Consider the following 116666-nt stretch of genomic DNA (forward strand, 5'->3'; position numbering starts at 1 on the left):
CCATGTCCATTTCATTGTTGTTGTTGTTGTTGCTGCTGCTGATGCTGATGGAGATGGAAGTGGTCAAAGAGGGGCGTTGTCCATGCCCACAATGTTCATGCCCATCCATTTATTCAGGCAATGAACCAACATGGAACTTGGTTATTTGCCGGGCAAACACTGCCAACGCCTCATGATTAAAGGATGTGTATTAAATATTCATGTAAATGTCAATTTAAAGCTTCTGTTGCCGCCGACCAGCAACAACAACAACAGTAACAACAACTGCAACAATAACAACACTAATAATAAACAAGAGAAACATTGAGAAGAGCGAGTGTCAAATGTTGGCGGCTTTTTTGTTGTTGCCCTTCGCCGTTATTATTGATATTGCGTGTGTGTATCCTTTTTTTATTTTTTTGGGGAAGTTCCTTAACCCATCTCCAACTACTTTTCAATACTTTCCCCCTTTGAAATTTGCCGCCATTTGAATGCGTGACGCCGGCGACGTCGATGGGGAAATGAAAAAGGGAAGAGGGAAACGAAAGGAAAGGAAAAGAGGAACTGCATGAATAACAATAGATTTATGGCAAACAATACATAAAATGCATTCAAATGGAATGAAATGTGTTTGGCTCTTTGTACGCATTATTTTATATTATTTGCTATACCCTGGATGAGCTTAAATCAATGAGTTATACTAGTTATGCATTCTTTGATAAATTCTTTTGAAGAAATTTAGAAATTTTCTATTACTACATGATAAGATTTATGCATTTACATACAAAAATATTTTGACTATGGGTCCATTCATTTAATTTAACTTCTATTCATTTATTATAACTAAAACATAATGTTTGTGTTCTTCTGTTTTAATTGTTTTATAATTTCTTAATTTAAACTTAGTTTCAATGTAAACTAGTTGTTTTTACTTTGAGATAAAAGCAAATATTCTTGGAAATCTAATTATTTTTTAAATATACAATTCTTTGTTTAATATATTCATTAATTTAATGAGATTGTACTTGTGCAATATTAAATACATTTTTGCAATTTTTAAATGCATTTTTGTAAAATGTAAAAATTCAATTTTGTATTTTTGTTTAACATTACCGAAAAAACATTTGTATTTAACAGAATTTGATAAACACTTTTTTTTGTAATTGAAATCATATATGTATACATAGAAAAGGTCAGCTCATGTACAGGGTATTTCCCACGTCAATCACTTCTATGTTCAATACTTTCTTATTGTTACTCGGTGAGTTTAGCCATTTATTTTTATTTGCCTCTTCTAGACACGACAGTAAAGGGCGACGTTGCTAAGTCGATAAAGTTGACTTCTTAGAAAGTAAAACATAAATATTCTAATGGCAAATCGAGTGACTAACACGGCAAAATTAACTTACATAATTTATTATATTTTTTTTTTCGTTTAAAGTTCTTTCAACACTCAACTCGAATTTGACAGATTTTGTTCATCTGAACTTTGAGTTTATCGATATACTTTTTGGGCGTTTACCAACACTAGACTAGCTTGACAGGTCCTATGAGAATTAAGGAGGTTCAAACAAAAAACAAACTCATTCATGCGAGACAAGTGTGCGATTCGGTCGTAAAAAAAGAAACGCCCTTGACTTTTTGTTTGAAATAAGCTCGACTAATTTTATTTACTGGGATCCAAAGTACCAACCAATGGATGGAAATCAAATGGGAGCGGAGGAACCCAATGCAGGGGACAATATGCAACTAGACTTTCTGCAGTATTTCAATTCGTTGAGTGGCATGCCCCAGGTTGTCGAGAACAACAACAATGACACCGGAGCTGTCACTGCGGAACAACTTCTCATGGACACGGACATCAATATGCCACTGACGCATGAGCAACTGATGGAGAGTCTAATGGCTTCGTCGTCACCTAAACACAGCAAGGACCCGGATCCAGCGATTCCACAGATAACAATCAGTGTGCCAGAAGGTCAGTTCCTCAATGGCGAACTGGATCCACAGCTATCAACCGCAGAGATCACAATTAGCTTCAATGATCTGCCAGCCATGGCAACCACTGCAGCTCCCGAGCCCATGGAATCGCTGGACATTTCAGCGTGCAGCGTGGCAGAGTTGCAACAGGTGCGGCAGGCGCTGCTCAAGCATAACTTTGTGCACAAACTCCACTTGGCAGCGAGCAGTCCACTGGTGACATTTCTCAATTGGTCAGCGAGTGGCGAACAGTTGCAGGTGGATTACATTGGATTGCAGGAGCATCTCAGTGGCACCCAGAGCATGTTTCGCTGTCTCAACGTGCAGCACTTCACACAACAGCTGCTGGACATTGGCTTCAAGCGCGTGCAACAGCATTTGCAACACGCTGAGGCGCGTCCCACGTTGTACTATCTGCATGAGAACTTCAATGCCGGACAACCCGATCAGATGTTGCTGCTGTCCGCACCCAAGTGGGAGCTGGACTCAACGGACGTAACGTATTCGGCTTTGCAGTTGGCGCGTGCTCGCTTCCAGACTTTGTTGCTCTATCACAACGATGTGCGACTGCTTCACCAACAGGAACCGAGTGCGGATCAGTTGCTGCCACGTCGCGGACGCATCTGCAACAGTCGACAGTCGGCGCAGTTGTTGACACAGGAGTTGGCCCACAAGCTTGTGAATCCCCGGGAAACAGTGCTACAGGCTGAAGCGGCGCCAGCGCCAGAATATGCTGGATACTATGGAACGACGGATCCAGCGTTGATTGCCGAGTTCTTTGCGGAATATTTGCCACGTTTTGGCCCGAGGAATAGCGGCTACAAGGACATTGTAGTGGATGCCAGCAAAGCGAACTCGTTTCAACAGAACCTGCCCATTGGCATTGTGTATTCCGAGGACGAGGAAGAGCTGGAGAGCCAAAAGAGCGAGGAGACATCGCCTCCGCCAATTGTGGAGGTTAAGACTGAAGAGGAGCCAGTGGCTGAGGTGGAGACTTCACTTCCCGAAGATTTTGAGCTCGAGCAGGTTATGCAGGAACTATGCGGTGTTGTGTCCGAAGTAGATGATAACGGTGCAGACAAGGAAAAGGGAAAAGAAAAGGAGCTGGAGCAAAAAGAAAAGGAAGAGAAGATGGAGGAATTATCCAAGAAATTCAAACAGGAGCTGGACCAAGAGTTGACAAAGATGGATCCCAAACTGAATATAGTAAATCCCAAGGAACTGAAACAGGAATCGATTATAGAAGATGTCAAGCAGCTGAGCAAGGAACCGATCAAGGAAAAGGCCAAGGAGCTGCACAACAAACCCAAGGATATGAATAAAAAACCAATAAAAAGAGAAGTCAAGAAGATAGAGAAGGAACTGAATAAAGTAAAGCCCAAGGAATTGAATAAAGAACCCCTTAAAGGAGATGTGAAGCAGCTTGATAAGAAACTGATCAAAATAGAGACAACGGACCCAAACCAGGAACTGATGAGTATGGAGATCAAAAAGGTGGACAAAAAACTGACTATAGCTAAGCCTCAGGTGCTGAACAAAGTACCGGTTAAAGACATCAAGGTGATAGAGAAGAAACTGATTATAGTAAAGCCCAAGGAGCTAAATAAAGAACCGATATATGAAAAGACTAAAGAGCTAGAAAATAAGTTTATTATAGTAAAGCCCATGGAGCCAAATAAAGATGGTATAGAAGTCACGGAGCCGGGCAAGAAAATGATTATAGGAAACCCTACGGAGCTGAGTAATGAAACTAATATAGAAGTCAAAGAACAGAATGAAGAACCGATTAACGAAAAGGCCAAGGAGTTGGAGAATAGAATGATTCTTGTTGAGCCCAAGGAACTAAATAAGGAACTGATTAAAGAAGTCAAGAAGTTAGATAAAAATTTAATCCAAGAAAAACCAAAGGAGCTGAAAGAAGAACCGATTACAGAAGAGGCCAAACTGCTGAATAAGAATCTGGTCATAAAAGAGGTCGAGAAGTTGAACAAGGAAGTGAATAAGGAGGAGTTGCTAGAAAATTATCTGAAAAAAGAGGAGTTGATAAATAAAATGAGCAAGGAGCGGGCTATAGAAGAACTGCAGAATAAAGGAATGTCGAAAGAAGAAAAAATGCACAATAGGAGTAGAGAACAGGCTAGAGAAGAGATAAACAAGATGACAAAGGTAGAGACTAAAATAGTGATCCCGATGAACAATGAACAAATTAACGAAGGGGTCACAAAGGATCTGAAGCGAAAGTATGCAGCAATGAAATCGACAACAGAAAGAGAAAACGAAATTGCAACTTCCCCTTCAGCCAAAGAGGAGAACGTGAAGTCTAAAGTCGACACTGATGAGCCGGATTCCAAGAAAAGTCGCTACGGTCTGCGCAACTCAAAAATGAGATAATAAGCAAGAACTCAAGGCAAGTCGAACTGCCTCGAAGTATTACAAAAGAAAGTAATTAGAAATATATTAAACTTTATAAATATATATAGTTTTAATGGTTAATTATTAGAAAATAGATTATATTACCAATTTAATACAAGATATACATAATTTTTGTCAGTGTGCCAGAGCACTATTATAAACTGAAACTTAATAAAGAAGAAATTGAAGATCTCGCAACTTGTATAATCAACAAAGATAATTCTGTGATAATTGAAAACCAACAATTAAAGCTAAAACTAACTTAATTTGCTACAAATTTTTAAGGAAAGATAGGAAATTTTTATAGATTAAGTAAAATATCATTTGATATAATTTGAAATAATTTTTTTAATCTCTAGTGACATAAAATAAATATGAATATCCTTTTTTTTCAATTATCATTAATGTCAATTTAAATGCTTTTATTTTGAAATTTATAAATTGCGAATAAAATCGTATCTTGGGAGGAAAATCAAAACATAAAAAGTAAGTAGTCGAGAATGCTCACTTATTATAAATTAGAAACCCGCTAATCACTTTCAATAAAAGCAAGTGACGTATTCTAAAATTCTATAGAACTAAAATAATAAGGACTACATGTATTATTTCGGCTACTCAAACATAGTGAATATCAAAAATGAAAAAGTTTTTGGTTTGGTTGTCTATTCAACACAAAATAGTGCTAGCATTACGAGGATGTCTTGCTATAATTTTTATTGTAGATCTATAAAAACCATAAATATCGGACACATGACACATCAAAAAAAAATCCGCTCTGAATCTCACAATCACCATCTTTAAGAATAAATCAGATCGAAAAACCAACGATAAAACTGCTTTATATGGAAATGTCGAATTTATCAAAATGAGTCTAATAACAATGTGGAAACATCGAGCGAAGGCAAATCCGTGTGGGCATAATGGCCTTCATTTTTTTCAATCATAATGCAGTTGAGTGCTAACCATGTGAATGAAGGGAACGTTGGGAACACATATTATGGAGAACTGGGCAGTAAAACGCTTATCGCCTAATCAGATCTCAAACGCCTTCGCCTCATTACAACACCAAACAGACCACGAGACGGACTATCAAAACTGAAACTGAAACTGAAACTCCCAATGAAACTGTAATATAATCTGACTGAAAATATCTTTACATTTAACGCCCACAAAAAACAAGCAGCTAACTTCGAGGAGGAAATCGGGAGAGGAGAGAGAGAAACAGAGTTTGACGGAGGCACAATCAGTGCGATGTTTACAAGTTTTATGAGCCACCAAATAACAAGATGAACAACAGCAAACAGCAACCAGCAACTACCGACCAGATCCAAAGCGAAGCCCAATTTTAAAGACAGGTCGCCTTTGGCTTCGATTTCGCGCAAAAAAAAAATAAATAAAAAGAGGAAGGAACGAGGAGACGAAAATGTATTTTTATAAGGCACAGCGTGAGGCGAGACACGATTTTTATCGTCTTTAATTTGCTTTTTATTTGATATCATATTTCATGGCAAAGCTGCAAAACCCCAATGAAAACAAAAGCAAGTGGCATTTCTTCTCATTTCGATTTTTTTTTTTTTTTGTTCTCGTTGTGTTTTTTTTCGGGACAACATGACGCGGGATTCTGGGAGTCTCTCGGCTTTGAGTCAAGACGTCATAATGTCATAAAAATGTCACATACTTTTAATAACTTTATGACAGCTACAAAATCATAAACAAAATGCTCTGACAGCGACATACACACAACAACAGCAACAACATCGGAGAAGAACTGTGAGTGAGGGAAATGGAACTCAATCTGGATGGAAGCCCATGCAAATGTTTGTGGCCCAAACGAAGAGACTTCATCAATTGAGAGTCGCCTCATAATGAGATGTGTCATGTCTGTGTTCCCAGAAACTGGCGAGATTCTCTTTTTTAGTGAAATCATTGGACATCATTGGAGTCTCCAATTATGAACATGACACATGATTATTAAATTTGATATCAAATATACATTTTGAGCGCATGCTGAATTCCAAATGTATCTTTCCTTTAATCTGAAATGTCAGTTATAGTCTTTAGTATTATATGTTTACATTCAATGTGATCTCTGAAAAGAACGAATCCTAATCCTTTTTGATTTGGAATCTTTTTGAAATATTCATCGATTATATGATATATTAACTTATCCTCAGATTTATGGACTCTCTCCGTTTTGATTTTAGATCTTTTTGAAATATTCCGACATTTTAACTCCATAGTATAGACCTGAATTTCATTTGAATAAGATTAAGTGAAGTAGTCTAAAAATAAGTCTTCCCTTTAGATTTGCAATTATACAAAATGAACATCAAGTTGACGTATTCTACAAGGAGAATTAAATACACCGTTTTATTTGAAATAATTTTGAAAACTTTCGTTATTTCAAATTATTTTTCCTGGAACCTGGAAAGTAAATTATAAATTTTAATATATTAAAGTTATCTTATAGTCCCTTTGGATATGATTTTTTTTTTATTTCTACGCTTTATTCTAATATGATATTTTGAATGGAAAATTCCTAATCCGCTTAAGTTTGAAATCTTTTTCAAATATTCCATGATTTACAAATATTTTTCTGTTGCCACTTCAAGAGTTGTTTCTTCTTTTTCAGCTACCATACTCCCAAACCTTCAGTTCGATGTTCAACCTCAGCTTTAATTTCAGCACATAAATTCGTTGTGCGACAAAGCGCAGTTTTTAAATTATGATGCCCCTGAAGTCGACTCGTCGCATAATAATGAAGCCACTGGAGAACAGCGAAATGTGAAGACAGCGAAAGAGAGCGCGACGGAGAGAGAGAGAGCGAGAGAGTGAGAGGGAGAGATAAGGAGGGAGTGAGAGCAAAAGTCATGCCCGTAGAGTTATTAAATGCCAAGTTATTTGTCGTTTAGCTGGAAATCCATGCAGGCCAGTCGTACTTTAAGTTTAAGACAAGACTCCGAGACTGCTTTATGGCTTTGAGTAGGAAATCTTTATGAGCATACGAATATGCGGTTATATATGCGGTTGCGTATGTGCTCTGTCCCCCAAAAAAAACAAAAAAAAAGTGAGACAAATTTATTGGCAAAGTATAAATGCTTTTCTTTACGGTTTAGAGTTTGTGTAGTTTTAATATGAAGTCGTAAAGACTTTTAATGATGCAAGGAAATTGTGCTCCACAGACTATTTGCATATTCCGATTCCGATATGTGAGACTTAAGCGGGTCTTCGACTTTGGTAATACGTCTCTGTTTTCTGATTTAATGCCAAACAGTTACACTTGGCTGGGAAAAGCTGAAAAGCTGTGCTGGATTTCGATTTGTAATCTTAACTCACACTTACACCTCAGCAATAATAAAAAAATGCAGTTAAGAAATTCAATTAGTTTTATAGATTCTATGCTTTAAAGCTTATCCAGAAAAGTGAGTAATGTGAACACAAAAAGCGACTCAGAAAAACTTGTATTTTCGTCTCTAAAACCTTAACAGTAGAAATCGGTGAAGCTCAAAAGACATTAAACTGGTAAGTTTAATAATACTGCCAAATCTTCGTAAAACAAGTTATTTTTACAGTCTCAATATCAAACTCCCGAGAAATCATTAAAAATATTACAGTTAGAGCAGATCAATAATGTTGAAAGAGAGTTCCAAATAGCTTTTATAGCATTTAAAAACAGGTTTCATTTCATTTGCGAATTCAGATACTCCTTTTTTATGCTCTATTGGCAAAGGATTTAATATTTTATTTCATATTATTGTATATGTTAGTTTTTTACTTGAAAATACTCTTCGTAGTGCCAGAATAATATATTTCTTTATTATATTTATTTTTTTTCTTTCAATTCTTTACACAACCATAATTACCATAATTTAAAGTATAATTTTTGTCCATTTCTTTCAATTATATTTATATAATTTGTATAGATTTTTATATTCTTGATTTATTTACTCATTTGCAGTTTTATTTAATATAAATTATTACTAGAATTATTGCACATTCATATACTACATAGCCGTAACTAAAGAATTGTAAATACAATATAATAATATAAAAAGGTGGCTATCAAGATATTCTATTTCAAGAAGGGAAAATCACCCGTTTTAGCTCGTGTCTAACTTTCCAAACTCATTTTATTTTCGAGGGCATTCATAGTTCTCCATTAGAGGCAGCTGGGAATTAAATCTTCATAGAAAGTAAAGAGGTAGTTTCGAGTAACGGAAAGTTATGCTTATCACTTTGCTGTGCAGCAAGTTGCAACTTTAAAACACACACAAATGCAGACACAAACGTTTGCCACAAATATTTCGAGCAATTTATCTAGAGAGTGAAAAAGTTGCTCCTGTGGTCGGTTGGAAGGACGATGTGTCCTTGCTAGTGGATTTTTCGGGAGGGGGAGTTTTCGGTATGGCTTTTATGATTTTGCGCAAATGCAAAATGCATAACAATCTCAATTGCACAAAATATTTCGCATGCGGCGGCAGTTGAAATGCGGCAAATTGGGATTTATTTATGCGTATGTATGTGTGTAAAACTAGAGAGAGGCGGGAGGATTGCCACGAAAAGTTGCAAGTTGGAGATGAGAGAGAATGTGAATTGTAATATGCCAAGTTCCTGAGGTAGCTAACCCACTTTCAAATTGCTTTTTTATTTGCCAATGGATACGGTTATGGTTATGGTTATGGATATCCTCTGTTGGGAAAATGAATGGCACGCAAATTGAGTCAAAGTAGTTTATGCAACAATTTTCTAATACAGCGACGTTCAAAGTTTCGTGCGTTGCCTTTGGGCAGTCGAAAAGTTTGACAGATGAGCTCCCAGTTGCTAGTGCTAGTAATCCTAGTAATCCTCCTCGGCAAGTGGCATGCACATGCAGGCGTGAGCTGTGTTGGCCGCAATCCAGCGAAGATATCGATTCACTCGGGTATAAACTCCGGGTGCATTCGGCCTGGCACATCCCTCGCCCCAAGAGACAATCCCGGCCAGCTGATATTGACCCGGCTGCTCGTCGAGCAGCACATGAAGTGGTCCGCCGCTGTCGCCACTGCACGCATCCTTGGCCACATCGCCCACGTAGCCGGCGCAGAGCATGTTGTCGGTGATCTGGCCGGGTTTGTAGCTGCTGAGACTCGAGTTACGGCAATCTTCTTGACTGAGCACAATCACATCGCCTTCCTGTGGGTGGAAAAGCGGGATAATTAATTGGGGGGAATTGAATGGATATTTAAAGGAAGGCACTGTGCAGCAGCTTGAGTTTAAAGCGAGGCTTAAAGGTAATGGAGAAGCTCAAGGCGTATCTGAATGCGCAGCAAAAGGGTATCGAGAAATTGATGGATAAGTTAATTTTCCATTTCAGTTTAATCCATCGCTGCAAAAAACCTGCAATTAGTTTCTTGCCCCGCACCAAAAGTGAAAGTGCAATTACCTGCAACGTATCGGTGGCAAAGCCTCCTTCTCTTCTTGCTCCCCAGCCTGCGACTATTGCTGGTTCTCCATCGAAGTCGCCACTTGTTTCGGGCATGCAAATCGGACGAATGCGTCCCTCAAAGCTCACGGGTTCATCGAGTGTGATCAGCGCAATATCGTTGTTGAAACTACGCGGATTGTACAGCTCGTGTGGCTTCACTTTGATGGCACGTCGTTCCACGACCAGCGCATCGCTATCGCTACGATTGTGCTCGAGGAAGCGCAACGTGATCAGCTCTGGCGGCACGCCCTCCACACAATGGGCGGCGGTGAGCACATAGCGATCACTGATCAGCGAACCAGCGCAGTAGAAGCGATCAAAGAAGAGCACGGCCACCATCCAGGGATACTGATGACGACGCGTCACGTGGCCACCAACGATCTTGCGCAGCGTGTTGATCAAGCCACAGCGGCAACTCAAGCACTCGCGATCCTCCAGAGAAACAGTTGTGGTTGTTGTCCTAGTTGTTGTGGCTGCTAATGTTGTGCTCCTAGTTGTTGTACTTGATGGAGTTGTGGTTGTTGTCGGTCTATTGATGGGAAACAGTATCGAAGCGAGCCACTGAAAGAAGTTATTCTGCCTCTTGATTTTAGGCATCGGCTGCACTTTGAGCTCCTCGGCAGCGCTGTTGAGCAACAGCAGAGAAGACATTAATACTGCTAACACACAACAGATGAGCTGCAATCTCATCGTGATGAGCACAAAAGAGTTACTGCACAATCTGAACAGCTGGCAAGGCAACCAAATGCTGTTTTAGCATTGCTCCACTTTGCAATCCTGTTTTGTCTGTTGTCTATAATGAAGAATAAGTATGCAGCGTTTGTTTCTCCTGACCAGTTTTCATTAAGCAAAAGCAGACCACCATCCATGTGCCAACTTTTCACTTTTAAGTTAGCCAGCAATTTTACACACTACAGCACAAATCTATTCATGAAATGTTTGCGACGGTAAGGTGTAAACATTGTCATAACAGCCGCAGGTTCGTCAACATTTTCACATTTTCACAAGCCAAGTTTAAGCCGTATCGAGTTTTAATCAGTTTCTTGGAAGTTGCAGCAATTTGTCTGCAATTAAGCATTTTTTAATAAGTTTACAACAATATAAACAACATTGCTGGCGTATTTACGCCATATATATATCATATTTATATGATCGACTAGAAAGTTCCCTCTATAATATTATATATAATTGTATTCCCCAACAAAATGAAAGTAAAGACCATCCATACATAATATAAAATTTCATTTCAGTATAGGAAATTAGATATTTATAATAAAAAATAAGTTATATATAGAATAAATAAATAAAATATAACAATAAATTAATAATAATAATAGTTATACAGTTGGGAAATTAAGCAAGACTCCAATATTTATTTTTATCTTTTTTTTTTTTATACCCGCTACCCATAGGGTAGAAGGGTATTATAACTTTGTGCCGGCAGGAAATGTATGTAACAGGTAGAAGGAGGCATCTCCGACCTTATAAAGTATATATATTCTTGATCAGCGTCAACAGCCGAGACGATCTAGCCATGTCCGTCTGTCCGTATGAAACACTGGATCTCAGAGACTATAAGAAATAGAGCTAAAAATTTTTTTCGACAGCATTTGTTATGTTTGCACGCAGATTAAGATTCTTTCAAATTTTTGCCATGCCTACTTCCGCCCCCGCAAATCAACAAAAATCGAATAACAAGCGTAATTTTAAAGCTAGAATTTTGGTACGTACCATAAAAACTCTAGTAATTGTGATTGATTTGGTTGCGATTAGATAAAAATTGTGGAAGTTATTAAAGAAATACTTTTGTATAAGCAAAAACGCCTTCTTACTAGGGGTCTTAGTTGCTTTGGTTGAGAATCTGGTATATTGTGCCGTCTGTGGTATATTTTGTGGTACTATATCGATATACCAACTATATCAATTGGTATATTTTTAGTATTTTTGCAGTGTTTTCGGTATATTTTGAAAATAATACCGCAATATTTTGCCTTTATTCAAAATGTATAGCGGGTATCTCACAGTCGACCACACTCGACTGTAGTTTTTTATACCCGCTACCCATAGGGTAGAAGGGTATTATAACTTTGTGCCGGCAGGAAATGTATGTAACAGGTAGAAGGAGGCATCTCCGACCCTATAAAGTATATATATTCTTGATCAGCGTGAACAGCCGAGACGATCTAGCCATGTCCGTCTGTCCGTCTGTGTGTCTGTCCGTCTGTCCGTCCGTCCGTATGAACACCTAGATCTCAGAGACTATAAGAGATAGAGCTATAATTTTTTTTCGACAGCATTTGTTATGTTTGCACGCAGATCAAGTTTGTTTCAAAATTTTTGCCACGCCCACTTCCGCCCCCGCAAATCAAAAAAATCGAATAACAAGTGTAATTTTAAAGCTAGAGCTACGAATTTTGGTATATACAATAATTACTGTAGTAGTTATGATTCCTGAAAATTTGGTTGTGATCAAATAAAAATTGTGGAAGTTATTAAAGAAATACTTTTGTATGGGCAAAACGCCTACTTACTAGGGGTCTAATTTGCTTTGGCCGACAATCTGGTATATTGTGCCGTCAATGGTATATTTTGAATGCGGTACTATATCGATATACCAAATATACCATTTGGTATATTTTTAGTATTTTTAGTATATTTGGTATATATTTTTTATAATAATACCCCAAAATATATTTTTAGTATTTTTGTAGTATAATTGGTATGTTTTGAGAATAATACCGCAAAATATATTGCTTTTACTCAAAATGGGTAGCGGGTATCTCACAGTCGAGCACACTCGACTGTAGCTTTCTTACTTGTTTTACTTGTTTTAATTGAGCTGCTGCTTGTCTTGTTATGGTTAAAACTACATGATACTACTTGTGATTTAGTTGAAAAGAGTTTTTTACTTCCAGCGATTCAAGTTGTTTTTTAATAAATCAACACGTTTTCTCCCTAGGTTATAATCTATATGGTAAAATGTAAATTCTCGAGCCCTTCACTTTTCTCTTCTGAATTTTGAAAACAATTTTCCACATCATACCATTCTCAATCGTTGACTACAGGGTATAACAACAAAATAGTTCCCTGGGCTCCCTTTTTGGAATTCTAACGAATCTATAGTTCATTTAGCATGTTTTGTATCAAATATTATGCAAATGCGAGCGTTTTATATGCGTCCACCCCCTTGGGTCTCCCCTCGGACACGCTGTGCCAGTTGCCACTTGTCATTTAGGCCTTTGTAAGCTGGCACAATAATCTCTAATAGGCTTAGCATGAAATATTGACGCTTAGTGGACGCTTACTGTTGCCAACTAGCTTCGAAAGTGTTGTTGTTTCTCTCTATTTTTTTGCTGTTGGACTTCCCGAGTGTCAGTTTGTCAGTCTGTCTGTATGTCGTAATGAGACACTCGCCTGAAAATTAGTGAAAGCAGTTTAATAATAATTTTCTTAGTAAGCCTCTTATTGGATAGCGTTGCCAGAATTTTCGTGCTGCGCCCCCAGTTGGAAAAGTTTTGTCGCAGTTAAGCAAAATGTGGGAGGGTGCAGACTAATTGAATTCCAACAGAGAGAGAAAGAAAAGAATGAGAGAGAGGAGGGGAAATGAATCCATAAATCCAGTGAACTGTTGTGGCAACTCATTGAACCTTGACGTGGCATCAATTGCATTGACACGCCCACAACTTGGCTCTACTACGCTTCAACACCCAAAGTGGAGCGCATTCTACATTCTTTTGATATCAATTTAAGGAGCTGGGCGAGGAGGGGCAACTAGAAGCCCGTAAATTGTCCAATTATATACTACTATATAAAATGCAAGCTGCTGCTGCTGCTGGTGCGTAGGTTGACCCCACACCACAGCAGGTAAGCCCAGTAGGCTCCGAAGCTGATGTTGAAGTTGCAACTGTGGAGCTGAAGCTGCAAGTCTGAGGCAGCAGCTTACTGCTGCATGTCTTGCTGTCGCCGACGCTGTCACTTTTGATATTTTGTGCTCTTAATTGATATTTATGGAAATGGATGTTGTTTCGAAAGTGGAGCAGCCATCTGTGTGAGATTTACATGCAACTAAATGCCGTTGAAGGAGGGGCAAGGGCAGCTCATTAAGGTGTCAGCTCTGCGGCAGACCAACTGTCTAATGAGCACAACTTGGAAACTTGAGAGCGCCGAGAGTGTACCTCGGCTCTGTGGTCAGTCCACAAATCTTGTAGAACTCTGGCAACACAATGCGAATGCGAATGCGACTGCTACAAACTAAGGCAAAAGTAATCCTAATCCCTGGTTGCCACAGTGACCAACCGCAATGAGTTTTCCACTTGACTAAGAAATATTGCTTAATTGCAGAAATGTAATAAACTTGCCAAGGTGCTCAACAACACAAAAAAAAAGAAAGAAAAGTTGCAGCATCAAGTTTTGTGGTCTCATTTAGAGCTACCGCCTATATGTGGCAGGCAAGTTCATAAACTAAGAGTATAGCAACAATATACAACTCAACTCGAACTTCTTTGACAACAACAACAACAACGTGCTAAGAACAAGACAACAATAAGTGATGGGGTCCAACTTGAAACTGCAAAAGTTACTATTACACGATGCTGGACACCAATTACTTCAAAGTTAATACTGCATTTCTAATATATTGCGAGGCCAGTATAAATTAAAATCGCATTATATTTATTGCTAAAATATAATAAACGTAAAAATCTCTTTCATTTTTTCTTTATAACAAATATATTGAATAGTCCAACATTCATTATTGTTCAATAAATGATATTGTATTATTTACTTCTAACATAATTAAAAAAATACATATTTTAATTAATATAACAGAAAAAATGTTAGGATACATTTTTTGTTAACAATTATTTATATTTAATCTAAGACAATAAGTGATCTTATTTTAAAAGATCAGTGAGCTCTCAGCAATTTTTTCTACTATATAAAAATGTAAAATTATAAATTTTTTTTACGCTAATTTCATCTGCTTCAGCAGTGAAGTTTAAGTTGGGCTTAACTTTTTTTTCTTTTTTTCTTCATTCACGTACCTTTTCTTTTTCTCTTCAATTACGTACCTTTTGAGTATGGTTTCATATTTTCTAATAAGGTGTTCAGTCATTAAACAAAAATATATATATTGTCAGGATATATTCCGAGTGTCATTCTTTTAAACTTATAACTATTAACAGAAAACTTTTATCAATTAAATTTCACATTTTGGACTCTCTAGGTTTTTACACGAATCTTCCACCTCACTTCGTCAACATTTTTTCTCGATCTCTCATTTCAAAAATATACCGATATGTTGTTCTCAATATTTCTACATATTTTTAATATAAAGACATGAATTTTTATATTTTAAATACTACTTAATTTGCATCATTATACCCGCTACCCATAGGGTAGAAGGGTATTATAACTTTGTGCCGACAGGAAATGTATGTAACAGGTAGAAGGAGGCATCTCCGACCCTATAAAGTATATATATTATTGATCAGCATCAACAGCCGAGACGATATAGCCATGTCCGTCTGTCTGTCCGTCCGTCCGTCCGTCCGTCCGTATGAACACCTAGATCTCAGAGACTATAAGAGATAGAGCTATAATTTTTTATCGACAACATTTGTTATGTTTGCACGCAGATCAAGTTTGTTTTAAATTTTTGCCACGCCCACTGCCGCCCTCGTAAATCAAAAATTAAAATTAAAATTCATTTTTATTTCACTTACAAATATCTTAATTGTATTCTACTTAATGATAACAATAACCATCAACCTTGTTATTACAATTAATACTTGCACATTTAAATTTTATAGTACTTAATTTACTATATTTGTAAAACTATTTATTATTAAAACTGTGCATACTTAAAATGTATTGTACCTTAATTACCTGCGTATTATTTGGCTAATGAAATCACTAATTATTTAAATTTAAATTATATTTTATTAAAAGTAAATTATGCAAATTTAAGTTTTTGTGATATTCAAATTACCCTATAATTTAGACAACAATCGTGTAGGGTACAATAACATTTTCGTAACATTCGTTAATGCATAATAAAAAGTTATCCAAAATTGCGTAGGATAACATTTTAAACATGTCTCAAAAATAAATGCAAAAGTGCGAGTTGTTACTGTGGTTGTTGCTGCTGCTTTGGTTTCCTTGGAGTCTCCCAAAATGCAGACTGTTGTTAAACATGCGTTCGATGTTGCTGCCTGTTGGCTTCTTTATCTTGACAGCATCGGGCTTTAAAATACAAGTATAAATACTGCGGTCTACAAATGTACAAACATTCCGACAGTTCCCTCGCAGCGTTGCCAGCATCGAGGGGCGTGGCAAGGGGCGGAAAGGGGAGGCGAGGAGGCGCAATTGCAAAAGCGGCAACAACTTTTAATTAAAAGCAACATTTTCACAGGCCACAAGCAACAAGCTTATTAACAGTTACTTTTTGCGACGTAAATCTCCGTCTGTAGTCTGTCTGAGTGTGTGTTGTGGTGTGTGTGTGTGTGCCTGCCATTTAGCCGCAGCAAAAGCTGTCAATTGATAAACAAGTCAACTGTCACTTAGGCCCGCATTGATAGCCGCTTATCGAGCCCAATGCAGCGAATCGAGCGGCCAACGCTAATCAGGCAGAGTGTCCCCAGTTCTCAGTCTCAGTCCCCAGTCTCCGTCTCCGTCTCCCATCCCTTCCTCTCCTCTCAAGTGTCCAGCTTCAGATCTGAGTCCTGCCTTGGCACTTGCTGTTGGCCAGCTTCGAGTTGGCCTGCTGCAGAGATGCCGATAAGGCCACGACACATGTCACAAGTTGTATTCATTTTCGTTTCCCTCCCTTGATCATTTTCTTGTTCTCCTTCAGTTTTTATTATTTTTAATCAAAAGTGGAAATTAAACGCGGCTAATGAAGATTTTAATTGCGTGCCACAATATGCAATTGCATGTGGGCTGCAAATGCATATGAATACGAATTCGACTACGAGTACTATTCATGAATACTTTGAACATGCTCAACTTAGGAAGCAACATGCACAGCGCCTGTTTCAGCCTCGTTCGACACGCAATCGTCGTCGTAGTCGTCGTCGTCGTCGTCGCAATCGCCCAAACTCAATGCTACTTTCAACATTTCCCTCCACTTCGATTTCCTTGCCACACGAATTAGTTACTCTTACTAGTTTCTAGTTAGTGATAATATAAGCTGCTTAGGTTTTGCACGTATTTGCTTGCCGCCTGATTGCCGTTTATGACAGTTTTTCATAAGCTTAAATCAAACATGATGTGGGCTTTCCACTCGATGTCGCGAGTCGCCTTCGTGTTTATTTGCCGGATTAGTTTGCAAAATATTTGACATGATTGTTGTCTGTCGGGAATTCGAAAGTTTACTTCGAGCACTTACTAATTGAGTGGCCATAAAATAAAGTTAAGCAAATGAGGTTAGTCTTAGATGCAGCCGGCTTCAGAGGGGATTAAAATCAATGCAAAGATCAATACAATTAATGAAATATATTTGATTATAAAACGAAATAATGGAGGAAATGGAGAAAGTAAGAAATTTACAGTTGAGTGTGGACGCGGTGAGTAACCCGTAAGCTATTTTTATTTAATATTATTCTTAAATCGGAATTATTCTTAAAATATACCAAGGAAATAAACCGAAAATATTCTAAAATACCGAAAGTTATATTTTGTTTATATCGATATACTATTAAATTCAAAATGTAGCATAAATTACAATACTATACATATATACCATCTTATTAATCAACGCAATTAAATCTCGATGCAGCAGCCGTTTTGTACAAAATATTTATAAATATATATATATATATTTTTAAACAATTTCTACAATATATCAGGAATTATAAAGACTGTTGTAGTAATTATATTATGTACCAAAAATCATGACTCAGCTTTGACAAATTAATATATATCATTCTCGAATTATCTTCCCATATTGCAAATATTGTTACCTTATACAGAAGATATAATACCTAACCTTATACCTTAAAACTCTTACAGACAATAAAAAGTAAACTGGATTTTCCATCATCATCTGTATTCAAAAACATCTTGCTTAATTGGTTTCATCACTGTGCAGTTTATCATAAATCCACAACTGTCACTGAGTACAGCTTAATAAAAGTAACAAATTGAGCCTTCAAAGCTTGCTTAAAGATGGCCACTTTTCTTCTGTTTTCTTTGACCAGCTGCCCATTTAGCATAACAACTATCGAGAGCAAAAAGGAAATGTGGAAAATGTCACGCTTGATTTGTGTAACCCGTACAAACGGACACCTGGCCCAAGCCAAGTGAAAAGAACTGTCAACAGAATGAATTACAGAGAGCAAAGAGAACGCAGAAGAAAGAAAGAAAAGACAGAAATAGAAAAAAAGAAAAAGGAAAAAAATGGAAAATGGAAAATATCAGCATGGCACACAAATTCCTTGATAGATGCTGAAACAAATAGAATCGGACAGATCGATTAGGCATACAAATGTGCAATTAGAACAGCAAAGTGGATGTGGACTGTGGAATGTGTGGTGGAAAACGGAAGGTGGAAGTTCACTAGGGAGATATGTGCTGACACTCGACGCTTTGCTACCCTTTGTGCAATAAACCGTTACAAATGAGAGAGGAAGAAAGACAGAGAGAGAGGGAGCAAGATGATGGAACAGGAAGCGATACAACAAGCTAACGAGCCATACAAACGGCATTTACTCTACCTCACTTTCTTTTCTCTTCGCCCCTTTCTTTTTTAAACTAAAACTAAAGCGAGATACAAAGTATTTACTTTAGCGGGGGCGTTGCTGTTGCTGCGCTTTTCCACTCTTTAATTGAATTAAGTTTTATGTAATTTCCCGTAATTTATCTGCCATTTGTTTGACCAATGCAGCACCACAAAATTTCAATAACTACGAGCAATTTTTAATTGCGTGACTGGAGGGAGAAGAGAGAGAGAGGGAGTGGGAGTGGGAGTATTTTACAGTAAACATTTAATTATTATTTATGATTGTTTAGCATTTTTCTGAAATTGATTTATGTGGTTTTATCGTGCGTCCAGTTTATTAATTTGTTAAGTCTGCGGCAGTTTTGTGGGCTCCACCTCCAATCGCTCGGCCTCCGCCTCTCTTTATGCTTCCGGCTTGATAGGGGGCAAGTCATGTGGGCCTGTCATGTCGTGAGGCCATTACAATTACATATTAATTAATAACAATTTTTCGGGGTGTTAATGCGTGTTTAATAAAAACTTGTAATTATAATTTTTGATTGCCAGCGGCAAATGAAAAATCGACTGTTTATTGCACAAATGATCGATTTAAATGTTATAAATACGTCTGCAGTGATTTAACTTTCATAGAAAGTTGGCCACATCAACTAGCATGAATTCTGTTGCAACATAAATTCTTAGCTTCAATCAAAAGCGTTTCCTGCTTTCGCCAGTCTTTGCAGCTACCCCTAAAGTGGGAAGACAATGCAAACAACGAACCGAATGAGCAACGCCTGCGTGAAAAATGCAAATCAATTCAATTAAAACAACAAGAGCAACATGCGGCAACAACATCAACAGCAACGGCAACGGCATGCCTCAATGCCACAACGCCGCAAGGTACAAGAGGCTGCAGCAACAACATGATGCATGTTGCAAGCAACAAAAGGCAGGCGCACCATAAAGATCCCGCGTAGAGACGTTGTTTCTTCTCTGACAACGGCAACGGCAACAGCAACAACACACATGCCACAAAAGTGTTGCAGTTACAAGAATTTTAATCAAGCGTTTAACACTAAACGCGACACAGCCTTGCAACAACGCTTGCAACTCTGCAACATCGCGGCGTCTGCGCAGACGCATAAACAATTTCCCAATTGTTGTGCTGCTCAGCCTTTATTGGGGCCTTTGTGTTGTTGCTGTTGCTGTTCTTGTGTTGCATAAATTAACTTGCCGCTTGTCTAGCCCGCAACTGCGTCTGCGTGGCACGATCCTAAGCCTGCAGCCTTTTGCCCCCTTTTCGCCATTCTTTTCACTGTGTGCCGGTTTCAACGTTTGGCTTGGACAAATTTAAATTTGCATGACAGTCGCACATTGATCATGGCCAAGCTGTGTTGGCCAACTGAATGTCTGACTGTCTGTCCGCCTGGTTGACTGTCTGACAACTCGCAGACTCTCAGGATATCTCCAACTGTGCCAACTTGCAACGCATTTTCAATTAACCAAAACATGCCATGCTAGTCCAATGACATTTCGAACATTTGAATGTGTTTTGCCAGCATGTGAATGCGTTTGAATGTTGCTTGCTGAATGCTGAATGCTGAATTTGGGCCAGCTGACAGTCCACTTAAGGCGCCGCCATATAAAAACCGCCCAAAAGCCCAATAAAAACCATTCAATAAATCACAACAAATTAACATAAATCTTGCCGCTCTGTCGTCGCTCGTCTTGGGGCAAGTCTGGAAGCTGCCACAGCTCCCGTTCGCATTTTGCTGTTGCAACTGTTGATGATGATGATGTCGATCGTAAATCCTAAAAATTTTGACAAATGTACAAATGCTTCCTCAAAATGGGCAATAAAAAATTAAAAAAGATACACAAAATCATAAAAATTGTTTTGTATAAACTCATAACACACACACACAAACTCTCGCTTATACGAGGCCAACGAGAGGCCACAAAAATCTTGAGTGCATACTCAGAATGCGCACAAAATGAAGCAAGGAGAACAAGAAAAGGAATCCTCAAACCGATGCATTTATGCTCTTTAAATGCAAAAAGTGTTTATGCATGAAAAAAAGAAGAAAAAAATTCAATGCTTTGCTTAGTATCATAAAATTAGATTTATAAAAACAATAACAATTTATCTCTTGATTCCAGCCTTTTTTTTATTTACTAAGGTATTTAAGGAAACATCATTGCTATTTCATCTTTAAATTACAGATAGTAAGCCTTAAATCAAAAATCTTGATTTTCAATAATTGGTAAAAGTCTTAATGTAATTTTTTTCAAGTGAAAAAACTAATTTCTAACTAAATTCAAATACATTTTATTTCTTAGCTTCTTAAGAATACATCATTGTCACTGACTTTTAAGTATTCGGGTAAAACTTTTACTATATTTCTGCCTAAGTTTTTAATATTTAAATATCACGCCAATGATGATTACATGTAAAGTCAAAATGTATCTATTGCTAATTCACCAATTTAATAACGCGTTTTTATTTTGTAATTGGTTAACTTAATAATAATAAAAAGAAAGAATAAAAGCATTAGTGTGATCTATGACAATTTAAAGTAAATGAATTTCTTTATCACCAATTTAAGAATAAATTGTATATACATACAATTTAAAGAGCTAGCTTAATAATAATTAAAATCATCTATGGTAATTTAATACTCAATTATGAAGAATGTTTTCTTTGGCTAACAAAAATACTTTTCTGTAGAGTATGAGAAGACAAGCAAAAAGAATCTTAGACAACAGATGCAGTTCTAGGAGTACTAACAAACATACACACACACACTCATATAGTCATACACATGACACAAATGGCGCACTGAATGTATCTTTTAGGAGTGAAAATGAGTACCACACTCGTAAATGTGAGCAGAGACGCAGCCTCTAGTTGAAGGGGGGCGGACAGGCGGCTGAGGGCAGACAGCAGTGGGAGTGGCGTCTGTGTGTGGATGCCCCAAAGGGGCCCCGCATAACGCACATGTCTGCAAAGTGTTAATGTGAATTTATGATGCATTACGCGGCGTTGGCATTGGATATGAAGTTGCTGCTGTTGGGCAGTGCTCGAGGAGCCGCTGTCGTCGAGGCTTTAGCTTTGAGATTTTGTACTCTCGCATAATGAAAAACAGATTTGGAGAGCTTTTTACGATATGAAGTGAAATGCCAGCTAGCTAGTTTTTATGGCAAACCCCATTGGGGAATTAAAAGCAAAACAGAAGCGACAGATTATGCAAGATAAACTTTAAAGTGCTTGGCGCGGGAGACAAAAAAAAAAAAAAACAATTCGAAACTATGATCAAAGTAGAAGAGACATCTCAGGTGTGGAAAATAAAGAATTGGAGATGGAATAGGAGAGGTATAGAATGCCAATTTAATTAATAATAGTTTTGAAAGCTATTCGACAGACTCTACTCGTATTTGGTTTTTAGATAGAATTGCAAAGAATATGAGTATCTGAATTTTAATATATTCTAGAGTATAAGTAAATAGGACTACAGATCAATGTTTTTATTTCGAAATCTAATATTGATAAGTATTGCATTAGTAAGTATATATTATATGTTATTCTTTGAATTGTGAGAATTATAGTGGGATAGTAGTGTTAAGAGTTTCTCTTAAGAAGACAGAACCATTTTAAAAGGTTTTCAAAATAAAAGCTTGAAGTTTTTGAAAAATTCAGGATTTCATTAGCACACCTTTTATTAAATAGGAATGGAGATAAGAATTTTTGTTCAGTCACACAACATATAAATATTGATTTAAATATATATTTTTAAAAATTACGACAATGAAATAAAATTAAATGAAGAGACTGAATGGAGCTAAAGAAATTGTAGTTTTTCCCAATATGAAACCTAAATTAAAAGATTATAATAGATGAAATTGAAATTTGGATATGTGATAAACACAAACATAATCAAACTTGTAATACTGATTAAAAAAAAATATAACGCTCAAACCAAAAAAAATATTAATTTCAAGTATTTCACTTGATATTGTAGTATCTGTCCCAGTAAATTCAAATGGAAAACCAAACTGATTGGCGCACTAATTGCGACGCCTTTGACCACCCACAAAACACTCAGAGCACAGCTGCCACACCCCCGTTTAGAGTTGACACCCCGCCTCGGTTGACTTGTCACGCCCCTGGCTTAATTGAAACCGCGTGCGGAACTTGGATTTCCCAATATGGTTTGAGTCGAAGTATTTATGGATGCTATTAGGAGAGTAACTCACAAAAGGTGCAGCTCAGCCCCTTCTTCTTGCAGCTTGCCCCCTTGCTATATTTTTTCTGTTTTTGGGAAAATTCGCTTGACAGGCCGCATTGAGTGCGTTGCAAGCTGTCGAGAGTGTTTGCCACATTACAAGTAAATTAAATTATGGCCACGCCGACGCCTCAACACGAATGCGACTAATAAACTTTCAATTAATGCAGCCCAAAAATAGTAGAAGGAAGCATGCAACACTCACAAAAGTGTGGCAAGGTGCGGCAGTGAGGCAACTAAAACTGCGGGAGATGCGCATGGAATGGAAAAGCAATTTGCTCCAGTTCACAATGAGATGAGATGAGATGAGTGGAGATCAGCTGAAGGTATTATTCCCTTCCCGTCTCTGGATTTGGGGGCGTCACTAGTGTTGACAGCTTCGCTTGGTGGGCGCATAATTTATGCAGTTCCAGTTCCAGTTTTCAGTTACAGTTCGAGTTCCAATTCCCCCCTTTTATTTGTTTGTTGCACACGCAATGGGCATGACGAATTTCTAGGCGCTGCTTTGAAGTCGACAACTAAACTCCTGTTTCCCCTCCCTGACTCCCCTCTCTCCACTCCTCGGTATCAGCTTCATCTGCTCTGCTCTACTCTGTTTGTGGCTCGTAAATAAAATCGTAAATTGCCATTTTGTTTTATTGTTTAACCGACAGTTTTTATTGAGCTCGTTTTGTCGGCATTCGGTTTTACTGCCCAACATCTCAGCTCCTTGCCAGTCCCTTACCCCTTTCCATTTCCCCTCTCACTTTGTGCTCTTAACTCATTCGACGGCGGCAAAAGTTGTCGCTCTTCTGGCCGCAAACATGTCCGTTAATGAGCCATAAAGGTGTGCACAAAACACCTTCAGAGTGCTGCCCCCAGAAATGTCTGTGAAATTGAAGATTCTTTGCTTTTTTTTGTTTTTGTCATCCGGGAATCATGCATTTACTTTATAGTTCTTTTGAAAACTCGTCTACATTCTCTTAGTTATTGTTTTGCTCTTAGTAGTTTCCATTTTCCATTAACACTTTCAATTGTTTTCTTAGTTGCATTCTTACATTAAAATAATGGCTTATATGCAGTCTGAATTCTTGTATTGTTTAGTCAATTTATTTCGGTTGTAAATTCAAATTGAAAATTTGCACTAGCCATTACTTACCTAAGTTATTTATAACCAATTTCAAATTTAATTATATTTTTATTTTTAAAGCTGTTATTTTAATGAAAATTATGATGCATGTTATTATCCATATTTGCTAAAATATGGATTTCCCCAAAATGAAAAAATGTTTGAATTGTTTAAAAATAAATGTATTAAACTGTTATAGCTAAATTGGGTCTCGAAGTTGCGTTAATAATATTTTTTTTCAATTTTAAGAGTGTAGGTCGTAAGCACTGCCATTTAAAAGTTCACAGCTATATATTAATTACTTCAGCATTTTTATAACACAATAATACAATTGTAATTTTAATTATTCTTTTCAGTAGACTTGGGAAAATACTTAATAATTTAAAAACGTCAAGTTTAATATATTTATATTTTGATTAATCTTAAATTCCCTTACAAAATGCATAAATAATCTTAGTAAGGAATGTATTAAAAAATCTTCTATTTCTGTATATTTGACAACCTTTTTTTATGTAGCTTATGATCCGCCGAAGATTGTGATATTAATTTAAATACTGTGCATAAATGAAAAATATGTTTTTATTGATTATTCTAAATTACAATTGATTTTATGGATTATTAAATATTTTGTGTCTGCAGTCTTGCCAATTTTACCCTTATCTTTAACCTGCTCTAACACTTTGTGGAGTATCTGCAACTTTGCTGAGTACAAGTTAAGAAATGGTCACGAATATTGCCGTAATATGATGTGGCAAATATATCAAAAAGTGCTAATGCGACCGGTACAAATTGTGCTGGCTGCTCCTTTAAAAGGCCATAAAAGAGAACCACGCGAACTAATCACGCAATAAATGAGCGCTCATCAATTCATAGACAGTCAGTCCAGTTGCCACAGTTTGCTGGGATGGATGGTCAATGGTTTTGAGCTGAACAGACTAAACCAAAGCAGATCCCAAATGAGCAACCAAATAACAACAACATCGGCAAAAGCAATAAAATTTATGTTAAGTAGCGCGGCCATAAATAGCCAAGGGCCAAATAGGATGGGATGCTATCGAATGGAATGGAATGGAATGGAATGGAATGGAATGGAATAGGCTGCGACATGGATGACGACAACAACAACAGGGGAGAATCGCCTGGCTCCGATACGGGACTGAAGCTGGCCTTGACAAAGGCAAAAACGTGAATCGTGGAATGATAAATGTCAAAGCAAATGACATAAATAATCGAATCGAGCGCAAAGCAGTCGAGCATGAAAGCGATGCTGTAAGGAAAGAACCAAGGGCGGAGGGGTGGAGAGGAAAATATGTGCGGTGTATGTGTGTCCTATCATCATCATTATTATCGTCATCAGCCAATGGACCAACGGCTAGACTGGTGACGAAGCCCATAAAAGCAAAAACGATCTAAAGAAAAATCCTTTAACCAACGCCAAGTGTGGTCCATGGGCACGAGAACAGCGCACGAGCCGAGAGTTGACTCGCTGAGCAGGCGACTTCAATTATTGATAGATTATTTACTGTCAGTCAGGCAATGACATTGCCCATTGCCCATTGCCCAATGTCCATTGCCCATTGCCCATTGTGCCAGGCAGTTCCAGGAAATGCAGTCATCGTCATCGTCAACGCCGTCTTTGACTTTTCCTCGTACGCGACTTACATTAATCATCAACAGAGGCTGCTTTTTCCCCCACTCTCCCTCTTGGGCTCCCTTTCCTCATCCTCCACATCTCGAACTCGCTCTCATACTCAACACTCAAAGCCGTGTGTAATTTGTAATTCTTTTTGCGCATATTCCATTATGAAGCACAAGATATCGCTTCATATATCATGCATAGCCATCGCAGCACTTTTTGCCAGCATTCATGTATAATTTGCATTTTAATCTGAAGGCAATCGAAGTACCTCTTCACAAATAGAAGGTTAAGCAAATAAAAACATTAACTGAAATTACATTAATATTAAATAATATAATATGTATATATTATATAAACATTTTGTTATATTAAACTTGTTCAAAGGAAATAATATATAAGGAGGACGAAATGAATGTAATGCAATATAAATGTTTTACTATGCAATTAATACTAAATCTCATTTGATAAGTTTATAAAATACGTTGTAATGTAAATAAAACAATAAGGATAATAAAAGTAATAAAAAATATACATAAAATCGACAAATTTGTAATTGATATTATTAAAAAGTCAATTCACAACTGAGAAAATTCTGCTGTACAATCTACTTTAAGCACGAAAGTTATATAGTTGTATTTTATAACTATAGGAAATGATAATGATCTTGTTTATTAGATAATACTATCATTCTGCATGTTAATAGCATTAGTTTCCTCTTGTAGTAGAAAAACTCATCTCTTATCGTAGGCAACAAGTGTGTGGGTCTAATTCTATAGAGAAAGAGGGCCACCTATGAAGAGTGCAGTCAAGATATCAAGAATTCTGCATATTCTGCTCGATAATTGAAAATTATTAACCAGCAATTTAGCCATGGGCCAGAGAAAGATGTGTAAGTAGTTGAGTGTAGTAGTTCCGACAACGGGCAGACAGAGTCAAGTGAGTCGACTGAGGTGAGTGGACTTGAGACCAGTTAACAGTCAACATGATTCATGAGTATGCAAAATGCTGGATATCCAACACTGAGACAAAGACAGAGTGGGGGCAGATGAGCTGCAAAAAGAGTTGGACAAAAACGCATGCCAAAATCAGGTCAAAGCACGCATGTCAATCACTCACATGCAGTTTACCATCCAAGCACTGATTTCCTGGAAATTATTGATGAATGAGCTTTGGCTTGGCACTGAGAGAATGAGAGGATGCCAAAAAAAAAGAAGAGAAATGAAGAAGAAATCCAACAACAATTACAGCAACAATTTATGCTAGCCTCACTTGATGACTCCATATACTCGAAAAACGTATCGAGAACTAATGGTTGTTCTGCCCCGGCCCCGGCCCCAGCCCGGTAGGCAATTTGGTCTTCTTTGGTCAATACAGAAAAGTTGCCAAGTCAGAGTGAACAATTAAGATGGAGATGAGGTAGTTGAGTCTGGGCATTTTCGGCATCGACATGATTTTTCATTAATTCAAGTTTTGTGGCCCCCTGCCGTCAAATGCAAATGATGCACACATACTCTGAGTTAGCTGTAGCAACTTTTGCCGAGTCACAAATCGATGAGTAATTAATTGGCCCGGCAAAAAACATTCGCAGTCGCTTTCGCATGCTGCATGCAATTAAAAATTCATATGCCATGCCGCAATTTCATTAGCTGCTTCTTTAGACTTAGACAACTTGCTTTCAACAGCCAGGCAGCCAGTCAGCCAGCAAACGAAACTTGCCCAGACTTTGGCCAATGTATACTTGAGCCCTGCTCCCAGCTGCCAGCTTGCAGCGCCGCATGTGGCATTCTTTGGCCAAATGTTTGCCATTGCTGCCTCTTCACTTGGTCAGCCTCCTGGCTCTGCGACTTGTTTTGATCGCTGCCTGTTCGCTGGTGTGTGGGCCAAACACTGAGGATACAAGCAGACGGAGAAGAAGGAGATGGAGCTGAAGCCGAAGAAGGCGGCAGGACTTGAAAATATATGGTCCGTTGATTACCGCTTGCTGTGATTTTTGATTATGCAGTTTCCGTTCAGTTCAGCTCAATTCAGTTTAGTTCGTTTCGTTTTCTTTTTTGCATATGTAATTTTTTCCATTGGCCCCGAACGCATCGCATCTCAAGGACTTTGTTGCACACAGTCATGGTAGAATAAAAAAAACGTGTTCAATTTAATATGTGAAGCGAAGCGCTGATAAGCTCTCAGCTGGCTAATAAATGCGTGCGTTGAGACATTAAGGAGTGCAGAGTATCAGACAATTTAAACAGCACTTCTGATAGTTATTTATGGCACTGAATTTATGATTCAGCCAATACTATGTATTTAAATTGTTTAGATGTTCAGAGTTAACCTTTAATTACATTTACAAACAGATAAACCAAAATATACATATGTAATTTTAGGGACATTTTTTACATACAGAAAAAAGTTTTAAAGGTTGTAATAATTATTACTAAATTACAAAAGCCTTTGTGTCCTAGAAATGTTTATTTTTGTCAAAAAAATATAAATTCTAGATTAGAACTTTTCCATTTAGTATTATTATATTTCCATTATTTCCCTTACTTTGCTAGTCATGTTAACAAAAAACCAATGGCGTTTAATAAGTATTTTATTTCTCGTTCATTATTGTTGTTATTAAAAACTACGCTCAATATCTTCATCCATTCATCAAAAGCTGAAAACATTTACTTCTCACAAAGCTTCCATTTTAGCCTCAATAAAAACACAGAGCCACAAGGCATAATTCGGAGATGGCTTTGTTAAGCGATTAAGTTCAAATAATAGACTCAATTAAGCAAAGTAGACAACTCAATAGGCTTGAAAGTCATGCTGAAGGAAAAAAACAACTCGAAGAAACAAACCGAAAAAATCAAAAGAAAAATGAGCGTAGATAAATTACATGAAACGCTTTTTCAAGCAACAAGTTTCGAACGCCTTGGATTTCAATAATAATGGAAAAGAAAACAACAAAACGAGAAATAAATAAAGAATTGAACACAAAAAGAGAAAAAGAAACAGAAATCTAACCGCAAAATGTGCAATGACATCATTTGGCATCACTGTCAACTTTTTTTCTCCTCTCCATATTCGGGCCGAAAAAAGGTCACAGGCCACAGCACAAGAGAAAGGGAGAGGATGGTTGGAAAAACAACAACGGACTAAAAGCTTTACAGAGCCAATCAATTATGAGACACCACGAAATGGCCAAAAAGGTAGCTGCGATTCTCTTGTAACAAAAAAAAATACTGAACAAGTTTAAATATTCAAGGGGGAAACAAATGAAAAACTCTGTTTGGTTTCTATTTTGATGTATTGCTGCAATTTGTTAGTCCAGCGAACGCTTTCGATACGGGAAATTACCTACACGCTGTGCGCGGATCGTACAAATTAATTAAATGCCTACATGAGCCTGGACAAGAAGTGTGTAGAGTGTAGTTGGAGCCACTCACAAAAGGCTAAAGACTACAGAAGATCGACTGCGGAACGAAACCTAAACATGATTTGATTGCTAAAGGTTATTCTACTGCTGTTTTTACGGTTCATTTACCAAAGGGGGGCATCTACTTGATGCCGCTGCCGCTGCCACTGCTGCCAATGTTGCTGCTGTACCATGTAGTATAATAAATAGTTCGTGGACCTCATGTGGCTTACGGGCCTTCTTGTGGTCAAAGTGTGTGTAATAAAATACATTCGAATCAAACAAATTAAATACTTATACTGATAAATAGATAGAACATGCAAGGTTCTTGTAAACTTTGAGCTTCTGAAAGATGCGGGCAAATTCATATTCATTCATATTACTTAAAAATAAAATAGTATTGAACATATTTATATAAAATATTATTAAAATCTATTACAGCTGAAATATGTAAATTTATAATTAAATGTCTGTCAATACTATTAGAATAAAACTTCTCTTAAATGCTTAATGCGATTCATAAGTATTGAACAAAATGCATTATATTAAAATGAAAATAAAATGAAATATTGAATAATGGAAGCACAACATAATTAAATCATTTTTGAAATGTGTCATTATTAGAAAAACATTTCTTTATATTGAACTTAAGTAAAATTAAATTGTAAATAAAATTCGATATTGTACATCAGAAATAGATCATTATAAAAAGAGAAACAACTTCAATTTTATTTTATTAGGGAAAACACTTCTCTAATATAAAATATTATAGAATGGTATTGACAAAAATGCCACAATTAAATTACAATTAAAATGAAATATATTGCAAATATATCATATTAGTAAAACAAACAACCAACAAATTATAAACTAAATTTGTTCCATAGAAATTACAAAATTCAACACTTTCTCTCGTTTTCATTTGCATGAAAGAATTCTGAGCTGTGAAGCGAGCTGCTATTGTTGTTTGACCCAATTAGATAAGGCGAATTAGTTCTGAGCTCTCTTAAGCGGGTCCGATAAGATTTCTATATTTAGAATGCACTGCTTAGGTTTTAGTTTCAGACGTTAGATGTGGGGTAATATTTGCTCTTTTCTCAAGTGGCGTCGGTGGTGTAATGGTCAGCATAGTTGCCTTCCAAGCAGTTGATCCGGGTTCGATTCCCGGCCGACGCACAAACTAATTTTTTTGTTCTCATTTCATTTTTTTTTAATGTTCTGCATAAATTTTAATAGTGTTTTAATCATATACAGATTTATTCAAATTTCTACAGCTGTGCTACCAAATGGGCTTATAATTAATTTTGTGTTGCATAAATTGCTAAAATTCAACGAAGTCAACAGCAGAACGACAAAAAGCTGCTGTCAACTGTTTCGGAATACTGTGTATGAGAGTATTTAATGTTATTCAATTAAATTTCAATTACTAAACATTTGACCGCATCGAGAGTCTGTGATGTGTAAACTCCATACATATCTAATTATTGAGCTTTTGGTATTGTGCGCAGTGCGGGATGGAGACACTTTTGCTTGTCATCAAATATTTGCATTCAAAATTAAATTATGCTGCCCATGCGATGTTATGCTGGCCGAGTAAATATTTAAGCCAATAATATTGTTGGGCATTTGAGATGAAGTTGCTCTCGACTTGGACTTGGACTTGGACTTGGACTTGGAAATCGGTGTTCCAAGGTCGATGACTTTGCATTTGGGGAGACAAGTCCGAGACTCATTGGCCGCTCGACTGACTGGCTGACTAATTAGTATGCCGTTTGCATATGGCAAACGCTTTGTTTGCACTAATTTCCTAAGGCCGGACCAGGACGAGCAGACAGACAGCCAAAACTATGATGCGGTCAGCGACACTGAGCACAAAATGTTGGTAGAAAATTATTAAAGTGGCTTTAGTCTGCATTAAACTCATATTTCATTTAGCTTCGAGTCATAAATTTAATTTAGCTAATTTATAATAGCAGCCAAATTAAGTAACAACTTCTTCGTTCAACAATATAATTTATTTTAAATGATTAACAGCAAAATATGATCAAACAAATTTGAGAAAAAAAAAATGTTCGATGTAGCATACAATGTGAAAATAAATAAAATAAAAAATACCACTAAAAAATTAAAAAATCAAAAGAATATAAATAATCTAAATAATGTAAATAAAAAAATAAACTCTTGAATGAAATTATATGATGCCGAAACTGAACCCAGAAGGTAAATTCTAATTAATATCAAAATTATATACATACTTTCTTAAAATTTAAAATTTTATTCTTCTTTCAAGAATGGAAAATCTTAAAATTGATCCTATAGGCAATCTTGGCTAAAATAAAGAATAGGACATACTGAACAATTCTTAACTTAATGCACAACTTGTACGCTTTCAGTTAAGTATATTTGTGGTCAAGTGTTTACCAACATTTTTCGTTGGCTGTTGGCGATTGCTCCTTGATAGCCTTTTGGATTGGGTCGCTGCTCTCCTGCTGCGCTCATTTGCTATTCATTTCGTTGCTGCCATGTCTTGACTTATGCGTATTACTGCAAATATCAATTAATGCATAAAACGTGCGTGAAATATTTAAGATTTTTTCACGCACTGCGCGAGTGTTGTGAGTTCCTTGGCTGGACTTTATAAACTGACCTTGGATTGCGGAGTTTATTTTGGAATATATTCCATAGTCCATAGAGAGAGGCGCAGAGATAAGCACTTGCAGACGGTCAACATAATTGATTTGCTGACGATTTATGCGTCTGCCAAGGGCTGGGCAGGTCTTTGGGGTCAAGTCACGCACATTTTGTCGGAAGCTCAAGTTGTTATTGTTATTGTTGGAGTGGCTGTTATTGTTGTAGTTGCTGTTCAGGCAAGTGTGAGTGTGACATGGACATGACCGAGTGCAATATGTAAAGCATGCTTGGATGCATTTGTAATCACTTTGAGCATCATTAAGTAAATTACAAGCTGCCAACATCACAACAGCAAGCCAGCAAGCTGGCAAGCACATTCACATCTAGATACATTTGTATCTTCAACAACAAGCTGCGACTGTGGGTGGCACTGGGAGATACTTGCGATACTAGCAACAACAGCAACAGCAACAGCTTGTGCTTGTGCGGTTAACCAACGAGACGAGTTTGGGTTCAGTTAAGTTATTTATGCGCCTGCCAGCCAACTGGACTATTTAATTTAATTCCCGCTCTTCGACCATAAAACCCAAAAAACAAAATGCTCAAAATTAAGTGCTGGCTGGAGGTCGACTGCCTGAATGACTGACTGACTGCCTGTTTGACTGGTTCTGGTTTGGAGCCAACCCCTTTTGGGCACTTTAAACCAATATTTGCTCTGACTGCCACGCCTCAAAAGAGCAAAAATGAAACACTGCGTTTTACGTTTTTGGCATTTCAATGCGTCTCCTCTTCTGATACCCATTCCCAGTCCCATTCCCCCGATCTCTTCATGCACGTTTGTTTATTTGTTTGCTGGTAGCCATGGTCAGTTTTCCCCTTTTGGGGTTGCCAGGGTTGAGGTTGCATATTTATAGCACATAAGCTACTTCATATGCCTGCTATCTTCCCCTTTCTCTCTTTCGCTATCTATCTGTGTATTTGATTATTTATTATGCTGCTGTTGCTTTACTTTTGCTGTGCACTCCCTTTGTTGTTGTTGTTGTTCCGGTTTCACTGTTTACTCTGCGGCATCTTCACAGCTGACTGATTGCGGCCCAATATTTGTCTTTGTCTCATTTTTGTTCGTTGTCCTTCTGCTACCGCCGCATCGCAACAACAATTGGTTTTGGCATATTTTCATCCTCAGGCCCTTTTCACGCCTTTCACACTTTGCACGTTTATACGCGTAATTTCCGTGCCAAAGATAGAGACTTAATAAATGCTCGTAAATAGTTTAAAAATAGCTGCAAATAACTATCCACTGATTCCATTCGCTTTTTATGGCTCTCGCTTTGTGGACCACACGCATATCAATCTGAGCATCGTCATTTCCATCGCAGAGCAACTGTCATTTGCCATTTCCACAACCATTTAGCATTGCAAACTACACTTCAATCAGGCGTAATAATGTCTCTGTTGGATGGCCAACTATAGACGTTGGCTTTAATTAAAAAGGAAAGGTCTCTCCTCTACGCTCCGCTTCGTTCCACATTCGCGTATCAATTACGCAGACGATTAAGCCAAACAAACTGCCAACTGATTGCCAATGCATGCCGATGCCAATGCCAATGCCAATGCCAATGCATGGGGAACCAAACTTGGTTCTTTTTGCCATCAAGCACTTTGGTAAAAAGAGCTTCTAGTCTTCCCATCGTCGTCGTCGTCGTCGTCGCCGTCTCCTAGTCGTGTCATCATTAGAAAAATTGCAGTAGTTCGAGGAGGGGAAAAAGTTGCCGCGTTACGCACACGAACTGTCAACTGGCTAATAGGCGCAGAAAGGAAACTGGTTAAGAAAATTGCAGCCTTGATTGCATGTGACCACAGCGCGACACGCAGCAGACCTCTTACAACGGTTCCTTAATTTGGCTTAAATGGCTAACCAAATTGCACGTCTATAACAACACTATGCAAATCTGTTTTTGTGTGTGTGCTGGCGTGCGTGATAATAATTTTCCAATTTCATGCAATTTAATTTCCGTTGTCATGCGCACATTTTTCAGCGTTATTTTCGTTAGTTTTCTTTTGCCGCGCAGCGCCATTTAATTGTCATGCTCTTTGAGCTGACCAAAACGGTGTCGGCTTTAATTGCATTTTGTTGTAATACGTAATTCTATAGCTTAACCGTTAAACGATGCAGCCTGTTGAATACTCCCATTAGCAGCTTCTTCTTTATAACAGCAATTTCAAATCTTCTCGAATGTAAACTACAGTGCGCTTTATGCATAATGTTTGGTATGTTATTTATAGTAAATATTTTATAAGGATTAAGTTCACACTACTTATAAAAGATAGACAGTTATTTATTATTATTATCTTAAAAATATTCGGTTTAATGCTTAAAATATAATTTTATAGTCTTGCTTGAAATTTAACAAATAAATGAATGCCTAGCACACTTTTTGATGACTGATTAAAACTTAAACCGAAATGAAGAGAGATAGAAAGCAAGAAAGATGAAGGGAAGCTCGAACGAAACTTAAGACGAGATTAAAATTTAAAACACATCTGATGTCATCATGTGGCGTCGGTGGTGTAATGGTCAGCATAGTTGCCTTCCAAGCAGTTGATCCGGGTTCGATTCCCGGCCGACGCACAAACCAATATTTTGATTGAAAATCTTTTTAATACTCAAAGTTTTGTTTCTATTTTAATTGATAAAATAATCAATTTTACAAATTTCTAGCAACAATGAGCAGAAAAGCATCCTAATTTAAATGACTTCTCAGGTTGGTACAAATTGACGTGATATGGAAATATTATAACTTATAAGTCAATAGAATGTTAGACATGCAATTGATCTATTTTAGTTTATTAAAATTAAATCTCAGCCAAATCAGTTAAATAACCCTTTGGATATCTAATCCAGCTGCCTTCAACTGCTTCGCTGTTGCAATGTTCCTCTCGCTGCAATCTTTTAACAACGTACACGTTAATCGCATTTCGCCACATGCAGCAGCAACAACCTAAGAAGGTACATCTTGTTGGAGGTGAAGTAAGCAGCAAAGCGGCAAATCCACAAAAAAAAAAAGAAGAAAACCAGTCACCCACTCCGACCGGGCCATAAACTGGACAATTCATGGCTAGTCGGCAGAAACGATGCAACGGCGGCAACACTGGCACAACAAACAAGAGACAACTTTGTTCCCACCTTGATCCCAATCAACCTTTTGGTGACACACTGGCGACGACATCCTTAGCCATTCCAAGCCAGTCCATTCCATTCCGTGGCAAGCGAGGCATCCCCAACCGCGCCGCCTTAACATGGCTGCTGCATAGTTGGCAATTTCTTTACCATTTTTTCGTTGTTGTAGTTGTAGTTGTTGCTGTAGTTGACTCGACTCGCTTGGCCAATTAATTAAGCGGCACGAGAAGCAGTTGCGATGTCCATGCCGCAAACTGTCGATGCATGTGCAGCTGCAACAACGGCGAAACAACTTTGGTTGTGACAGCGTCAAGCTGAACAACAAATTTGCTGAAAATTGGCCATGGAGCGCATTCTAATTCTATTAGCCAAAGCACCGCAAGGCAATTATGAGTGGATGAGGACATTGTCGCCTGGACATTTAACTTCATGCCTTTAATTTCCGCACGCATAGCGGATAGCAGCGGGAAATGAGAGGGAGAAGAAGACGAGAAAACAGAAAGAGAGAGAAAGAGGAGAGATGGTCCCAAGGACAATGAGTAAAGCAGCATGACAATGCATGCAATTTTCGGACCAGAGACCCACAAGCGTTCCTTCAAAGTCCAACGCTTTAAAAAAGTTTAACTAAAGCGCATAGAAATAATAGTTGATGAAGATGAAGTTACTTTGTGTACGTAATAAACAAAACTATAATTTCATTTCTTTGTTTTAAGTTTATATAAATTTTCCATAAAAAAATATTTTTTTCATACCAAACTTTAAACTTATGCACATTAAAATGTAGTGTTTTTGAATACAAAACATTATTTAATACTTTAATATTATTTCTTTATGTATTCATTAGTGTTCCATTAAAATTAAGTATTTTCTTAATACCAAACTTTATACTCAGTATACACTTACAGGGCATCCAAAGCAGCGACTTCAAACTTGCACTGCACATAATTTATTTGGCTTTACGCTAGCTGCAAAAATGTACGGGTTATTAAATTGTGTGTATGTAAATGGGTGTGGATGTGTGTTGGCCAAATAATATTCCGCAAAATTTTTTAATTAAAATTTTTAATATAAACAACAGAAGACAATGGCAAAAGGACATAAAAGCAAATAAGGATTTTATGGTAGAGATTGCTTAACTAATAAAGTATCCTGTAGAGAACACTATTTCTGATTCAGAAAATGTTCAAGTAAAAAATGGTATTTTATTATACATAGAAAATAGACTAAATAACTTGATTTTTTAGCCAAATCAAGTGCTAACAAACATGCCTTTTTTTATGAAATTACACAGTAAGCAAAGAATTTCTGCTTAAGCTGCGAATGCGAAAAACAGCGTTAACTATTTGCACATGATGTGCCACGCCCATTTGCATAGAGGGGCGCATAGAGTGCGAGTATTACTTTATAATTAAAGAAAAACTGGCAAAACTTTCAAAGCAAATGTCTGGCAATGTCGAGCACATCAGAATAGCGAGGCTGTTAATGATGATATTTTCCAACAAGCGAAACTTTTTTAATAAGTTTGTCAAAAAGTCTGGCGAATGTGTCATACACACACACACAAGTAAATAGTGAATGAGAGAGACAGATATAAAAAGAGGAAGAGAGAGTGAGAGGCGTCTTGTTGGGCTGTCAAGCAACACATAATAAAGATCCAAGCATTGGAGGCTGGCATTTGGCATTAGGCAATCTCAATGCGAGAGGCAGCTGCAACTTGTAGTTGTTGTTGACCTTTAACACCTACACACCAACGACTCGCAACATGTTGCAGAAGGTGGGCAAACGAATTTAACAAATTACTCTCAAAGCAAATAAGCAATCAACATAAATTGCATTTTACTTTGCCTGTGGCCAACCATAAATTTTAAGCGAATTTTTGTGTGTTTATCTGAGCAACAAAATGTTTAAAGTGGTTAAAGTGCAAAATGTGCAGCACTCTGACAAAAACAATTATCAGCTTAAGCAAATATTACGAAAGAAAAGTTCAAAAGTCAAATTAAATCAAATTTCAATTTGTAAAACTTGCAAAATTATTAGAGGCTTTAAAGTAAATGATTTAATGTGGCAATAAGGACTTTCTTTGGCTTAACACGAAATTTATATTTAGTAATAAAATTCAACATTATCAAGTGGCGTCGGTGGTGTAATGGTCAGCATAGTTGCCTTCCAAGCAGTTGATCCGGGTTCGATTCCCGGCCGACGCACAAACCAATATTTTTTTCTGTGTTTTATTTATTTCCCAACGTAATAATTATGCATTTTCAGTATTATTTACGTATTCCGGTTGTCTGCGCCTTGTGCTTCATCAACCTTAAAAACGATTATTAATTTGTCATATTTATTCATATTTTAAATCGCATACGCAAATGATTGATATGAAAATTACCTTATTTCCCTTATCTAACGGCGCATTCAGCATTCTGATTTGACGCTTTGCATATTAAATTGTTAATTGAATGGCCAAATCAAAAACACAAATTGTCCATTAGAAGAATGGGCAATCGTCGCGGCATTATCATTCAGGGCGATAAAACGCTTATCGATTGACATTGTTGGTGGTCTTCCATTCCCATTCCCATTCCCCTCCGCGTCTCACTGTCGATGTCAATGCTGTCAACATAATTAACGGCAAATGCCTGCGTCTGGCGGCAAAAGTCTCACGGCATGACAAGAAGCTAAGCAATGCACGGGAGAGGATGGGACAAGACAGACAACCTCATGGAGGTCTCTCTGTCTGTCGCCCTCCACCATTAACTTTGCCTTCGATTACACTCCTGCAGCTGATCGCATTGTAATTTCCACGCATAATTACACAAATATGCGATGTCTATGCAAATGAGTTGACTGACAACAACAGCGCATGGCTTCCTTCCATCATTTTGTTGGTTATTTATACGGCGGATGATTACGCGCAATTAATGCATCAATGCTAGTTATTGAATATTGAATACTAATGACTTATGCCACACCGTGTGGCATCCACCACAACTACCTCACATACATATATAACATACACAATATAATTGCGCTCGTAAATTGCAAAGTCAGCGGGGAAAATGGTTAAGAAAATGCAATGACTTTGCTCTCTCGAGGGGGAATTTGGCGACTAGACTGGAGAGTAGGCGCTTGATCTTCTCGTGTCTAGTCGTTTTTGTCATTCCGTGCAGACATTTCCCAGACACACACTCTACTATCCACTATATACAGTGGAGTTGTTGCTGTGGTCGCCCTGTGGCCATATCTCATTGTCATAACGGACAGTGCTGACAGTAAATAATCCATCAATAATTGCATCTTTGCTGCTCTTGTTGCTGCTGCGGATGCTGCCATCGAGTTTTTCCAGTTGCCTCAGCAGTGGTGGAATTACCTTCTGGCCATGGCCATGACCAGATCCATGGTTTATGTCAATTGTGTTGACATTAATCATGGCAGTTTTGATTGTGCAACGTCGCGAACTGCTCAAAACTGGCCACCCAAGGGTTCTCTTGGCTCTACTGAGCTTGATCTGGTTATCTTGCTCTGACAGCTTGTCCATTACACCAGTAGCAAACGCCAGTCAGGTCTGAGCATGTTGCAAGCTGCAAGCAGTAGTCACTGTTGTAAATGATGAGCACAGGCAATCAGCCAGCTTGTCACTGAACAAGTCATGATTTCAGTTATCAGCAATTAGTTAAGTAAACAAGTAGCACTAGTTTCGTACAAATATTGTTAATTAATCTTGCGAAAGCTGTAAAAATGTTTATTGCAGCTTCTGCATTAGTTAAGTAAGTAATTTATGAGTTCACTTTGGGAAGTCATTGATTAATAACATTTATTTGAATATAACTTTTTGATTAATAACATAATAGGTATTTATAACAACATACATAACTGTGAGTTACCCGCTACCCATTTTGAATAAAAGCATAAAATTAATAAACGTTGTAATTGGTAAATTGGAGTAATAAATATACCAGATTGTCAGTCTAAGTTACTAAGACCCGTAGTAAAGTAGGCTGTTTCCCCATCCATTAATAAAGTTGTTATTGCTTTGAATCAAGTACTAATGAACAGTTCAAAAGAACTGGCAAGAACTCATACCTTTTTTTTATTTTATAGCATGAAAAGCCTTTGCTTACGCTTTATTATTTGCCAAAGATATTTTTAACATTTGTGTAGTTGCATCTCCTTATATTCAAGCAACGTTTTCTATTCTACTTTTAGCATTGAGTGATTACTAACAAGTTAAAAAATTCGTCTACCTTACCTAATCAAATTACGTTCCTACATATTGTCTTCTTAGATTCAAAACATATTAACATTATACTCAAAAGTAACATATTTTTGTGATTAACACCATATTCGAATATTGTCTTTATTGATTCCAAGAAACGTATTAGCTGAACTAGCTGCAGTTTACGTAACATTATTATAATATTATCTTAATAGCTGCAGTTATTCCATCAGAGATTATAGTTTAATTAAACGTAAATTCTAAACTTGTCTTAATCGTTAAACAATAGGTTACTTTGAAGTACTTTGCAATGAAACTTTTTCTTTTGTTGTCTAAAAACTGCAACTTTCTATTGTACTAGGCCAGACTTCCCATTGACCCTTGACGTCTTTAACAAAGAGCACAATTTACACTCGCACTTGTTAATTTACACACAAAACAGAAGCTGACAGCTGCCTGAGTTGAGCTGTAATCTTGGCAGTAAAGAATGGTAAACACACATATTTGCACACACGACACAGAGAGAGAGAGAAAGAATGGAAGCAAATTGTTATACACTTGATGTAGTTTGTTTATATTTGTTTATGTTAAATATTGAAGTGCATATGAAGCCACTAAAAGAGAGCGCCACTTCAGAGCTGGGCCAAGCCTTTTCAGGTCAACTAATGGCTGCATTTCGGAAAAGGTAACAGCAACTATAACAACAACTACCATAACAACAACAACAGCAACAACGACGATACCACTGAGAACTTTTACTGTTAAAGTGGATTTTCTTTTGCGCCATTTTGCGGCATTTTACGTTTCTTTCGTGGCCGTTTGCCAGCTTGCCTTTTATTTACGTTTACGTTTACGTTTTACCTCACACAGAAAACTCAACTCGTTGTCCACCTCCTCCCCCCCGCAGCTGGTGGCAGCCCCGCTTCAGCCATACAAAACAAAGTGGTGCTCGTGGCGGCTTCCATCCGCAAAAATGTTTGTAGCCATCCACTTCGCCGCCGTCAGGTAGCGCCAGAAGGCTCTCCCCCTTGACAACTCACCTGCTGCCTCTGGGGAGACGATGCATTTGGGTCAGGGTTCAGCGGCAGACGCAAAAGAAACTCTGAGCTGACACACAAATGTCGAAGAAATGTACAAGAAATGTGTGTGCTTGAGTGTGTATGACTGAGTAACTTGGCAAAGAGGCAAATAGGCAAAGCAAACCCATTCAAAAATGGCTAATTTTTCAATTCCTTCTTAAATTGCCTGCTTTGCGAGACTGCCTCTCGTTTAACTAATATTCTAATACTTAAGTGTTTCTTAAGACTGTGAAAAAGTGAAAAGGGTATAAATGCAATGTCTATCAAATAGGCTTATAAGGAGCTCATTTTAGTAGATGGTTTCCTTTTATATAACTTCGTTTAATTCAATTAAAAGAATTAATTATTAAATAACTGCAATATATAATTGTAATTTTTATATATTATATTTTAAATATGCATTTACTAATTTTGCATTTGATTAAATTAAATTTAAAACATATATGTAATATAATTAATTACAAATTACCTAATTTTTAAATTATTAACTTCATTTTGTATCATTTTCTAAACCAATTAAAAATCAGGATAAACAATAATTTGCAATCTTAAAGACTTTGGAATTATCAATTATAAATTTTCATTAAAAAGATAAAATTAGTTGTGAGTAACAATTGAAATATGTTTCAACTTACATAAAAGTTCAAAGTTCACGTTTAGATGGAAGGAGAAAATTCGGACAATATTTAAGATTAGATTATGATTCAATGTGAAGCGAGGAAATATTATGTGGCGTCGGTGGTGTAATGGTCAGCATAGTTGCCTTCCAAGCAGTTGATCCGGGTTCGATTCCCGGCCGACGCACAAACAAATTTTTTTGATGTGAAAATCAGCCTTATCTGTTATGTTTTAATTTTTTTAATATTAAACTGTTATTTGGTATTGTACATATTTACAAAGTTTGACAATTATTATTTGCAATACTGTAAAAAATTGTTGAAATTGTACATTACATTGCTTATAGCTGCAAATGAACTTACAAATGGAATAAAGATGTAAAAATAAGTACATCTGGAGTAACTTCAATATTCTTGTACACATGAGCAAACTCCCACAACTTGATTTGCAGGTCTATACTCATAAGTGTGCTTGAGTAAAACCCATCGTAAACAGCTCTGGGGCGTAGTTGCAAAACTAATCCGCGCCATTCAACAGACGACACAACAGCAGCAGCAGACGGAGGCGACTGCAACACTAACAATCAAATCAGCCAATCAACTGTCGATTGCTTAAGCCATTTTCAATCAACACGGCAGCGGCAGGGCTCACACACATACATACCCACACAGATGCAGACACAACCGCTTACAAGCGAATTACAAATCTCAAACGCACAATAAACGCAATTACAAACACGTGTATAACAGCCGTCAAGGGAGATAGCATGTGAAAGAGAGAGAGAGAGAGAGAGAGAGAGAGAGAGAGAGAGAGAGAGAGAGAGAGAGAGAGAGAGAGTGAGGTTGAGTTATAGAAATAGTCAGACTGTTATGTGTGTGACCGCAGGCCGCAAATCGTGGCAAAGGAAATGGAAGGCATGCGTATGCGGAACAACGAGGCGTATGCGCAATGTGAATTGCCAGCGAGCGGAGCACCACGCGCATTCCAACAGGCAATCAATCAATCAAGCAATCACAACTAACACACGCATGCATATTGCCCAAAATGTTGCAAGAAAATAGCATTTTCGATAAGTGGACCCCACGGTGTTCCAGGCCAGGCAATCGGCAGTAAATTATTTGCGAACGAAAAACTAATCGAAATTACAAATGTAGAGTTGACTACAGAATCATTGTGTGACAGGCAGTGACAGTTGTGCAAAGATAGACGCACTCAATGCATAACAAATGGCATTTGTATCTATTTGAGTGGCAGCAATATTTGCGTTGCATAAATAATATAAATACTTGCAAATTGATTGCCACAGATATAAAGCACAATAAGCAGGCAGCGGCAATAAACCAAATTCATACTCGCAATTGTGTATCTCAAAGATGCAAATCTATCGATGAGCTGCAAGTGACAACTGAGTGACATCGCATCGTTGTTGAATTGTGGAATTTGAATTTCTGAATTGCAATGCAAATGCGTATGTTATTTATTTAGCTGTCATTTGGCAAACACTTTTATATTAAAGATCCATGACTGTTCCCAGTGCACAGCTGTTGCTGCTGCTGTTGTCCATTTCATTGAGAACTTACAAGTTGATGCGATACTTACGGGAATACATAAAGTCCACTTCCGGGTTTGTTTTGATACGTTTATAAGTGGATTTACTTTTCAGTTGTTGTTACTACAGCCCCGTAACAACTTTCATTTTCATTATGTCTTTGCATTGTCTTTAACATCTCCTCTGCCACCCTCAATGTTTTGAGGACACAAACTTGTCCCGGCGGTAAAATAAAGTTACAATTTTTATAACGATTTCTGTTTTTGTATTTCTTTTTCACTTTTTCCCATTTTTAGCATTACATTTTTGTTTTTGCTGGCCCTTTTCTCATTGTTTCTCTCTGTGGCGCTCCTTTATCCCCAATTCATCTGTTTTGCATATTTCTTTGTTATGGTTGTATTATTTTCATTTTCGTTTTGCTCTCGCAGCTTTTCTCTCTGTTTCATCTTTTTTTTTTGTGTATTGTATAACGTAATCTCCGCATACTTACCGTCGTCCGTTTGCAGCGGGTTGTAAAGAAAATCTGCTGGAAATGTATGCAAATAAGTACAGTTTGTGCTTTAATTTGAAAGAAGTGAACTTTCTGAGTGTGACCTTCGTATTAAAGTTTGTGAAAACTTTTGCAAGAAGTTGCACGAAAAACACAGAGTGATGAGTTATAAAAGTTGATGTCTAACAGAAGCTGTGAACAAGGAAACACTAAGAGATACAAATGAGTATGCCAAACTAACAGAGAGTTATCCTATTCATAGGTAATTTGCCAGTTGTTTTTCATTTAAAAGACACCTGAATAACTACTTCAGTTTTACTATCTGAAGGTGATTAACAAAAGCTGAATATGACTGACTCATTTTGATTATAGTACAACTTTAATATACATTAACTGTCTGTTGTATCTATCGTAATCAAACACAATTGAAACTTGTTCATAGATAAGCTACCTTTTGGCATTTATGTTAATTATTTTAAAGCTCACTCTTAACACACACTTTTTATGTTGACCCCTATTAGGAACCAATGTCAATACTTTTCATTTCATTCCTATTTCCCAGATATGTTGAGTAATGATCATAATTGAAGCCTCGTGTTTGCTATAAATTATGTGGGAAGGCTTCAGGTGCTACTTTACTTTGGAGCGTCATAAATTTCGGCAGCAGTTGCTGATAAGCAGAAGATAGCTGAGCCAATATACAACAATTGCTCGACTATGGCCTATACTTAATGATTCACTGGAAAAATTAAGAATCTATCGACATCACATGGCGAAAACTAAAAAGGGTTATAAAAAAAGTACATATGTACTATTTCTTAGAATTAAAGTGTGGAGCGAATAATGAAATGATATGTATCGTAGTACTTTCAATTGTTTTGACAATAGTATTACAAGAAAAACACCTGATATGTGAATCACAACTAATCACAGAAACTTTGAACTTACGGATATTGGGTATATTCTATGGGGTAGATAAGGCTTACAAATGATACTTGTGATATGGGCCGGCTCGAAAGCAAAGCAAACACAACATTGTCACACTAACCTTAGCAAAGTTATCAAGCGGAATAGATAGAAATTAAGTTCAGTAAGCATGACTCAGAAAATACCCTATAGAAGAAATTTTAATTAATACAAAAAATGTATTGATTATGGTGAAATAAATTGAAGATGATTAAAAGGAATCAAAAAGGAATGACTTTATTTCTAAGCAGAAAGTTTTAGAAAACTTGACGATGTTACTTCAACCAAACTAATTTTTTTTATCTCTAACTTTATCTATTTGAATGTTTATTGAATACCAATTAATTATGAAATAAGTAACTATGATTCACGTAGTTTTTATAATTTTAAAATATCTGTAGTGTAATAAATGTTTCACGTTTTTTTTGAGAGTGTATATCGCTGTCTCTATAGCTTAACTCATTATTTTAGCTAGATTGAAGAACTTCTTCCTAGCCTTGATTACTCTCTAAGAGCCTCTCGAATATAATCGCCGGCTCTATAATGCTAGTCATTATCAGATTTTTCCAACTTGTTATGGAAAATATTGTAAAGAAATATTCTCAAGTGCCGCCTATTGAATTGCTTTGTCTATCGGCTGTCAAGTTTCAGTACTAAATCGTTAGCCCAAGAAATATGATGTCCCCAATTGGAGTTATCCTGCTACTGTGCTTTAGCCTCACATCAGCTGAGCTCAGGGATTCAACAGTAAGTGGCAACAGTCCACGCAATTGCTACAGTTGTGAAGGCATCAATTGCCAGCGAACATCGCGACAAAATGTGACTGTGACTTGCACCGATTTGCTGGACATCTGTGTGACTGCCTACGATGATTGTAAGTAGCGATTAAATATAAAGAGAAACACCAAATTGTAATTGAATATCAACTTTGCAGTCATGGTCACCGAGCGAGGATGTTTGCTGGAGCTTTCGCTGGCGTCTAAGGCCAAGTGTAATGCTGGTGACAAGCAGTGTCAGAAGTGCAATGGAGAATTGTGCAACAATCTGGGACGCATTGATTTCCAATGTATTCAATGCGATGGCTCAGAGGTGAGTACTGCAAGTTATTCCAATCAATAAGGTCCTTACGCCCGATTTCCTCACAGAACTCAGACTGCAATACGGGAGGATCGAGTGTGAGTCCTTCGCAGTGTGCGGCGCCAACTTCAAGCAATTCCTATTGCTACGTCAAGGTTGAGGGAACAAATCTGCAGAGAGGTTGCGCGCTGAGTGTGAAGGAGCAACAGACTTGCCTGAATGACACCGCCTGCAGTCTTTGTTTGCCGGAGAATGCAGATGTCTCGAGTGCGTGCAACAACTATAATCTGGAGTACAGCAAATCGGGGGCAGCACAAGGCCAGCAACTCTTTGTTCCCTTGATTGGTGTTGTTTCTCTGCTGGCTCTGCGAGTACTACAATAATTTAACATTTTGTTTATGATTAATCAAAAATAAACGCAATCACTAAACAAGTCAATCACAAATAGAATATGTATGTATTTTTTTTTTTGTATTTTATGTCGCTTATCGCTTGGGGAAGATAGTTGTGGGGCAACATGTGTTTTTGCTTGGCCAAAAATAGCAAAGCAAATATCAACAAGGTTACGAGTATTTCAGTTATGCTGTTTAAAAGCATTGCTAAATAAATTTACATATAAAATGAATTGAATTTTAGTTGGATAAATTGCGAGCGAGCTTGTAATGGAATTTGCAGCCATTAAACTGTAAAGAGACATCAAAAAGAAATCATCTTGCGATTTAAAAATAACTAACATTCAAAATTCCATAAATTCATCATTCGTCAAGTAAAGAGCGAAAGTCACGATAAGTTTCATTTTGCCAGATACCATTTGCTAATCAAATTTGCTCACAAAAAATGCTGCGTTGAATCATACTCTCTCCGATCAGCAGCAGATAAATATTTGATTTATTTCTGTGTTCACAATTTGACTGACAAATGCATGCAAAATATTTGATTTAAATTTACAATGAAATTAGAAATGTATATAAATAAAAATTCATTTTTTGTATACAAATGATTCATATTTTTTCATTAAATGGCATTTCAATTGCTCTTTATTTTAAAAAGTACAAAATTGAAAGGCAGTTATTAAAAACGTGTGTAATTTAATTAGATCAGAATTATATGTTATGCATATATGTATATAAGAAAAAGATTAAAAAAAAAAATTGCTTAGTTCGAATAAAAGTAAATAAAAACAAGTAAAAAAGCTACAGTCGAGTGTGCTCGACTTTGAGATACCCATTACACATTTGAATAAAGGTTCATATAGACATACGGACATGGCTATATCGTATCAGCTGTTGATGCTCATATATATATATTCTTTATAGGGTGAGAGATGCCACCTTCGGCCTGCTACATATCATATGTATGTACATTCCTGGAGACAGAAAGTTATAATACCCTTCTATACTATGGGTAGCGGGTGTAACAAGCGTTTGCATTGTTTAATATATTTACTATAAAAAACTATTTAATACAAAGGGCAATTATCTAAAATATACATATATAGTATGAAGCATTATCTTTGAGTTACCTAAGTATACATTTTAGGTGCTAGAATTTTGCCGACTCTCAAGTGTTTTTGCGGTGTATATATAATGGGGCATCAAGTGCACTTCACAGGCTATAAAAGGTGAGCATATTGGCAAATCAGCAGACAGTAGAAGCTCAATAATGAAGGTTATATCAATTGTTGGTTCGCTGCTGTTGCTCATCTGCACGACAGGATTTGTCCGAGCAAACACAGCCACCAGCTGCTATAGTTGCTATGGCATCAATTGTCAGCGAACATCGCTGAGCGAGGAACAAACGTGCTCCGATGTTTTGGACTATTGCGTTACGATATACGATGAAGGTTCATAGTGTGATGGAATATCATTGAAAGCTAAGCTATCATTATTCTTTTTGTTTTGAGCAGCGAAGGTGTTGTACAAAGGCTGCTCCCTGGAGATTCCCGTACAACTGCGTCAGCGTTGCGAGTCGCGACCCAATGATTCCTGCTACAAGTGCAACTCGGACCGTTGCAACAATGTGGGATCTAGGCAATATGCTTGTGTGCAGTGCGATGCCAGTGCGGTAAGCTTCAGAAATCGAGAAACTAATATCGCATTCATTATTCAAAATCACTTGTTTACTTCCGTAGGACTCAAACTGTGCTGAGAATGCGACCTCTTTGGAACCGTCCGTTTGTGCTGCTCCGACTGCAGCAAATTCCTATTGTTATGTGAAATCCTCTGGCACGAGCAGCACTATTGTGCGTGGCTGTTCCACAACTTTCGCTAATCAAATGAGCTGCCTGAATGATGCCAACTGCGCCTTGTGCTCACCCGGTGACATTCGAGGCTGCAATAGTGTGAATATCTCAACGGATTCCAGTCGCTTCATTCGATTTTTGAGATAGATCAAAGTTAATTTTAATGAAATGTTATTCAATAAAAATAAATAAAATGGAAATAAATAAATTTAAAAAAAATGTATACTTAAGTGGACAAGGCCTTTGGGCACTAGGTTTCTTTGAAATATAATTAGTAGAATGTGTAATTATATTTTTCGTATTAAACTTTGATAATTTACAAGTTAACTCAACAATAATTGGAAATGATTTTTATAAAGTGGTATATAATTGACTCTGTTAAAACAAATAAATTTAAAATAATTTAGCGTCTAATAGAATCATTTAAATTTTGTTTATTTTATAAATATTATGGCTTTACAGTTAAATATGTTATGTACTATCATCATATTTACTGAAAAGCGCATTAAAATTCGTATTAAGATTTTACAAAAAAAACGTATCATTTCATTATTTGTATTTGGTATATCAAATAGATAAAAAGTAAAGTAAAGTAATAAATGCTTTTTGCACTCTGCTTCGGGCAAGCAAATAATGTAAAAATAATAAAGTATTTATGTTAATATAGTGTGTTTTATTTGCAATATGTCAAAAGAATAATAAGCAAATGATATGCCAAATTAAATAAAAATTATTTTTATAATTCACATTATTTTCAATATTAACGAACTCTTTTCTGCTTTCAATAAATCAAAGTAAATAAAAACAAATACTGTTAACCACTTTTTTGCAATGAAAAACTTCCATTATATTGATAAACATGTTTGTTTACTTTTGACTAAGGAAGACTTTGTATAATACGATAAGTACTAATAGGCATTTAAAGCATTTGCAAAAAACCAAATAAGTAGATTACACAATTTGTAAGAGTTGAACAAATAAAAGCGACAAATAACACGACTAATGTGCATTATTCGGTTATCAAAGAGCTTGACTTTGGTGACAGTTACAAACATATATTTGGACTACTTGATCGCATTAGAAAACCCAGCTAATCAGGACCAACGGTTTGTTTACACACTTCTCCGCGATTGATATCACTTCAGTTCAAGCGCAAAAACACACTTGAGTGCCACAGAGTTTATATAAAGTGATGGTCAAATCAAAGCCCAGCCAAATGCCAAACGAATTAGTCCCAATGTCGATGCGGAAGTGCGCAATTCTTTTCATTTTGTTGCCTTTGCTGCAGGCAGGATTACTCCTAGCATCGGAGACATGTCTCTACTGTCGCGGCATCAATTGCCAGCGAAGCAGCTACCAGGCCACGGAACAGTGTGTGGATCAGCTGGACGCATGCGTTAGTGTCTTCCTTGGAGGCATGATACAAGCTCAAGGCTGCCTGGAGAAGCTCGAAGATAAATTTCGACAGCACTGCAAAAGCAATCACAATTCCCTCAACGCTCAATGTGAGATATGTGTAACCAACAGTTGTAACAATGTGACCTCCAGTCAACTGTCCTGCTTGCAGTGCCTCGATACAGAAGTGAGTGAAGTGCTGCAGTTCATTTATTATAAGTAAAATATGATTGTGTGTTTTCTTAAAGGATGCTCGTTGTAGCTCAGCACCTGACCAACTTACTGCGCAAAGATGTCCCATTTCTCATAGTGGACGTAACCTTTGTTATGCCAGCATCAGTAATCAAAGAGTTGAGCGTGGCTGTTCTTTGACCATGTCGGAGCAGGTCTCTTGCCTGGCTGATGTCAATTGTAAGCTGTGTGATCCTCTAGAACTGCCGCATTGCAACGATCAATTGCTGAATGAGGCCACAACAACAACAGAGTCACCTTCTAGCTCTACTACTAGCAGCAGCACTAGCACAAGTTCTACTGCCAGCTCTAGTACCAGTACTAGTTCCAGTAGTAGTTCCAGCACAAGCTCCAGTACTAGTTCCAGTACTAGTCCTGGCACCACTTCTTCAACGACCTCATCAACAACCGAGGCGCCAGACTCTTCAACCGACAGTCCAACAACTACATCAACAACAGCTAAGCCGAATAGTGCCTCGAGTCTTTCTATCCAAAACGTTTCAGTTTTACTAGCGATTTCTCAGCTAGTTTTTTGTATTTTTATATACGTGCAATAAATAATTGGGAAAAAACGCTGGGTTAACTGCTATGTGACTCTAAGTTCCCACGACCTTCCCTCTATCATAATACTACTAATGTTAATCTAATAATTGCTAAACGATTGTTCATGTTCATAAATAACGATAAAGCTGATAAAGAGGCACACACAACTACAATGGGCTTTACAATCCAATTACTGGACAACAATTATGGATTATACGATAAAAGTTTGATAGTTGACTTGTAGAACAAAGAGTTGTAAATATTGTTATCTAAAATTGAAAGTTTATAAGAAATGAAAAACTTAAGCAATTTCGATTCTAAGAATACTAAAATTAAATTGTAGCGTAACTCGCTGCAATCCATAGTCCAGACGTCTCAGCATTAATACAATAATAGCAATCACTAATTAGATTAGTATCAATAGATTAGAGAGAATTGTGAAATCATATGAAAATCCCACCGAAATAAGCTGCTTGACGACACCCAAAAATACTTTTATATATGTATGTTCACTTAAGCATTCAAATTCAAATCCTTTATTCTCGAAACAATGTCTGAGATTTGGCAGCATTTGAAGCACCTGCTAGTCACCAAACAAAGCTATCTAATGATAAACAACAAAATTGAAGTGCATCGAAATTCTTGATTAAATACTGCGCCAGCACATATGAAATGCATTTCCTGAACAATTCATTGAATCAGTTTGCCAATAAACTTGGTCCTAAGCGCTCGTGCATGGCCTTTAGTCTGCATAATAGCCATAAAAACAATATATATGTGTATTCGAAGTGTGTGCGCTTATTTCGGACCTGCAATCGTTAAATTATTGGGTTATCGTCGTCTTATCTATGTGACGAAAATCGAAACAACTCGTACACGAATATAAACGTGTTTCGGGCTAAATTCTGTGATTATACGACGACTTTTTTGGCTTATCTTCTTCAATTTTGTTTTTGCTTTTTATGTTAATTCCCAGCCCCGTTGAGGGTAGTCGGCATAGTCGGTGTTATAAATAACGCCGAATAGAAATTCGCTTTATCGGACATTCGGCAACAGTGTCATATAATCATAGTAGTTATTAGATGGCAATAACTTTGCGCTTGCTGATACGCTTGCATCGATAAGTCTATAAAAGGCGCTGGCATACTGGCCACAAAATTAGTTAACCGATTCCAATATTGTGGGTTATACGTGTCGGGTAAAACCCATCGATCATGAGACTGACCGCAACAGGAGTAGCGCTGCTACTTCTGGTATTCTATACCAATAATCCAAGTGGTACGTTCTCAAGGATAATACCGTGTGCCTCGTGATGTGATTGTGAAATTAAGCAAAGACAAAACTAAATAATTTAAATTATTAATTACTATTGTGAGGATACTATATAATGTGAAAAACTTTATGAAATAATTAACGAACAAAAGCTTTAAGTGCATGTGACTCCAATAAAATTGGAATTAATTTTATACAAAGTGCAGATATTGGATATCGCAAATAAGCGGATGAATTGTTAGATAACAGTCATGACTCATAATAACTTTATTTATAAAAATGCTTATTGATTTATAAAATAGCTAGCTAAACAGCTTTATAATGAACTCTGAACTGTAGTGCATAAAAAATTAAACTGAAAGTGTTTTAAATATATACATTTTATTAGTGGACAAGTGAAAGCGATAATGAATTACTTTAAAGTGTTTGAACACATAATTGTATTAATAAACTATAAGTACTCTAAGTATTATAACATGTTAATGGATTTATTTGGCATTATTATTAATAGATTATGCATTTTGGACTTTAAGTTGTTTACAGAACAAACAAAATCGCAGGTGGTCGATTATATTTAGAGCACAGATTTATAGTATTTGATTAATTCCAATGAAATCTTAGAATCCACTTCTCTGCGCCGCTTTATATAATTGGTGCTTATGCAATCTGAATTATAGTATGTGCTTTACTCGACCAATTAGCTATTATGTACCACATGCGGATGGTGTATACGAGACGTTGTAAAACGATCGGCGATAGCGATATTTGATTGCCGTCCATAAACAACAAGGCAACGAATTGTTTCAGCGATAAACTAGCCAGCAGATTAGCAATGAGCCAGAAACAGTTTTTTTAGGTTCGAATACTGTCGAAAACTGATGTGTAAAGATATAGCAGACGTTTCAGTTTCTAACATTTTACCCCAAAAATAGAAATAATAAAATAATAAAATAACTAAAATATTGTTTGCTTTATTTGCGTAATTGACAATTATTTTTATAAAATGTTTTTTAATTTAATTAAATTATTTATACTCAAGTTGCTGTTCAATTTTTTGCAGTGTATACCAAGTACTAGATTACACTTTAAAGAGATTTGATTGCCAATCGAACAACAGCAGTCTTAGGCGCTGATTCAATGCCATATTTCTATCTATAAATACCATAATGACATTAGGGGGTTTTTAGTTTATATAGACAAATTTATTTCCACTTTATATACATTTATTTTTGACGAGAGTGGATAGGTGATTAATAATCGTTGTCAAATAATAGGTATATAATTTGAATCATAAATAAGATACGGAGTCATTCAATAACATTAATCAATTTATCAAAGTTAAAAAGGAAATACCTTAAATATATGTTTAAGCTTTGATGGCATGAAATAGATACGAAACAAAATCAATAGCCAAGAAAAAATCTACAAAATTATTATTAATTATAAACTAAATTTAAAAATCAATCTCATTATGTCAACTTATTTCACTTACGTGTTTTTGGCACATCTAATCTAATCAAAAACTATGAATAAGAAATAATTTATTTATGCTATGTTGATCACTGCAGATGCTTGGACACACAGTTGGCACACGGGTCCAATCAACTGTTACAACTGCTCGAGTACAGAGGAGTGCGCTGCGAGCGCGGGAGCGTTGAGAAAATGTGCGAATAATGATGCCCAGAGTTGTGTGGCAGTGTTCCAGGATGGCGTTGTCATCGAACGTGGATGCAGCGACAACCTCGAAGAGACCTGTGCCTCAGAAGGAAATTCATGCTATGAATGCCGGTCACATGGTTGCAACGATATCAAGGTTGACACCAATTTGATCGATTGCTTGCTCTGCGATGCTGACACCGATGAGAACTGTGTCTTCGACCACGAACTGGTCACGGATACACGCCGGTGTAATGAGCAGTGTATCACTGCTCTCTACCCACGCACTAGCGATGTGGGTGCTCCCTTGGAGCTGGTGCGCACTTGTCTCGATGATCTGGACTACGATGATCGCCAGTCTTGCGCTGCTGGTACATTGGAGAACTGTGTCGCATGCAGCAGCAATAAGTGTAACACGGCTGATATCGGAGTACGTGGTACCTGCAACTTTTGCACCAACGGCAACTGCAATAGTCTACAGTCGAAAACATGCCGCGCTGTGCCAGCCGATGACGAGAGAGAACAATGTTACATTGAAGTGGATGAGTCGGGTAATATCTCCGACTTGGGCTGCCTGAGTCAGTACAATATCAGCGATGCTAGTGTACTGCAAGGCGAGAAGCGTATCTGGACTTGCACTGGCGAGAATTGCAATGTGGTCTCTGCCCTGCCCACGCCCAAGACCTGCGTTCTCTGCAGCTCTCGCACTGCCGCCAATTGTGCTGTTGCCCCAAATCTGCTGGGCAGTGCTACGGAATGCTCGCATCCCTTGAACAGCGATTGTTATTCGCTGCTGCGTGATGATGGACACACGGAACGAGGCTGTGCCACAACGCTGGATTCGGAGGATTACCTTGGGTGCCAAAGTGGCAGTAATTCCACTAAGTGCACCTCGTGCAACGGAGACAATTGCAACGTAAATGTAAGTGAGCTGATCTCTATCAATAACTGAGTTGAACTTACACGTACACACATTATTAAGTATTATAGTAAAACATAAGAAGAAAAACTTCAATTATCCCTTCAATCAATAAGACTGAAACAGGGATTTCATATTGAAATTAATATATTATGAGGTGCTATTCATCCTTTTGCGAATTTCTTTACTAAAGATTATCCTCAAAAGCATAACCTAAATATATAATACTACATACTGTTGCAATCACAACTTTAGCAGCCTAAGGTATTATAAACTCTTTACTTTATGCTAATTAACTTAACATTTATAAAAGAAGCCTTCAAATTAGGATACTTCATTCAAAAAATCCTATAGAAACTCAAAAAAGTCGTGCTCTTAACTGTTCAAGTTCTTTATATCACTTACTAAAAATATTTTTTGAATTCTTATAATTTTCATAAAATTAGAATTCACGTTCTAACATGTTTTCATTACTCTTTGCAGATTCAACCTGCTGACCGTTTGAGCTGTCATGTGTGCAACTCCGCCGAAGATGACAATTGCGAAACTTCACCCGATGCTTCCGCTCTCTGTGTGATACATCGTGTTGGACAACAGTGCGTGAGCAGCCTCGATCTGAATGGTAACACCGTGCGCGGCTGTGGCGACAGCTTGAGCTGTGTATCGACCGATTCACAGAGTTGCCAACTCTGTTCGGGCGAGAACTGCAACACGGTGAATCTGCAGCGACGCAACGATGGTCAGCCTGGTGGTTGGGGACAAGAGTTGCCACTAAGCTGTCTTAGCTGCAACGACACCACAGCCTGTGCTGCGAACTCGATTGATTCGGTTGCCTGTGCTACCAACTCGGAATATTGTGTGACTGTCTTTAGTGCTGCAGGTGAAGTACAGAGCCGTGGCTGCAGCGATGTTGTGGAGGCGGCTTTCAGTGCTTACTGCGATGCCAATGATGCCAACTGCCATAACTGCAACTCGAACAGTTGCAACAATGCCACCAGCATCGATAGCTACACTCAGTGCATCTATTGCGAGTCGAGTGTCGATAGCAACTGCATTGCCGATGCTCAGTTGGTGACCAAAAGACGTCAGTGCAATGGCAAGTGCATGACGGCCTTCAAGCCAGTGACTGGAACTGATGGCTATGATCTGGTGCGTGGCTGTCTCGATGACAAGGATCCTGAGGATCAGGAACTCTGTGCTGCTGGCAGTGATAATAATTGCGTGGCCTGTGATGGCGATGCCTGTAATGTGGCTGAGATCGAGGTGGAGAGACTCAGCTGTTACGTATGCAATGATGACGACAGTTGTGCGGATCCCAATCAGGCTGTGTGTCTTAACTATAGTCCTTCGGATCGCTGTTACATGCTCTTCGATGACACTGCCTCTGTTACTGCGATGGGTTGTCGCTCGGATCTTGACGCCGACTATATTGAAGATAACTTCGTTTCCTTATACTTCTGCGAGGGCAATGGCTGCAATTTCTTTACCAACATTCCCCAACCAAACATTTGCAAGGTCTGCTCTTCATTTGACGATGAAAACTGTGCCGTCGATCCCAGCAGGATCACCGAATACGAGAACTGCAATGTGGTGCCCAACACTGGTTGCGTGACACGCGTACTTACTGGTAAGTTAATTATTTAGTTGAAAACATGATTCTTTAGACTTACATTTTTGTAAATTATCTTTCCTTTAAGCATTCTGATACTGCAATTCAAGATCAAAGGGTTTTATAGTAGTCTTTTACGCTCAATCGGTTTTTCTTCTTTTAGACAATTGCGGATAAATTTCTACTTAAAAATGAAAAAGTTTCCTGGCAAATTTATTGGAATTTAAAATAATTTATTAATAATAATAATTTCTAACAATTAGCTTATGAACTCCAAAATTATTTTTTTTTAAGTTAGGATGATTTTATTCACCTAAGGTAAATGTGAGAACTTTCAGTGCAGTTGCTTCCCTTTTATTTTTAACTCAATACCAAAAATTCCAAATCTAAAATCCCCCTCCGTTTTTTTCAGACGGCTCCACAGCGCGTGGCTGCGTCAGCAACTTGGCCACCACTGCACAGAAGGCCTGCCTCCGAGGCGAGGGCGACTGCGAAGTGTGCGAGGGCGAGATGTGCAACGCAAACATTTATCCCGAGGACCGACGAAGCTGCCATCGTTGCAACTCCCTGGATGATCCCAGTTGCGGATCATCGCCCAGTTTCGCCAGCGTGTGTCCACGCTACGATCAATCGCAGGGTTGCAGCAGCAAGATTGTGAATGGCTACACATACCGTGGCTGCCAAACCGAATTCACATGCAACGACTCCGACAAACAATATTGCCGTCTCTGCTCCGGTAGCGATAACTGCAATGTGGTCGATCTCGATGATCTGGTCATTGGTTACCCTGGCAAATGGACAACGCCACCAATCAACTGCTATACTTGCGAGGGATTTGCTTGCCAAGGCACAAGTTTGGGGGCTCTGCAGAAGTGCGCCAACAATGACCAGCAGAACTGTGCCACAGTCTTTGCCACAAATGGATCTGTGGTGCTGCGTGGCTGCACCGATCAACTGTATGCCGATGAGGAAAACACGCAATACTGCGATGCGAATGGCGCCAACTGCAAGTTCTGCAAGTCCACGGGTTGCAACAATGCCCGATCTCTCGACACCTATGTGAACTGTGTGCTCTGCGATGGTTCCGAGCAGGCGGCATGTGTGCGCAGCATTAGCGACATCACACGGCAAACTTCCTGCCAGGGCAGCTGCTTCACTGGCCTCTATCCGAGATCACGCAGCGTGGAGGATTCTCCATTCGAGCTGGCACGCGGTTGTCTCGATGATCTGGAGTACGATGATCGTGAGGCTTGTGCTGCTGGCACTCTGGAGAATTGTGTGGCATGCACGGGCGCTGTTTGCAACACAGATGATGTACCTGAGCAGCGACTCAGCTGCAATTACTGCGCGGATGAGAGTTGTGCCGAGCTCACTGCTTTGACTTGCACTGCGTATAGGGAGAATGATCAGTGCTACATTCATGTAGGCGACCTGAAGATCGAGAGCGCGGGTTGTGCCAGCGATTTGGAGCGCACTTTCCTGACGGAGAATCGACGTGATTTGTATTTGTGCAGCGGCGACAATTGCAACACGAAGGACGTGCTCAACGAAGTTGGCGTTTCATGTGCCCTCTGCAACTCGACAGCGGAATCAGGCTGCATTGCGGGTGAATCAATTTTAGCCCCAGTTTGTCAGCATTACTTGTATCCACAGTGTTACACGCACATCACAGAGGGTAAGTACAGCGCATTGAATATAAATGTATGTAATAGGCAGTTGTAGTCTTCTACGAACTCATAGTGAATACATGTGATCTCCGTACGTCCTTATGATTCCTTAAAATTTGTTTACAATCACATTGAATTCTTTTATATTGTTCAAATCTGGTCTTTATCTGGTATATTTTGTAATCTTTAGTATATTTTGCGTGTAGTAGTATCGATAGTATTTTTGGTATTTTTTCGATACATTTATTTAGTATGTTTTAAGTACTGCTATGCGGCAAGCGGGTATCTCACAGTCGAGCTGACTCGACTGCAGCTTTTTTACATGTCTCTTAACTAATTGTCGCTACTCCCCCATAGATGGCGTTGTGCAGCGTGGCTGTCTCATGGACACCGATGATGAGCTTTTTGATGACTGCTTGAGTGGCACCAGCGACACTTGCAGCACCTGCGACTCGAACAACTGCAACACGCAACTGTATCCCGCCGACTGGCAGAGCTGCTTGCGCTGCGACTCCAACAGCGATGCCAACTGCGAGAAGCAACCGGCAAGCTATGCTGGCTACTGCTCCGTTTACCAGGCTGAAGAGGGCTGTGTTACCAGCCTGGAGAATGGACGCACGCGTCGTGGCTGCCAATCGGAATTGTCTTGCGATGTGAGTCAGCCGGGCAACTGTCGCTTCTGTGAGAACAACAATTGCAACTCGATCAATCTGGCTGCCAGCTATGTCGGCGAACCTGGCAAGTGGCAAGATTTGCCACTCAGCTGCCATGTGTGCACGGATGCGGCAAGTTGTGCTACTCTGGGCACTCCAAGCACCTGCGAGGGCAATAACAAACAGACCTGCAGCACAGTCTTCAACGAGGCAGGCGTTGTTGTGGCACGTGGCTGCAGCGACTCGGTGCTCACCGATCATGCCACTTACTGTGAGGCCAACGATGCCAGTTGCTTGCAGTGTAAGTCGAATGGCTGCAACAATGCTCAAAGCTTGGATGCGTACATCGAATGCTATCACTGCGATGCTGAGACCGATGAGGAGTGCGCTTGGGAGACGCCCCAGAATACGCGACAGTGTCAGGGTCAGTGCATGACGGGTCTGTATCCACGCAGCTCTGCCTGGGACTCGGCTCTGCTGCCCACACGCGGCTGTCTTGATGATCTCGAGGAAGCTGATCGTGAACTCTGCTCGGCTGGCAATCATGCCAATTGCACCGCATGCTCCACAGCACTTTGCAACACAGCCAACGTGATTGCCACCGCACAGGAGTGCTACAAGTGCACCTCGAGCGATTGTGCAGACATGAGTTCTGGTAAATGTGTCGCTTATAGGGAGCACCATCAATGTTACACAGCTTTTGATACAAACGACATCATTGCCATGGGTTGTGCCAGTGACTTTGAGACGCAGGTCGTCGCTGAGTTGGTGGCTCAGCAACGTCTGCTCGTCTGCGATGGACAGAACTGCAACAATCCCTCGATTGCCATACCCGAACCCAACACCTGTCTGCAATGCAGTTCGCTCAACGACACTCGCTGTGCCACGAATCCCAATCAACTACTCACCACCGACATCTGCTCCCAACTGCCTTACACGCAGTGTATCACTCACATTGATGCTGCTGGCGTGACAACACGTGGCTGCCTGGCCACCGTGGCTGGTGATGATTTCTCCAGCTGCTTGGCAGGAACTTCCGACCGCTGCGACATCTGCACGGGCAGCAACTGCAACGGACTTAGCGTCTTCCCAGCAAATCGTCGTCGCTGCCATCAATGCGACTCGTCGTCCACGCCAGCTTGCGCCAGTGCTCCGAGCAGCAGCACCGTGTGTCCCATATACGATGCCGAAGATAGCTGTGTTACTACGTTGATCAATGATGTCACCTATCGCGGCTGCAGCTCCAGTTTGAGCTGCTCCGATCCCAGCGATGCGACCACCTGTCGTGTTTGCAGCGATGCCGATGGTTGCAACACCGTCGATCTGGAGCGTCTGCACACGCATGGCAATCCTGGCGTTTGGCAAGAGACTCCCATTCAGTGCTTGGCCTGCTCTAGTGCTGAGGGATGCAGCAACGGCGGAGGATTGCTGGAGACGTGCGTGGGCCTAGATAATTGTGTGACTGTGTTTGATGCCAGCGATGCGGTCACTTCGCGTAGCTGTTATGCCAATCTCGACACCACTTCCACCAGCTATTGCGATGCACAGCCCGAGAATTGTCCACGCTGCAACTCTAACGGCTGCAACGTGGCTGACTCCCTGGAGAGCTATGTGGAGTGTCTTGTCTGCGACTCGACCTCGAATGCTGATTGTGTGAACGATGTGAGTGCTGTGACCAAGACACGACAGTGCTACAAGGGATGTCTGACTGCCTTCCGACCACTGTTCAACGAGTCCTCAGATCCCAGCTATGCGTTGGTGCGCAATTGCCAGGACGACAAAGAGGCAGAGGATAGCGCCTCATGTGGCACAGCTGACAATCAATTGTGCACTGTTTGCAACGATGCCAAGTGCAACACGGCTGATCTAGTTGACAGCAGACTGAGCTGCTTGAGTTGCCAGGGCGATGGCTGCCAAAATCCCCAGCCAGCTAGTTGCGCCACCTATCGGTCGGCAGATGCATGCTACATTCAGTTCGATGAGACGCGCTCGGTTGTCGCTCAGGGCTGCCTCAGTGAGTTCAGCAATGCAGACATTTATTTGCTGAGACTCCGCCAGCGTCTGATCAGCTGTGAGAACAACAATTGCAACACCCTTGAATCGCTGCCCGATCCCCAGAGTTGTGTGCTGTGCAGCTCTCGCACCGATAACAATTGTGCCGTGACTCCTGCCAGTGTGACAAGTGCCACAACTTGCTCTCAGCTTGGTCTTACGCAGTGCTATACCCGGGTACTCTCCGATGGCTCAACGGAGCGTGGCTGCCTCTCGAGTCTGGAGGATGAACAGTTCCTGGGCTGCTACAATGGCACATCCAACGATTGCAGCTCTTGCGTGGGCAACTCTTGCAACAATCAGGTGTATCCAAGCGATCGCCGCTCGTGCCACATTTGCAACTCGGAGAGCGACGGCAACTGCGAGTCGACGCCCAACAGTCTCGCTTTGTGCCCCCTTTATGCCGAAAACGACCAATGTGTGACCAATTTGCGCAATGGCATTACTTACAGAAGCTGTGGCAGCTCGCTCACTTGTGAACCCAACAGCAAGAGCTGTGTATACTGCGAAGGCGATGGCTGCAACGTGGCCGATCTCTCTGCGTCGGATGATGACAATCACGGCAAGTGGCAGGATCTGCCACTCAGTTGTCTTACCTGCCAGGATGCAACCTGCCAGCAGACAACAATCGAGAGTGCACGCTGTGCGGACAACAACGAACAGGATTGTGTCACCGTCTTTAACGAAGCCGGAGTTGTGGTGCGACGAGGCTGCGAGGATGCCATCGAACAGGATGAAGAGCTGGCCAGCTATTGCGGCACCAATGCTGCAAACTGTCCTATCTGCAAGTCGAATGACTGCAACAATGCCACAACCTTGACGCAGTACAACAGTTGCATCTACTGTGATTCGTACAAGGATTTGACTTGTCTCTGGGACGCCACAAACACGAGGCACAAGCGTCGTCAGTGCCAAGGCGATTGTATGACTGCGCTGCACGGTGCCGAGGATTCGGGCTACGATCTGATACGCACTTGCCTGGACGACAAGGAGCCGGCGGATCAGCTTACCTGTCAAGCTGGTACTGATGCCACTTGCGCCGCTTGTACTGGAGAAGCTTGCAACGTGGTGACTTTGCCAGCGGAACGCACGAGCTGTTATCATTGTGGTGACGATGTTGATTGCGAGGATCCTGTGACAAGATTGTGCGACATTTACAAACCCAACGACAGCTGCTACTTGTGGGTGGACAATGACAACGATATCAGGCAATTGGGTTGTGTGAGCTCGTTCCGCAATCAGGATGTGGAAACATTGATCAAGACAAAGCGCGTTCAAGTCTGCGAGGGCAACAACTGCAACACGCCTCAGCTACAGTCGCCTGTTAGGTGCGCCGTGTGCAACTCACGTACCAATGCCTCTTGTGCCACAACTCCGCTGGCCGTGGACAACTTTGAGGTGTGCAGCCAGTTCCCTTACACACACTGTGTCACCCAACTGGATGATGGTAAATTTGCAGTGTTCTTAAGAGAATATTTAATTCATTTTACTAAACTGTTTTCTTCCATTTGCAGAAGGTGCTACCATTCGCGGCTGCCTCTTCGATTTGCCACAAACCGACTTTGCCAACTGCCTTCTGGGCAACGATCCCAACTGCGAAATTTGCTCTGAGGACGGCTGCAATCGTGAGGTGAGTTTAACAACATTGTAAAGAGTACTCGACTTAAAGTTGCGCTTAGTTCGTCACCTCAAATCAGACGAAGTTTTTCGGTTTGGCAACAATTATGTTCTTTTGAATGTTTGTTTTTACAATTGCCATTCTTTTTTAATTGACTTGCAGATCTTCCCTGCTGATCGCCAACGCTGCTATACCTGCAGCTCTGCGGACGACAGCAGTTGCGAGTCAGACCCCAGCCGCAGCTCAGCCTGTCCCTGGGTCAGTCAGTGGGAGACGTGCCAGACCAATCTGCAGAACAATGTGACTACTCGAGGCTGCAGCAGCATCATACTCTGCGACAACGATGACTATCGTAACTGCCGCAGTTGCGTGGGCAGCGAGTGCAACTCGATTGATCTGGCTAATCATGTGGATGATGGACAGCACGGACTCTTCCAGGCGCTGCCGCTCAAGTGTCACACATGCGAGGGCGACCATTGCCACAACTCCCTGGGACCGGCTACTGAGTGTACACGCAATGTGGAACAGGACTGCAAGACGGTCTTCGAGGAGGATGGCGAGACAGTTCGTCGTCGTGGCTGTTCCGACGATGTGGATAACTACGAGGATCGCTATTGTCGCCAGCACCCGGAGCTGTGCTTCACGTGCAAGTCGAACGAGTGCAACGATGCCTGGCAAGTCTCCGAGTACACCAGTTGTCTGTACTGCAACTCAGAGTCCGAAGACGAGTGCGTCACGTATCCGCAGAGCACTGAGGTTGCCACACGCCAGTGCAAGGGCAAATGTCTGGTTGCCTTGCTGGAGAACAAGCAGCTGTTGCGTAGTTGTGTGGACGATAAGGAGGCCTTCGATCGTGCTGCCTGCAGCAGCGATGAGAGCGGCACCAACTGTGCCACCTGCGAGGATGGCAGGTGCAACACCTTCTCCTTCCCAGCGGATCGCCTGAGTTGTCACGTCTGCACGGGCACGGGCTGCACTTCGAGTCGCACATCCGCTTGTCTGGCCTACGATGAGAATGACTTCTGTTTCGCCAAGTACAACGATGGCGCCGTCGAGCTGATGGGTTGCGCTAGCAGCCAGAATGAGACCGATCTGGAGCAGTGGCGTCTGACGAATGTGCTTTACGAGTGCGAGAGCGCCGATTGCAATGATCTCACTCGCCTGCCAGCGAGTGGCGAGTGCATTGCCTGTGACTCCAGCCGAACGCCAAACTGTGCTCAGTCGCCTAGTGATGTGGAGACCACTGTCACCTGCCAGGCCCCCTTGTCCGATTGTGTGACACGGCTGGAGAATGGTAACACCATTCGTGGTTGCCTCAGCAGCTTGAGCACTACCGATGGTAATGCTTGTGTCGCCAATGGCACTTGTGCCTCTTGTGCTGGTGGCAAGTGCAACCTGGAGGTATTCCCCGCTAATCGTCGCAGGTGTCACATCTGTAACTCGGTGGCCAACTCCAATTGCGCCGATGATCCGAACAGTCTGGCCATTTGTCCCGTCTATGCTGCCGACGACACTTGTGTCGCCACCTTGGGCTCGGACTCATACCTGCAACGCGGTTGTGGTAGTCAGCTGGAGTGCGAGGTCGATGATGAGGATCATTGCCAGGTGTGCAGCACGGATGGCTGCAACACGAACAAGTTGAACGGAGCTGCCACAATCGGTGGCATTGGCCTCGTCCTCACGCTCGTTGTGTCGCTCATCGTCAGCAACTTCCACTGATCGCTGATCGCTAATCCCTGATTCGCCATAGCTTGTATAGTAGTTAAAGCCATAGATGTATATATGATATCCCCTAAAACCCCGACATCAATTAAATTAAAACGAAAGTATTTTAAAATAGTTGTCAATCTTTTTATTTCTTGCAATAATTACTTTATTTTAATTAACTGAGACTGAGTGCAGATTAATACTTTTATTTCAGTTAAATTTACAGTGTTGTTTGATAGTATTCAGAAAATATCCGAAAATGAGTAAAAAAGGTGCAGTAATAATAAACAACACATTTAATCAAAAATTTTCGCTGGCGCCATCTAGCGCTCATTGCTTAAAGCAAGTTAGTGCTTCTCAATGGTAATTCATTCGACAGACTAAACTTGAATTCCCAATTGGATATTGGATATCTGCATAAGACTCATTAACGAATAATATTGGTAATTCGATGATTTTTTGATTTCTTGCAGACTGAAAACTTAAATAAATTAATATCAAACAAAGCTAAACATGTATGTAAAAGTCTTTACAAATTTAATGAAGTAAAAATGAATGAAAATATTATTAAATAGTATTAATCAAAATAGTTTATATTTTCAGACTGCTTCCTTTATACTTAGTTACTGAGTCAGCAGCAATCTTTTCATCTACAGCAGTAGCATACAGCACTCAAAAGGCATGCGTATACGTAACGTAATAAACAAGGGAGAATTGAAGAACATTTTCTGAAGATAGTCACAGGCAATCTAAAGTAATCAAATGGCAAATGCCCCATAGCATACACTAAGCTTCTGATTTATCCAATTTGCTAGTAAGTTGAGTTGCTATTTTGTAATTGGCCAGTTAATGGCCCAACATAAATCCAAACCGCAATTGCTTCTAGTCTTTGCTGGCAATTAAAAGCAAATCAAATGGCAAGGCGACAAGCTTCTGCTCGGTTTTGGGGTATTTGTTTTTTCATAGCAATTGTGATAAGTTGTAGAGTGTACCACATAAACTGTCAGCTGGACATAATCTTGATGGTAATTGTCGTTGACAAATTGAGGAAACATTGCCGAGCCATTTAACAAATCTGATGCTCTTTATTATTCTGTAATTTAAAATATACCTGAAATTCAATTTGTTCTTTGTTCGCTATTCATTGCTCGTTGAACTGAAGCTTCTTCGATTATTTGCATTTTACTTCCAATGGTTGCGCTTTGCAATTTCTTCAAATAGAAAGCAGTATGAGGCATTTTGTCGGTTGGCAAGTTTTACTTTTCAACTTTAACCGAGCGCAAAATTGACGTGGCAGACATGCGAGTATGAGCCTGGAGATGGTTTGAGAATAGAGTGGGCAAGCGAAATATGTAAACATGTGTTAAGGAAATAATATTAAGTTTTCTGGACTAAACGTGAACCTAAAAGCCTTGTCTACAATTTAAAGGCAGTAATTTAATTAGATTGGTGACGAAATTCAACATTTATTTAGGGATTCTTCAAAAATTTTTTTTTTATTTTTTTATTTTGTTTTCGTTTGTAAGTTTGTAACCAAGCCATCGAGTTTTCGTCGCAATAACCGGACGGACATAAGCGGATTCTACTGTATGTATATATACATACTTTATAATTTGTCACTCTTTAATTTTATCTTGCTCCCAAATATTTTAAGTTATACACCCATTTTTGTAATATAGCGAAATTATTTCTTCAACTTTAATTCGGATAAATTGCGGAATATTTTCCTATTCACTCAGTTCGCACATGAAACTCTTTAGGAAATCTTATCAAATATAAATAGAGACTTTATGTTGCGATTCTATTTAATTTCAGTTTGATTTAACAACATTTAAACAAATTTTTTTTAAATTAAGGTACATAATACACGTAATATAAATAACATAAACAGTATAGCGATACCTATAGGTATATCTTTAATTGTAAATAATTATCAACGCAATTGAGGTAATATATATAATATACATGTCATACAATTCCCGAAATCCAGCTCATCAATTGAGGTAATATAAATAATATAAACGCAATTCGCGAAAATATGACATGTATGAGGTGTATGACGTGTATGACATGTATGACCTGTATGACATGTACGACATGTATGACGTGTATGACATGTATGACGTGTATCACGTGTACGACATGTATAACGTGTATGACATGTATGACATGTATGACGTGTATGACATGTATGACATGTATGACGTGTATGACATGTATGACATGTATGACATGTATGACATGTATGACATGTATGACGTGTATGACATGTATGACATGTATAACGTGTATGACATGTATGACATTTATGACAAGTATGACATGTATGACATGTATGACGTTTATTTTATTTATATTACATGTATGACATGTATGACGTGTATGACATATATGACGTGTATTACATGTATGACGATGTTGCGAAAATCATAATGAACAATATTTCAAACATATGTATATTAAGTAAATTATAAATAGAAAGAAGGATAGCGATACCTGTTGGTATCTCTTTAATTGTAAATTGTCTACAATTTAAAGGCAGTAATTTAATTAGATTGGTGACGAAATTCAACATTTATTTAGGGATTCTTCAAAAATATATATGTATATATGCTTTATAATTTGTCACTCTTTAATTTTATCTTGCTCTTAAATATTTTAAGTTAAACACCCATTTTTGTAATATTCCGAAATTATCTCTTCAACTTTAATACGGATAAGTTGTGGAATATTTTTCTATTCACTCAGTTCGCACATAAAACTCTTTAGGAAATCTTACCAAATATAAATAGAGACTTTATGTTGCGATTCTATTTAATTTCGGTTAATTGTAAATAATTATCAACGCAATTGAGGTAATATATATAATATACATGTCATACAATTCCCGAAATCCAGCTCTTCAATTGAGGTAATATAAATAATTTAAACGCAATTCGCGAAAATATGACATGTATGACGTGTATCACGTGTATGACATGTATGACGTGTATCACGTGTACGACATGTATGACGTGTATGACATGTATGACATATATGACGTGTATGACATGTATGACCTGTACGACATGTATGACATGTATGACATGTATGACGTGTATGACATGTATGACAAGTATGACATGTATGACATGTATGACATGTATGACATGTATGACATATATGACGTGTATGACATGTATGACCTGTTCGACATGTATGACATGTATGACATGTATGACGTGTATGACGTGTATGACATGTATGACGTGAATGACGTGTATCACGTGAATGACATGTATGACATGTATGACATGTATGACATGTATGACGTGTATCACGTGTATGACGTGTAGTACATGTATGACGTGTATTGCATGTATGACATGTATGACATACATGTCATACAATTCCCGAAATTCCCTCTTCAATTGGGGTAGTATAAATAATATAAACGCAATTCGCGAAAATATAACAATAATTAATACACATATAGAAGTAGGACGATGTTGCGAAAATCATAATGAACAATATATAATACATATGTATATTAACTATATTATAAATAGAAAGACGGATAGCGATACCTGTTGGTACCTCTTTAATTGTAAATAATTATCAACGCAATTGAGGTATACGTAATATAAATAATATAAACAGGATAGCGATAGGTATCTCTTTAATTGTAAATAATTATCAACGCAATTGAGGTAATATATATAATATACAAACATGTATCTCTTTAATTGTAAATAATTATCAACGTAATTGAGGTAAAATTTATAATATACATGTCAAACAATTCCCGAAATCCAGCTCTTCAATTGAGGTAATATAAATAATATAAACATAATATATATGACATGTATGACGTGTAAGACATGTATGGCATGTATGACGTGTATGACATGTATGACATGTATGACGTGTATGACGTGTATGACATATATACCGCAATATTTTGCTTTTATTCAAAATGGGTAGCGGGTATCTCATAGTCGAGCACACTCGACTGTAGCTTTCGCGAATTGCGTTTATTTTATTTATATTACATGTATGACATGTATGTCGTGTATGTCGTGTATGACGTGTATGACGTGTATGACGTGTATGACATGCATGACATGTATGACATGGATGACATGTATGACGTGTATTACATGTATGACCTGTATGACGTGTATCACGTGTATGTGTAAACTATTATTTCAAGCATATGTACAATATAAAATCTAGTTAATATTTCATTATATTAATATACCTAATTCTTAATTCTGATGTCCGATTAAATAGGAGTCTGCTAAGGGATTTTTCATTGTACAAATTTATAATATTCTTAGTAATCTCTAAAAATGTTTACGTTTTTAGTAGTTGTTGATCTTGGTTTAGTTCTTGATCTTGGTCCTCGGACCTAAAATCTGTGACTACAAATTGACGCTAGTTATTTAATTAGATTTCAACATTTTTTTTCAATAATAACAATAAATAGCTCTAAAATCCTCTATATATATTTGCTTATCGATCATTGCTTCGTTCACCTGCTGTAGATCTTGTTGCAATCGTAAAGAGTGTTGATATCTCCATGCTGGCTGTCACAACAGAGCCGCCCGTTTACCATGAGCTCGTGATGGCAAATTTATTTAGCCACGTTTCAGCCCACAGCCCACAATCTGCCATCCAGCATCCGCCGTCGAGCCGTACAGTTGCTGACAGCGACAGCCACATTTAAAATCTATTAGTCCACCAACTGCAACTGCAACTGCCAAATAGCCAAATGGCCAAATGGGAAACTGGCAAATGGCAACTCACAACTGGCAACTGGTATCACAGAGCCTGTTTCTGTTTTCTGTTCATGTCCGCGCCAGAAGAGCAAACAAATTTAATAAAGCCAAAAACTGGACCTCGTCCCCGCCAGCAACAACAAAAAAATAAAAAATAAAGAGCGCAACACAAGCGACAATAACAACGACAACAAAAAGAACAACAGCAACATCACAACACGAGGCAACAGATTCCTGTGCTGTAAATTATGTGCAACAAATAAATTATTTTCAGTTCTGTCATTTGATTAAAATGTGTTTAAGTGTCGAGCGTTGCAAGCGATGGAAACGTTGGCAAATGAATTGCAATGAAGTTGCGAGTTGACAGGCCACAGGGTGAAACCAATCTGTTGCATGCAACATGCTGACACAATTGTTGCAATGATTTAATGTTAACTTGCACTTGGTCATTTAATTGCCAAGAGAATACAAGTTTACTTTAAATTTACTTATTTACTTAAATAAAATTTAAATTTATTTGATTTATATTTTACACAAGATTTATATTTTAAAAGAAAAAAATAATAATAATGGAATGCATAATTTAGTATAATTTATTTATTAAAAAGAATAAAGTATTCATGTGTTGTTTATGAAATAATTATAGGAAAATACATTACATTACATTTTTTTTAGTAATGTTGAGTCCTTTTTGTCCAGAAACTAAATATTTGTGGTTAGAGTATTTAAAAAGTTTTGAGATCTCGAACATCGCTTAACTCTTTTTCAAGTGCTATGTTGCATTCAGTTGCATTTAAGTTTCTTTAGAATATTATTAAACATTTTTACCAATAGCTTATATTATATTCCTTATTTTATACATATATCCTTCCTACTTCTAAAGTATAATTTTTATTTATTTGCTATTGAAAGTTGAGCTTATCACCAAATGACCGCATATTTATTAGTGTTGTATGAAATCATTATAAAATATATATTGTAACCTTTTTTTTCAAAATTTTGATTCGTTTTTTTAATGCTAAATATCTTGGTGTTGGCTCTTTGTCATATAATTACACAAGTTTTCCCTTTTCAAATAGTTAACATTTACATTGCTCAGTGGGATCGAATTCCCAGGACTAGATCAAACTTCGCGTAACTCACGATTTTTGGAGTTTCACACTAAACAATGTGAATGTGAACAACAGAATTTATATGAATTGCAGCTCACACTATCAGCTTCAGTCCCACATCACATTGCATCAGAAGATCAGTTCCTGGTCTGGACCTTACGCATACCCGCCTTCTTCGATGGCTTGAGCACAAAGAACGAACACATCAACGTCTCATCCACAGACATCATGGCGCCGGCATTATCAAACTCCCCACAGTAATTGGGAGCCGAGAAGATGGTAATCAGCTGCCGCTTGGCAAAGAACTCGTAGCCATCCTCAACGACCTGATGGGCACGACAGATCAAATCGAACTTGAACCGATGTATGAACTTGCCCACAATATCCGACCCAAAGGTGACACTCACGCCGCGATCATTATCGCTCCAGCCCATGATCTTGGGATCGGGATCGGCCCAGAGCAGATCGCAGAGCAATCCCTTGTCGGGCACCTCGCAGGGACGCGGCAGCTTGTGTATCTGGCCCATATTATTAAGATCGGGACTCAGTCCGCCATGGCAACAGAATATCTTCTCATCCACAATGGCCGCAACGGGCATACAGTTGTAGCAATCGACAAAGGTGCGCCACAACTTCACCGTGTAGCGTCGCTTGCACTCATCGTAGAATCCGTAGATGCGATTGATGCCCGAACTCTCGTGATTGCCGCGCAGCACAAAGAAGTTCTGCGGGAACTTGATCTTGTAGGCCAGCAGAAGACACAACGTTTCGATTGATTGCTTGCCACGATCGACATAATCGCCCAGAAAAAGATAGTTCGATGCGGGCGGATATCCGCCATAGTCAAACATACGCAGAAGATCCGTGAACTGGCCATGGATATCGCCGAGTATCTTCACCGGGGCCGAGATTTCCAGCAGCATCGGTTGCGTCAACAGCACCTCGCGACAGCGCACACAGAGTGCTCGGATGTCTGTTTCGGTGAGGGGGAATTGCTTGACCTTGCGCACATCAATGATATTGAGTATGATCTGATCGATGTTCGCCGACTCATTCATCGACGATAGTCGGGTTGACATTGCGGATACGGAATGCTTAACGTGCGGCATGCAAAATGAATTTCAGCAGGATTTCCAGGACGACGAACAAACCGAGAGAGATAGAAGGTAAAGAAACATTTAAAAATCAGCAGCATCTATGTCAATAATTAAAAAATCGAGACGATACGAGCTCTTGATATTTGTTTGACAGGTTTGTTTCTGTTTTTTGTGTGTGTTCTGACAGCTCTGCGCCAGCCGGCTCAGCCTTTGTTGAGGTCACCATTTGAACTCTGGCTGGCACTTGCACTCGGACTCGACTTCGAGAAACGGCCACGTTTTCGATTATTCGACGGACGCAACACATCGAAGGTGATCACCAAATCCTTATCAATGTTCATCGAAGCTCCCGCATTGTCATACAGTCCACAATAATTCGGAGCCGAGAAGATGGTGACCAGCTGACGCTTGGCAAAGAACTCGTAGCCATCCTCGACGACCTGATGAGCACGACACAGCAAGTCGAAGTCATATTTGCGCAGAAATTTCTCGAGCACATCACGACCATAGAGGAAACTAACGCCACGATCACTCGGCGAATAGCCAAAGCCAAAACGATCGGGATCACTCCAAAGCAAGTCACACAACAGACCCTCGTCTGGCACTTCGGTTGGCCGGGGCAACAGCTTGATGTCGTTGAGATCCTTCAGACGCTGGCTCAAGCCGCCGTGACAGCAGAAGATTCTGCGTGCCACCACAGCTGCCACGGGCATGCAGTTATAACAGTCGACGAATGTCTTCCACAGCTTGATGGTGTAGCGTCGCTTGCACTCATCGAAGAAGCCGTAGACGCGATTGATCGACTGTGACTCGTGATTGCCACGTAGCAGATACACATGCTGTGGATACTTGACCTTCAGGGCCAAGAGCAGCGTGATTGTTTCGACCGAATTCTTGCCCCGATCCACATAGTCGCCCAAAAACAAATAATTCGCGTTCGGCGGATATCCAGCATGATCCATAATGCGCAGCAGATCGTTGAACTGCCCGTGAATATCGCCAACCACACGCAATGGTGCGGACAACTCCAGCAACATTGGTTCAGCCAACATCGTCTCCCTGGCCTGAAGACACAGCATTATCACCTCCGGTTCGTAGAGATGAATTCGCTGCAATTTGCTGTTGCGGAATGCCTTCAGTTTTCCAATCAGGTCATTCAGATTCAGTGTGGAGTCCGTTATCAGTGAGCTGCGCGGTGTGTTGACCATTCCATTTTCCGCACTGTTACCACTTGACGATGGCGGTGGAGTTCCAACGGGTGTGGAAGGGGGTGGAGTTTTGCCCTTGGTGCCGCCGATGGCAATGTCTGGTTTAATAAAGAGTTTCTCGAGAACACTGATGGTTTTGCAAGAGTATTTTGGATATAGAGCCATTATATGATTTTCTTTTATCTATGTAAATTAATATTAAAAAATAACAGATTTTGCAATGCTCACCGAACAAAATCAAGCTTAAAACTCAAACGAAATTCTAATATTTACACAAAGCTATTTATTGGCATCTGAAGATAACAAATATCATACCAGACCAGTCGCAAATTAATTACTACACACGCTTGGCTTCCTCAACGAACTCATCAACGCCACTTCTGCGAATTGCCCGCGATTTGTAAATGTCAAAAGTGATCATCAGATTGTGATCAATGAACATTGTTGCCCCCGCATTATCGAAGACACCACAATAGTTGGGCGCCGAAAAGATGGTGACCAGCTGCCGCTTGGCGAACAATTCGTAGCCATCCTCAACGACCTGATGGGCACGGCAGATCAAATCAAAATCGTTGCGATAGAGAAATCGCTCAACGACATCGCTGCCGAAAACAAACGAGACACCGCGACTGCTCTTGTTCCAGCCAAAACTGCGATCCGGATCCGACCAGAGCAGATCACACAGCAGTCCATTTATTGGAATGTCGGTGGGTCGCTGCAACTTGTTGATGTCATCGATGCAGCTGAGACTAGGACTCAAGCCGCCGTGGCAGCAAAAGACACGATTCGAGACAACAGCTGCCACGGGCATGCAACTGTAGCAGTCGACAAAGGTCTTCCACAACTTGGAGGAGTAGCGTCGCTTGCACTCGTCGAAGAAACCGTAGATCTGATTAATGCTCTGGCTCTCGTGATTGCCGCGCAGGAGAAACACATGATGTCGATACTTGATTTTGTAGCAGAGCAGCAGCGTTAATGTTTCCAGCGAATGCTTGCCACGATCCACATAATCGCCAAGGAACAGAAATCGCTGAGATGGTGGAAACCCTTTGATCTTGAGGATGCGCAAGAGATCTTCATATTGGCCATGCAGATCGCCAACCACACAGATGGGCGCACTAACCGATAAGCACATGTCCTCATCTATCAGGATTTGACGCGCATCGCGACAGACAGCCTGAATATCCTTCTTGTCCATAGGAACGACTTGATTGGGTGGCCTTACACCATACTCCAGCAGTCGAATGAGTTCATTAATCTTGGCGAGAGACATTTGCGATCCGACTCCTTCGTTTCGATTTTGAAACGGTTTTTTGTCTTTTTTTTCTCTAATAAATATGTATTTGTGTGCTTCAAGGGGAAGCAAAGTTCAGAGGTATTTGGAAAACATTGAAAATTTCAAAATAGCTGCTGCGATCAAGTGCAACTCTAACTGGAAATAGAATACAAGACTCAACGCAACGCCACTGACCGCTAGATGGCGTCAGCTCCGTCCACTATGAGTAATCATTTAGTGTAGCTCTTTTGCGTTTATTAATCAATTGAAAGCTAATTTGAAGATAAGTGCAAGAGGATGTAAGCACATTATTTACTGTTCTATATATTTTGACTGCCAGTCATGTGCTTCGGTGCCTTCTCTATAATCGAAGCAAGCTTCACATCAGCATGGCCCAATTTCTTTGGCTTTAATACAACCATTGAGATATTGAGAAACTCATCCACACACATCATGCCACCAGCATTGTCGTATTCATCACAATAGTTTACGGCCGAGAAAATTGTGATAAGCTGCCGCTTGGCAAAGAACTCGTAACCATCCTCGACCACCTGATGGGCCCGGCAAACAATATCGAACTTGAAGCGGGCCAGAAACTGCAGCACAATGTCCGCACCAAACACGAAGCTAACGCCACGTGAGTTCTTTGCCCAACCAGTGATCAGCGGATCAGGATCGGCCCAGAGCAGATCACAGAGCAAGCCACTTGACTTGACCTCACAAGGACGCGGCAAATTGCGTATGTCATCCAACTCGTGGAGTGACGGACTCAATCCACCATGACAGCAAAAGATTCGATCCGAAATTATTGCTGCCACAGGCATGCAGTTGTAGGTGTCCACGAAGCAACGCCAGAGGCGCACAGTGAAGCGTCGCTTGCACTCATCGTAGAAGCCATAGACCTGGTTGATGCTACCCGATTCATGATTGCCGCGGAGCAGAAACATCGAATAGGGAAACTTCACTTTGTAGGCCAGAAGCAATGTCAATGTCTCTACCGAGTATTTGCCACGATCTACATAGTCGCCAAGAAACAGATACGATGTCTTTGGTGGATGGCCGGTATTGTCGAAATATCTCAACATATCTGAGAACTGGCCATGCAAATCGCCGAGCACATTTATGGGTGCATCCACCTCCAGGAGCATCGGCTCACCAATGAGAACGCCGCGTGCCGAGTGCAGCAGCTTGAATATATCAATTTCGGGCACGTTGATTCGCTTGTCTGTCTTCCATTGCAGTAGGTTTTCGATAAGTTCGTCCAGATGTTTGGGCAGCATTTGGTTTGCAGCAAAAAAAAAAACAAAATAAAATGAAATATATGATAATCAAACATAGTCTTAATTCTAAACTGACTGTCACTCAGTTAATTGACAGTGACTTGAAAGATTGTTCAATTTTTTTTTTTTTTTTTTACACTTCTTGCAGGTGGTTCACATATTCCTGCAGACACTGTAATATTTGCTGGAAATACGCGACCAACTGTCACTTCAATTTCTGCTTCGAAGCTCCAAACACATGTGTCAGCAAGATGGCAGCAAGTGCAACACACACACACCTCCCACACCATCTGTTGCCACTTGCTCCTCCACCTCGACGACAGCAGCAGCAACAAGGCGACAGCCTTGGTTTGGAGCCATGTCAGTTTGTCGTCAGAGGTGCGTACGTGCCTTTGGCGTTTATTAGTTTTGTGCTGGACACGGTTGCTCGCCAAAGGAAATTAAAATAATTCAAGCATTAAATTCAATTTCATTTTTGCAGCTGCAAAAACGTTGCTGCATGGAAAAGTCGTAAGGTTATTTATATTTACACCATTTCTTTGGCAACGTTGCACAGGAGACAAGAACTGTCCTCTAAAGAAATTATTTTTGAAATAATATTTACATATGGCAAACAGGGTAATTGAAGTGTGTTTAAAATAGAAACAAGTAAGAAAGTTACAGTCGAGTGTGCTCGACTGTGAGATACCCGCTACCCATTTTTAATAAAGGCAAAATATTGCGGTATCATTTTCAAAATATACCGAAAATACTAAAAAAAAATACTAAAAATATACCAAATGGTATGTTTGGTATATCGATACAGCACACCATTCAAAATATACCATAGACGGCAAAATGTACGAGATTGTCGGCCAAAGCAACTAAGATCCCTCGAAAGTAGGCGTTTTTGCCCATACAAAAGTATTTCTTTAATAACTTCCACAGTTTTTATTTGATCGCAACCAAATTTTCAGGAATCATAACTACTATAGTAATTATAGTATATACCAAAATTGGGAACTCTAGCTTTTAAATTAGGCTTGTAATTCGATTTTTTTGATTTGCGGGGGCGGAAGGGGGCGTGGCAAAAATTTGAAACAAACTTGATCTGCGTGCAAACATAACAAATGCTGTCGAAAAAAAATTATAGCTCTATCTCTTATAGTCTCTGAGATCTAGGTGCTCATACGGACAGGCGGACAGACGGACAGACGGACGGACGGACAGACGGACAGACGGACATGGCTATATCGTCTCGGCTGTTGACGCTGATCAAGAATATATATACTTTATAGGGTCGGAGATGCCTCCTTCTACCTGTTACATACATTACCTGCCGGCACAAAGTTATAATACCCTTCTACCCTATGGGTAGCGGGTATAAATAGGAACATTAAAGCTAAAAATGAAAACATAAAAGCTCGGCGATCATTGTCTGATGGCTGTGTGCTCGCTTATTTACATATAGTATTCACCTATTCCGTTTTAGATCGTATCATAGCCAATAGAACACAAAATCCAATCCCATCAATTTTAGCCAGTTAACAAACTTTAATCCTTCGTGCAAGCACATATAAAAAAGGCAGCTGCTGGCACAAAACTAAATCCAGACAATTGAATTTGTGTACGGTGTTACTCGCCCTACAAAAACAATATACTGCAGTAGTACAGAATATACATATATATATGTATATAGTGTATGTAAATAAAATATATATGGATGATATACCAGTTTGTGTAAGAGTGGTGTGTATTGTTTTTTTTTTTTTTTTTTTTTTGTAGCCTTGCTCAGTGTGTGGTATTATTTAAATTGAATTTGCAAATTAAGTTTATTGTGTTACAGCACACAGGAATTTATATTCTATGTGCGATTATTGTTTCGCTATTTTTTTGCTTTGTCTTTGGCATCTTTTTTACAGCAAAAGCTTCGGTGGGCTTATGCGATATTTATTTATGGCCAACAACTTGTTTGTTGTGCCCGCCTCGCGCTCTCAAATGGAAATGGGTAAAAGGAATTGTATTTTATTGTATTCGCTGCGCTTCAATAGAAACAATTGAGCAATTGATTTGCATGCATAAAATTTGTAACTGGGATTTGCATTGAATGATTTATGAAAACGCGCGTCGCATGTTTCGCGGCTTTCTCAAATCATTTTGCAATTCTCAAACACACACTCTACAAGCCCAATTGGCATAAGCTTTAACAATGAATATATCAGGATCATTCGAAAAAATCCCTTAAAATGCAAAATTAAATTCTAGACTCGTTGCAATATTTGTGCTCTTCGTTTGTGATTCACAAAAATATAAAAATTCTAATCTTGCTCGGTGGAAACATGCAAAAGTTCTGCCAAAAATTCATGCTCTAATAACTGCGAGCACACACATATAACATTTTTTCAGGCTTCCGGCAAAGCAATTGTTCAGTCATATCTTTAGATTTAACATTTTTGTACATTTAAATGCACATCCGGCAAATATCACGCATACGCACTGGTGTGCCTTGTGCCTTGCCATGCAATTTACAATTTACATTTACTTGGCAAACCGTTAACAAATTTGGCGCAGCGTCTATTTGGCACCATTTGGTCAGCCAAACAAGCAAGAAAGAAATACTAGCAGCCGATGTACAAAATAAATTAAAAATCATATAAAAACGGACAACGCAATGCGGATCGAGGCAAGTTGGCGCCAGGGACAGGGTTGCTGCCGTCTGTGTGACGCCTATGGGGCAACAACCCTGGTGCATCATATTTACGATTAAATTCACTCATGACTTTCAGCGTGCTCCACAAATAAATAGAAATGGCCAACAAACTACAGCGCTGCAAATAAATGTAAATAGGAAATGAAATACATGACTGTGAAAAAAAGAATGAACGAAAAAAGGCAAAAAGGGAAAAATTGTGCAACGTTGGCGAAAATTCTTCATGTGGCCCAGAAAAAAGTGTGTTTCAATGTTCAGCAAAAACTAAAAATAAAATGTAACACAGCCAAGAAATATAACTAATGACCAAGTGTTAGAAGGACGAAATGTGTGTTAGCAGTCGCTTTAAAGTGTCCTTCGTGTCCCCATAAAAAGTTGACAGACGACGCTGGGGACCATTGATGGGTCAACGCAATAGGGTTGACAACATCGAGCAGAGGGTGAGTGAAGTGCTCCTAAATTGAAATCATAATCTCTCCGAAGAATTTTCACCCTCTTTTCCAATTTATTGCTAATGAGCTGCTCGGCAATTGCGTCACGTAAAATGTGAGTGTGTCCAGCTTCAGGTTTGCATTCCAGCATGCAGCAGAGCAACAGAGTTGTAAGTGCCACCTGCTTCACGTAAAGGAGACATAACTATTTAAATGTGAATATTAACTGGCGGCAGCCTGGGCAAAGGACATGAAATGAATTCGGATGGTCGCTTAATTATCTCGCACGTACAACTCCACCAGCTGGCGGTGCAAATATTTGGCAAGTGACGCCTGGTCGGTAACTGGGTGCTGGTAATTAGCATTGAAGAGCAGTGCATATAAATTAATTAAATGCAAAACACGCTCGTTGTGCGGTACGTAAAATGCATTTGGCATCGGCATCGGTAACGGCGAAAAGGCTGTGACACCTAAGCACATAATTTATGTGGCCAAATGATAAAGTAAATGGAACTCAAACTGACATAATGATATTGGTGTGAACGCCTTAGGCTAGGCGACTAAGAACACGATTTATGGAACAAAGTAAATAACAACCCGCTTTCAAAGTAAGTACAAACAACCCTCAACTAAGTCAGTTGGTCAGCTGGTCAGTTGTTCACTGGTCACACCAGAACCATCCCCATTGGGCAAGTTTAAGAGTAAACGATGCTGACACAGACAGCAGCAGGAGCAGCAGCAGCACTTGGACATCGACTGGTGCCAATTTTGTGTTGATTACACGACAACATTGTCGTTGCCACCCTTTGTTGCACGCTGTCTAGTGGGTGGGTGGGTGAAATGTCCTGACAAGGGTCAAACGAAAGTTTTACGAGCTCTCGCCTGCATTTAAACTAAAGCTATTTAATGTGTTGTTCCTTGTCGTTGTTGTTGTAGTTGTTGCTGCGATTGCTGTTGTTTATTTTAAGTTTAATTCGTTTGCCGGCAAAAAGGAAATTGGTTTAAGTGGAAGTGGAGCGAGCAGCAGCGGGGAAGGAAACTTCTAGCTGGTAGAGGGCAACCAAAGGGAGATTTATCTAGTGAAAGTTTCGCACCTGAACTGCCACTGACAGCATCGATTTGGGCACGGAGACGGAGATGGATGGAGAACTGCTTGTTTTATTTTCACATAATAGTTTAACCAAATAGCCAGTAAAGTAGTGTCTTTCAGTTTCTGTGAATGTAAATGAAAAGTGAAAATTTTGAGGCGTTCTCGATTTTAAAGTTACTCAAAAATTTAAAGTGAAGCGAGCTAAAAACTTTGCTCAATCTCTGCGCAGTCGACTGCCATATTATAAATCTTCAACTATCTGACAGAGTTGGCATGTTGTTTTTTCTACCGCGGCTGCTGTTTCTGTTGCCCCATGATGGGGCAGCTTTGTTTCTGCCAAAATCATACATCAATTTTGCTACATTCGTCAGCATTGCAACCGAAATATCATGCTCCACAAAGAGAAGGCGAGATGAAGCGGGGTGGCGGAAGTCTGCTTGGTTGCAACGATAACAAATGCCGCAACTGATGTGTACGTGAATGTTGCACAGTTGCACAGTTTTTGGTTTTGGGTAGCTTTGCATTTTGCCGCGGAAATTTTCGACGCACTCGTTTTCGGGCAAATGTCAGACGATGACGACGACATGGCAAGGAATTTGAAAGTGATGTCTGCCAGACCGAAATTGTCAAAACAATTAATCATTGATGAAGAAAACGTACAACATGCAACAGCCACAGCATGCAACCGCAACATCAACAGCCGCCCCCCGACTATGTGCACCAAATGTCATTAGTCTGAATAAATTTATTTGCAGACAGTTTTGCCCGTTGTCCATTTGTCTCTCAAACTAGTTGTTGGAGCAGCTCTTAATGCATTTGGCATTTTCCATTTTGTATCAACTAGCAAAATCTACCACATAATTATTTTAATTAGTCTGATTGAAATCCAGAGAGAAACAGAGGCACTTAAAACATTGCTTTTGCATGAGAAACTGTCTCATGAAACGGCGCCTCGGGAGAAATAATATTATCAAAGCAACAATTGCAAAGGAATAATTGATAAACATCATTGATTTATTTAATTGCCCTATATTAAGCATTCAATTTAATTTGCTTTATTCATACACATGCTTGATAATTTCATTCAATTAGGTCAGTTTGCATATGCTCAAGTTTACCTGACAGACTCAGATTCAGTAAATGCCTTTATCAATATTTGAGCCAAACTCATTTGTGCCACATGCAATTAGAGCCATTTAACTCTTACATAAATAGTTTACTTAGTTTACATCATTTATGCGCAACTATTTGTAGAACATTTACTTTAAATTAAAACATAATTGAATAATAGAATTCAACACAAGATACATTTTCTAAGAACGTTCACAGTTAATTAAGTTATTTTTAAATGATGCCATATTTAATTCTTAATTAGTTTAATAGATTATATATAAAAAACTAATAAGTAATTTTTAAATTATGAAATTTAAGAAAGAATAGCTTCTCTTAGCTATTATTAATTTTTAGTGATTTCATAGAAAATTAGTTAAATAATTTACAGTATGGAGAATATTTTGAATTTTTGACACAATGCATAATATATTTTCTAGTTAAGTAGTTAAATATTTAAATTTAAATTTTTAGATTCATCTAACGAAATATTATTATTTAAAACATATTCTTTTACGTGTTAAATATAATGTTTTAACCCATAGTTTTATTTATTTTTCACCTTGAATGTAATGGACTTCCTATGCAATACTTTTAAATTTGAAATGTATACAAAAAGAGCATTGTCTTGTTTAATAAGTAGCTGAATATTTAGATTCGTAGTTATACCTATATTCGCATCAAATATTTTTCATCTTTGAATATTAGAAATTTGGATTTCAAGTGCACTAGAAATGGATTTCATAGAAAGTATTTTTGTTTTTTGACTAAAATAAAATAGTCTAAAGTTTTTAAAGTCCGTTAAATATTTTTCATTTTTGATAAAATATAATTCCTAGTTTTAATTCATGGGCTTATCTATTTTTTGACACCAGTTTGAATTGCACCTTTAAAGTGCATTAAACAAATAATCGCTGCTAATACTAGAGACTGAAAAAAAAGCTAAGAGAATGTCGGAACGGCGCTTCAAAGCTTGTTTAGTCCAATCAAATGTTGTTCCAATTAGCCACGCGACTTTAGAGAGCCCGGTTGACAGTCGATTTGAAGAGCAGAAAGAACTCGAGTGCCCGTTACACGCTTAGCCACTTTAAGCGCTTGTTGACAACCATAAAAATCGAAATCCACGATGGATGAAAAAAAGAGCAAAACAATTTCAAACACACAAAAAGCACAGCTCTTGAAATGCGTGATAAATATAGAAAGAGAGAGTAACAGAAAACAGAGAACGGAGAACGAGAAAGAAGATGGTATTTGTGTGAGAGTGGAAAAGAAAAAGGTTAAGGTGAACAGATACATTATGGTCAACATAAAATAGATTTTTTTTCTACGTTTTCGTTTCGTTTCTTTCCGATTCGCTCTTGATTGTCACGAATAGAAGGCGAAAACAGAGCGCATAAAAATCGAAGTCGAATTTAATGTTGTCGACAGGTGATTGGAATTTCTTTGCGATTTGTTGGTCAAGTCGTGCCCTTGGTCCCATCGATGGGGCATTTTATGTCCCATAAAGACACATAAAATCTATGGAAATGATATCGTTAGGAAAACAACAAACTGTCCCGTTGTTAGATATTTAAAATTGCAATAAAATGCTTGATGCTACATAAGTGACACTTAATTGAATAATAAACAAGGGTAGATACACAAATTTATTTTCTTTGAATTCATTACTTTTAATCATCATGTTTATTATTATTGAATTTTATTAAAACCTATATAAAATAGATTATTCAAATATCGCAATTATTGATTAACAGAAAAATATTATCTTGTTTGTATATTGTATCTATATTAGAAAATTAATTAAATGCTGCTTTCACATTTGTAGGGTTTTTATTGTAATGCAACTTTTGTTTACTTGTAAAGTTTATTAAATAATTTATTTTATGCTTTTCGCACATGGCCCATCAAAATTTCATTAAAAACTGATTTCCTATGAAAATACAATCAGCAAAAGTCGACACTGTTGAAAAAAAATTAAACAAAAAAACAACATGACTGAACACAAAGATACCTTGCACTCGAAAACAAGGAAATTGCGCAACCAAAAGCTTTCCCAATTTAATTTACACTTTTCTGAACTACCTTCCCATCTGCACTGTCACAATAGGGTATTGGAAAAAAGGCAGAAATAAAATCAAACCGTAGAGTTGAATATAATGTTACTGCACTTCAAAGCGGTTAAAGGCGAAGAGTGCAAACCGCAATTAATTAAATCCGCAGTTAATTTTATTGCCGGCGGAAGTGGCAGCGGCAAAAATAGCACAAATGAAATTATAGCCGATGACGAGCATGCAAAAAAAATTTGTCATCCCCACAGGAAAATACGAGTATTTCCCACCAGCTTCCAGCTTATCACAGCCCAAGTTAAATTGTGTGCGAAAGTGACAAAGACATTTACTATATGAAAGCAGTATGTAATTTAAATTAAGTTTTTGCGAAATCTTTTTAATTGCAAATTTGCGCTTTAATGAACGAAGTTTTCCAAATAAAAAAGTATGTGTTTGATTAAATCATAAATACAAAGAAACCCCAACATATATGATTGAAATTATATTAAATTAAATTGAATATTGTTAAGTTTAATTTTACTCTTTTGAGTTGTTCCCTCTTTTTTGAAATGAGAGTGACAATTATCGATTGTCCTGAATGGCGTCCAACGCCTTGATTCGTATCTTTCCATTTCCATTTCCATTTGACCGGCACCTGTAATTAATCTATTATGCGGATTGCGTGAGGCACTCTCTCGTTGCATGCCACTTGAAAACAGAAAACTGCTTGCATGCAAATTATTGCAAGTTGAGCATGTCCCGAAAAAAAAAGTTGTATCCTCCGGCTACAACTACATACAACTCATAATCGACCAAAATCGCGTGTTGCAAACTTAGCTACAAGTTTTTCGCTGCAACTCGAAACTTTTCGACTGCCTTCTGGACTCCTTGGCATGATTTTTGATTTCGTTGCATGTTGCAAGTCTGTGTTTTTGACCTTCATGTTCACGTTCACTCTTCTCCAGTCTTGAGAGGCGGCACCGCGCCATCATTAGGAAGCTTGTTGAAGTGGCTACATGAGCTTCGAGCGCCTTTGCATGCCCTTTGATGTATTGCAATTTTCGATTCAGGTGTGGAAATTCCCTTTTCAAGCTTTCGTGTCTTTCAATCCAGCCTTTTCTATCTGCAAGTATTAAGTATCATGCACATTTAATTCAGAGTTCAAACGAAATGCGAAACACTCCCACTCAAACTTCTTCTCTGATTATCCCCTCAGTCACAGAATACTTTGGTCCACCGCACACCTTTCACCAAAGAGCACACAAAAAGCACATTGGTTTAATTTGAATGAATGCTGTTGGGATGAACGAAAAAAATAGTACAGAAAAAAAGAACAAATATACATATAAATATGTATGTATGTATAAAGTCGTAAGACTGAAAGCGCAAATGGAATAACTAATTAAATTTTCGACTGCAAATGAACAAAGTTGCCTGCGAAAACACCACAAAAGCTGAATTGCGCTCCTTTCGTGGCCAACTCCGACTGCTCTGGCAGTTAACTGTTAACTACCAACTGCGAACTGCGAACTGCGAATTGCCGGCTTAATTAACTTGGCTTATAAAATTTTATGCTAACTCGCAGTGCGCATAGCAAAGCATTATCTATGAGTGCTGTAATAGTTGCCCATAAAGGTTGTCTATGCAAATATGTTGCAATATCTTTGTTGCCACTCAATTGTTGTTGGCTTTTCGCGCAGAGTTCTATCTCTTCTTCATACTCATCCTAATCCTTGTGCTGTCTGATGTCCAACCTCCCACGCTGCGTGCATAAATCAAAAGTGAAATTTTTACACGCGCCAAACTGTCTGTGAAAATTTCATTTACATGTGCCGCGGCATGTTCTCAGCTCTCATTTCCCATTTCCCAGCTCACAAACTTTTCAGCTTCCCAGTTTCCCAAATATGTATATAGCAAAAAAAAAAAGAAAGGATAGACGAACGACACCAAAGCTGAAGGGTCACAGCAACACGTTTTTAATTGTTTTTTGAGGTTTTTCGGACAATATTCAAAGAGAGTAATTTAAATTCCAGTCTGTAGCCTGTGGCGACTTTTTTAGTAGTCTCGGATATTCATAGCAAGAGGATTGCAAATTCCTGCCCACATGCGTATTGAAAACATTTATGAATATGAAATATAAACTTCATATTATGAAGTTTATACATCATATTAAAATATAGTCTGAAAACTAAATGTTAGATATAGTTCATTTATCAAAATTGCAATAAATATTATGTTTCTTAACTAAATGTATTTTTTAACTAAAATGTGTTTTAACTTTGAATGTCTTTTATAAATTTTAATAATAAGATTTTCCGTTAAGTTTTTTTTTTTTAATTTAAAAACGCTTAAATAGATTGTAAATTTTTATATTTCTACAAAATAAAATATACTTTAATGTGTAAAAATTTAAATACTTTTTCAATCAAGATAAAGGAAACTGATATACCCATTAAATAACAATAAAAAATACATTCAAAAAAGTTTTATATTTTTAGAAACATTTTTATATATTTTATTTAAAATACGCTGTCATCCTGTGTGCAATTTATCTCCATTGGAGTATAGTTCCTCATATATTCGGAGTCCATCTCCTTGTAGAGATTCACACTAATTGCTGGCCTACAGTGTACTCGTAGTTTATGACTGTGCTGTAGTAGCATCTAATGTGCATATTACAAAACCTATTAACATATTTGCCAACGTGTTTAACAACAAAACCAACAGCAACAACATGAACAGCAACCCGTGATGCTCTGGCCACCAATCAGCCAGTGTCCGACTTTGTTGGTGGTCACGTTTGTGAAGCCAGACAACGAGACAGCCTTGCATAATTGCGCCGCCAAGTGCAGGTCTGCAGTTCTTCTACCTCATCACATAAATAACCCACCCAACATACAAACACACATACACTCATTTTAAAAATTTATATAGTACTGCATGTAAGCATGTGTGTGTGTGCTCGTATGTTGTTTGGCTTTTTGTCTAGCATGGCTATTATGCAAATGGCACTTTGTTTTAACAACGCATTGCGGTTGCCCTGATGGCCTGATGGCTCCAGCTTTAGCTTTGGCTTTGGCTGTAGCTCTGGCTCTGGCTCTGGCTCTGGATGTGCCTCTGTCTCCAACATTAGTTCGTCATCAACGTTTCCCCTGGTCCTTCTCTCCCTGTTGGCCACATTACGCGCACAATTAATATGCCAAGTGTTATGTGTGTGCATACTAATGACTTTTTCCAGCAACACATCTGTATCAGCATTTGCATTTGCATCTGCATCTGCAACTGACTAATGCCGCACTCATCTGTCAACTGTGGTCATTTATCAATAATTGTTCAACTGCCTCAAAACAAAACTGCGGCGCAGGCGCAGCAGTTTTCTCCCACAACTGACGCACAGCCAGTCATCATTAATCCTGCTTGACAATTGTCAGTGAGTAAGATAGAGAGAGAGAGAGAGAGAGAGAAGAAGGGGAACATGTCTTTCTTGACAGGTTTACTGCAAAAGGGGCATATTAACTTCTTGAGTGCACTTAAAGTTTTACGAGCGCAGATCCACAGATACTTAAAACATAGACAGACCCTTCTCCAACTTTAAACTATCTGTGTGCTCAACTGAAACACCCTGTATTTGTGAGTTGACACAGCCAAACCACGTAAACGTTGTAAAGGTAAACAGTTAAGTGGCATCGCTTGTTGGCGCTTCTACCACGGCCAACAAATAGCACGAAAACGCCAGCACAATAAAGCCCAAAAAAAAAACACACACAAACACACACACATTCAGATAGTCGACTAATACAAACAAGAAGCAGGCAACACACAAAAAAATCAAGTCAACCCAATAAAATAAATCAAAAGAAAGTAAAATTACGACGCATCGAGCGATCGAACTGCGAATATACATGCTGTAGACAACGACAGCAACAACAACAAAAAAATCATTTCAATAAAATCAACAGCGAGAAAAAAACTTTCGCTACTTCAGTGGCAAAAACAAAAAAATAATGTAAAAGCACAAAAATTGGGAAGTACAACATATCGATGCTTCTATACTCTCATAAAGTAATATATTAAAAGAGAAGAATAAAATTCATAGCTTGGTTAAAAATTAATCAATTCATTAATGCAGACTAAGCGATAAAATATTATTAACATTAAAAATTTCATAGAAAAATCATAAAAGTCGAGTTGATGGCATAATTATTTTTATTATTCTTATTATATATTACCTCAAAGTTTATAAAATAGAAATAATATAATAAAATGCTGATTTATTCATAAAAATAGAAAACCGCGAATGCATAAAACTTTCAATAAAATTTTCATGTTTTTTCGTTAAGATTTTATTGCATAAAACTCGATAAAAGTGCTTAAAAATTTCAATAAATTTTAGCTTTTATTTCTTTTGTTTGTTTGTAATAAATTTTAAATTAAATTTCACACAAAATGGTTCAAAATTGCAAAACATTTTTACCAGTTTACATTTGGTATATTTGAATTCTAAAAAATCGCTTAAAAATGTTTATGAATAACGTAACGTAACCTACATTATTTTATACACTTTGTTATCTGTTTCACAAGTGATCGGCGGTACTTGTAACAAGAGTATCGAAAACCGTTGAATTGAACTCATTGGGTGTTGCTTTTGAGGTGAAGCATCATTATCATGGTCAAGCCGGCGTAGCCCACGCATGAGCAGAATACAAATACAATACAGCGAAGACTCTCATACACATTCACATACACTGACACACACTCTCTTACACTCACTTGTTGTAGATTGGCAAAGTGGACGTGCCACAGGCGAGAACAACTTTTTTTTTTGCTGCCCAGTCGCTCGATCGGTTGTTGGTTTGCTTGTCATGTGAATTTGGGTGAAATGTTTGTCGCTGGCTTTCAAATTCGTGGCTGGCTTTTCAGTTTGCAACGAGCCACACAAGCCGTGTGTGGTGTGGTGTCGCCTAAACGCAGAGAAAGCCAAACAAAACTACAACCAACTCAACACTCATTGGCAATGTCTTGTGGCCGCCAAAAGTTCAACCTGCTGCCGCTGCTGCTGCTGTTTCTGCTACTCGGATCAGCTGCAGCACACCAGGCCGCCGCCTCCGTGGGCACAACACCCAGCTCTCCACTGCTGAAACAATCACAGAACACTTTCGTCCAATGGGTGCTCTCACTGCTACCCCAACGACCCGGTGCCATAGAAACCGCCACGTTGGCGACACTCAGCAGCTCGGCCACCTCGCCCACTGAGGCGCCATCGTCTTCGTCGTCGTCCAGTGCAGCCACCACGACCAGCACCACATCAGCACCCACAATGGGCACCACAACCACGCGTCGAGTCACTACTCCCGCACCACCCACTTTGAATCCACCGCGCAACTGCACCGATTGTGTCTGCGGAGTGGCGAATATACAGAAACGCATCGTGGGTGGCCAGGAGACGGAGGTGCATCAGTATCCCTGGGTGGCCATGCTGCTCTATGGCGGACGCTTCTATTGTGCCGGCTCGCTGCTCAACGATCAGTTCCTGCTGACGGCGTCGCATTGTGTGTATGGCTTCCGCAAGGAGCGCATTTCGGTGCGTCTGCTTGAGCACGATCGCAAAATGTCGCATCTGCAGAAGATCGATCGCAAGGTGGCAGAGGTGATCACGCATCCCAAATACAATGCACGCAACTATGACAACGATATTGCCATCATCAAGCTGGATGAACCTGTAGAGTTCAATGAGGTGTTGCATCCAGTTTGCATGCCGACGCCAGGACGCAGTTTCAAGGGAGAGACAGCGATCGTCACCGGCTGGGGAGCACTCAAAGTGGGCGGACCCACCTCTGATACCCTACAAGTAAGAAGTTAAAAAGCTAAATGATCAGCTATGGAAAATTCACACTCTTTTCTCCGATATTCCAGGAGGTAATGGTGCCAATTCTATCACAAGACGAATGCCGCAAGAGTCGCTACGGCAACAAGATCACCGACAATATGCTGTGCGGTGGCTACGATGAGGGCGGCAAGGATTCCTGCCAGGGCGACAGCGGTGGTCCACTGCACATTGTGCCGAATGGTACGCGGGAGCATCAGATCGCTGGCGTTGTTTCGTGGGGCGAGGGCTGTGCTAAGGCCGGTTATCCGGGCGTCTATGCGCGAGTGAATCGCTATGGCACCTGGATCAAGAACCTCACCAAGCAGGCTTGTCTGTGCCATCAAGAGACCAAGAAGATCAAGTAGCCAAGTAGCCGAGCAGCTGCAACTAACTTTAAGGCAATCACTGCCAGAGCTCTACTCTATAAACTCCAAATTGATCAGCACTTTAAAACGATTATGCGAAATTCCAGTTTTTGGTAGCGAAAACTTTTTCGTTTCGTTGCAAATCGTCCGAGAGATTTCAACTCCCAAAATTCTAAAAAACGATCGCGGAAAATTCAGTTTTTATTTGCTCACACAAAAACTGAAATTTTTCTGTAGATGAAACTTTTTAAATTATTTTCTTACTGATCAAATTGGTAGTTGGCTCTGCAAGTGTATTTAGGCTTCGACTAATCGAAGATAATTGGCTCGATTCGTTTATTTATTGATTAAAAAAAAGAAAAACTACTGCCAAGTAGAGTGTTCTATAGTAGTTCTGCATTCCACTCGCTGGTACAGTCAACAACCTTCGGTTGGGTCCGGTCTAGCCAGTTTAAGATTCAGGTTCAGGTTGAGTTCTATTTCAGGCTTCTTGCAGCTTGTGGCGCATCCTCGGCAACTCAGTTGCCAATTGCCAGTTGGCCACAAAAGTTCTGTGTAGCGAAAATATGAGATACGAATATATTTGCTTCCTCTCAGTGCTGAGCCTTTGCCTGGCCACGCCCAGTCTACGTGGCGTCTCTGAGCCGGGCAAGATTCTGGAGTCGTTGAGCAACCTGCGTCAAAATAGTTTTCTCGACTGGATCGTCTCAATCCTGGGACCCGACTACACTGACACCAATGCCCCGGCGAAGCGCGAGTGTCCCGCTTGTGGTTGTGGCAACATCAACACCAGGCATCGCATTGTTGGCGGCCAGGAGACGGAGGTGCACGAGTATCCATGGATGGCCATGCTCATGTGGTTTGGTAGCTTCTACTGCGGTGCCTCGCTGGTTAACGATCAGTACGCTGTGACTGCCGCACACTGTGTTAATGGCTTCTATCATCGCCTGATCACAGTTCGCTTGCTGGAGCACAACCGCCAAGACTCGAATGTGAAAATTGTGGACAGACGCGTGAGTCGTGTGCTGGTGCATCCCAACTACAGCACTGTCAACTTCGACAGTGACATCGCTTTAATTCGCTTCAATGAGCCAGTGCGGCTAGGCATCGACATGCATCCCGTTTGCCTGCCAACCCCGACTGAAACTTACGCTGGCCAAACTGCTGTGGTTACGGGATGGGGAGCTCTTAGCGAAGGCGGACCTGTGTCCGATACGCTCCAAGAGGTGGAGGTGCCTGTGTTATCACAGCAAGAGTGCCGAGACAGCAACTATGGCAGCTCCAAGATCACCGACAACATGATCTGTGCCGGCTACGTGGAGGAGGGCGGTAAGGACTCTTGCCAAGGGGACAGCGGAGGACCGATGCATGTGATTAGCGGCGAACAAACCTATCAGCTGGCTGGCATAGTCTCCTGGGGCGAAGGCTGTGCCAAGCCGGGCTCCCCTGGTGTCTACACACGCGTCAGCAACTTCAACGAATGGATCAGGGCGAACACTCGCGATTCGTGTGCCTGCAGCCAACCCGAGGAGCCAGCAGCTCCAGAAGCCATGAGCACCACCACAACGGAGCAGACAGAGGCAGGCACAGCTGCCTCCTCTGAGACAAGCCAAGCTGGTGAATCGACTGAACCCGATCCGGTTACCGATCTTATATAAATAAGAAAGAAATCATTTAAAATAAAGGCATTGCTCATTTCATTCGCATAAAAGTCTTCGTTTTTACTGAGTGTAAGAGTAAGGGCTCATTTCAAGGTTATTATGTCAAGTTAAATTTGTTAATTTTATTCACATATATAAAATTATTTTTTTCTGAAAACCCTATTAACGTATAGCCCAAGTGCAAGAGGTTTGGAGGCTGTCAATGGGTAAATTTAAATATAAATTGTTTCTACATTATATCATCGCATTGGGTTTGCTATTCTGTTTAGTTTCTACGATTCTATCTTGGCTTCTGCTTTTGTGACTTTTCCTTTTGCGAATCATCGGAATAAGATCCGGTTAGAGTTACAAAATATTAGAGGGAGAAACTATTTTAAATAAGAGCACTGCTGTTGTCATTGACATACAATATTCTTTGTTCTGACTGGCAGATCAATCTTGGCAAATCCAAGACTAAAAGCTGGTTCTAGCGTTATTAGATTAGTAAATTTTATCAAATCAAACTTTTTTTATTTATTGCTGTGAAATTATTTCAGTATAAGCATCATGAAGTAAACTTTGCGAGGAATTAATATGCTCAAGCTGGATAACCTTAGTCCTATTTTTAATTCTCTGTCTTCTCATATTAAGTCTAGTTGCTTCAAATATGAAAGCCTAAGCACGTTTTTAATGCCGATTGATATCAACAAATCGAGTACTGAGCCTGCCATAATAAACCCTTTATCAATTCCGCACTGATTGAAACCAGTGTTGTTTGGCTTTTAAAGCAATCCGGTTTTACAAATTTCCGATTAGCTTTCGAAGGCGTTGGATGAGTATATTCGTATGTATTTGACCCTCAGGTGACCGAGTTGTTATTGTTTTTTGCCTTGTTAACTGCCGTTCTGGAGTTGCTTCAATTTCCGCCTGTTTCTCTGCTTGTTTCCAATTTTCCCCTGAGGCCATGCTCAATTTTAGTTCCCGAAATTGCCACTAAATCAAAACACGATTCGCACCAGCAACAACTCCTACACACTGTGTGGATATCTCGCATTGGGATCCAGTTGAGCAACGATCCTGGCAGCATTGATAAATAACTATATAATAGAATAACCAGCGCACAAAAGGTACAAATGCTTTAAAGGTGGCATTAAGTGAGAAATATACAACATATAACGAGAGGCAAAAAGGAGGAGAGGCAGAGTATGAGTATTGAGAGATGAAGCGAGACAGAAACCCGCACTTAAATTATTGCCATCCTCGAGCCAAGTTTATATTTTGTGGCAAACAATATTTATTTTCATTCGTGTTTGCATCGTTTTTACGAACTCTTTTTTTCTTTTTGTTTTTGTTTGCGTCCAAGGCGCAAATTTGCTGCAATTGAGCGCATTTTAGTGTTTTGGCTGCCTGCAGGTTAGAAGTATTTATTGGGGCGTAAAATTGTTTGATTGAATATTAGTGCGGTGCCTTTATAAATTCATTTTTAGCTTTCTCTTTCGTCGGCTTGTTAAAAGCATAAGCTGACTTAAAGGCTGCAATTTCAGATGGAAATTTAAATAGCTGTGTTTGTACTTTTTAGTTGGCTTAAATTAGAATGCGTTAAAATATTGATTATTCTTATACTCGAATTTTCATTGAGAGAAAATATAACATTTTCTACTTAAGATGATTATATTAACAACATTGATAAAGCACCAAAAAAATATAGCAGAGGTCACAGTCAGTGCTGTTTATAAATTATTTCAGTTTTAACAACTTAAACAGTAAATAAATAAGTTTAACACCTATGTACATTTATGTAAGTATTTAACATCCAGCTGTTTTACAGCTGCAGTTTTGTGATTCAATAAATTTTCAGATAATAAATTAATTTTTTATTGGTAAAAGGAAATAATAAACAGTTGCAGTATTCAACATATTTAATTTGTTTTATCCATTAAATATGCTTAATCTCACTAACGAGTCTTGCGCGAGACTTGATATAAGAGAATTGATATAAATTTTCTTCACCGGGGCAAATGGAACTTATAATTAATATTATAAAAACAAAAATTAAAAATATGTGTTTCTGTGTTAGAATAATGCAAGTTTGAAAATTATCGATGTGGCAACATTAAATAATAAACAATGCTCTGTAACTCTCATGTATCTTATGCTACTATCATTGCACTCCTTTTTGTAATCTTCAATAAAAAAAATATTTTAAATGAACTGTGCGTTTTAAAGACTTACGGATGCTAGCCATTGGTCTCTGTAAATAACAACTTACAAGAACTTTTGCAGTCTTAAACCACAGAAATCTTTCCCAACTTTAATTGAAATCTAAGTTATGTTAAAGTCCACTAAGAATATGCAACTTGCTTTTCGATCTTAACAGTTCAATGCCACCCACAAATAAAATTGTAAATAGATACAATGTTTTTACATCGCGAACCGCCTTTATTTGCATGCGAAAAAGAGAGCAGACGAATTTCAACGATACAAGGAAACGTATTTAGGCAATTCCAATCATATGCAAAGCACTGCTCACAGTGTTGATTAGAGTAACAGTGCATACGAGGGCGCCCACAAGCATTTTCTCTATCATGATCAGAACCACATCGAGTATGTTTGCAGCCGGCTAAGAGGATGAATAGATTAAGTTTAATGGATCTCGATGGAAATGGAAAAAGAACACAGTTTGCAAAGCCACCTCAATAAATGTTATAGTAAGACTTAACGTTCGCTGTGCGATGACAACTCCAAGAGAAACGCAAGTTATGAGGGCCATCAGTGTGACTAAGGCCAAGGCTTCCACCAAGCGAACAGCGACGGGCATTTTAAATACATTAACTTTATACTGATAATTTTCAAAATTTTTACAAAAGCTTCGCAAACGAAATTCGAAATTCATATAAAATGACAGCTCGCTGTAAGTAAAGTTGTTTGATTTTCTTGTTTCTCATCTTTTTTTGCTCATCTTCCACCCTTTGCCATAACTTGTTAAAATCCATTTTGCGTTTGCATACAAAAAGTAGTAAAATAAGCCCACGCTGTTTGCCAACTGATTGCCGCAGTAAAGCCACAAAACCGCCAACAAATTATAGTTTTCCATCTCTTGTTTTTTTGTTGTTTGTTCTTTGTTGTTATTCCATTGCAAGGCTTTAACTCTTTTTTTTTCAATATGCAATTCCAATTATCCTATGCAAATGCAATTTGTCTCGCTGCCGAGCAATTTAGGCTCTCATTCTGAACGTCCCTCTCGATATGGCCACAAACTAGGCCCGTTTGATGTGTCTGCTGGCATAGATTGTTCTGAATTATGGCACTAAATGGCTAGACATGTTACATAATTCATTTATGTAGTCCGCACCAGGGACATTTTCCCTATATCAGTTGTGTGTGTGTGTGTGTGTGTGTGCCACAATCAATTCAACGCGACAGAACAATAGAGTTTGTTGTTTATATTTTTTTTTATTTGTGTTTTGCAAAGAGCTTTAATGCATAGCCCAGCTTATTTATTGTATGAAAAATTCAATTAGCTGCATATATCCTAGTAGAAAAGGAGAAAAACAAATAATGAATTTAATTGAGTTTTATATTCATTTCACATTCTTTTTTCGTTCAATATATACTTAAAAGCACTCTAGGGCTATTCACTCCGCAGGCAAATACTAGACTGACAGACTGCTTAGCCAAGTTGAGTTTTATTAACCAAGACGTAACACGGCGATTTTCCGGTTTTCTGCTTTTGATTTCTTTTTCGCCAACTTCATAAAAATCCTAAAATAAATATTTGCTCACATAAGTTCAGGCCACGTTGTCAATGTCTTCGTCTTAGTCATCATCATCGTCATCGTCTGGAGACAGACAGCAAAATAAGCGGAAAGTTTTGTCGCAGATCCCCATCGTGTCCCAGCCGCAGGCAGGCAATAGACAGTAAAGGGCACAACAAAATTAAAAGCAGTAGCTTCGACTTCACATAGGCTTCTTTCGCACAACAGATACACTATAATTTTTAATTCAATTGAGAATGTACCCATCATTCCCTAAATTCAATATCTATTTCGATATTTAAATATTTTTTAAATATTTTAAAAATTGTCTCCATATTTAGAATTTATTTAAATTTTTTCAAAATATAAATGTAAAATTTAAATTCAGTTGTATATTTCTTATACCCCAATATAATAAATAGATTTCCTCCCATTTTAATTTTAATTCTCTAATATATAAAAATTGTTTCCAAATAAAATATTGAATTCTATTCTATTTATTTCTATCATCAAATACATCACCAACCTGAAAGATGTAATAAATATACCTTTATTAAGAGAGTAATAAATATGCAGACTATGCATATGCTGGTTTTATTTGCAATGTTTAAGCTACTTGTTCGGGCGGCTCTTACAGAAATTTATGTTGTAAAATATTTACCTCTTACTGTTCGAGTATTTTGTATTTATTGTGATAGTAGATGCCAACATCTGCTGCAACAACATTGCAACATTGAAATTGTGTGGCCAATGATGCACTATCCCGGAAATGCCACCTGCTATTTGTATACAATATCTCAATATTGGCATAAATTTGAATGGGAATTCCATCGCAGGCGGTGTTGAGGGGGACTTTGACATACGCAAGTCACAGATTGATGGCATGTCGGTAAGTTCAAGCGTATTGAAATGTATAAATGCTTCAATAAATAATTTGTGCACATAAAATATTAAACATGCAGAAAGTGGCAATGTTGTTATTACTATAAATAACAAATAATTTCAATAATCAAGTAATTTTCGCGGAAATAAAAAAGTGCATTAAAGTTTCTGGCACACAAAGTTAGCAAAAATTAAATTTTAAATAAATTTGTTCGGAAATAAAGTAGATGGACGAAATGAAATTCGAAAAATAAAGCTCATTATAATTCCGAACGAGAACCGATCCATTTCAATGCCCTTCCCTTTAGTTTCATTCAGTGCTTGCTTGTCTCTCTCTTGTTTTCATTCTTTTGATTTCATTATTGTTTTTATTGCTTTGTACTTTCGTGTGTCCAAGTGACTGACTTTGCCAAAGCAAAAGGCGCATTTTAATTTCATTATTTTATTTGGAAACCCAGCACGTTCCAGTCCCCTTCCCCCTCTCAGTCCTTGTACCAACCCAATTTTCCATTGAAATTCGCATAAAAAGGGTATTAAAGCAGAGGCTCTCGCTGATTGTGAGCTCTGTTTCATTTTTATTTATTCATTTTTTTTTAGCAATGCGCAACACGCCTTGCCACATTTGTTCAGCCTTCATTTCGTATTTTTTTTTATTTTTGGCATTCTTCTGTGCCTGTTCATATTACGAATTAATAAACAATTTTTTCTTTCACATTTAAGCTAGCTACAAATTTGCGAGTTATTGCCACATTTTGTATTTCGTACATTTTTTTATGATTTCTGTTCAGCGTCTTCTCGGTTTGCTCTAATGAATCATGGTTATGTCGGCTATAATTTAGTTTTAATAGCATTTTGGTGACATTTATGCTGTCAGCGGCATGCAATTTTATTAATGTTCAAATGAGCGCCCATATATGATATCATTATAAAGAGATATCACAGCTTTTAATGGCCTTACAGTGGGCTTTATACAAAATGAACTTATGGCCTGCCTTCATTCCTTCTCGCTCACGCTCGCTCTTCATTCTTGCGTGTGGCCGGCAATTGAGAATTATGTACTTGCTGCTTAAAGCTGTCGCTGGAAGTTTGTCGACAACTTTCAATGGCTTCAACGCAAATTATTCTAATTATTGCATATATTTTGTAGTTCAATTTATAACTATGATGTGATCTTATTCTTGAGGTCAGAAACTTTATGTGTTCGTCATGTGAATTTTTTTATAGTTGTGGTTTATTGTCAGTAATATTTTGGAATTATATTTTAGTCTTCACTTAATTAGCTTCTATGCTTTTTAGTTCTTTATGCAGAAGTGTCTATGAATAAAATTGTTAACAAATTAGTAACTCAGCTTTCAATATAATAATAATTGCTACTTGATTCAAGTTTCGTTAAGATTAAATGTAAATATATATTATTAATAAGAAAGATTTTTAGAATATAGAAATCTCAATTATTATTATGTACTTGCTGCTGTTGGAAAATTTGACGACAACTTTCAATGGCTTCAATCTAATTATTGCTATATTTTGTACTGCAAGTTATGACTGTTATGATAAGATCTTATTCTTGAGGTCAGAAACTTTATATGTTCCTCATGCGAATTTTTTTATAGTTGCGCTTTACTGGCAATAATATTATGTAATTATATTTTAGTCTTAAGTTAATTAGTTGCTTTGTTGTACTTTATTTTCTCACTATTCAGTATTATAAAATTTGCTGCATCATTTAATTTGAACTGTGGCTGAAACTAAATTAAAATTTTTAATCAGAAATAACTTTAAAATAATGCGAAACTTCATTCTTAACATTCAACGTAAAATTATATAATTATTCCGCATGGTACTCTAATTCTTAAATCTACTTTTCTTTTTAGTACTTTATAAGTGCGAAATAGCCAACAATATAGTAAAATTTGCTAGTTGACTTAAATTAAACTGTGGTTAAAAAAAGATATGATTTAAAAAAATATATTTTAGAAATACACAAAAAAACTTATCACAGACATTTCCATCACGTATTGTTCATTTTAAGTCTAAAATTATTTTAGCATATTTAAGAAAAATCCATTAGCAAGAAACTACAGTTCTCTCTCCCATAGTTTTCTCCTTTGGCACAGCATTAGTGTCATTAATATGTAATTGTCCTCAAAATATAATAAAAAGCAACTGTCGCCTGAGGGAATTTCGTTACTTTCAGTTTCCTTTCTTTATTTGAGACTGCAGTTGCGGCACGTTAATGAGCCACAGGGCGACTGCGGATGTAACAGCAACGGCAACAGCAAGCAACAAGAGCAAGAGGAACGCCAACCTAATCATCTGCCGGCTCACTTAAGTAATAAAGCAATTTATCGTTTTTCAATATCCTTTAAGCAGTTTTTGCCTTTTTAGCTGCTATTATTGCACTTCCTACGCGAAGGCCCTCGAGCCGAGGGAATGAATAACGAACCCACACAAATTATTTTCGCGCTGGTTTCATCTCATTTTTTACAGCTCCTTCGTCTTGAATAAAAGCAGGACTAAGACTAAGACTAAGGCTCTGGTTTGTGGTTGTGGTTGCGGTTATGGTTGCTGCTCTTTTAACTTGTCGCTTCGCTTAGCCGGCGGCACACGTTGCCATTTTTATGTGTTAAGCTTCGGCTTGGGACAGACATAGGGACCCAGGCATAGGGATTGTGAGACTCGGATTGGTAGATTTTGGATTGGGATTGAGACTGGGTCATATCCTGGGCCGCCTGCACGTTTTTGTGCCGTTGCCGTTGGCGTTGCCAGACCAGTTTGATTTTAGTGTCTTGCCTTGGCACCGACCAAGGGCCAGTAATGATTTTATTACACGATTTTATATCGAATTTTATTACCTTTGTGCATGACGTTGCTGTTGCTTCTGCTCTAGATGCTGCAAGGATTGTGTGCGTTGTCGTTGTCCTTACGCCTTTGGCAGCTGCCATTGGAATTTACGCACTCATAAAATTGGTTCGCTTTGAATTGTGTGGGAATTTCGGAGCAAAGTTCCTTTTGCAGTGACCCCAACCTCCTTAGCCATCATAATTCAATATCATAAAACGTTTATCCAATTAATTTTGACCAGTTATATTTATGGCCAGTTCGTGTGAGGATGCGAATAGTAGTAGATCGTTTTCCTCCTATTCCAATTCGATGATGTAAGCCATACAACAGAGCAAATATTAATTTCTCTATTCATTTATCTGTCATTTCACTTACGGATAAACTATCAATGTAGTTGATTAATTCGCATATCATCAGCTCATCAGATTACTTTACATTCAGCTCGTTCAGCAGTCCGATAAGTCGCATTGATCTTGAAAATGTATCCATCTTCTGTTTTATTTATTTTTTTGTGTAAGGGGTACGCTTCAATGCATTTGAATGTTGCCGTTCAACTTGTTGCTATTTTTATACCCATTAAATAAATGTTAAAATGCAGTTAGCTTAAATATACATACATCATTTATCATCTTTATATGAGTTCAACATTTTTAAAACAATCGTAGAATTAACGCGAAAAAAGATTAAGGAAATCATGTTCCACGCTGTTGAGCAGGCGAAAAGGTCAAAGTAGCAGCACGTGTTTTGCCTGCTACTCAGTAGAGGGTATCTTCAAGTCGAGCTTACAATTGTTCTCTCTATCTCTCTCTCTCTCTCTCTCTCTCTCTCTCTCTCTCTCTCTCTCTCTCTCTCTCTCTCTCTCTTTCTTGTTCTGACCTACTGACTGCTCTCCGCCGCTGACCTAATCGGGTTAGATTTCCAATTTCGATTATGCTGGCACTCTTGCTAATGAGCACACCCCAACACACACTCACACACACACTGACACATACACCCACCCATACATGCAAATCCAAACGTCATTACCGCGTGTTTCTGTTTTCCGTTTGTTGTTTGGTTTGTTATCGTTGTTGCTGTTGTTGTTGCTGTGGTTGTTGTTGTTGCGGCTGCTGCTGTTGTTCGTAGTATTTGTTTCAGTGTCAAGTTCAGCACTCAATGTTGCATGTTTCGTTTGCTTTTTGCGGCGTTTCAAATGGCTGCATGCCAAATATATAATGGGTTTCCCTTGATGACTTTGCAAGCTATGTAGATGGAGATAATCTACAGCAACAACAACAACTATAACACTTATGGAAACAACTCATAGACATGAGTATTGTGTGCAGTGAATGAATTATGGCTTAGTTTTCCATATTTCAATTTGTTAGTTTTCAGATTTTGTAATGACGTTCCAAGGGGAACTTTATGCATCAGGGGCAAGCGGCAACGCAGAAAAGCCTCATTAAATGTTCGTCAGATATGTGAGAAATAGTTTATAATTGTTATTATTACTATTATTATTATGCCATATAATAAACAAGTTGCTGTTTCTATTGCCTTTGAAATTGTTTATAGAGCAGCATTTGTGAGAAATACTACTCATTTATAAATTCTTTTCAAAATTAAGTTTTTTTATTTTATTGTTTTAGAAACTCATATGAGAAGAATATATATATATATATATTTATAATATACAATTTTAAATTTGTACTACATGTAAATTTTTATTTAAATAAGATAAAATATTTAATATTTTAATAGATATATTAAATATATAATATAATTATTATGATTAAATAAAGTTTACTTCTATTTTGTGCCAAATAAAATAATATATATTAATTTGATATTCATTTAATTGGAAATACTTTCTTCAGTTATATTCAATATTAGAAAAATACTTGAAACTTTTCGAATTTCGATTGCAGTGCAATATCATACTTGGATTTTGGCAGCCGCAATCAGGCAAGATGACTGATTGAGAGACACATCCGCCTCTGGGTGTTCCAGTTCAACAAATTGGCTCAAACACACAACTGCTGCTGATTCTCAGAAACTCATCAGAATCTTGGCTGCAAATGTCATTAAGATGCATCCATTGCCCGACCGCCCGTCCGCCTTCCACATTGCCAGAGTTGGGCACAGCTGTGTGTGGCTGGCTGTCAATGCATTAACATGACCAAATCTGTCTCGAGAATCAAGCGATTCATATGGACGCTCACTCTCAACCTCCGCCCTTGTCGACTGACACTCTGACGTCAGCTGAACAGACCGAGCAACAAGCTCAGAGAGCGAAGCTTCTGAACCGCAACAGAAACATCGCACAAATCGCAGCTCGCATAATGTGTATGAGGCAGATAGATAGATCCAAGTAGATGCCACAGTAGAGCGCTGAACGCTGAGCTTACCTGAAGTTCATAGTTAAATGATTTCATTTGCCATTTAATTTACTTTTTGTTTGCTAGGTATTCGGTTCAGCTTCAGTTTTCAGATTCCAATTCAGTTCTCGAACGGACGTCGAGGCGGACAAATGCGAACAGCACACGCGATCTAAGCCAAGCCCCAATACACAATACAATTATAGCCAACAATTAAGATGTTTTTGCAACGCGTTCTATGCTTAATGCTGCTCGCACTGCACTCGGCGGCAGCTGTGCCACATCAAACGTTGCAGGATGCTCGCGAGGAGCGACAGCAGCTGATACAACGCTACATCAAGACGCTCAACAAGGAGGAGGGAGCCATTCGTCTCGTTGGCGGCGATGCAGAGTACGAAGGTGGGCCACAGAGATTCAGTTAAGTCTGGGCAATCCTTAATGCAGTTTTCTTCCTTTCGAGGCAGGCAACATCGAAGTGCTGCACAACAACAAATGGGGCGCCGTTTGCGATGATGAATGGGACGCCACGGAGGGCGAAATTGTTTGCCGTCAACTGGGTTTCCTTGGACTGCGTCGCTACACGCACAGCGGCTACTTTGGCCCCGCTCGACGGCGCTACTGGATGGACAATCTCTTCTGTGAGGGCCACGAACAGGAGCTGACCCAGTGCCACTTTGAGGGCTGGGGCATCAACGACTGCGAGCCCAGCGAGGCAGCTGGCGTCATGTGCTATGCCCCTCGCAACGCAGTGCGAGCTGCGCCCCTTGCACTGCCAGACGATCGCCCATTGCTGAAGTATCCCATTCACCCACGATCACGGCTTTATGTGCGCCTGCGTGGCGGTCGCTCGCCCAACGAGGGACGCGTCGAGGTGCGCATCGATGGTCAGCATTGGGGCAGCATCTGTGCCGATGGCTGGGGCATGCTAGAAGCGAATGTTGTCTGCCGGCAACTCGGCTTGGGCTATGCCAGCGAAGCCTTTCAAACGGACTACTTTGGTGGCGCGAATATCTCGCGTCCCACGCTCAGTGGCAGCGAGTGCTATGGCAATGAGACGGAACTGGCCGATTGCTTGCATCACGATCATCTCCAAGGCATCGTCAGCTGCCATGGCAATCGACAGCATGTGGCTGCTGTGATCTGTGATTACCTCTCACCCGATTTGGTTGTGGACTACTATGAGATCGAGCAAACGGCACATCTCGAGGATCGACCCATGGTGCTGATGCAGTGCGCCATGGAGGAGAATTGTGTGTCCAACGAAGCGTATCAAATACAACGCGATGATCCCCATTGGCGCTATCAGACAAGACGTCTTCTGAAATTTACGGCAGCAGCGATAAATGCGGGCAACACGGACTTTCGGCCTTTTAAGGCGAAGAGTCAATGGGAGTGGCATATGTGTCATATGTAAGGGGGAAATTTTAATTATGAATATTTTATAATTAAGCATATATGTTTTCAGGCACTATCACAGCATGGAAGTGTTTGCCACCTTCGACATATACGATCTACAGGGTCAGAAGGTTGCTCAGGGGCATAAAGCATCGTTCTGTCTGGAGGACAGTAGCTGCTTGCCGGGAGTGCCCAGAAAATACAATTGTGCCAACTTTGGAGATCAAGGTGAGAGCAAAGCGTAAATAACTAAATTAACATATTAAATTATTATGTATTTGGTCATACTATGTTTTATTTTTTTTATTTAAAGGTTAGCTATAATTAAAATTAATACTAACACTATTGGTAAAGCAATGGCAGCGACGGCCTTCAGCTTCATAATATGTTATATTAAGGAAGTAGTAAATAACATAATATAAATGTAAATTAATTTTACTATAAATTCAAGTCAACAGCTCATATTAAAGAATTGAATGCTTATTTATTATATTATAAAGAGCTCTAGCTTAAATTGGAAATATTAATTTATGAAATTTTTCCCACTTCAGGCATCTCCATCAACAGCTCATGTTAAAGTATTGAATATTCATTTATTATAATATAAATACCACAAACTTTTGTAAATTAATTGCATTGCAAAGATAAATTAATGAAATTTTTCCAACTTCCATTTAGGCATCTCCGTTAACTGCTCAGATGTTTATCTCTACAATCTGGACTGCCAGTGGGTGGACATCACTGAGTTGCCACGCGGCTCCTATGTTCTCAAGATTGCCATCAATCCGGAGTTCAAGGTGGCCGAGATGTCTTACGACAATAACGCTGCCATTTGTGATCTTTTCTATGCGGAAAATTATGCCCGCGTTGATAACTGTCGTCTAACGAGACCTTAAAGCAAAGTTTGAGGCAAACTTTGAACCGTCGAATCAGTGCCAAATATTATGAAAACACCAAAGCGTTAAGCGTTAAGATGTTTGTATTTTTCTATAGTACTACATATTACTCAAGTTTTTTTTTGTACCCAAATAAAACTGCACAATCCAAATACTTCGACTAAAACGATGAACTTGAAAGTCACTCAAGTGTAAACCTGTCAGAGACATCAACGGCATTGTTGTCGCCAGCGAAGCATTCATCAAGTGTCAATACTTGTAGTAGCTGGGGCTTCTCTGCAGATATCATTGTATCTCGCTGCTGCTTAAAGGTGGGTGTTGAACTGGAACTGAATGGGGACAGCAAAGCTATAGAGAACAAACGTCTGGATGTGAAATAATCACTGCAAATGCCGTGCACTTGAAACATTCTTTAAGACTACAGTAGAATTCTTTAAATAAGGAAGCCTGACTACTTGGGGTAAGATACATAAGAATTGCTGCTAAGTAAAAACATTTTTGAAGAAAAGCTCTAAATGCGATTTTAATTAGATGACTAGTAAAAGTTAACAGACAATTAATAAATTATAATTATACCTACATTTAAATATATCAAAATATGATTTAAATATAAAATAGTAATATAGCAGAAAATCTTTTTTTTAATATGATTTAATAACATATTTTAAACTAGCAAAAGTAGTTTATTATTTACTGTTGCCTCCAAACTTTTTAATTCTGCTTTATATCAGTTTCTTACATTAAAGAAAAATTTGCAACAATCAATAGTTGAGAGCTGCCTTTAAATCCTTGGTTTAGTTGCATTAAATTCAGTAACTTTGGCTCGAAAACACGAAAATGTTTTAAACACCTCGCCTATTCAACAATCTTAATTTTAAGTGAGTTAAAACATATATATAATATAATAAACTTTGACCGTATTATTCATTTAAAAGTGTAATTTATAAAATACTGATGTAAGTGATGCCCTTTAAAAATGGTTGAAATATACATGTCTACAAAAAAGGGCATTGAATCCAATGCATTAACCTAGAACTCATTTTTAAAGTACATGATTTTATACATTATTACTTTTGATAGTCGTTGAACTGTCCGAAATAGTCTTTGACACAAAAAATGTAGAATTTTGGCATATTATTGAACATTTTAATAACTAAGGTAAAATAGTAAATAACTCTCAATATTTATTTATAAAAATTGAGCTAAGTTCAACTGTCTTTGTTCCCAAGTTCGGTATGAAATTACTCTCCCTTAACTTCCACACAACAGCAACTAAAATTGCTTCCATCTTCTGGCACTCGTCGTGATAAGAAACAAAGGAAACTACTCACTTAATCAGCTGAGCACAGAAGGCATCAATTTCACCAACAACTGCAGCTTAGAGCCGTGCAATTAATGGTTCAATGAAGATTCGGACGCATAGTTTATTCCAACGCGGAAATCAGCAGCATTTTTTATACAGATAGGAGAGAAAGGCAGAGCGTCGACTTGATGGATGCACGTGGCAAAAAAATGAAGCAATCAAATGGTCGTAATGTCATCAACACCATCCATAAGTGGACACACACACACACACTCCCAGGAGAGGTGGAGAGGAGAAAGGAAGGTGGACACAGGATACTGGAGAACTGTGACAGGATTGAGGGCAACGATGATGAGTCACTTTGGTCACGAAGCTATTTTTACGCTTGATTACACGATAAATGAAAATCAAATGTTTGATTGCTTAATGCCTGGCCAGTGCGAGCAGGACAGCAGCAGTCGGGTGTGAGAGAGAGACAGAAAACTCAATCGAGGTGGAACCTCTTGAAAAGTGCTGCAATTTTGCCAAAGTGGAGGGTGGTTTGTGGTGCTCTTTGGGTGCTTCGCTGAACATTTCAATTATTTATATGCTTGTTTGTCTCCTCAGCTCAGCTCATGTGGGGCACGTGCGTGGGTGGGCTGCAGGGTGATAACACTTGACTGCGCACAGTTATCATTTTTTTTTGTAGCACGCAGTCACGCAGCAAGCTGCAAATTGCAAAAGCTCAGAATGAGACTTTGACTGATTTGTTGATAGTTGAGTGCGCTTAGAGGACAGAGAACACTACTCGGAGAATCTGAAAAGAACATTGTCAATCTAACACCTCTGACTAATTTATTAATCGGTTGAGCATACAAATTGAAAAGCCGCAATTTCAAGTTCTCTCTGCTAAACCGCTTATGTTAATTAAACTTTTGCCAAATGCTTTTCCTTTCTTCCCGGGCATTTTCCATCAATCCTTCGACTTGTTTGTTTATGTTTTGTTTAGGGCTCTTTCTCTCGCCAAAGTGTTAAGTACAAAACCCATTTAAATTTGCGTCTTGGCATTAAGTTTTGTGGGGTTGAGTATTGATGAGCTAGGTCAGCACAGTTTGACAGCACTTTGAATAAGATAAATGCGCAAAATAGAGAAAGTAATTTACAACATCTACAACCGAACAGAAAGAGAAACTTAATCAGGTTTGAGGAAAATCTATAAAATGTAAATGTCTGAGCAATTGTTTAAGAAGATTTCATTAAGTCTATCCAAGTTCTAGAATAGTAACGAAATGTTTACAAAACGTTTTCGGCAACTTGGCAAATGGGAGCCTAAACAATGCTGCCCCAAGGCAAAAACGGAAGGCACAAAATTGTTATTTCAATTGTCAGCATTGAAACTGTTTTCCCTTCTAGGTTCCCTCTAGGCATTCTCTATGCAGTTAATTTTGTGCTTTGCCTGCAATAAATTTTAAATGCACATTTCCAATGAAGAAGCAACTACTTCAACTGCAACTGCAACTGCAACGACGCGTCGACGACATCGAAATGAAACGAAACGGAAAACAATTTTGTGCAATTTCACTAAAACGACACAAGAACACACATTGACACACATATGGACATGGAGAATGGGATTGGGATTGACACAGGGAATGTGAATGGGAATGGGATTGGCAATGGGAATGAGATTGAGAATGGGAATCCGAATGCGAATGCGAATGAGCTGGAAGCCTTGCAAATGCAATCGAAGTGTCCTTGCAGTGACGACAAATGAAATTGTTGACCAAAGTGCAGCGCTTAAGAAAAATATATACACACACAGACAGGATAGTAACTCACACACATACACAAGAATTTTACTGGGAAAATTCTTGCAGGACAACTGAAAGTTTTCCATATGGCCAATGGATTTGTCGCTGCACTGCAATGGAGCTGCCATTGTCCAGATTTCTTTTATTATTCCTTACATTAAATAAACCAAGTGAGGAAGTTTAGCTGTAAAATATAAAATCGTGAAAATATGTTTATTAATGAAGTAAATATTAATCAGACATTCAAATGTTAAATGAAAATTATTCTATTTTTTTTTTTTTTGTTTTATTTACACAATTTGCAGAGTATCTCCAAGTCGTTTACAAAATATTACTTGCCATTTTTATGACAGTTTTAAAGGCGTTTTTATGTGCTTAAATTTGGTTTAAGTTTTATTTGTCGACTCTTAAGAGATTGCCTGGCAGCTTTTGTTATGGCAACAAATGCAAATTGCAATTGTTATGCAAGTTGCATGTGGCACGTTGCACGCTGCACGTTGCGCTCGATGCAGGCAATATTTTATAGCAGTAGTAATTGTAATGGTCGTATTGCTAGTCGTATACTTGTAATAGTTGCTGATGTAGTGCAGATTACATTGTTGTCGCCCAGAGGATAACCGAGCAACGAGCCAGCAATGAACTCGAAATACGCATATTATTTATGTGTTTAAAGCAGCTTCAAGTGTAGACATTTTGAGAGTTGTTTAAAATATTTGAGTGATGACATAAAGGGATATAAACATAGGAACACTGCAAGCAATTATAGCAAGTAGGAAAGCTACAGTCGAATGTTCAACTGTGAGTTGCCCGGCACCCATTTTCAATAAAAGCAAAATGATGCAGTAAAATTATTAAAATATACCAAATTAATATGGTAAAAAAATTATATTGTTATATTTGAAATATTGATATCCTATTACATTCAAAATATAACATAGAGTACAAAATACAGGAAATTTTCAACCAACTGTATCAACTTTTTTATGCCATGCAAAATTATTTTTTAAAAAACTTGTTAACTAACACCAAGAAGAACAGTCAAGAAGTGCTTCTTAATAAAGCAAAACGAACTAAAAAAAAACTAACTAAAATAAACTCAGCCACTAGTCAAGCCTCTAAGATGCTTGTGTTCATAATAGTTACTGTTGCGGAACTTGTCGGATATTATGGAATTGAGACGAGATATCAAAAATCTACAATTAACTCATGCTGCGTGACGTTACTCTTAAGCATATGCAAGAAATTCGCTATCTGTTCTTCTGTAGTTATGTTCATTCAAACGGACAGTCGGGAATGCCTGAATTGATATGATTCAGTAATTGATGCTGATTCAGAATATATATTCTATACTTTAAGTGCTCAGAGATGTCTAATTCTGTTCGTTACGCATATTTCGATTTTAATAAGATGTATACAATTTGGAATTATTGTTAAAAATTAGCATTATATTTTGTGTAAAAGCGATAGTTTATATTTAATTAACATATTTGTTGATCTTTGACCGTAGTATGGATGGTAAAAAACGAAGATTCATATATTCCCATATAAAAAGCCACAAATAAAATTTGTGTTTGTAAAATAATCAATTCAGCAGTTAAAATAACGATTCTACTTTGTTTGCTTTAATCTAAAAACGCTTTCAATGGATAATATGATATCCCAGCAGCTTGGCTTCTATACCCAAAATGTTCATTTGATAAGCTTCTCATGGACATTTGGGTTTTGTGTGTGTTCGTTTGTGTGTGTGTGTGTGTGTTTAGTTATTCGTGTTGTCACTCGCATTCAAAGCATTTGCATTTTAAACGAAGCTAATTGCGAATAAACTCATTAGATGCCAGCGACACAGGCTCCAATTGGCAAACGTTCCCCATTCACATTTCCCCCTTCCACTCGTGACTACACACGACACCGGAACTCCGAGCGAAGCCCGCACAAATTGGGCAACATTTGGTGGCATCTTTTGCCAAATTGAAAGAGGCAGACAATCAAGGCCCCCAGCGAGTGCCCCTCTCTCTCTCTCTCTTTCTCTTTCTCTTCAACTCTTTGTCTCTCAATGGCGCACATTTGGCTTGTTATCATTTTCATGGTTGATGCGACATACGAAATACTGAAAAGAGTTGGCGCGAAAGAGGGAGAGACAGAGCAGGACGTCCAAAAATTGTTGGCTCATTTGTGTGGCATCCTTTGTTGTTGTTTGTCGGGCATTCAGCCAAACATTTGTTTTAATTATTATGAATGCAAATTGCATAATTAAAAATGTTAAAATCATTTTAATTTTTAATTACAATTAATATCACACAGAGCTCGGCAAAGATTTGCTGTGTGTGTTTGCCTGCCAAAATGGGTTAATTGTTTGCCCATATTCACGAATGTATGGCCACTAATGGGTTAATTACACAGCTAGAGCATTTACACCACCGCATTAAGCTGCTTACACCACACGAGTTAGATGGATGATTGTTCTTGAGAGTCAAATAAGCTGCAATCATTACTCTATCATATCATTTACAAGCATTTCTGCGACACTTTTCACCATGTCAGCACTTCAGCATGCATCGCAATTTGTTTTGTACTCCAACTCCAACTCCGAGTCTGGATCTCACTCCGCCCCTGGCAACGAAAAACTCGCAGAGCTACGCACATTTCCTGCCCGCTGCTGATTGCACAACAACTCGCCCCTGGCTGCCACTTCATCTCTCTCTCTCCCCTCCGTGAACCACTTGACACACTTAAGCGCACTTATCAAAGCGCGCAAAAAAGTCAAACGCATTGAAACGCGACGCAGTCACAGACAGAAGAGATGACTCCCAACACAACATTCGCGACAACAACACCATTGGGAACCATATATCAAAAATCAACAACTGCAAAGCGAGAAATGGAGCAAAAAAAAAAAAAAACAGAAAAAGTCAACTCCCCGCACATGTGACAAAAGATAAACACAAGAAGAAAAATTCTAAAATCGTAGGGCTGCAAAAAAAAAGGAAAAAATGAAAAGAGAGAAACATGCGAGCAAAAAACTTTCATGGTGGCAACATGCAACATTAAACGTGGCAGAGGCGCCACGATAAGCATGCAAATGAAATGCCACAAGCAAAACGCTGCCAACGGCGACCGAAACAAATTCAGCTTCGCATATCGCTTGACAGAGATTTCCGGATATACATACATATATAGCGAGTATGACTGAACAATCTTAATTGCGGGTCAGAAAAGCCAACGCCAAGCGCAAAAGCCAGAAAAATGTTTCCACTGACAAACTGAAGGCAACAACAGATACAGATAAACATGTTGGCCTTCAAAAAAAGAAAAAAAGAGAAACACTTTTGGGCTAACAAATGCTTCACATACACGTATGTCAGGAAATTAAGCTTAGCTGACAAACAACATTTGATAATGTTGTGCGAATATCGAATAGGTTTTATTTTGCACCTTTTTGCTGATATTTAATCTTTCAAGCTGCAGAACAAATTAGACAGCCAGTAAACTAGATATAGGCCGCGCTCCCTAAGGCACAATTTTTAGCATTACGAGAAAAATATTTAGAATTAAGGGTAAAGCAAACCGTTTGAAACTGACAAACTTTCTACGCATCAGATTGTCTATCAGCGAGCGAGCGAGAAAGCATTGTAGCGTTCTAAAACCCAAGTCGACAACTTTGGAGCTGACAAAAAAAGTTTGTCAGCACGCATACGCCGCGTTGCCAACGCCGCACTTTGCTGCATACTTTTTGGGGCTTGGTGGTTAGCAAAGGGAAATACGAAATGGGAATGGGAAAGGGAAAGCTGCGGGTATTGTGGGCTGCTCGTTATATTTCGCTCTCGGCACTCGCCTTATGAATTATTTGAGTTTTATGCGACAAATCACCTGCAAAATATAAATTCGTAGCAAAAACGCGACATCTGCTTCGCCTCAAACTCAACGGGGACTCGGCAAAGCAATCGCAATGAATGAAAAGAAAGGGGATAAGGGGAATACGTGAGCACGTACTGAGCGTAGCACCACGTTACACCGTTAATCGTTCGTTAATCTGTCGTAAAATTTTGCGTTAGAAATCCCGCCGTCAAGTTAAGTGGATGTCTGACAATTGCCGTCTTGAAGTTTTCACTAGAAAGTTTTTAATCGAAAAAAGATGTGACCCCCCATCAAGTCAGGTATTATTCTTTCCATCACTCCTTGTAATTAAGTACGAAGCGTGCTGTGCCTTGAGGTGCTGCTCGCTGAGCATCGAATTTACGTTACAAGTTTGTAAAATAAGCAAAAACCAAAATCCGCTTCAGGATACAATACGAAATGAGCAGCGCAGTAAATTTCTAATTATTGCAGAGATTCAACCATAACAATAGCTAAAAGTTATAGAAGACAGCAATGGAAATCTTGATAGCTCAATAGAAACTTTATCACGTGCTTACACTTAAAAGTTAACTTTCCATTTCATTTTCAATACTCGCTACTTTAAATATTTGAATCGCTTATTTCCCCCCATATATAAATAAAATATTCTTTCTTTGTGAAGTCTGCGCTGTGATGCAAATATGCCACAGGTAACATCAGTGTTCGCTTCCCTGGCCAGATGTGACTTCACATCACAACAGAAAGAGCTGCAAAGCCTTTTCAAATTAATTGCAGACAGCAAATGTCGTGTAACTCAAAGATAAACGTTTCTCGAAATGTCTGCTCCCCTTACTCCTTATGCAATACCTTCAAAGTTAACACAAATCTGCATCAGAGAAACTTTTACTAAATGCTGGCAGTCGAGAGAGACACAATCGTACAAGTTCAACATTTGTCACACGTACTAAACATTTACCCAACATACGAAACCAAAAAAAAAACAGAAATGTTAAGAATAAAGTGAAAAAAGAAAGAACGAAGAAAATGACACGGCATGGAAATTAACAAAGAAACATCAACATCAAGTCAAATTGTTTCTCGAGCAGCCCGCATATGAGGAAGGCTAAAGGGCGATAGACCCAGGGATCTACACTGACACAAAGCAAAAGTCTCTCTGCATACTATAAACTCGTTGTTGTCGACTCCAAGACACTCGAAAGGGAATGGAAGTGCAGGCGGCCAGGTTGACATGCTGAGGCACAGACACCAACAGAATCTCAAGTAAATGCAACATCAACGAACGCTAGAAATATTTTGGACTCGTTCAGTGTTCGTGCTATTTGATTCTGTGTATGTTGTTGAAAAGTCTTCAAAAGCGTATGTGCGATATGTCTAGGTCTTCCAGTCTATAGCTATGACTTCATTTCAGGCTGTCACATTTGATACGTCTGCAAAGAAGTCGACGACGACATGAACTCCAATGGCCAAAAGCAAACACGAGAAACAATTTGGTGTTGATGCTGCAGGAGCTGCGACTAAGACTCGGGGATTTGTCACAGCATGGGGCATGACGTTGACTTTGTTGCATCGTTCCCAGAAGTGTGCGAGCAAACGGTAAAATACACTGAGATAAATATAACCGATAGTTTAAAATAATAAGTTGTCAGAAAATTTAAAAATATGCTGTTCATATCTAAAAAATAATTCTTTTTTATAGAGAAGTAATATATTTTATTTTTATATCCCTTATTTTTCTATTGTATTCCAGTTTTTTAATTAAAATATTTCAAGTAAGTAAAGGTTACGAAATATAAAAATAGATTTCATAAAATTTAATTTTTTAAAACCGAATTATAATATTTTCTTGATGTATAAATTACCTAACATATTTGTCGAGAATGTCAAAAAAAATTTTAAATGAAATACTGAATATTCAATGTAAATAACAATAAATTTTAAATTTAAGCAACACTACAAAGGCATTAGATATACTTACTATTAACTGAAGTATTATCAAGAAAGAAACGAAATAAATTTTTATTAAAGAGATACAAAAACTTATTTTTATTAAGTTTTAAATACTCTTTAAACTATACTATTTAGATGAATTTCATTAAATTGTTAACTTATTCAACACTACAAAAAACTAGCGATACTTTTTACGGTTCGCTTTAATGAAATAAACAAATAAACAGCTCGTAGCGTGACTCGTGGTAAATTTTAGCCAGTGTCTTGCCCCTGCTTCGTGGCCATTGTGCTGCCAAAACACGGAAAAGAATTAATGTGCAGCAGAATACAAAACGCAAACATAATTAAACTTGCCACACCCAATTTTTGCAAGACGATTCAACTATTCGCAACGTTGCCACATCTGAGACTGCGACTACGACTACGGCCACGACAGCGAGTCTGTGCCTCATTTGTATGTTTTATTGTGTCTGTCTGCCGCACAGAAATAAAACCAAATTTGTCACAATGCGAAGCGAACTATCTAGAGAGTAGAGAGTGAAGAAGAGAGGAGAAGCACTGGGAAATTTGACGAGCCACTCATATTTCGCAACTAATGAAACACGCAAGTTGTTGGCCAACGACTTTGTCGCCTGCCGACGACATTTATGGCATGCAACTGAATTTTTATGACTACAAAATTAGTGCAGAATTGTTGTAGGCCACTCAACAGTTTGCCACGCGTCTCCCTTCCTCCCTCTGCTTATCGTTCGATCTGGCAAATGTCTGGAGTTCATAAAGACGCACTCATATTGAGTCATAAAAACGGCGCTTGATTGGCGAGCTACGTGGGCGTTTATTCGTATAGAAACTGCAACTAATTTGAGATACAGACGAAAACGACGACTACGATGGCTGTAGTTTATCTTTGAGCTGTTTTAATGGTCTCTTATGGGATTTTATACATTTGCCAGCTAATTGCAACCATCTGTGGGTGGCCCCAAAAACACGTTTAAATATGCATCGCTATATAGTATACATATACTATATGTATTATGAGTTGTCCCTTTCCCCGACTGAAATATAACCGCAGGCCACGAGCCCAATTTTCGCGCTTAATTATGAAAAGGCAAACAAACTTTTGTGGCTGGCCAAACAAATGGTGGGGACAACAGTCTGTGTGCAATATCCTGTTCACTTCCGTTTGCTTTTGCCACCGTATGTGTAGCAACAATACCCCAACGATGGCTGTCCTCATGCAAAATAATTTCTAGCCCGCGGCCTTTTATGCGCCGACAGCTGCTTTAAAATGCATTTTCAATTTGTTGTGTGCCCCAAAATACGAGTCGATGATGTAGTATTAAGTGTGTGCATGGGGGCCAGGGCACAAGAATGTTACTACAGACAGCAGCAACAGTCCTTTGTAAACTAATTTGCTTGAACGGGGAGCACAACACAACATATCGAAAACAACGAACGCTTTGAGGCCTTTTTGCATAACAAATACTCATGCACTCACACACACTGACTGTGAAATGTATGCAAACAATGTGAAAAATGCTCACCCAAAAAATAACGAAAAACAGGAACTTTGGCAGACGCGCAAACACAACACGAATGGCGGGTACACGAAAAAATGTGAAAGAAAAAATGTGAAAGAAAAAATGAAAATGTTAAAAACAATTGCTCATTGTCTGGGCAATTATACACGCATTACTGCCCCGACAGTGCAAAAGCCGACAGACAGCAGTCGAAACTCAATACGACCAACCAGGAACTCGAAAAGTGGTTGCAATACGGTTAAGTGAAAAAGCCTGAAAAGGAAAAAACAAATATAATACTCGTGGTAGTAATTAAATAGTATACTTAAAATATTCAATATATCATTGAGGCATTTATAAGAATTTTATTTTATTTTTTAATAAATAATAAATTTTATTATACCGTCGGTAAAAACTACAAAAACTATATACTACCGATCTTAGTTCCATTGGCTGACATTCGGAATATTTTGCACTTTATGGTATATTTACAATATATAGCACTATATCAATATATCAAAATGTAGCCAATGGAATATTTTTTGTATTTTTGATGCATATAAATTTGATATATTTATATTTCAATATTAAAATAAATATTATTGTTTTTTTTTTATATTTCAAATTGTATAATTTTTTTGAAAATGAATACTTAAAATAAAGGCTATCTTTTCGACAAAGTAATTAATATCACAAACATTTGTGCATACACAATTATATTCCAATGCTAAAAAAAACGATATGATTAATTTAAATGTATAATTTTTAAAATAATATTGCCTTCATGAAAAATCATTAATAATTTGTTTATATCACATACATTTATAAATATTAAATGATTTTGCAATGCTAATGTATAATATTAAAAATAATGTTTCATCATGTGATGTCCAATGTTTATTATACGAATAATGTTATATATATGTTTACGAATATTATTATATTATGACCATCATTTAATTCGAATTTCTCATTTGGTTTTATAAGAATTCATTCATAAAAATAAAATTACTCTGCAATAAAGGTTTGTAACATGTTATGACCAATGTTAATGTGTAATATTAAGAATAATGTTATCATTATGTTACGACCATCCTTTCATTTCAAAAAACAAAAGCTTACCATTTACCCTAATCAAAAGAAATATGTTTAAATAGACTAATAAAATACATGATCCCAAATCGAGAACAATCTCATTTTCTTTTATAAGAATTCAACCAAAAAATATGACCTAATAATAAATAAGCAAAAAAAATCCTTTTCAAATAATTATATCAGCCCTTTATTGTTGTGCTCGTATTCAGCGGAGAGCAGCGCCAAAAACAAAAGCCAAACTCAAAGAAAATATCAAATTTGATTTCTATGTCAAATGATGACCTCCTCTCACAGTTGTTGGACTGCTTTTGCGAAACTGGCACTGACTACTCTTTTCATGACTGCCCTAAATTTTTACTGCTCATTAAAATGTGGCAGTCAATTTGACAAAACCCCCATAATAAACTCCCCAGCGAAAGAATTTGACAATAACATAAAGTAAGTATACCAACAAAAAATGTGGAATGAAATGTATGAAATGTATTATGGGTGCTCAACTCATTTATAATTATAATGGATTTTTTACGAATCTTTTCGAATAGACTTTTTGCACTGCGCTCTCGCGCACAAAGAACCCCTCTCAATATTTTTTATTTTTTTGTTCTAATAACAGAAAGGAACCAACATCATAAAAGACAAATGAGCCGCAACCAAAAGCGGTCGAAACAACACAAAAAAAAGTCAACAAAAAAGCAGTGAGGAGAAGGAGGAGGGGAAAAATTGTAACCGAGTTCGTCTCATTGTCTATATGACTTTGGTCAACTGGCTGATTGCGCTGTGGAAGAGGCGGTTGAGGGGATTGCGAATATAGAGTGAAATCAGTTTGTATTGTATTCCTTTTGAAGGCATCTAATATTTTATGTATTTTGTGCAATGATAAAAAAAAGAGAAGCAAGTGAGAGGAGAGACGTCGTTGACTTCCAAGGAAATGGCTACTTTTCTAAGCTTTTAATAATATCCTTTTTATGTCCACTAAATGAAGGATATAAAGTCAACACTTTGTACAATAAGGCGCCAGAGGATGGAAGCTTTGCACATTTTCAACGCCTTTCTTTCTCAGTTTTTCGTTTTTTTTTTTTTCTTTCTTGCTTTTGCTTCTTGCTTTTCTTGCCCTGCCGCTGGCATAAAAACTTGGACATCGTCCTGGGATCTTGCCTCTTAGTTGCCATTCTCTATGACCAACTTTCCTGCCGCTATCTGCCGCTTGGTTTGCATAAGTTTGCTTCCAGGCACTTCCGGTTAATGTGGTCAGCAGCCGCAGCAGCCGAGGCAGCAAAAGCAACAAATAATAAAGGAAAAACCAAAGTCTAGTAGACATTTATATGGGCAAATCTTTGTGTGATTTCCGCTTCAATGGCAAAGCATTTCGGGCATCCTACGTTGGCGCCAACAACTGAGCATTAAGTGTCGCCAGCAAAGCCATCAATCTTTTCCTGCCTCACTTGCCGGAATTTTATGAAGGTTTCCCCTTTAAATTGTCTGCTCACTTTAAGCCTGGCGAATCAATAAAATCAATCTATTGCTGGCTCCAGCAGCTCATCAATAACTTGAAGAGCTTCTAACGTCGATTCGTTGTCCTTTACCCTTTTTTAATAAAATTAAAAGGGCAACATTTGTCAAGCTAAGTACGCTGAAAAGCAAGCTATAGCTTGAGGGCAGGCAAAAAGACTTGATAAATTTATTTAAATTTATTTAAAGTCACAAAAGAGGTGAAAGCTTGTTTAAAGCTGAAATATTTCACTTGCTGTTTTATCTGCATTTTCACTTAAACTTAACTACGCAAATCAGTTGCGATATTCATGTCAAAGTTTCCCCTCGTCAAACTAAATGCTGCTAAGCCCTTTTATATTTTCTGTGTGATTGCACTTGGAACCACTGATCCAAAGGGGAAGCTTCGATTACAAGTCAAAACGCAAAAAAGAAGGGAATAATTTCAATAAGCAATTAGTCGGCAATTACTTACAACAACTAAAAGGACTTCTTGCAGCTCAAGTATTGGTCGAAGATGACTTTGTGTTGACTTTTGTCGAAGGGGCGCAAAAGGACTTTGACTTGCTAAGCAATTACTTGAAATTTATATGTGACTGGGCCCCCTGAAGTGCTTACTCCATCTTCTGTGATGTTCGTGCTGCAAGTCAAGCCACTCACCATGAGCATTGCCATAATTGAAATGCTTAAGAGAAATGTTCGAAACCAAGGAACGTGAATCGGAATCGTACTGGCGCCAAAACGAAAGCTACTACAACTATGTATTACACATAAACTTTTTTTTGTTGGGGGGCAAAAACTAATTGAGTTACATACTCGGTTATACTCGAATGCGTTTGTCAAGACATTTGGGGCATGTCCACCCACACACACACTGCCAGTTGCAAGTTGCTTGAGTTAGTCAAACATGGGGACAAAGTTTGCTTCTCTTTGGCTTGTTGAGCAAACCAAAAGTTTACATTGTTTAATTTCGACAAATGTAAGACACTCGAAAGCGATTGCAACCCTCACTAATCTTTTGTTTGTCGTGTTCTCTACATCGTGCTCCACATCGTGTCGTGTCTCGTCGTGCCTTGCCCTCACACTGAAATAACTTTAGATGTTTTCATGTTTCTTAACATGGCATAATCCCTTTTGCTTCCTTTTTGCTTTTCTTTTTCGGGTTTCAGAAAAACTTACTTTGCACTACATCGACTTATGTGAGGGTGGGATAAGTTTGCCTCTGTTGTTTCCGGCGGCGCCATCTTTAAGTTTCATTAGTATGTGTAAATCTCTTTCAGTGCTCAAAGCTCTGTTTTATTTCTTTTTGCTTGCCCTGAGTCAAAAGTTTTTGTAATTGAGCTACTACCACTCGCATAATACTGTCAGCTGGCGTATGCGTAATATTTAATGACATTACTTTATCATTTGAGACAACAATTTATGCTGACATTACTTAAATGCCATGCAGCTTTAATTACAAATTGGAAATGACGCTGCAGCCAAATAGATTGCACACTATATATTGTAGATAGTAGAAATTTAAGCAAAAAAGTGCTTTAAATGCTCATGACTTATTAGCTTGGGCAACTCTCCATTATAATAAAACTGAGCGAGCCTCAAGTGGCTCGTACGCATTCTTACCCGACATTATTTCCTTGACTAACAATACAAATGTGGCCTGGACTTGCACCCACAGGCACAGTGGGCAAATCTGTTATGCGTGTGTGTTGCTAAGAGCTTTGCTAAATTAATCAGCATAATTATGCTGGCAAGGTAACGAGAAGGAGCCCATGACTCTCACATACTTGCTTTACTTCTTAGCTTACCTTACCTTATTTATTAATTAGTGATTCGTTAGTGCAGGCAGTTTGTTTTGTCCTCATTGCTGTTGAGGGCACAACTTTCGCTGCCGTTGTTACTGTTGCTGTTAAAAAACAAAAGGAATAACAAAAGTGTCGCATTTTAATTATGGCGGCAAACAAAACACGCCCCAAGTGAGGCAAGTGCAAACAGGCGGCTACGTTTACGTTTACCTGGGCTTAATTAAAATAAATAGACACATACGTTCAGAGTACATACACACAAAGACAGAGCTTGACAGTCTCACCGGTCACATGTCCTTGAAAGGACCACGAATTATGCCTGGGCAAGACAGCTGTCGTTATTATGCGAGTCGCGTGTTTTTGGTATTAACCGATATAGACGGCAATTTCCATAAGTCAACAGCCAAGTCCGGCCAAGCCAGTGAACGAAGCCAGCTCAGCAATTAAACCTCATGTCCATCATGGACAACTTCGACATAGTTTCGGATTCGGACAGACTGCATTCGATGCCAGGCTAAATGCCACTTTCGTTTACGAAGCATCTTGTGTAAATATTCGTGTTTCTCTTTTTTGCTGTTGCTGGCTTTACTGCTTGCTGCCTCGTATTCAAATCAGTTGCAACGCCCAATTAATGTAAGCTGCCGCAATGTTGCATACTAATGAGCGTTGGCTGCGAATTGCCACAGCAACTGGATTGAGAGAGCAAAAGAAGAGACCAATGAACATGAACATAGCTGTATGAAGATGTGCCGACTGATGTACGACCGAAATATATTTACAAGCAGCAACTGGAGGAGAGAGGCAGCAAAGATTGGCAATCTTTTAGTTTGATTTTGCGACTGTTTGCTTAGGCATGCCAAATGAACTAGATTTGACTTAATTACGAATTTTGATTAAATGTTAGCAGACGAGATTGCCATTTAATAAAGTTCCGCATCAGTTATAAAGAATCAATAAAAATAATAATGTTAATTGGGATGAATTCTTATTTGTGCGGAATTTTTATTTATAAAGTAATTTTAAAGTTTGGGTTTAAATAAAAAGATGTCACCAGTAAATTAAAAGGTCATTTAATGTGTCGACCTTACATCATCTTTATTTATGTGGGAAGCGTCTCTTGCCTTACACATTTCAGTCACTGACTCGTTCTTCTCTTTACATCTTAAAGCATCACATCTTCTTCTCTGTTCATTTAAACTAGAACTAATCATTTGATTTTCATTCTCATTCTTGCCTAGAGTTTTATGATTACACAAGATTGCAGAATCATTATGCACCTTCATATGCCAAACACTTTCCACATTCATTTATTATAAAAAAAGACCAACTTTAAGGCAAAGAAAGAATATAGAAAGTAGTACGCAATATAATTTAATTAAAAATTTAAATACATACTATCATACAAATTCTCTACATATTTAACAAACCAGGAAA

At 38.6% G+C, this 116666-nt stretch overlaps 14 protein-coding genes and 4 non-coding genes across 18 annotated transcripts; 12 read left to right on the forward strand and 6 right to left on the reverse strand.

Annotated features, from left to right (window-relative positions):
- Window positions 1-1421: 1421 nt before the first annotated feature.
- Window positions 1422-4624, forward strand: LOC117570889 (uncharacterized). The gene has a single exon (XM_034252786.2). The coding sequence runs from the start codon at window positions 1675-1677 to the stop codon at window positions 4348-4350; it is 2676 nt and encodes an 891-aa protein (XP_034108677.1). The 5' UTR covers window positions 1422-1674; the 3' UTR covers window positions 4351-4624.
- Window positions 4625-8388: 3764 nt separating this feature from the next.
- On the reverse strand, window positions 8389-10486 carry LOC117569466 (trypsin eta). The gene is made up of 2 exons (XM_034250632.2): window positions 9794-10486; window positions 8389-9543 (listed from the first exon to the last, which is right to left on the reverse strand). The coding sequence occupies exons 1-2, from the start codon at window positions 10484-10486 to the stop codon at window positions 9208-9210; spliced, it is 1029 nt and encodes a 342-aa protein (XP_034106523.2). The 3' UTR covers window positions 8389-9207.
- A 19578-nt stretch (window positions 10487-30064) lies between these two features.
- Window positions 30065-30136, forward strand: Trnag-ucc (transfer RNA glycine (anticodon UCC)). Its single transcript has one exon. It is a non-coding gene; the product is annotated as a tRNA-Gly (tRNA).
- A 4015-nt stretch (window positions 30137-34151) lies between these two features.
- Trnag-ucc (transfer RNA glycine (anticodon UCC)) lies at window positions 34152-34223 on the forward strand. The gene has a single exon. It is a non-coding gene; the product is annotated as a tRNA-Gly (tRNA).
- A 2681-nt stretch (window positions 34224-36904) lies between these two features.
- On the forward strand, window positions 36905-36976 carry Trnag-ucc (transfer RNA glycine (anticodon UCC)). Its single transcript has one exon. It is a non-coding gene; the product is annotated as a tRNA-Gly (tRNA).
- A 3820-nt stretch (window positions 36977-40796) lies between these two features.
- On the forward strand, window positions 40797-40868 carry Trnag-ucc (transfer RNA glycine (anticodon UCC)). The gene has a single exon. It is a non-coding gene; the product is annotated as a tRNA-Gly (tRNA).
- Window positions 40869-44330: 3462 nt separating this feature from the next.
- LOC117568566 (uncharacterized) lies at window positions 44331-45214 on the forward strand. The gene is made up of 3 exons (XM_034249294.2): window positions 44331-44561; window positions 44622-44776; window positions 44833-45214. Exons 1-3 carry the CDS (start codon window positions 44363-44365, stop codon window positions 45145-45147), a joined length of 669 nt encoding a protein of 222 aa, XP_034105185.1. The 5' UTR covers window positions 44331-44362; the 3' UTR covers window positions 45148-45214.
- Window positions 45215-46390: 1176 nt separating this feature from the next.
- LOC117568789 (uncharacterized) lies at window positions 46391-47220 on the forward strand. Its single transcript, XM_034249628.2, has 3 exons — window positions 46391-46607; window positions 46671-46828; window positions 46896-47220. The coding sequence occupies exons 1-3, from the start codon at window positions 46427-46429 to the stop codon at window positions 47151-47153; spliced, it is 597 nt and encodes a 198-aa protein (XP_034105519.1). The 5' UTR covers window positions 46391-46426; the 3' UTR covers window positions 47154-47220.
- Window positions 47221-48223: 1003 nt separating this feature from the next.
- LOC117568667 (uncharacterized) lies at window positions 48224-49350 on the forward strand. The gene is made up of 2 exons (XM_034249470.2): window positions 48224-48588; window positions 48650-49350. Exons 1-2 carry the CDS (start codon window positions 48244-48246, stop codon window positions 49187-49189), a joined length of 885 nt encoding a protein of 294 aa, XP_034105361.2. The 5' UTR covers window positions 48224-48243; the 3' UTR covers window positions 49190-49350.
- Window positions 49351-50334: 984 nt separating this feature from the next.
- On the forward strand, window positions 50335-62460 carry LOC117570904 (uncharacterized). Its single transcript, XM_034252809.2, has 7 exons — window positions 50335-50453; window positions 52016-53025; window positions 53506-54649; window positions 55044-56306; window positions 56656-60450; window positions 60518-60633; window positions 60784-62460. The coding sequence occupies exons 1-7, from the start codon at window positions 50390-50392 to the stop codon at window positions 62338-62340; spliced, it is 8949 nt and encodes a 2982-aa protein (XP_034108700.1). The 5' UTR covers window positions 50335-50389; the 3' UTR covers window positions 62341-62460.
- A 5540-nt stretch (window positions 62461-68000) lies between these two features.
- Window positions 68001-69469, reverse strand: LOC117570906 (serine/threonine-protein phosphatase alpha-2 isoform-like). Its single transcript, XM_034252811.2, has one exon. The coding sequence runs from the start codon at window positions 69307-69309 to the stop codon at window positions 68338-68340; it is 972 nt and encodes a 323-aa protein (XP_034108702.1). The 5' UTR covers window positions 69310-69469; the 3' UTR covers window positions 68001-68337.
- On the reverse strand, window positions 69378-70748 carry LOC117570905 (serine/threonine-protein phosphatase alpha-3 isoform-like). Its single transcript, XM_034252810.2, has one exon. The coding sequence runs from the start codon at window positions 70668-70670 to the stop codon at window positions 69501-69503; it is 1170 nt and encodes a 389-aa protein (XP_034108701.1). The 5' UTR covers window positions 70671-70748; the 3' UTR covers window positions 69378-69500.
- Window positions 70749-70764: 16 nt separating this feature from the next.
- On the reverse strand, window positions 70765-71906 carry LOC117570908 (uncharacterized). The gene has a single exon (XM_034252813.2). It carries the CDS (start codon window positions 71776-71778, stop codon window positions 70843-70845), a length of 936 nt encoding a protein of 311 aa, XP_034108704.1. The 5' UTR covers window positions 71779-71906; the 3' UTR covers window positions 70765-70842.
- Window positions 71907-72000: 94 nt separating this feature from the next.
- Window positions 72001-73119, reverse strand: LOC117570907 (uncharacterized). The gene has a single exon (XM_034252812.2). The coding sequence runs from the start codon at window positions 73059-73061 to the stop codon at window positions 72102-72104; it is 960 nt and encodes a 319-aa protein (XP_034108703.1). The 5' UTR covers window positions 73062-73119; the 3' UTR covers window positions 72001-72101.
- Window positions 73120-83480: 10361 nt separating this feature from the next.
- Window positions 83481-87026, forward strand: LOC117568760 (serine proteinase stubble). Its single transcript, XM_034249596.2, has 3 exons — window positions 83481-83561; window positions 85114-86277; window positions 86343-87026. The coding sequence occupies exons 1-3, from the start codon at window positions 83481-83483 to the stop codon at window positions 86658-86660; spliced, it is 1563 nt and encodes a 520-aa protein (XP_034105487.2). The 3' UTR covers window positions 86661-87026.
- Window positions 87027-87157: 131 nt separating this feature from the next.
- On the forward strand, window positions 87158-88363 carry LOC117566488 (trypsin-1). The gene has a single exon (XM_034246021.2). It carries the CDS (start codon window positions 87227-87229, stop codon window positions 88316-88318), a length of 1092 nt encoding a protein of 363 aa, XP_034101912.1. The 5' UTR covers window positions 87158-87226; the 3' UTR covers window positions 88319-88363.
- Window positions 88364-90707: 2344 nt separating this feature from the next.
- Window positions 90708-91214, reverse strand: LOC117569658 (uncharacterized). The gene is made up of 2 exons (XM_034250904.2): window positions 90993-91214; window positions 90708-90920 (listed from the first exon to the last, which is right to left on the reverse strand). The coding sequence occupies exons 1-2, from the start codon at window positions 91191-91193 to the stop codon at window positions 90795-90797; spliced, it is 327 nt and encodes a 108-aa protein (XP_034106795.1). The 5' UTR covers window positions 91194-91214; the 3' UTR covers window positions 90708-90794.
- Window positions 91215-98205: 6991 nt separating this feature from the next.
- On the forward strand, window positions 98206-100606 carry LOC117571209 (lysyl oxidase homolog 3B). The gene is made up of 4 exons (XM_034253255.2): window positions 98206-98537; window positions 98603-99548; window positions 99604-99761; window positions 100212-100606. Exons 1-4 carry the CDS (start codon window positions 98357-98359, stop codon window positions 100427-100429), a joined length of 1503 nt encoding a protein of 500 aa, XP_034109146.1. The 5' UTR covers window positions 98206-98356; the 3' UTR covers window positions 100430-100606.
- Window positions 100607-116666: the final 16060 nt, after the last annotated feature.

The sequence above is a fragment of the Drosophila albomicans genome, chromosome 3 (genome assembly GCF_009650485.2).
Source record: "Drosophila albomicans strain 15112-1751.03 chromosome 3, ASM965048v2, whole genome shotgun sequence".
NCBI classification, from domain to species: domain Eukaryota; kingdom Metazoa; phylum Arthropoda; class Insecta; order Diptera; family Drosophilidae; genus Drosophila; species Drosophila albomicans.

Excerpts from the sequence above, each read along its gene's own strand:
- LOC117570889 (XM_034252786.2), top strand. The coding sequence starts at position 1,675 with ATGGATGGAAATCAAATGGGAGCGGAGGAACCCAATGCAGGGGACAAT.
- LOC117569466 (XM_034250632.2), bottom strand. The coding sequence starts at position 10,486 with ATGTCTTCTCTGCTGTTGCTCAACAGCGCTGCCGAGGAGCTCAAAGTG. Across the intron at positions 9,544-9,793 it reads TTGCCACCGATACGTTGCAG|GAAGGCGATGTGATTGTGCT; the intron begins GTAATTGCACTT and ends TTCCACCCACAG.
- LOC117568566 (XM_034249294.2), top strand. The coding sequence starts at position 44,363 with ATGATGTCCCCAATTGGAGTTATCCTGCTACTGTGCTTTAGCCTCACA. Across the intron at positions 44,562-44,621 it reads TGTGACTGCCTACGATGATT|TCATGGTCACCGAGCGAGGA; the intron begins GTAAGTAGCGAT and ends TCAACTTTGCAG. Across the intron at positions 44,777-44,832 it reads TTCAATGCGATGGCTCAGAG|AACTCAGACTGCAATACGGG; the intron begins GTGAGTACTGCA and ends ATTTCCTCACAG.
- LOC117568789 (XM_034249628.2), top strand. The coding sequence starts at position 46,427 with ATGAAGGTTATATCAATTGTTGGTTCGCTGCTGTTGCTCATCTGCACG. Across the intron at positions 46,608-46,670 it reads CGTTACGATATACGATGAAG|CGAAGGTGTTGTACAAAGGC; the intron begins GTTCATAGTGTG and ends TGTTTTGAGCAG. Across the intron at positions 46,829-46,895 it reads TGCAGTGCGATGCCAGTGCG|GACTCAAACTGTGCTGAGAA; the intron begins GTAAGCTTCAGA and ends TTACTTCCGTAG.
- LOC117568667 (XM_034249470.2), top strand. The coding sequence starts at position 48,244 with ATGTCGATGCGGAAGTGCGCAATTCTTTTCATTTTGTTGCCTTTGCTG. Across the intron at positions 48,589-48,649 it reads TGCAGTGCCTCGATACAGAA|GATGCTCGTTGTAGCTCAGC; the intron begins GTGAGTGAAGTG and ends GTTTTCTTAAAG.
- LOC117570904 (XM_034252809.2), top strand. The coding sequence starts at position 50,390 with ATGAGACTGACCGCAACAGGAGTAGCGCTGCTACTTCTGGTATTCTAT. Across the intron at positions 50,454-52,015 it reads CTATACCAATAATCCAAGTG|ATGCTTGGACACACAGTTGG; the intron begins GTACGTTCTCAA and ends TGATCACTGCAG. Across the intron at positions 56,307-56,655 it reads TTACACGCACATCACAGAGG|ATGGCGTTGTGCAGCGTGGC; the intron begins GTAAGTACAGCG and ends ACTCCCCCATAG.
- LOC117570906 (XM_034252811.2), bottom strand. The coding sequence starts at position 69,309 with ATGCCGCACGTTAAGCATTCCGTATCCGCAATGTCAACCCGACTATCG.
- LOC117570905 (XM_034252810.2), bottom strand. The coding sequence starts at position 70,670 with ATGGCTCTATATCCAAAATACTCTTGCAAAACCATCAGTGTTCTCGAG.
- LOC117570908 (XM_034252813.2), bottom strand. The coding sequence starts at position 71,778 with ATGTCTCTCGCCAAGATTAATGAACTCATTCGACTGCTGGAGTATGGT.
- LOC117570907 (XM_034252812.2), bottom strand. The coding sequence starts at position 73,061 with ATGCTGCCCAAACATCTGGACGAACTTATCGAAAACCTACTGCAATGG.
- LOC117568760 (XM_034249596.2), top strand. The coding sequence starts at position 83,481 with ATGGCTCCAGCTTTAGCTTTGGCTTTGGCTGTAGCTCTGGCTCTGGCT. Across the intron at positions 83,562-85,113 it reads TGCCTCTGTCTCCAACATTA|CCCACGCATGAGCAGAATAC; the intron begins GTTCGTCATCAA and ends AAGCCGGCGTAG. Across the intron at positions 86,278-86,342 it reads CCACCTCTGATACCCTACAA|GAGGTAATGGTGCCAATTCT; the intron begins GTAAGAAGTTAA and ends CCGATATTCCAG.
- LOC117566488 (XM_034246021.2), top strand. The coding sequence starts at position 87,227 with ATGAGATACGAATATATTTGCTTCCTCTCAGTGCTGAGCCTTTGCCTG.
- LOC117569658 (XM_034250904.2), bottom strand. The coding sequence starts at position 91,193 with ATGAATTTCGAATTTCGTTTGCGAAGCTTTTGTAAAAATTTTGAAAAT. Across the intron at positions 90,921-90,992 it reads TTACTATAACATTTATTGAG|CCGGCTGCAAACATACTCGA; the intron begins GTGGCTTTGCAA and ends TCATCCTCTTAG.
- LOC117571209 (XM_034253255.2), top strand. The coding sequence starts at position 98,357 with ATGTTTTTGCAACGCGTTCTATGCTTAATGCTGCTCGCACTGCACTCG. Across the intron at positions 99,549-99,603 it reads GAGTGGCATATGTGTCATAT|GCACTATCACAGCATGGAAG; the intron begins GTAAGGGGGAAA and ends ATATGTTTTCAG. Across the intron at positions 99,762-100,211 it reads TGCCAACTTTGGAGATCAAG|GCATCTCCGTTAACTGCTCA; the intron begins GTGAGAGCAAAG and ends ACTTCCATTTAG.